The 127,804-nt window shown below is 41.3% G+C and overlaps 1 protein-coding gene across 3 annotated transcripts; it reads left to right on the forward strand.

The window, feature by feature from the left end:
* The first annotated feature begins 47,222 nt into the window (after positions 1-47,222).
* Positions 47,223-110,407, forward strand: LOC137278557 (calmodulin-like). 3 transcript variants are annotated; one of them, XM_067810998.1, is made up of 5 exons: positions 47,223-47,340; positions 99,532-99,562; positions 100,366-100,509; positions 103,775-104,029; positions 106,238-110,407. In XM_067810998.1, the coding sequence occupies exons 1-5, from the start codon at positions 47,263-47,265 to the stop codon at positions 106,279-106,281; spliced, it is 552 nt and encodes a 183-aa protein (XP_067667099.1). In that variant the 5' UTR covers positions 47,223-47,262; the 3' UTR covers positions 106,282-110,407. The 3 variants fall into 3 exon arrangements, with proteins under 3 accessions (XP_067667099.1, XP_067667100.1, XP_067667098.1); XM_067810999.1 differs by lacking the exon at positions 47,223-47,340 and adding an exon at positions 56,135-56,212; XM_067810997.1 differs by lacking the exon at positions 47,223-47,340 and adding an exon at positions 80,448-81,629.
* The last annotated feature ends 17,397 nt before the right edge of the window (positions 110,408-127,804 follow it).

Genomic DNA, 127,804 nt, shown 5'->3' on the forward strand with positions numbered 1-127,804 from the left:
TAAAAACACACAGATACAGACGGCACCGGTCAACATAGAGCTGCATCAGAACATATGCTTATGATCAAATACTCATCCCACTAGGTGTTCGCAGATGTGCATATCCTACCCAATACCGAACTCGTGATGGTATAGGTCAGACAAGGGCCACGGAAAGAAATAGACCCTTGGTTCAGCGATGTGCATATCCTACCCAATACCAAACTCGTGATGGTATAGGTCAGACAAGGGCCACAGAAAGAAATAGACCCTTGGTTCAGCGATGTGCATATCCTACCCAATACCAAACTCGTGATGGTATAGGTCAGACAAGGGCCACAGAAAGAAATAGACCCTTGGTTCAGCGATGAATGAAAGCAAAAGGGAACTTTCAATAATCGTATTTGGTGATAGGTCCTGAAAAATGACATAAGCAGTGTCATACGTAGGAGCAAAGCGTTTCAATGTAGCATCAACAACTAGTTAGCAATAGTGTTGGTTTTTGCAGCTTGTGGAGTCATCCATCAGCAAAACCTTCTGAAGCCGTTTGATTTCTTTCTACGACACAGAGTATAATTTCTTACTGTGTGTAGTTCTTACACTGCCTGTTGGAGGAAAGGAAACGAAATCAATGCCCCGGTGTCGTCTTTGAGATGCCGTAAAAAGACTCAATACATTGACGTTGGCAGTTCGTTAGTTAGGAAGACTACCGACGTGTTTGGTTTTGTTGCATCCACATAACATTACATAACAGTCGAAGCCAATTATTTTCCCTGTGCATCCTGTGAGATCGACTGCATGTGAGTGTATGAAATGAATGGTATGTTTGCTATATCCTAACTTTCTCAGCTGAAGCCTCTTTTTAATTTATAAGTTTATGGAGCTATGCGATCTGTTTAGTTTGGTGAATTGTTTAACCACATGCCATTGACTAAGACGTATAACTACCGAGGATTAATATCAAACTAGGACAAAACAGTACATGTAGGATTGACGAGTGTTTCAGTATTCCATCGTACAATGTTCACGAAAAGAACACGCAATAGCAGAGCTGACTGGCAGTTGTACCCTGTGTGTTTTATTCAGTATAAAAATTCAATCACGATCTAATCTGGAAATCAAGCCTCATGTGCATCTCTCTTGGCCGTTTTGGTAAAGCATCTCACTAAATACTATTCGGTTTCGCCCTAAATCCACAACAGAAAACCATCATAATTGCGCACAATCATATCAGATGGTGCCCTCCTAATCACGAGCATACACTGTCTGTATGCCCAATGCTTTGTTTAATTCACGACCTAGAGTTGGGTCTCTGAAGAGCTAATCTTGAAGAGCCAACGACGTGGCCTTCTACTAAACATTTCCCCATTCTCAAGTCAATTACGCTGGACCTATGTTTACTCGCGGGGAATCGCTAGCTGGACTCACAACACCACGTCAGGCCCTTGTCCCAGCAGTGCCATCAGTCCTGCAACCACATTTGAAATAATCTCTACGGAGGGTAACAAAATATATTTGTCATCACGTAGGACATATTCAACAACGTGGGCCAGATAATGGAACTCCCAGGCCAGACAGAGCTGGTGTGATCCTTCGTCCGGAAGCGGGCAGGGACGCAGATTCAGTCTCAGAGAAAGATCTGTATGTCGTATAGGCATTGTAGAAACTGAAAGTAGAGCGCATGATGTTAAGTATTTTCAACCAAATCACATGGTTATTGATTTTCGGTAAACTGTAGATTTCGTTGGATGTTCCTTGTGCGTAGCGATTATTAACTAAATCTGTGTGTACATGTCATTTTTGGGGATTTAAAGTTTTTTATTCGATTATATCTCGTTTAACGACTACTCGTAATTATGTAACTATTACTGTAAGTACGGTAGTTAAATGTGCCTGAACGACGCAGGTGACATTTTTGGAGTTCACAGCGACTGTACATGACGAGTTTCGACGACGAATGCGATGAATGTAGTAAGCTGATAAGTCTCCTGGTTTCCCGGAGATGTCATTTTAATAACGAACATGTTAATATGTGACTGATTGAGTTGTGGTGATATGTATTGAAGATCCCTTTGAACATTTAACAGAAGCACGTATTCATCTACATATGTATTCGTATAATGACTACTGTAACAGGTCTTTAAACCTCAAAGCATCTGTTCCTGTAGTTAAATTGTTTATTGGTCACTGACTGAAATATGCCAGCGTCTCTTTGGGACTTGGAGGCAGTCGAGAGAGGAACGTCGTGGCCCAAATCATATAATTGATCTTCCTGAAGTTCAAAGCACTGACATTCTGCCGTTATCAGAGTGGCAGAGTAATTGATTATATGCCTTTGCTTCGTCGATCGCTATAGTGGGCGAACGTCGTGTGTGTGTGTGTGTGTGTGTGTGTGTGTGTGTGTGTGTGTGTGTGTGTGTGAAGGAGGGGGAGACATAACAGGGTGTATTTGTCTCGGAATTTGTTTAAAGAATAGCCTGATGATCTCAGTTATATGTTTGATGATGATGATGATGATGATGATGATGATGATGATGATGATGGTGGTGGTGGTGGTGGTGGTGGTGGTGGTGGTAATTAAGCCACACCGAACCAAGCTGATTCTGTGAAATATCACCACACCTCGGGAACACAATCATGTTCTGTTATCATATACATATAAGTGTAAACCTTTCACAAGAACGATTTATCATTAGGCACAACGCTCCTTCTAATAGAGACAATGACGCCTTTGTCACAATACACTATAGATGGTCATCTATTCCCCGCGGCTGAGGAAGTCCTGCTTTGTCATCTCGAGAAATCTACAATCAGGAAATTGATTAGATATATAGATGTAAACAATGAGTCATTTCTTATGTAAATAAAGCGACAAAACCATTCCAATAACCATAAGCAATCTCTGCTAAACCAGAACCCATTGTACCATTCCGTATTCAGCATTGGCATGTACTTATGAATTACTATCAAATAGTGTTTCTTCAGAGGGTACATTGCCAATCGAGTTTGGTCTGTGTATGATTGCATGTGCTAGCTATACCCGTGTACTTTCAATTCATTACAACTAGTTGATATATGAAGAAACAGACTCTGATTAATGCGATAACCGTGATATATTATGTGCCAGCGAATGGATCAATGATGAGCACCATTAGCATGTCCTGTATTGACCAGACGTAATATTTTAAAACATCAGAACACAATATTGAAGCATGATTAAACCCACCAAATAATTACAATCATATAACGTACGTAAATTCTGAGTAAAGAGAAACAGCTGGTTTCCGCCTAGTATCATTTCGAAAACGTTTGTAATTTTGGGGTCAAATCAAATTTTAAGTGTATACTTGTTTTGTTCGGTAGTGTAGCATACAAAAACATGATATATCATCGGAGACAGCAACCGTGACAGAAGACATTTCAAACCAAAGTTCGCCCACAAAAAAAGGTATTTAAGCCTATGGCACTTTCACATCGTCAAATCCATTTAATGGAAATCGAACAACATGATACGATGGCATTTAGGTAATTTGTACCTATTTTTATTGAACTGTACATTCAAAGTTACACAGTTCTATATCAGGGTATACTATCCTGAAATATTGCTGTCCTGATACTTCTTTAACTGTGTGTATGATGTCTGGTATGGATATCATGTACCGTTCCCCACTCTAACGTGTATGTCTAATGGAATTATCTCATCTCTGAACTCATGTCAATTCCACCTTTTCATTCAGCATTGATTCTAAGGGCGGCATTCTTATCAAATGCAGAGATGCAGAAAGGATAAACCTCCACTGGGAATATTGAAAACAATACTTATATTTGTTGTGTCATAAAGATAGATTGGCTTTTTGCAGCACATTGTAATGGTTCGTGAGTTTAGTTTAGATGTTTCACTGAAATAATAGTTCAATTGATTGTGCTCCTATTGTTGGATGTCATTCATTTAAATCGAAAAATCGATTAACAGTTCAAATAAGTCGTGACGTATTCAGTCTTAAGAGCATGAAATGTATGAATACCAGTGTCCAGTGGTTGGTATTGAAAATACCAAAAGTGTAACATGAATTATCATGGACAACAGGTTTTTAGAAATATTCAGAAATATATTTAATTTTTTATTAGTTCTCCAGAGAGTTCAGGGTATTTACAAGCATAAATACATAAATATTTGCACACAAGGTTTCGGGAATGTTCAGCCACGTTGTTCGAAACACTGTTCACGTTGATACAGTCCACGGATCAACGGATATAAACTTTTAATTAGAGGAAATGACACATGTCCTTCACGGTAAGAAAAGATATAGTTTAGAAAACGATAGCATTAATAAACGTAAACCTGAAAAACCAAGACGTGGCCACAGATGGAATTTCTGAAGGCAGCTCAAAGACTCAGTCTGGGATAACTATGTTTAAAAGTCGCATTTTATTGATGCTCTTTTGCACACAATACTTGATTTTCCTCACACAAGGGCCAAATGGACACTTGCATTAGTTTATATTTTCTAGCGAACGCAAAGTCGACAATGAACATGTTTACTTGTCTTCTCGAACACCCAAAAACTGAATAAACATTGTGTTATTGTACATTTACCGCTATGTACGCCCAAATGTAATCTCTTTTGTAAAATAACCAATATCTTATACTACCTTTCATGCATGCGAGGTACATTTTGCTGGTATTCTTCCGCAAACAGGGACAAATCGATTTTAACTGTCCTCGTACACATACTAGTAAATATGTTGTGCAAGGACCAATAAAAGAAATGTTTTACTACCTTTCTAGTCCACGTAAAGGTTAAACGAACCTATTGTTATCAGGTTTTGTGCTGTATCCATTGAGTGAAGTGATGGCATCTTTCCTGGAGACTTGTGTACACAGAGCTAGGGAAACACATGCTTGGTAAGCCCTATCACAGGCGTTCTATTTGCACAGCGAAAAACCGGCCAAGTTATGGCATCATAATGACTTTGAATATTGTCGTCATGGGATTCAATCAGAAGAATACCCTGTCTTGATAGAATGTGAATTAAGATATTCCCATGATACACCGGCATGCATTTGTATTCAGTGGAGGTCCAAATGCAATATTGACTTGTAATTCTATTGTTTGTATTAAATCCAGAAATAGACAACCTTATTGGCTGTCTCACAAGCTCAAGCATGGATTCATAGAAAAACGTGTCCTAGCATGGCAAACACCTTGAAAGTATTTAACACATATTTGTGTGTCAAATAGGAAGGTGTCAGAGTGCCGATATTTCATCTGGCCTTTCGCTCCATGCATCAATATCGGCACATATGGGAAGGTTATTACCAGCGCTCGATGCCTCAACATGTAGGACTCTAGACAGTAGACATTACACCAGTCTTGATGTCACTTCACAGGCCGCAAGCTGAGGCTAGAATAGAGTTCAAGGTGTCAGCACGACCCAGCACCAACGTGTCTTGGTCAGTCTACTGGAAATGTACAAGCCCAAGAGGTTGCTGCGTTCAGACAACATCATCTCCCGTAAGGAAATTGTGACAAACGCATATGACGTAGATTTGGGATGAATCCGCGAGCATTACAAATTTCATCTGGAACTTAATTCATGTGATTATTATGTTCATTTGCATCGTATGATCGTCATCATCATTATCATTCTTAAACAAAGTTCCCAATACAATCCAGGCTGAGCCTAAGTTTTGAAGGTATATAGATGTAGATATAGATATATATATAGATATATAGATATATATAGATGTGTGTGTATATATATATATATATATATATATATATATATATATAGAGAGAGAGAGAGAGAGAGAGAGAGAGAGAGAGAGATGTAGATATATAGATGTAGATATATATATAGATGTAGATAGATATATATATAGATATATATATATAGATAGATAGATTGTGTGATTTTCTTTGCATGTGATTTTCGTGGGAGGTGTCAGTAACCTGAACGTTCAATCAATTACACCCAAAGAATAAGCGAAATTGACCCCCGGGTCATCGGCGTGCCGAACGCTTTAACCACTAGGCTACCCACTGCCTCCCACAGAATGAGGACGGATACAGAACAGTCTTCACTGTTCCTTATATTATGTAAGGGCATTGTGCAATTTTCCCATTATGCATTCCTTAGTGCATATATGCCAAACCCGCCACAAGATGGCCAATAACTCCTTTGATCCCCTCTCTTCTTTCTTGCCAAGTTCCAGAAAAGAATGTTTCCTGTCCAAGGGCATGCACTCATCATTGAAAGAGATTCGACAGAGAGTATTGGTTTTGGGTTTTTTTTCGTGGCGTCCCATAATTATTTATGTAAGGGGTCTGAATAAGAGGTGTTGGGAATCTCAACTATAGCATGTTGAGCAAATACATATGACACAAAGAATTATCTTGAACAAAAAAATCATCTTCTTATAGAAAGGGGTTCCGACGTCAGCAACTGCTTGTGAATGTATCTCAAGTTCAGTTTGCTAGTAATTAATGAAAGCGTGAAGCGAGTAATCGTTCTTGGAAGTCAACACATTCATCAATTTGGGAGGTACAGTATGAAAACCTCTGTTGTCTATCAAACACTTGGAGAGGTTAGGGGACCGTTTTCAAGGATTGTTCTTAAACTATCTATTCATCCGTGCACACAACATACCTGTATGACTCTTTTCTGCTCAAAAGTAAATATCATTGGTGAATTTTAAATAACACAACATTATGTCTTGGTGAGAATTAACAGCATAATGATGAAACCCGTATCTTCATTCAAATTTCGGACCATTGAATTATTTTGTGGTCTAGTAGCTTGTCAGGCATCGATAGTCCGGCTGGCAAGCAAAATCTGGAAACTATTTCGCAAACTGCATGTAATATGGGAGTAAAATCACTTTTCTGTGTGGGAAGGATTAATCAACCTTTGCACATTCATAACGGAGCATCCATTGTATCCAAGAGCGAATTCAAGCAGTTGAATTTCGGTGTTTGGGACACAAGGGTAACAGGGTTTGTAATACGGGTGTTGATTAGCATCAGGCCCTGGGCGTATTGTTTTGGACTTAATTAATTTTAAGGGAAATGTGTATAATGAATCACTACGATGGCGATCGTGTTTCTCGTGTACGATATTTTTTAATCAACTCTGCGTGGTTCCTCGAGGCGCCTCTCCTGTTTCCGAAATCTCTGCCCGGAATTCAGTGTGGGCCATTTCTCATTTGTGCCGTTTCACTGACCGTTAAATCGTTTTCTGTCAGTTTTGTTTGCACAAATGATTTTTCTTCACCCACTTTTTTCTTAACTGTACAGATATTTAGGTCTATGTTCACGCAATCATTTGTCATCGCTGGTTCTATAACTTCATTCGGAACCTCTTCGTAACGTTTGGATTGCCCTAGAAATATTATTTCAAGGCTTAGCAGGTTCTGTGACGTATCGTTCCTTGTTTCAGTTATAGTTTGTGAATTGGAAGAGGAAAAACAAGCTGAAATATCGTGTTTAACCAAAGCGCAACAACGCAACACAATTTAACTGTGCAGAAATATATAGATACCCAAAGCACGCCAATGAGAGACTGAGGAGCAGTGAAAATGTTGCATAATTGGACCTTGATAACTGTTGACGCTTTGCCTGCTGTTGTAATGGCGAAACCAATCATTCTCCAGACCGCAAAGCTAAGACGGTAGTTGAAGGACCTCGGACGTTTCAAGTTTGTTTCAGTATCTTGACGCACCCTCGACATCTCTAACACTTCTGGCGATATCTGCACCTGAGAAAGTGTAATAACACGTCGGTAAAGGGAGAATGGTGCTTGATAATTAGGTAAGTGAAAGCGATTGGTTGGTATATTCCAGATTATGACGGCGGTCTGTAATAATCTAGTCGGGACCAGACAATACAGTGATCACGCTATCAGGATATGATGACATGTGTCAGCCAAGTCAGCGAGCCTGACCACCCGATCCAGTTCGTACAGCATGCAGAAGATCAATGGAACATAAGCAACCTGTGTGAATCAAACGATTCGAATATTTCATCATGCTGTCATTCCAGCGGGCATTGTCTTAGTAAAGTCGTTGCGGTGTAAATACCCTTCTTAATATTCACAGGACCACATTGAACGTTTTGTCAAAATTTATTCATGGAATGTGAGGCAAATGTTTTCGTCGCCATCGCATGATTTTGCAGACGGCACAAGAAAAACAGATTCAGAGTTATCTCCCTTTCATCGATTTGCATTCGCAAAACATGGCGAAATACCGAATTGCAATGTACCTCGCTTGTGAGAAGGGTACATTGAAAATAATAGAAGGGCGCTTAGCCAGTCAGAAAACGGTATTATGTGTGAGGTAAGATGCATGTGAATATGCGGATATGTCAATGGATATCTGTCAATCAATCAATCAATCTTTACTCGGTACTTAAAAGGCCACAGGCCTATAGCACATTTATGTACACGACATTTACAACTGATCAACAGAAAAGCACGTGCGGAATATTTACAAATTACATATTTAAAAGTAGATTTTCTTTGTATAAATGCAAAATAGACATACATTGACAGGTTCTGTAATTCAGTAGTGTTTTCACTTGTTAATAACACAGTCATTTTAATTTCAATTGAATGAGCACAATAGTAGCATGCTAGATATTTCTTTCTAAGGTTTTCATAGGTGGTATAGTTACATTATAGTTCCAGAGGTTGCAAATGCTACGGTTACGAGGAATATCAATATAACGTTCAGTTTCAACAACCAACTCGTGCGACGAGCAGCGAAAACGACATAAACCTACGCGGAATTCCTTTACAGTGACTTTTGATAAATAATATTCTTTGCATAGTTCACATTTCCAATGTTTATAATACAGACATTTCAAAGATAGATAGATTGGTTCAATCCATGTTTGATGATGTAATGAAATAGGTTTCTGGTTGGGCGTTTTGATTATTCCAAACATAACCATATCCCGTTTTGAATAAAAATTCCCGTATATTAGTCACCCAATTTCTTTTCCCGTTTTGTCACATATCATCGTCATATTATAACATTTCGTAAGAAATATATGACATGGCATTTTTAGCAAACGTAACCAGTACTTTATAACTTTGATAGTAGAGTATATGCATAACGGAAATCTGCCACCATCGCCGTACACCATAGTGTTACATGTGTTAGATTTCACGCCGAGGTATTTTTTGCATGCATATAAATGGACTTTTTCTATAGCTTCATAAGTATTCAGGCCCCATATGGCAGATCTATATAGCAGTATTGGGCTTACTTTAGTATCGGATGTTTAAAGAATGTTTTGTATGATATTTCCTCAAAAATGTTGAGATTTCTAATTATGTTTATCAAAACCTTGAGGGCTTGTACAGATGCTTGTTTTGTGTGGTTAGTCCAAGAAAGGTGGTTAGAAAAATAGACGCGAAGACATTTATATAACGTTTGCAGTTCCTAGTTTTTCGCCTTTGTAAGTCCATTTCTCGATTTTTTAAAGTTTTCTGCCACTGTTAAAAACAATGATATTTGTTTTACTCCTGTTAAATGCCAAATTCCATTCATCAAAAATAGAATTCAAGTTGATCAATTTGTTTCTGTAGGCCACTTACGGTGCTGGAAAATAAGACAATGTCATCAGTAAAAAGTAGCAGCAAAATTTGGATTAAGTCAGGGTGTAACTGGATCCCATATGTACAGTTATCACGTATTTGCACAGCTAATTCATTAATTTAAAAAGGTAAACAGAGAGGGACTTAAAATACAGCCTTGTCTGACACCTAAATGGCAAATAAACGTTTCTGAGACTTTGTTATTGTTTCTTACACACACTTTGACATTTTCATATATACTAGTACCTAGAAGTTTATTCATTTTTTTTGCTACGTCTATGAGTTTGCAAAAGGACCCACAATTTATTTCTCCTGATAGAATCAAATGTCTTAGCGAAATCAACAAATAGGCCATAGAATTCAAATATGATTTGACAATGGATTGAAGTATGAATATATTATCCGTTGTGGTTTTGCCATGCCTGAATCCAGCATGGCCCTCATGTACTTTATCCATTGTGTCAGCCCACATAATTAATCTTTTGTTTATGATATATGTATATATGTTTATGAAGATACCAAGGAGTGTAATTCCACTATAGGTATTTGGATTGTTTACATCATTATGTTTATGTATGGGTACAATAATATCAGTTGACCACGATGACCTGTTTCTAGTACAACATTTAATAAAATGTCAAGATAAGGGAGTAATAAATCAGAAGAAATTTCAAAATTCAGGGAGAATATTGTCTATCCCTGGTGACTTTTTGCACTTGAGGTTCTGTAGACTATATATTATTTCCTGTCTGTCTATGGGTGCATCTAAAATGTCACAGACAAAATCCACGTTTGCATCAGTATTTACAAAGTGTGTTGGTGTCTCACTATTTAGAACAGTGTCTGTTTTTTTACGGATTTGAAAAAAAATTTCAAAATATGTATACCAATTTCCAATTCTTGTAGTATTTTTGGATTTGTTTTTCGAATTAATTTGTTTTAATTCTGACCAGAAATTTTCGTTAACAGGTATATATTTGCTGCTTGCCACCACTCAGAAGCATTACGTATATAAATGGCCTTCACATTTGAAATCTTCATACCGAAACCGTAACCTCGAAATGTGGATATGATAATGAATATAATAATATATTAGTAATGCTTCTGACCGGTGTCAAGCATCAAATATATACCTGTTAACGCAAACCGTGTGAATGGCGGGTGCTTCCTCTACGGCACCATGATGGCTAGCCTGAATTCATTCATTTCTTATAGAAAACGAAACGTCATTCACAAATTACGGGGGTGTCGACGTTTTACCCGTAGAGGCCCAAATCCGTGCTCCAATGTCATCAACGTTTGCACGTGAACACGTTATCCTTCCTCATTTACCAGGAATCGCTGTTAAGGCGTTGGCAATACCACAGTTCCAACCACATCATGAACATGTGTTCAGGAATCACTTTGAAAAAGTGATGACTCAAAGTGCTCGCGTAAAGATCATATCCTGCACCACTGGTTCCAAACGCAAAAACTAGGGTCACGTGTCTCCGTGGAAAACCACGGGAACGTATGGTATGTTACCCGTCAAAATAGGGAATTTTATCGGTCTTGATCTCTAGAACACAGAAACCCCGTACAAATGGTTACGTTATATCAGTTATTCTTAGAGCTGAACTGAAAACTGATCCTATAGCTATATTGTTGTAAATTGTTTCAGTGGCACTTCTAAATGTTGTATAGTGGTCTATATAGATTGTGGTCCACTGCAGTTAGATGTAGTACCACGAGGAGTAGCGTCAATGTGAACACCTCCCAGCAAGTCTTCTCTCTGGGACAAGAGATATCGGGCACTTCTATGGCTCTGTTTACTCTCTAGAGACTGAAGATACCATCCGTGAGCTCCTCACTATTAGTGCCAGCCAATCTGAAAGTACCACAGAGAACTAAGCCTGCGTTCAATACATTATAGGTGCGGGAGATTGATACACGACCTCCCGCAGCTGGTCATTTTCATTTGGACCTTCGGCACTGACACGTTCATACCTACTTCATCATGGCACCTTGACATCCTCATCTTTGACGTTACATTTTGTTTACACTGATACCTAACAGGGTAGAAATGGACGAACACAAGTACACCATTTTGCTGGTGCTTAGGTATGGATCCGACAGATGGTCGATAACATGACAGTCAGTTCACGATAATATGCAATTACCTTGGTTACTCACATGCAACATTTTACGATTTACCTGTATTGACATGACAAACCAGTAACAAGAGACACGAATTCCTATTTCATGTGTCATATACATAGGTATATTTCATTACATTACGGGGTCGAAGGGCTAGCCTAGTGGTTAAAGCGTTCGCTCTTCATGCCGAAGGCTCGGGTTCGATTCCCCACATGGGTACAATGTGTGAAGCCCATTTCTTGTGTTCCCCGCCGTAGTATCGCTGAAATATTACTAAAAGCGGTGTTAACCCAAACTCACTCACTTATTACATTACGAAATAAAACAGGACAAAGCTATTTAGAAGAAATATATTTGAAGGACGTTCTTTTGTGTACTTTATTGCCACAATCAAACGGGTTGAAGAGTGTGAATCACACTTGGGTTCGACTCCAGGATTAATGTATTAATTATTCAACGTTGAAATTTATAGTACATGGTGCTTTACTGCTTAAACTGTTGGTTGAGAATGCTGCTGACCTCATATAAGGAAAAGGCATTTGCAATTGGTTACCTAATAATATGTAATGTCTTAGTGGCATAACTCATTTTTGGGCGCTGCATAGGACATGGCGTTTGACACTGATGCATAAAATACGGCAATACCCTCCCTATCGCTACCAGAAAATATTTTGAAAGCTTTGCAAAGGTTTTTAGATGTTGTAACCGTGATCATTACTTACCTTGATAGATAAGTACCAAGACCACAAACGACTGTTGCTGTGTTGGCAGGATTACGTCGTACTGGAGAAGAGGCAGGGCCGTGCTGAAAGTGTTCCTGCATCGCCCATGAGCTGCCGCAGGGAAATGTACATGACATCATCCCTTTCTACTTTAAAGCTGCTATAGTTAAACCAAACAAATTGAACCAGTATCTGTATACATTGGTGTTCCCCAAACTGATTATCTCTTGGGCACTTTCCTCTTGATATCCAAGTTTTAAAATATGAAGACCCTTAACTGGATACTCTTGTAAATCGCCTGAAGGTTATACGTTCTTGCCATCGTTGTACTTTACTTGGTTTGTCCTACATTACCACATTTCTCTCTGCACAATTCTTGGGAACGCTAATGACACTCATATAACCAACTATTAATCATAATAAAAAAAATCTGTATCCGAACGCCTGACTGTGAAGCGATGTGCAGCACCTAGGACATCTGTGCCATCTACATCACACTGATAGAGCTGTAAATGTAAAGGGAGACAAAAATAACTGCTTAATATGTCACCGTAAAGGGTAAGAACACTACTGCCAAACTGTTTATTTGAAATATGGAATTTATTTCTTTCGGTGCAAAACATATAAATAGAAACGCTCTTGATTACCGCAACAGTTAAATCACAAAAATATAATGACAGTTATTTCTGGGTTCGACAGTATTGTTCGAGTCTTTGCTTCGTTCTCAATGTGCAAACAACTCGTCTGTCATTCAGTATGTTGACTGCAGATGAGGTAATGTGTGTATTTAGCGCTGCTTTTGTCTCAAGGGAAAGTCTAGAAGTAGGTTCATCAGATGGTTTAAGAGATTGATACTTTTTATATTGTTGTGTTTCTAGTCTTCATCAGATAACAAGACGCATATCATGTCTCAAGAATCGATTTTTAATTCATCAAATGTTTTTAAACGGTTGTTATCAAACCAGAGCAGGCTTGTTTCATTTTAAACATATCACGATGATTAAACAGAGTCATAGGAAGGGACATGCTTGAAGAGTAATACCACTTTTAACCAAATTGAATTGACCTGTAATTTCCTGTTGTTTGATCACATTTCTCATGGGCTATATTCATCACACTTATTTATATTAAACAACAGACTGCTGAGCGTCGCCTTGAGGGATTTTGTTGAAAACTTTAAGAGTGTGAATGAGAGCGCGAGTGAATGAGAAATGTCAGCTTAAGTTTTTATTCTGGTGTGTCTGTTTTGAGTGCGATCAGTTACCTTGCTTTGATTAAACACATGGTGTATCAACCTATCTTCTGTACCATTTGTAGCTCTATTTAGATACATGGTACCGATACAATGCTAGTGTATCAGTTGTAACGTATCATGGACACCTGGTACCTCTACAGCCCACGCGTACCACTATTTAAACCAGATACGTTATGTTGGAATGACAGTGTTACGAGTGTGGGCGTTACTTCAGCCTTTTAAATATGGAGCGTGCTGGGGAAGACTATTAAACCGCTTTTCTTCAAATCTACAGCGTAAGGAAATGTGCGCCCTGCACCCACGCATTGGGATAAAGTGCTTGGTAGAGTCTCTTCAGTGTCGCATCCTTCAACTGCGAAACCTTGAACAATGACTCACACATGAGTGCCTGCAGTTTCAAGCTGTCTTGAAGATCAGTTCAGTTGTACTTAAATGTTCCATGATCACTACTCTTAAATGGTCCTATGACTTAATTAGAGGAAGATGGTGATGAGTTTACCTTGTATCCCAGATGACCACCCCGTTAGATACTGACGTGTTACCCAGTTGTATCCCGACACACTATCCCGCTGGATACTGACACACCACCCCGCTGTATCCGCTACACACCACCCCGCTGTATCCCGACACACTATCCCGCTGTATCCGCTAGACACCACCCCGCTGCATTTCGACACACTACCCATCTCTAGTCGGACTTCGCTGAATCCCAATACAATAACTAGCTGCATCTCTGAATATCCAGCTGCATCCGGGCAAATTGCCATGTTACATCCGGGGGCGGTAGGGTAGCTTCTTGGTTATGGCGTTCGCTCGTCACCCCGAAGACCTGGGTTCGATTCTACACATGAGCGTAATGTGTGAAGCCTAATTCTGGTGTCCCACTTTGATATTCATTGGATATTGTTAAAAGAGGCCTGATAAACAAAACTCGCTCACTGTTACACCTGACACATTACCGCGCTGCATCACGGCACACATCACTTCTTCGTCCACACGCATTACTCCCCTGCAGCCCACGAGCTCCAACACAGCTGAAACAACTCCGCGGCCCCTGAGCAGAAAACAACGCTCATCGTAGAACCAGCTAATGAATTGATCTACGTACACAGAACGACACGGCCGTGTTTGTCCTTTGGCCAAACTGTAATGAGTTGAGTCACGAATGAACGAGTCTGCCACACTGCCGCCGAGGAGCTGACCGATGTATGGTAGTTTCAAGAGACTATAGTCATCCTCAGTTTCACTTCCCTCCATTGACAACGTGGACTCCTAGGGTACTATGACCTCGCATGCAGTGTGTCGTAGAGACATTGACAGACTGACACATACTCTTCTGGCACGCACTGATTGTCATTTCCGCTTCAACATCTTCTCTTTTCACTCATTTTCCTCGACATTAAATCATGTCACTGTGTGTGCGCAAATGCATTGCTAAGTTTTGCTTTGCCTTTTAAGTGGTGATACCCATTATACTTAATGCTGTGCTGTGCAATATGGTTAGGTCATGTTATATGGTAATGCTGTGCTTTGTGTAATATTTATCTGCCATGTCAAGCTGCAGTGCTATGCTGTCCAACATGGTCACATCTAGTTATGATGTAATGTTGTCCTTAGCAATACGGTTACGTCATGTTATGCTGCAATGCCGTGCTGCGCAATATTGATAGGCCGCGATGCTGTGCTGTGCAATATATTTCTGCCTTGTTATACTGTAATGTTGTTCTGTGTAAAATAGTTCCGTAATGTTATGTTTTAATGCTGTGCTGTTCAACAGTAACATGCCATGTTATGCAATGGTGATGCTGTGCCGTACAATAAAGTTACACCTTGTTATGATCTAATGTTGCGCTGCGCAATATCCATATGCCACGTTACTATGTAATGCTGTTATGTTGTGTTGAACAATGTGTTTATTTCATGTTATGCTGTGCTTTGGAATATTAATCTACCATGTTATATTGTAATGCTGAGCTATGCAATATGGTTATGCCATGCTATTCTGTAATGCTGTGCTGTGCAATAAGGTTATGCCATGCTATTCTGTAATGCTGTGCTGTGCAATATGGTTATGCCATGCTATTCTGTAATGCTGTGCAATATGCTTATGTCATGTTATGCTCTAATGCTGTACTAGAAAATATTTAGGTGTTGTGTTGTAATACCATCGTGTTGTGATCTCCAAAGTGGCTGCTCCATGTTTTGCTGTACTGCTGTGCTGTACTGTGCTGTAAAATATGGTTATGTCATGTTATGATGTAATGCTGTGTTGTGTAATATAATTATGTCGCGTCATTCTTTAATGCTGTGTTACCATTCTGATTTAGAAGACAACGTTCTTAGTGTGAGTATGTATATGGGGCCACTTTGTTCATGTCAATCTGGAAATGAAATCTCACCGTTCATTGTCATATCACACACTGTTTTTTAACTTTCCTGTATCAGAGGTCATGAATAAATCAAATCTTCTGAAGCGTCGCAAAATGTAATCCCTCAGGCGTGCCAAGGCGATCTTATTGTGGTTCTTATATATCATGATTATCAACAAGGACGACACTAACTTTCCCCGGAGTTACAAACGTGTGACTACTTCTTCTCTTCTGGGTAATCTCTCTCAAGGTTTGGCACGCTATAACGGAGAGAACGTCAACAAAAACACCTTCTCACATCATTTTTACGTAAGATACATAATATATACTCAACAAAGTTGTATCATGAATATTTTGAATGTCTAGGTTTTTCTCTAGTTGAGAACGACCACACGTGAAAACAAATCCCCTAAATATTATTTAAAATCATGCCTGCCTCTTTTCTTTAGTATACATTTGAAGGAAAATCTGCAAACCTAGTCAGCACTCATATCTTTTCATGACTATATATTGATGGGTATGACGTCACATAAACCTGTACCAAGTGACCAGTCTGGCATGAGAAAAAATTATTTGGCGAAAAGTAGTAATTATTTATGATAAGATATGTACGAGAAACAAAGACTTTGAAGTTTATTTAGTTGGTACAAGAAGAAGTAGTTCAGACAGTAAGTGGTTATCATGTCATCATGTTATATGTTGTTGTTATCCTGCATGTATCCGACAGCATGGTAATGAACTTGGTTTTGGTACATCGGTCCCTCTTTTGAGTATGCTGAAAAACACTCTCCTTGCACCTATAACAGTTGGTCCATTGCCTCTTCTCCTTCATCTGATTATTTTTATAGCATTGTTTGCTCGCACATGCACTTAAGTTTGCACACACATGCATACACACACGCACACACGCACACACGCACACACGCACACACACACATATATTGTGTTGATTTTTATCTGTATTTAACCTGTGGTTCATTGTATTGAATAAACAATTTATGTACTATATATACGACGTCAGTGGAACTCACACACACACGCACACGCTTTCTTTTTCACACACATGTACGTCTCACGTCATTAAATAAGTGCAACAATCTTACACGCTGTTCAACCATTTCATCCCACTCATACACGTAACGTGTGGGAATAGCAGAAAATAGCCACATGCTTGGTCTCATCTGTGAACATCCCCTAAGATGCTGACAGGGATCTGGTTATGTGATACCTGTAGCCTTGGTGATGCGCAGCAATTCAGTCTCCCTGCCATCAGCATTAATGTGCACACAGAGTATAGTTTGTCAAAGCTTGTCACTGGCGCTTCTTGACAGATATGCTTTCCAAAGACAATCGGAATGATTGTTCTTATCGTGTGCTTGTCATTACATGTTCAGCTGGAAAAAAAAACTTGTCATTAAATATACTGCAGTTTGTGTGTATTTATGTTCGGTGAAATTATGTTCAATATATGCTTACCGTTCAATGTCAGACTAACATCTAACACTACATATCGATTTTCTAAACATCACTTTGTGCATCAGCACAGAGACAATAGAATCAGTACCTGACCAGCTGTTTAGAGTCATCTCTTTGGCTATGCTTGGCGAACTACACTAACTGAATACTAGGTGATGAGGCTATGCAGAACCTGAGTTCACTTGACATATTTTTTTCACAAATGCTGTGTGTTTGTTTTTGCGGCGTTTTTAGCAATATTCCAGCAATATCATTGCGGGGGATACCAGGAATGGGTTCATACATTGTTCTGTCTGAGAAAGCAGCTTTGGTGACTAATTAACCTATCCCCGTGTGATCAGGCCAGAAGATATCTATGTTTCAGACTAGCTATGTTGACGGGCCCAAACAGCTGGCCCCAAAATGATCAGTCCGGAATACGTCTGCATCCTATAGCAGCTGTGTTGACGGGCCCACCCAGCTGGCCCAACGTGAGCAGTCCGGAAGATGTCTGTATCCCGGATTAGCTGTGTTGACGGGCCCAAACGACTGGCCCAATGTGATCAGTTCGGAAGATGTCTGTATGCCGGATTAGCTGTGTTGACGGGCCCAAACGACTGGCCCAATGTGATCAGTCCGGAAGACGCCAGTATTCGGAGAAGTCGTGCCTAACCAGATGCAGTCAATACAATCGAGGCAAGTGTTGCCCACGGCTCTTATCCGCTTTTGTTTGAAAAGTAATTGATGCCTTCAGGTATCTAGTTGACAAGCAATCGGAAGAGGGATGAAAGATATTTCATTCATAAGCTGTCGGAAGTGAGATGTGGAAGATGCCTTTGGTAAATAATCGGACTGTTTAGATATGTCCTTGACTAGAAGGAAGCAAGATGTGGAATATTTCATTGATAAGACAAGGGAAGTGACTTGTAAAAGATGTCTTGATAAGAACTCTGAAATCAGACGGAAACACAACGAGTAATCGGAAGGGACTTATGTTCATGATGAGTTGTCGTTACTAGGTACATTGATAGGATGATATCAAGATGTTAATCGGTACATTGATATGAGGTATGAATTTGTCAATGATATCCAAATTTTAGACGTATGATGTTACCCGGAATAGTTGCTCTCCGGCCAGTTACATTTATTCACTTTGCAATAAAAGTCTGGGTTCTGGTTTGCAGTTATTACTTTGTTTTAGTTACCGTGCGATATCAGTCATCTAATGTTTTCTTGCAGTTGAAGCCAAGACACTGGTTGGAGAGCATTGTATAAGTTTAAAACGACCGACTCATTGGTTGCATGCCTGGCAAATCCCATCAATGTAACAATGTATCCAGATACAGTTGTGACACTACTAACAAATACTCTCTTGTCAGCAGACTGAATTACATCGACCAGTGAACTGCCTGACAACACTATGCAATGAAGAACATGAGAATACTACCGAGAAGACTCCCTGACAACACGAGGCAAAGGGAAATCTGACAACAATCTGACAACAATACCTAGACGACTGCCGGACAACGCGAAGCAATGGATAATGTGACAACACTGTGGTAGACAACCCAATAGCAGGAAGCAATGGACAGTCTGACAACACTGACTGTGTAGACAACCTGATGGCAGGAAGCAATGGACTGTCTGACAACACTGACTGTGGTAGACAACCTGATGGCAGGAAGCAATGGACAGTCTGACAACACTGACTGTGTTAGACAACCTGATGGCAGGAAGCAATGGACAGTCTGACAACACTGACTGTGGTAGACAACCTGATGGCAGGAAGCAATGGACAGTCTGACAACACTGACTGTGTAGACAACCTGACAGTAGGAAGCAATGGGCAGTCTGACGACAATACCCTAGCTGTCGGACAACACGAAGCAATGGACAATCGGACAACACTGACTACTGTGGTAGACAACCTGATGGCAGGAAGCAATGGGCAGTCTGACAACACGAACTATAGTAGACAACCTGGCAGTACGAAGCAATGGGCAGTCTGACGACAATACCCTAGCTGTCGGACAACACGAAGCAATGGACAATCTGACAACACTAACTGGTTAACTGCCTGACAACACAAAGGAAAGGACAGTCTCACAACACTAGCTATAGAAGACAACCTGACAGCTCGAAGCAATGTATAGTCTGGCAATACTAAATCACAGAGTGCCTGACAACACGAAGCAATTGACAATCTGTTAGCACTAACTAGTAGACTGTCTGACAACTCGAAGTAATGGTCCCTGATACGGTTATCTACTTTCAGCTGTTGGCAATAAATAGTCTGTTTTTATATTATATTGTCATTCATATTCAAAATATTGACGATTTAATTGCTAGTCTTAAATTTATTACTGCGATAATCTAGTTATTTTGCACTGCCCTTTGTCGAGAGACAGGCGTGTTATACTTTAATTGTGTTAATTGTTACCTTATAGCTTATAGCAATATGGCTGAAATATTGCCGATGTGAGTATACACTGTAACTCATTCACTCACGAAGCAATGAACATTCCGACAACACTAACTACTTAAGAGCCTGACAACACGAAGTAGCAGACCACCCGTCAACACAGGTCAACAAAAGCACATACGTCATGAAGATTGAATTATGACATGTGTAATGTTGCAGTTGGTAGACCCCCATTGAACATTGTCCATTGTTGAGATTTTGTACCATGCCAGACTCAACAATGACACAACAGCACAAACACCGAAGTGTCCAAAGCGGACAATTGCAAGAGGCATGAACAGTCGGTCTAAGTTTCCGTCTGAGCAGGCGATGTGTACGTGTGGAGGAATTGTTGACGAGTCTGCACTAATGGAATCAGGTAATATATCTGAGGAGGCTGACTTGTGACTGCCTGAGACACGGTGCACCTGTCACTCTGATTTACAGCTGTCTGTGAGAGTTGGTCAATCACACATTGGAGACGCATGGAATTTCAAATAATAAAGGCAGTTGTGGTCAAATGTTTGCCTTCAGGATTACATGCCTAGTTTTACCAATCGTAACGTTGATAGCATGACAATATATTTACACCGTCAGGGCATAATGGTACTAAAGGATTATATTTAAAGAGCTTCAACGGCGGATAGTAACTAGTCCTGACTATCCTCCAAAAAGATCACAAATGATGCATGGTCCTCTGAAAATCATTGGTGTCACCAAGTGTTGTCAACACTGGTAAGTAGGTCTCATCCTGTCGGAAGCACTATGTGCATAGGAGTTGGAGGTTTCTGCATCTGTGCCGCATAGCGGTACTAGCAGACGACGCATCAGAAAGTTGGTCCCATGTTTTTTTCCGTGCGATAAACAGCAACTTGCTCAGAAACAATTAGAGCAGGGAGCATTAGAAATGCTCCAATGATTCAGTTTATCCAGTGTTTTGTGGCTAACGGACTGTGGTCCACAGTTGTTTGAAGACGTTTTGGAATGCTAAACCATGCACTTCCTAATAGAAGTGGCTGTTGCTTGTAATGAAAAATGTCTTTTACAAAATATGTAGAATGAAAGGAGTTGTGGGTATGAAGCGTGGAGACCAGTGCAGTAGAAATGTATCGATATGTCAAGCTTGTGCGCGAAAATACTACAACAATGCCCACTGAAGGTTATTTTTAATTTGACGGTTCACGGAAAAGATCGTTAAACGTTTAACCAGAGATGTTTCAGCCGTTGAAGAATGCCCGGACGTCAGAGAAAGCAAAGGTATATATCACTGCTCATAAAATACATTTACACCTAAAGCTGAGTGGGAGTTATCTCAGCCCTCCCATGCCAGGCGCTCGCTGAACTTCATATCCCAACCTGCAGTAGCCACGATCTTATGGAACTAAATGAAAACTGAGAGGATGAGTGAGTGAGTGAGTGAGTGAGTGAGTGAGTGAGTGAGTGAGTGAGTGAGTGAGTGAGTGAGTGAGTGAGTGAGTGAGTGAGTGAGTGAGTGAGTGAGTGAGTGAGTGAGTGAGTGAGTGAGTGAGTGAGTGAGTGAGTGAGTGAGTGAGTGAACTTCAGTTCCATCACATCACAACCAAATCGATGTAGGGTGAAACCACGAAGTGATTTTAAAGGTTTATTACTATGGCCACGGGTATTCGAAACCACGATCTAAGATTTCTCGCCTTCCAAACAAGGGCAACTCAACAGAACGAAAACTATGACCAGTGTCCCCGAGACGTAACGAAATACTGTGACACTACACTGTCCATCATTTCAAATTCAACTGTCTAAGTAAAGTACAATTTAGTGTGCCGAGTGCAACCCAAGATGTGAACTCTCACTCTATGAATGTGGCAGCAAATAGCAAGCTTTCAGTTTCAGCGATAATACCTAGCCTTCCACCAGCATACAACTAGAACTCATACCTGGAAGGCAGAGTAGAGCAAATCGTGCTCTCTTGGAAAACACGAGAGAAACCATTTCCAAAATTCGTTCTCTGAAATGGATTTCTAACAATGAGTACTTAATATTACCGGTATTATGTTTATGAAATCGTACTCACAGCCAACACTGAAAAACATGATTGCAATAGTATTCATGATCCTGGACTTTTAAGTCTAGACGATTACATGTTACCGTAACGACACATTCCCCTTGTTAACCAGTATCTTGATTAATATCATCATAAGTATATGGCAAGACCATGCAGCAAGGATTTGGATAGATTATACCATGGCCATATTTTCACATCATATAACTCACTTTGGTATCAGTCGATATTGATTACACATGCGCGTTATTCACCACTGTATATATACTGGACACAGAAATATTGGTAATTTTATGATTATAACATAAATCATAATTCAAATTTCAAAATTTGCATAAACACCTAACTTTTTATGTTCAGTGTATTGCCGTCATGCCATACCCATTATTTAGCCATATCTGTATTGATTTTGAGAAAAAACGTATTCCACATCACACGACCAGTATTTGATAGCACAATAATAAGGTATACATTGTACAAGCAGTATTTGGATGCATAATATAATCACATCATGTTTTAGTATACAAGTACGATATTACCATCATGGCAATTATTATTATTATTCAGAACAGTAGCGGTTAATATTACCATAATAATACAGTCATTTTGTGTTACCAGTATTTTACAAGATAGTAATATTATTATTACACTACCATGACAACATACACGCATTATACAAGCAGTAATCCTAATGAACATATCATAATACCATGCACACATATCACAATCAGTATTTCCCTACTGATGATATACCCAGCACACATCATACAACAATACACGGGTTGATATTACCATTAATACATGCACGCATTATTTTTTCAGTGTTTCGGTTGAAGTTATCATTTATTACTCGCCCGTGGGAGATATAGCAGAGTAATACTTTTATGGTAATATTACACTCGTGTAATGCTGCTAGACGTATGACACCATAAGGTTTCAGAGGTATGACGTCACATTGCTAATGCATCACAATAGTTCTAGGCCTTGCTTGACTCGCGGAAAACTGAGAGTCATCACACTGTTGGCCATTTCGCCGTAGTTTCTATCAATTTGTGTTGCAGAGTAATAAACAGAATACTAAACTCGCTTCCGTAAAATGCCATTTGTATTAAACTCATGAAGATTTAGTATCAAACTCGCTTTCCCTCGTTTGATCCCGAATCATTAATTCGTTTGATAAAAGTGGTATTACACGGGAGGTCGTTCAGTATCCTCTATCAATACATGCACGTATTATGTATCAAGCGTTTGGACTGATATTACCATTAACACATGCACGCATCATCTATACAAAATTATAGTTGATATTACCATTAATACACGTACGCATTATGCATCCAGTGTTTGGAAAGATATTACCATTAACAATTGCACGCTTTATGCATCCAGTTTTTTGTTCGATATTACCATTAATACATACGCGAATTATTTATCAAGTGTTTGGGTCTGTGACAGTAGGAACAATATTTCCATTATATTTAATAAGGAGCAAAGACAGATCTGATCAGCCCATCTACGGAGATATTACTCTTACGGCATCCATTGGAGAAATCCTTCAGAAAATACTTCTCATCAAAATTGAAGGTGTGTGGGTCTGAAAGATTCCCGTTTTCTAACGGCTGCAGGGTGAATTTCGAGAGACCCCCGTAGACACCAATTCTGCACATATCTTGAAATAGGTCATCACCCACTACACTAAAAGTATATCTACTGTTTATGTTTTCGTAGATAACGAGAAAGCGCTTGATAGGATATGGCTAGTTTTTATTATTAGAATATGAAAATGCAGCAGAGAGGGTTCGTGTGATCCTGGCACAGTCAGGCTGGTAAAGCTCATCATCAGTCTAGGGACCATCATCAGGGACTTCTCCAAGGTAACGTTGCCTATTCGTACCCACCAAGAACTTTCAGGAGAATGTGTAGACTACCCATCACTGTAGTCTTTGCATTACACAGAATGTTAGAAGGGCTGTGCCTCCGGTGGAGAATCGAGGCACTCTCCTGATCACGAAATACCAAACCAAGGGCACAGAGAACAATTTAGAGCCTAACGAAGTCGCGAAGGCGAAGTCCGCATTTATAGCATGCTGTTCATGAATCTTGCTGTGAAAAAGGACAGAAATTTCAATTATATTATTAATAAATAATTTCAATGGCTTTATCAAAGGGGCCACGGTCAGGTTTGTTGGCTGGAATTCCTCTGAAGCTGTACATAGGACTATTCCAAGTGATGAAAGCATCATTTTCCTTGACGCCCTGGACATGTTCATGATCGTATCATGAATGGACCTAGAGTCAACGCCACAGGCATAGCGAAGACGGTAGTAAAAGCAACGAGCCATGCCAGCATGTCGTTTACATGCTGTTTGTGCCAAAGAAAGGCACCCACTGACAAGGTGTTGGACATTTTCTGCAAATTCATTACGCTAAGGCTAAATAAAAAAATATTGAAATGTTTCTTGGACATCGGAGCGTCACTTCTATTTGTGAGCGTAACAATTTTCAATTGCCATTGTAAAAAAATAATTTTGACTTTGCCATGTCCCGATCATCCATTTGTCCACTATAAGAATGAATGTCTGTAAAAACGAGTGTGACTGAATCTACGAGTCATTAACACGTGCTAAACTTTCTGAGATAAAAATAATAAAAACGTGTTCCTCCCTCGTCACTGTTTTTCTATCAAAAATTGAAAAAAACAAAGCCCTACCGCCCTCATCGCTTTTACCACAAGCACAATCGCCTTTTATGGCAAGCATGGGTTGCTGAAGGTCTATTCTATCGTTCCTACAGTCCATGCTGTACCTGTAGTTTATACATTCAGTCTGTAAATAATACCTCTGAGGTGGCTGTATCCCACCCAGCAAATATAATGATGTATTACTATCACTCAATAGCCTCTGAATAGACATGATGTTAACATGTATGTAATATTTATAACTGTACACTCCGTAAACAGTGGGAAAACTACGATCATTCATTCAACCAGTATTTTGAAAGCACCTTAGTAACAAGTAAATGCAAAAAAGCAGAAGACAAAACCACAAACAAATTAACCTATCGCGAGCTTATTCATACACTGACAAATCGATCATTGTGTCTGTGGCTGCTTTGTTGTCAAGCACTGCAACATCCAGGAATGCTGCCGGTACACAATATTGCCCTGCACATGTACCGAGGCTTGCAGACAGCTGTGAAAGTACGGGGAGGGGCGCATGTGCTGCTGTCGAGATTTGTATACTGAGACAGACTCATAAGAAACATTTCTTCATTTCAGAGGAATTACAGTTAAATTTTGTGTGCCTCTCATCTGTCTCTTGCAAATGTAATAAATATAGCAATGAAGTGTCAACATTTGACAGCAGCGAGATGACACTCTTATGAGGAAGTCTGCAAAAACACCCAAATTCATTTTTTTCGGACAATTATGCTGAATTTACTTTGTTGATTTATGCATCTGTAAATTGTCTGCCTATTCTCCATGTCTACATGATAAAATTTATATTTTGCCTCATATCCACCTGCGGTCAATGACCAGTTTTGTCCAGTTTTCTGGTTCGGACCAGTGTCTTCTTTTGTTTCATATCCCCCTTAGTTAAATGGACCCGTGAAGGTCCCGGGGTAGAATAGGCCTTCAGCAACCCTTGCTTGCCATAAAAGTCAGGCTCGCTGACTTGGTTGACACATGCCATCGGTTTCCAATTATGCAGATCGATGCTCCTGTTGTTGATCACTGGATTGTCTGGTACAGACTCGATTACTAACAGACCGCCGCCATATAGCTGGAATATTGCTGAGTGCGTCGAAAAACCAAACTCACTCACCTAGTTAAATGTTTCCCTTTATTCTACTCTCATTCAATAGCTACCTTACTCTATACCGACTTTCGTTATACCTCCACATTGGTGCAGTTTTCAATGTCTACCTAATATATTATGTATCCACCTTTCCTTATATCTACCGTCGTTCTACCTCCACCTTGATGAAACTGTCAGTGGCTACCTGGAATATTTATATATATGTCGACCTTTCTCTTACATCTACCGTCGTTCTACCTCCACCATGGTGCAATTTTCAGTGTCTATCTAATAGATTAATATATACGTCAACCTTTGTTCAAACTTTCCCTTTCGTGTTTAACTATATTTAGTCACTGTCTACGTTTGTCCAGTAATGTGTCTGTGTTACATGTCATAATTTGTTCGATGTCTACCGTCATCATCCAGCCATGTTTCAACAAATTTCTCATGGACACACCCCGAACGTGTTTTCGGAGTACGATTCAGTTGATCTTGGTATTTGGTATTGGCTGTCTGATTCAGGTCAACTTAACACTTTGCAGAGTTATTTCGGCCAAAACCCACAGTGGTTCGACTTCGGCAAGAATTAGTGTGGTGAAGAACTGAATGATTTTACGTCTGTTTCACGTTATTTACTGCAAACTTCTCTCGCATCCATTGATAAAATCACCTGACAACTACGTCAGCTCCCGACAGGAGTCTACCGGTATTATTTCCAGGGAACGCCAGTGACATGAATAAAAACTTCCAATAGATTTAGAGACGTTCTTTCATCACATAATCTAGATTCCCTGATTACCCTCTTCTTTGCAGGAGTGTTGCACACAGACTTTATAACCTGCTGGACTTTATAATACAAGGGTGGGACCAACATTACGGTGCACATCCCTGCCTTTGATAGTCACGGTCTGCTCAGCCGCTGAAGCAGATAAACGTACACACGTCCTGATAAACACAGAGGTGTGTTGTTGTTACCTTAACCTGAATCCTATTTTATGTCATTATATATTAACGAGCTTTCTTTAAAATGCATATAGAAGAGTTCCGAATTTGTCGGAAATATTCTGACAGTTCCTCACATGACTTTACAAGACGATAATTGACAGTATTCTGCCAGAGTGGCGTTCGATTTTGCTTTGCTGCTTTATTCTTGTTGGTAAACGCACAATATTGGCCAAAAAAGCAGAACTACATGGGATTGTGGAGCTGTAAATCAGATTGGCTCTTTCCTGCTGTGAATTCGATTGACCAGTCGACAAATACAACCAATATGACGTGATGTATCGTGGTTTGTTGAACTGATACATAGTAGATAAGTCCCTGATATAAATTTGATAATGTCCTGGTGCGTAGTACATAGCGCACATATACGCATCATGATACATAGTAGAGAGCCTGATGTATAGACATAGTGCCCTGATATATAGACGATGCCCTAAGGCATGATACATAGTAGAGAACCTGATGTATAGACATAGTGCCCTTATATATAGATGATGCCCTAAGGCATGGTACATAGTAGAGAGTCTGATGTATAGACATAGTGCCCTGATATATAGATGATGCCCTAAGGCATGGTACATAGTAGAGAGCCTGATGTATAGACATAGTGCCCTGATATATAGATGATGCCCTAAGGCATGGTACATAGTAGACAGCCTGATGTATAGACATAGTGCCCTGATATATAGATGATGCCCTAAGGCATGATACATAGTAGAGAACCTGATGTATAGACATAGTGCCCTGATATATAGATGATGCCCTAAGGCATGGTACATAGTAGAGAGCCTGATGTATAGACATAGTGCCCTCATATATAGATGATGCCCTAAGGCATGGTACATAGTAGAGAACCTGATGTACAGACATAGTGCCCTGATATATAGATGATGCCCTAAGGCATGGTACATAGTAGAGAGCCTGATGTATAGACATAGTGCCCTGATATATAGACGATGCCCTAAGGCATGATACATAGTAGAGAACCTGATGTATAGACATAGTGCCCTGATATATAGATGATGCCCTAAGGCATGGTACATAGTAGAGAGCCTGATGTATAGACATAGTGCCCTGATATATAGATGATGCCCTAAGGCATGGTACATAGTTGAGAGCCTGATGTATAGACATAGTGCCCTGATATATAGACGATGCCCTAAGGCATGATACATAGTAGAGAACCTGATGTATAGACATAGTGCCCTGATATATAGATGATGCCCTAAGGCATGATACATAGTAGAGAGCCTGATGTACAGACATAGTGCCCTGATATATAGATGATGCCCTAAGGCATGATACATAGTAGAGAGTCTGATGTATAGACATAGTGCCCTGATATATAGATGATGCCCTAAGGCATGGTACATAGTAGAGAGTCTGATGTATAGACATAGTGCCCTGATATATAGATGATGCCCTAAGGCATGATACATAGTAGAGAGCCTGATGTATAGACATAGTGCCCTGATATATAGACGATGCCCTAAGGCATGGTACATAGGTCACCGATACTCATCCCGAGACAGAGTAGATAGTGTCCTCACACATAAATAACAGTCCTCGGATGGGTAGTAGAATCTGTCTAGATCTCGTATACACATTTGATCGTCCCCAGATGCATTGTAGAAAGTAGACGGCTACATATTAGATGGCGTACAGACAGATCCCTATTAAAGGCCCTTTTACACCAGAGATAGTGACCTTGTGCTCTTAGGCAGTCTCGTGAAACACGCTGTCAAATAGTAAGTAGTGCTCCCAATACACTTCTTGATGCACACCTTCATACATGCTATCAATAGTTTCACGAGTCGCAGCATCACCTCAAGATTCAAGTTCCTTTGAGTAACTCCCCTCAAGTTCGTGACTGCATACACCATAGCTTCACGTTTTGGTCGTATGGCGATGTCGTAAGATATAGAACCTCTGGCACGGGTAAACACAACGGATCCCACTGAAGGTAAGAGTGAGACGTGATCTTCTGCAACTTTACATTTTGTGGATGCCTTTCATCTTCTCTCGATCTGCACGAATCCATGAAGATTCGTGTCTTCAGCCAAGCATCCTTGTCGTACAAAGCAAGTAACGGGCCGGCTCGTCGACTTGGTTGACATTATTGCTTGATCATAGCCCAGCTGCGTATATTGATGCTCATGTTGTCAATCACTATATTATCAGGTCCAGACTGAATCATTTCGGACCGTCATCATATAGCAGGAACAATGCTGAATGCGGCGTTAAACAACAAATCAACTATTCAACAATGTGCACGATGTCAGTCAACGGACTGTCTTGTTCAGACTATTTATTACCGGAAATGAAAGGAATACTGCCGAATGAAAGCGTCTAACACACTGTAATATAAACATTAACGCAAAGAACTCTCCTGGCATTTTCTCAATGGTTAGAATTCCGTATATTTTACGAACGCTTCAGACCTGTGTAAGCTTCAGATCTTCTACTTTAGACAAAACATGAACACGGGGTGGTACCAACTGACAGGTTTACGTGTACGGGAGAATTGCGGTATGGGTATAGACTGGGCCACTGATGACCGCTTTCACTCCTGGACAACAACAAACTTGTGCCAAATATGACATGGAAGCGAGCAAAGTTGTCGGTGCTTGGTGAATATCCGTCAGACAAATTTTCATATCATTGTCACACTCTTTTAATCAGGTCTACAGTACAAGGTATCGGGGTGATATTCTTCAATGTGCCTCTCTCGTGGTCAACAGACATAAAGAATAAAGAACAGTAGGTGGCGCTTGCGCAAAAGGTAACACTTCAACATACCAGTTATGAATTATTCTATTTTAGAACACCATCAAACCGACGTCCAAACTGAAATCAAAGGTCAAAACAATTTAGGTCAAGGTCATTTACTTCACTTTCGAAAGATATATTGCATTGTTACTCGACATGTTCAAAGGTGTCGTAATGCCACTCCAGAACTAACTACCATCGATATAGGTGGAGAATCTATCCATTCTTGAGGCGAGGAATCAAATTAGTGCTGTAATGGCGACATTGCAATAACGGTCAATGTCCCGGTGTGAAACCCCATAAAGAAAAGCCACAGTTGATACTTCGGTTGACTTTAAGTAAGTAAAATACGCAACAGACAGATATATTTAAATCTAGTGCACTTTGATAAGGTCCAGCTCAGCCTAGGAACGTATTCTTGATGCCACAAGGCAAACCCTCCTTTGGGTTTAGATTACACGGGTTATCTCCCTTAAGTGGCAGTTGCTCCGTGCCTTCGTGCACTTCCCCCTCGATCAACGATGACCGTCAACTGATTTGACCATATGGGTTAATTGAATTTGTATCTGGTGTCTTTCTTTTGGCGCAAATCGCCAATTCATCAAAGTGTCGCTATCAGGCTATTCTCCATAGCGAGCGCAATGTCTTAAGGTCAACCTGTCTGACCGACTTGCAGGATAGAATATAGAATAATGGTCAGATACCTCCACAGACACATGCGCCGTTTGTCATATTCATGACCTGTTGATTCCAATTACACACCAAAATAACGACCTGCTAATAATGACCCCAACATATATTCAGGTGCATGCAGATATTACCATGACCATATTGTCATATTCTGAATTATAACATGAATAGCCGTTCTTCTCTTCATGTCAGATATGCCTGATAATGGCCTGATACTTTTCCGGGCTCATTGATAGAAGATCAGATATTTGTCTTGATACATGCCCTGGTACGTGTCTAGTCTTGTGCCTCGATACATGTACTGACGCATACCTTGATACATATCCTGATTCATGCTTCGATACATATTCTGATGCAAGCCCTGATACATATCCTGATACATGCTTCGACAGATGGTCTTGGGCAGGCCCTGATACATGCCTCGATACATGTACTGATGCAAATCCTGACACATACTCTGAAACATGTCCTGATACATGCTTCGACAGATGGTCTTGGGCAGGCCCTGATACATGCCTCAATACATGTACTGATGCAAATCCTGACACATACTCTGAAACATATCCTGATACATGCTTCGACAGATGGTCTTGGGCAGGCCTTGATACATGCCTCAATACATGTACTGATGCAAATCCTGACACATACTCTGAAACATATCCTGATACATGCTTCGACAGATGGTCTTGGGCAGGCCCTGATACATGCCTCAATACATGTACTGATGCAAATCCTGACACATACTCTGAAACATGTCCTGATACATGCTTCGGCAGATGGTCTTGGGCAGGCCCTGATACATGCCTCAATACATGTACTGATGCAAATCCTGACACATACCCTGAAACATGTCCTGATACAGGCTTCGACAGATGGTCTTGGGCAGGCCCTGATACATGCCTCAATACATGTACTGATGCAAATCCTGACACATACTCTGAAACATGTCCTGATACATGCTTCGACAGATGGTCTTGGGCAGGCCCTGATACATGCCTCAATACATGTACTGATGCAAATCCTGACACATACTCTGAAACATATCCTGATACATGCTTCGACAGATGGTCTTGGGCAGGCCCTGATACATGCCTCAATACATGTACTGATGCAAATCCTGACACATACTCTGAAACATGTCCTGATACATGCTTCGACAGATGGTCTTGGGCAGGCCCTGATACATGCCTCAATACATGTACTGATGCAAATCCTGACACATACTCTGAAACATGTCCTGATACATGCTTCGACAGATGGTCTTGGGCAGGCCCTGATACATGCCTCAATACATGTACTGATGCAAATCCTGACACATACTCTGAAACATGTCCTGATACATGCTTCGACAGATGGTCTTGGGCAGGCCCTGATACATGCCTCAATACATGTACTGATGCAAATCCTGACACATACTCTGAAACATGTCCTGATACATGCTTCGACAGATGGTCTTGGGCAGGCCCTGATACATGCCTCAATACATGTACTGATGCAAATCCTGACACATACTCTGAAACATATCCTGATACATGCTTCGACAGATGGTCTTGGGCAGGCCCTGATACATGCTTCGACAGATGGTCTTGGGCAGGCCCTGATACATGCCTCAATACATGTACTGATGCAAATCCTGACACATACTCTGAAACATGTCCTGATACATGCTTCGACAGATGGTCTTGGGCAGGCCCTGATACATGCCTCAATACATGTACTGATGCAAATCCTGACACATACTCTGAAACATGTCCTGATACATGCTTCGACAGATGGTCTTGGGCAGGCCCTGATACATGCCTCAATACATGTACTGATGCAAATCCTGACACATACTCTGAAACATATCCTGATACATGCTTCGACAGATGGTCTTGGGCAGGCCCTGATACATGCCTCAATACATGTACTGATGCAAATCCTGACACATACTCTGAAACATGTCCTGATACATGCTTCGACAGATGGTCTTGGGCAGGCCCTGATACATGCCTCAATACATGTACTGATGCAAATCCTGACACATACTCTGAAACATGTCCTGATACATGCTTCGACAGATGGTCTTGGGCAGGCCCTGATACATGCTTCGACAGATGGTCTTGGGCAGGCCCTGATACATGCCTCAATACATGTTCTGATGCAAATCCTGACACATACTCTGAAACATGTCCTGATACATGCTTCGACAGATGGTCTTGGGCAGGCCCTGATACATGCCTCAATACATGTACTGATGCAAATCCTGACACATACTCTGAAACATGTCCTGATACATGCTTCGACAGATGGTCTTGGGCAGGCCCTGATACATGCCTCAATACATGTACTGATGCAAATCCTGACACATACTCTGAAACATGTCCTGATACATGCTTCGACAGATGGTCTTGGGCAGGCCCTGATACATGCTTCGACAGATGGTCTTGGGCAGGCCCTGATACATGCTTCGACAGATGGTCTTGGGCAGGCCCTGATACATGCTTCGACAGATGGTCTTGGGCAGGCCCTGATACATGCCTCAATACATGTACTGATGCAAATCCTGACACATACTCTGAAACATGTACTGATACATGCTTCGACAGATGGTCTTGGGCAGGCCCTGATACATGCCTCAATACATGTACTGATGCAAATCCTGACACATACTCTGAAACATGTCCTGATACATGCTTAGACAGATGGTCTTGGGCAGGCCCTGATACATGCCTCAATACATGTACTGATGCAAATCCTGACACATACTCTGAAACATGTCCTGATACATGCTTCGACAGATGGTCTTGGGCAGGCCCTGATACATGCCTCAATACATGTACTGATGCAAATCCTGACACATACTCTGAAACATGTCCTGATACATGCTTCGACAGATGGTCTTGGGCAGGCCCTGATACATGCCTCAATACATGTACTGATGCAAATCCTGACACATACTCTGAAACATGTCCTGATACAGGCAAATGCTTTGCACTCATGCCCTCAAAGGTATCCTAATAGTTATCCAAATATATACCTGCTGCATGTTCTGGTACATGTCCTGATACGAAAACCGATACATGTTTTCTGATACATGTTTCCTTTTTATACACATTTCTTGTAATATATATTTATATCCTTTTGTATAAATGGCATAGGCCCCGATGCATGCACCTATAAAAGTCACTAGTGTCCAGATATATGGCTTGAATATGTTCTGATATTGCAATAATATATAATGGTTAATCAAATGTTAACCTTTCGCAACTGTTCCGGTGCGACAACATTCGGTTTGGAATGAGATTACACGTGGATATAGGATTCCCACAATGTGAAGTGTTTGAGGGTTCAGATTCCTGATGCCTCACAGCCATGTTTGTATAATAATTCCGGGCTATATCCCTAAACATGATGGGTAAGTGTTACTTGATATTGACTCTGATGGGTTATTATTATGATAATTTCATGTGCAGTTCTGCGTGACACTTGAAGTGATCCGAACTGAATCGTGACTCTTCAGTAATGTCATCTCCCCAATGCCACGTTAGTGAGGCAGTCTCCCGTGTGATCTTTGTTTATGCAAAGCAAACTTGCTTGAGGCACTTCTAGTGTGTAAGGGATATCTCTGAACTTTTGCTGGTCTTTTGCTGAACCATCGGTCTACGATGACAGAATTCACTAGAATGTCTGTCTATGTGACCCTTATTTGTCCTTCATTACAAAATCATGCTTTATTGCAAGTATTAGCACCATTACGCAAGTGTTACCCAGTACAAGCAGCAATATTTAGAAACCAACGCTTTCGTGAAAATATTGAAAATGTGAGTATGTTATTTAAGTTATCATTACTGTTACAGGACATATATCCCCTGAGGTGAAGTCACTTTGGTGACGTCAAAGTGTATTTACAATCATCGGGACAGATATGGACGGCTCACATGTACATCCAGTCGCTCAGTGCACTTCTCAACAATTCAGATAGAACAAATGACGTGTCGTACCAACCAGTTATCTCCCACTTACCAACTAATTACCACCCACTTACCAACCAATTACCACCCACTTACCAACCAATTATCTCCCACTTACCAACCAATTACCACCCACTTACCAACCAATTATCTACCAACCAATTACCACCCACTTACCAACCAATTACCACCCACTTACCAACCAATTATCTCCCACTTACCAACCAATTACCACCCACTTACCCTCACTTAAAGTGGTACCGATGATGCACTGATGTTCTTTCTAGCACATATGATAATAAACTGTGTGGCTGGTTGGCTGGCTTGTTGGCTAGTTGGCGTGTATACACGCATTCGAACTGGTTCCTGGCATACTAAAGCCTCACTTAATAGAGTCTCAAATGTTCGTGTACTATTTCCACTCAAAACTGACAATATTTTCAGAAAATAGCTGAAGGTCAGTGATTACCTACATGACCTGATGCACGCCCTGATATTGTTACTTGGTTCCAAGTGACTGTAATTAAGTTAACCATCACCTACGTGTCCTGATGCACGCCCTGATATTGTTACTTGGTTCCAAGTGACTGTAATTAAGTTAACAATCACCTACATGACCTGATGCACGCCCTGATATTGTTACTTGGTTCCAAGTGACTGTAATTTAGCTAACCATCACCCACATGTCCTGATGCACGCCCTGATAATGGTACTTGGTTCTAAGGGACAGTGTAATTACGTTAACCATCTTGTACATGCCCTGATGCACGCCCTGGTATATGCCCTGACATTGATAGTTGATTCTAAGAGATAGTGCAGTTAGGTTAGCCGTCTTCTCTTGTGTAACTAGGTTCACCTTCATCGCGTCACTTAAGATCTGGTATCAAATCTATAATTGTCTTCTTGTGGTTGATGCTTTCTGGAGTTACCCAACTTGACTTGATGAAACAACGTAACTCCCTACTGAGCCAAGTCCTCCAAAATGTTTATATATATATATATATATATACACACACACACACACACATATATATATATATATATGTGTGTGTGTGTGTGTGTGTGTGCGTGCGTGCTTGTGTGTGTGTGTGTTCTAGCTTGATAATATAACTGCAAACACATGTCACTCTTCTGTTTGTATATGCAACTTCACATGGTATAAAAACGTTAATATTAGATAAAAATCAAAAGCCTGCCTATATGACCTGCATGTTCTCTGTAGTCGTGATATCACTTTCAACACTACAAACATGACTCCAATAACTTCAACGAAAGCTTTATCCTTTGTTTTCGTCTGAATCGGGTCCTTGAAACAAGAGGAGTGGATATTCTCGTTCTTGAAACCTGGGTTTGACACTGTAAGATTAAATTAACTGTTAATCGCAGTGTTTATTGATCTGACGCTGAGGTGACTTTGTAGACAAGAAGTTAGAGCCATTTACGTTGCAGCATGGCAAATGTGCCCAGCTAAAAATGGGACTCGAACACAGATATCACGTGGCGTGTACCTCAGCAAAATGTAGAGTCCTCTGAAAACATTCTTCAACACATGGTACTCAACGGTGAAGCTGTCGTAAAACGGAGCTAGAAAAAGAGTCACTTGGGTAAAAACTGGAAGCCTTTTAACAAGTACGTACATGCATATCAAATTAAAAGTTTCGTTAAACAATAAACCAAATTTTATGCAGACTTACTTTTTAGATAATTTTTATATTACATACTTTGCTACTTGATTTTTCTTCTTCGGTTTTTTAAGATGCTGGCGTTCAGCGATAGTGTTGGTTTCTTATCGATGAAGCCTCATCCATACATTAGGGTACAGCAGTATTTTTCCATGTCAGCGTTTCAAGTTGGTGGAAATATGAAACTGCAGAAGAATAGTCGGTCTCAACTGCCCTCCGAAACGAATCCCATTTGGTGTGAAGAACACTAATTGTGTGAATTACCAATTATTTTGTTTCAATGCAAATGCTATCGTAGGACGGGGCCTTTTTTAACCTTTAGAGTGTGTGAGTAAGTGACTATGGAACATGTCTTATATCTGGGATGAGACTTGTGTTGAGCTGAGTCCCATCCGGGATTCGAACCCACACAATCCTGCACCTACTCATCAGCTAACAAATTCAACCGCCTGCCTACCCAACCAATTTTTATAACACGGAATAATGAGTGAGTATGCGTTTACGCCGCTTCAGCAATATCCAACAATATCACCGCATGGGACACCAGAGATGGACCTCACACATTGTACCCATGTCGAGAATGGAACCCGGCCCTTCGGCTTGACAAGCGAACGCTGTAACGACTATGTTAACCTACCACCCCTTACCCTTTTGGAGAACGCTGGTGTCGACAATTTTAGTGATTCAGTTATCTTATTTTCACCGCTCTTCTGTTTTTACTTCCAAAGGTTCTGTCTAATCATCTCGACTGGTTATTCTCTGGCGTTGACGGTCTATATTTACGTCAGTTTGACGGTGTATACGTACGTCATGTCGGAACAGCTCCCTCACTCAGCTTTTCTCTACACACGTTGTCTCTTAAACACGTATCACAATGGCGTTAATTATAACTCAAGTTAAATCCACAAATGATAACACATCAGGAATAGCCTCACCTAACCCAAATCCACGACGATTAATTCTCGACCATTATCCCTTTTCCACCACTAGGAATTACGATTCTTGACCAAACACCTTCTTCTGATAAGCTGTCCTCATCTCAACGGAAAGGGAAATTACCTCGTTAGACCACAAGTTGAGGCCTGTTCAAATTTACCTTTATGTCGTCACATTGTTTCTCTAAGGAATAGAATATTTTCTAATTCCGGAAAATATTAGACATCAATCGGGTTATACAAAGACAGTCTTCTTTGTGCTAACAAAACAGCTCTAGTCGACAGGGCAGGCCTGTCTCCGCTTCATCAAAGCAATCGGTTTCAATCCAAGTAACACATGGCAATTTACGACGTGAAGAAGACAACAAAGACTTGAGACAACAACACATTGAACTGATCAGGACTAAAACGATTTAGTTCAAAGCCTAGGAGTCCAGGGAGTTAGGAATTAGCCTTTAGTCACAATCCACTGGGAGTGCGTTAATAATTCATTTGAAGTAATCAGATAAATGGATTATCTCCATTTGCCGCAGATTAAACCCTTGTCTGGAACAGAGAAGCTCGGTGACTTGATCAGCTGTAATTATTTCCAAATTATTCCTGAATTAGACTCATTCCGGCTTGTAAACTTTGTTAGCATTGTGTTAGAGGTTCACGAGCTCGACATTCACACGTGTGTAGCTATATACAGCAGGAGGAGATCGAAGGTTGCACGTTAGGATCGCGAACACAGTGAATGATTTCATTATTACACGCTGACGAGTTCCTTTTCACCTGTGGTTGGGAGGAAATTGCCTCCCAAGCGGCATCGTCAGCCGTGTTAGTACATATGTTTGTAGAACAGCTTCAAGCTACCGCCAGATGGACGTGGACGTGTCGTTTGGGGAGCCTCAGTTCAATAATATGCCACTGAAATTGTTTTGCTCCCCGTTTAAAAAACTGTTTGACGTACGTTCTAATTTTGCGACCATATTCGAAACAGGTGGACTTGTTCATACGGAAGTAGGAATAATTATAGGAAGAATTAGATTATGTCAAACTTAATTAAAGCGTAGAATGTGCAAAATCCATTTATGAAGTTCCATCCTTCGCGGCCCGTGAAGGTCCCTGTGTAGAATAGGCCTTCAGCAACCAATGCTTGAAATAAAAGGCGACTATGGTTGTCGTAAGAGGCGAGTAACGGCCCGGGATCGGGTGGTTAGCCTCGCTGACTTGGTTGACACATGTCATCGGTTCCCATTTGTTCACATCGATGATCACTGGTCCAGACTCGATTATTAACAGACAGCCGCCATATAGCTGGAATATTGCGGAGTGGGGCGTAAAACTAAACTCTCTAAACTCCGTCGTTCGCATATTTGCCAACTAAATACTCGGTTCATGAAAGGTAAAACTTTCGTAGCCTCTCGTTGATAATCGTTCAGATTCAACATTGTTCTTGAACGTTATTTTCAAATATCATCCAGTTGAACCTGGTCACATGGTCACGCTATGTTCTAGCTTTACTATCCATGCCCTGTAGATGTATTCATCCTTAGCGTTTTCACTATCAAATTCTATCTTTTATTACTCTTAAAAATTGGTCGTCAGCAGTTCATAATCGTGAACAATTTGTGACTTACTGTAATCATAAGTATTCCAAGAGATCATAATGCTTGTCATGCACTCGTTCAATAATACTCAAAGTACACGAACTAATGCCAGTGAGCGAAATTCCTTTCCAAAGAACCTTGCTGCATTGACCAGAAAAAATACTGATCTGTTTGTGTTGTCGGGAGAATAATCACCGGTTGTATATGATGTAACTACGATAATGTTTATGTGGCGAAAACACGTCAAGGGTTTCACAACACCACAACACCACAACACCACAACACCACAACACAACCACACACCACAGTTACTAAACTCACACCTTGCTCCTACAGCATATCACAAACAAGTCTCCTACATACAGGGACCACACTGCATCAAATAAACAGGCTGCATCCATACCCGAGCCACACTGCATCTCACAAACAGGCTGCATCCACACCCGAGCCACACAGCATCTCACAAACAGGCTGCATCCACACCCGAGCCACACAGAATCTCACAAACAGACTTCGTCCATACCCGAGCGACACGGCATCTCACAAACTGGCCGCATCCATACCTGGTCCTCGCAGCACCACACAAAGAGTTTGCATCCGCACAGAGACCCTTACAGCGCCAGGTCACACGTTATACCCACACACAGACCCACACAGCACCAGATTACATGTTACACTCACGCACACATCCTAAAAGCACCAGATCACACGTTATACCCACACACAGACCCACACAGCACCAGATTACATGTTATACCCACAAACAGACCCATACAGCACCGGAATACATGTTACACCCACACACAGATCCTAAAAGCACCAAATCACACGCTATGGCCACAGAGAGACCCGGGCAGCGCCAGGTCATACGCTACACACACACAAAGACCCATACAGCCTCTGATTACCCGCTACACACACAGACCCGTTACAAGATTACAGGATTACATGTTACAGCCACACACAGACCCATACACCACCAGATCACACGTTACACACACATACAGACCCATACAACACCACGTTACATGTTACATACGGACCCGTACAGTACCAGATCTCACGTTACAGCCACACAGAGACCCATACAGCACCAGATCACACGTTACACACACATACAGACCCATACAGCACCAGATTACATGTTATACCCACAAACAGACCCATACAGCACCGGAATACATGTTACACCCACACACAGATCCTAAAAGCACCAAATCACACGCTATGGCCACAGAGAGACCCGGGCAGCGCCAGGTCATACGCTACACACACACAAAGACCCATACAGCTTCTGATTACCCGCTACACACACAGACCCGTTACAAGATTACAGGATTACATGTTACAGCCACACACAGACCCATACACCACCAGATCACACGTTACACACACACAAAGACCCATACAACACCACGTTACATGTAACATACATACAGACCCGTACAGTACCAGATCTCACGTTACAGCCACACAGAGACCCATACAGCACCAGATCACACGTTACACACACATACAGACCCATACACCACCAGATTACACGCTACAGCCACACACAGGCCCATACAACAACAGATCACACGTTACACACACATACAGACCCATACACCACCAGATTACACGCTACAGCCACACACAGACCCATACACCACCAGATCACACGCTACAGCCACACGCAGACCCATACAACAACAGATCACACGTTACACACACATACAGACCCATACACCACCAGATTACACGCTACAGCCACACACAGACCCATACACCACCAGATAACACGCTACAGCCACACGCAGACCCATACAACAACAGATCACACGTTACAGCCACATACAGACCCATACACCACCAGATTACACGCTACAGCCACACACAGACCCATACACCACCAGATCACACGCTACAGCCACACGCAGACCCATACAACAACAGATCACACGTTACAGCCACACACAAACCCATACAACACCACATTACATGTTACATACATACAGACCCGTACAGTTCCAGATCTCACGCTACAGCCACACACAGACCCATACAGCACCAGATCACACGTTACACACACATACAGACCCATACACCACCAGATTACACGCTACAGCCACACACAGGCCCATACAACAACAGATCACACATTACAGCCACACACAAACCCATACAACACCACATTACATGTTACATACATACAGACCCGTACAGTTCCAGATCTCACGCTACAGCCACACACAGACCCATACAGCACCAGATCACACGTTACACACACATACAGACCCATACACCACCAGATTACACGCTACAGCCACACACAGGCCCATACAACAACAGATCACACATTACAGCCACACACAAACCCATACAACACCACATTACATGTTACATACATACAGACCCGTACAGTTCCAGATCTCACGCTACAGCCACACACAGACCCATACAGCACCAGATCACACGTTACACACACATACAGACCCATACACCACCAGATTACACGCTACAGCCACACACAGGCCCATACAACAACAGATCACACGTTACAGCCACACACAAACCCATACAGTACCACATTACATGTTACATACATACAGACCCGTACAGTTCCAGATCTCAAGTTACAGCCACACACAGACCCATACACCACCAGATCACACGTTACACACACATACAGACCCATACACCACCAGATTACACGCTACAGCCACACACAGGCCCATACAGCAACAGATCACACGTTACAGCCATACACAAACCCATACAACACCACATTACATGTTACATACATACAGACCCGTACAGCACCAGATCACACCCACAGGCAGACCCATATAGCACTAGATCACACATTGCACACACACAGAGAGAGAGAGAGAGAGAGGGGGGGAGAGAGAGAGATCCATGTAACACCAGATCACACGTTACAACCACTTCATGTCTACACCTGAAACACGTGAAGCATACTTCACCTATTCCTTGCAACACCTGGTCCAAACCACATCTGTGTCTACATCAGCGCCGATGTCAACCTTCACTAGACGTCACGTCACAAGAACAGTCCGTTTCCGCTGATTAACAAGGCATATTCTAGGCTGAACGTGAATGCAAAGCACACTAACATGATCAATATTTCCCTGAGGTATTGCTATACACTGCCATCTGGAGTAGTCCCTGACATGTCTTTCTCATTTCATATCGGGAAAAGTAGCAGCAAAAGAAAATCATGAATAAATTTTGTGAATTTAACTTTGACAGCACCGATATAGCATTCTTGAGGGACACGGTAATAATGACTTTTCTAAATGTGCAACGGGCCGAGCTGGAACCAACACCAAATCAACATGTGATTTACGGCCAATCGTAACCATTTCACCTCGACCGGTAGAGCAAGACACGGTTGCCCTTTTAGCGAACTCGTGGTTTTCAATTATCCATTCATACAATTTCAGCTCCATTTTGCTACTAGCGCCCACATGATTGAATTCTACTTATCTCCACGGCGCCATGTATATACTAACGGATAAACGTAACTGTGCACAACATAAAACTGCATTAAACGAAAGCTATTTAAATAGTTATCCTATATAAACGTGTAGCAAAGCACTTTGCTTCCGATTTTCACGAGCACTTTGTGCAGAATGAACAATGAACTCAATTTTCAAACCTGAAGTTGACACACCTGACACTGAAAAATGAAGAACGGTTAATTATACTTTCGCCATTGAATGTTGTGAACAACTGATGCTTAAAAAACAGTGTCTTCACGCCGTGAGTATGTTGGAGGCTGGAATGACAAAGAAGTGGCCAGACATTTTGGTGTCCATCGAAACACGATCTCATATCTGTAGAGACGTTCTTAACATAACACGAGAAATCTACCGAGGACCGGTCGTCGGCATGTTACGTCACACATTACACCCATTTGGGGAATGGAATCGGGTGACGTGCGAACGCTTTAACCAACAGAGTACCCCTTACGACTTCACCACACAAATGACGATGTCGTACGTTATATACATGTACATATTAACAAATTACCTATTGAACAAATCAATGAAAACCGAAGGGTAGGGTAAATAGTGTAAACATGTTTCATATGGAAACAAAGAATTGCTTTCTTTTCCCCGATTAGGCTCGTGTGCTATCGAATGCCTATTATGCGTACTGATACGATTGATAATCTCACAGTAAAACGTGAACATCCACTATCCTAGATTAAGAATAAACTACAACTATTGCTACATATCAATTCAAACTGAACATGTATTCCACAAAAGTAGAAATGAAGTAAACTGTTATATATTGGTGATAACAGAATTAAACATTCATTAAGCTGACATATTACGCTCCAATAGCAATCTGCTTGTACAAAATTGGTACTTGCGAATAGTAAATTTCATTCAACTTGTCAACTGATTAATTAATCAACTAATTAATGAAAATTGTTGGTGTGATCCTGACCATTAACGATAGCAAAGGAACAAATCCAAACCTTAATGATGCTCTCTGGATAAGTTGACCCTTATGAAATCATTGAATGACCAATATTAACGACAGGGGAACGAAAATCTGTAGTTTATTTAAAAAAGCAAACACGACCAAAAGATGACCGATTTCGTGATGCTGGTACGTATGGTCGTATGGTCGTATGGTGTAAACACGTTCATACCGTGACACATAAATCTCAAGAAATCACATAGGTAACCGAACACAATGTGGTGTATATCTGGTGTAACTTCCTCCAGCAATAATATCCCCGATGACAACCAACATCTCTGACAACAGCCCTTAGTGTCATGCAGCAATTCTGCATACCAATAACTCAGTGAGTAGTTGGCAGTTGATGATGTCTCTTGTTTGCTTGTCAACAACGAAACCAATTGATTTTCCAACTTTCCTTCCACCTTTAACAACACTTTACTGAAACTGGATATTCGTTTTATGTCGGGTACACGTTTTACACGTGATCCTCGCGTTTCATCGCAACATGTGTGTATCTAAAATCAATGTATAGTGCGCCCGAAGGGTCAAAATAATCATACAAACATAATCATGATAGAAATAAAAATTTAAGGTCTAGTATTACTTATTGCCAAGTGTATACATCGTGTAATTCGAGGTCCAAATCACACACCACAACATGCAATCCTACAAACGTAAATACCTGACCAGCGAAACACCTTTGAATATTCATCATGATGCGATGTGACAATTAAATAACAACTGACTCGAATGATCCCTGTGTAATTATCCCGACATAATATTATATTCAACATGTGAACAATATCAGTGTGTAATATGGCATAGGGGTGTTGAGCCTTATTCAGCAATTGACAAAGCCAACACGTGCAGTATTATTGACGGCAAGTGAGAATGATAACCCAGCCTATGTACTGCAGGGAACAGCACAATACGAGGAACAGCTATTGTCAGCACTTAACAATGAATTGTCCAGTGAACATGGGTGGCGTTATTAGCTGTAGCACAGGTACCTTGGTTTCAGCAATGCACATAGTTATAGGTGGGCTGTTATTTCGACACATGTGACCTCTTTTAAACGTTGTGCCTTCAAACTGTCTTTAACGTTCTGCCTTTTCTGGTAAGTAGACAATTTAATAATTTGTTCACTTAACATATGTTTGCATTACCGTGTTTAAAACATTAAAACAAGAACATAATTATTATATTTCAGCGTGGTTTATATAATTATCCTTATGTCGTAATCATTATGTAAATGAACGCAGTCAGTTGAACCAAAATAGAATAGCATCAAATTGCATTTTCCTCTTGTTCTTGTTCACCGTAACATATACAACAAAAGAAAGGCAACTCTGGCTTTTTGTCAGATTTCTAAATAGATGACATACATACGAACGTTTACTTTCATGAGAATTCATATTTTTCGACATTGCGTTTCTTTTGCCGTTCAGTATATTTCAATTAAGGTTTCCATGCGCGTCGATCATTTGTTGACTGTTTTGGCCCTACTTAATGAAACGCTAACACTTAAAACTACTTTCTGGTTTCTAATACATCAGGAAGTCTTGTCGCGAAAGCATAATTGAATTCAACTTTGTCTTTGATCTGGCATTAACTAAACTCTTAGCGAAACGCTTCTTGCCATAAACAGCGATTTCTGTTTACCCATTCTGCATATAATATCTACACATAATTTTATCAATCCAGAATGAGAAAACGCCTACAGCTGGAGTGCTTCACTTGTCAATCCTGAGTGAGAAAACGCCTACAGCTGGATTGCTTGTCTCGACAATCCAAAGGTATACTCATGGCGGAATCAGCAGTAAGCGCCAGACGTGCTCCAGAAGGTGAGCATATCCTGTCCCAGCTGTCCCAAACACATTCAATTGCAAGTCAGTTGTTCACTTGACAAAAAAACTCAGAAAAACATAGTACATGTCAAAATAGATATTTACGGTTCTGACCGCCATAAAAAAAACCTGGCAATTTTTCTAAGACCTTGAATTCTTTAGTGACTGAGGTTAGTTTTAATTTTAGTCCTCTCATAACACAATTCCAGCAATATCACGGCTGGAGACACCAGAAATGGACTTCACACACTGTACACATGTGGAGAATCGAATCTTCGGTGTGACGAGAGAACGCGATTACCTCTATCTAGGTTGTTTAACCGTCCCTTTGAATGTTGAAACCCTGATGAAACAAATATAAACATTTGGAGCATCTGTGTACAAAACTACATTGGAACAGAGTCTGGAAATGTCTTTGGAGAGTGAGTACGGTTTAATTCAGTCATTCAGCAATATTTAGAATCAAGCATCATGTGTCCCATAGCTCCAGCCTACCATACCTCAATCACACAGTGAACCCTTCAACTTCCTACTGACGCTTCTCAAGACTCGAACCTTGGTAGGTGAAGGTAGGTTCATTATGTGACCAAAATAAATTGTTAGTATTGTTGTGTCAATACATTCAAACGTCTTTTGAGTTGTACATTGTTAGCATCATTGATACTGTATTCCTTTAAATGTTCGTTCCATTATTTTCTTTTGTGAGTATACACATGTTTGCTCTGTCTGGCTTTTATTGAATATGGCGATGGGAAGAACTGAGTTCACGTACAAACAATTATTCTTCACATGTGGAGTTCTTACTATTGTTCTGTCATCTGCATGGTAACACGGGCCTGTCTTAATTAATATTTCAAAGTTCTTAATTCTTTGGAGATTGCCTCCTGAGACCCATCCTGTTCTTGTCTGTAGCGGAACGCCACGGTACAGTGCTCGCTATTGTTGTAGTCTTAAAACTTTATTGACACCCTATTTCTCATCACCAAGGGACTTCTGACATTAATTTTTTACCTGAACTACAACGCCTAACGAAGCATACACCGTGGGTACATATGAGTGGGTTACGGCAAGGACGAGTCCTCCGAGGACCGGTGTTCTATGAATATGTACTGAACACATCTTATCGTCCTGGAACAACTAGCTGTAGTGTAAGTGAAGTGTCCGCCAGGTCACACGGAACGCTTGTCAGACATTTCCTGGATTACACAACTCTTTCTAAAGGTAGGCTAATATGGCTCGGTGTTTTGACATTTTGTGTCATACAAGGAAAACATCTGTGGCCTTTGTCATTCTACTCCATTTGTTCAAGTAATTTGATGTCATACCATATATGTTGGACACGTTCCAGCATATTAAAGCAGTGGTATGTGGTTCAGTCCTACAGTAAATACTGAGACGTCTTATATACGTGTAGTTCGGTCTGTTGACACAGTAGTCTGAATATATGTCCTATGGTTCAGTCTGGAGATATGACATATCACACACGATCATAAATATTGAATATGTGATATACCATCCACTATTGTAAATAGTGAACATGTGTTATATGATCCAGTCTGGAGATAAGATATATTCTACTTTATGATCACGAATATTGAGCATGTGATATACCACACACTATTGCACATAGTGAACATGTGTTACATGATTCAGTCTGGAGATAAGATATATTCTACGTTATGATCACGAACATTGAGCATGTGATATACCATACACTATTGCACATGTGTTACATGATTCAGTCTGGAGGTAAGATGTATTCTACGTTATCTGCAATATGTGTTACGTCACAGTCAATGTATGCAATCAAGCTTAGCACTGGTTCGTTCTGTGATCACTGTATATCAAGTAATGTTTATAGTGTATATTAATCCAATCTTCCTTACAGCAAAGGCTTCCGGATAAACCAATGCTAATCTTGTCTTCTCAATAATCCCTGTTCAACAATCAGTCAGTCTGTAAAATAATTGAGCTAATTAATCAGGCAATGTACACAATGCCTGGAAATTTTAGACAATGTACACAATGACTGAGTGAATCAGGCAACATACACATTGACTGGTTATTTCATTCATTGTACACATTGCCTGATTGTAGACATTGACTGTAACATATCGCAGGTACTGAAACATGTCTTAGGTGATCCCCTCCGAGCGCAAGACTTATGATTTTGGTTCTGCACGGCAACGCTAATCCACCAAACATTGTAAACAATGTAAGAAAATCAGTTTCTGAATTTATATTCGATCAAGTAATAAGATTTTTGCAAGAAAAGTAATGTTAATTCGTTTACAATTTAATGATATTACTTTATTTAAGGGTAGTCTCTATATGATCAATATGATTTGGACATGGGTACCAAAATGGACGTTTTGACATAGTTATGTAACCAGTGAACCTGATCCAAATATTTTCAACCGTCTTTCCATACAGGTAGCAAGAATTATACTTTAAAGGCGGTCCTCCAAAACCTCAATCTAGGATTTGTAACCAACATGGCGATGGCAGCAAAGCTTGTAAAGGATCCGATCAAACGAACTGCGGCAAGACCCTCACCCAAGCGGAAAAGTGGGGTAAGATGGTATACAACTTCACTATTTTACAACTTGAAAGAAGTTATCCTTCAAATTATTCTGCATTCTGAGTAAACCACGGCTGCGATGTCCAGAGCGATAACTTCCATGACTCTCATATGGATTTCATAATCACAATATGTGTGATTATATGTGACTGATTATTCTCTGGTATTACATGCTCCACGTGTGTGAGTAATGCCGCTACAGATGTACAGGGAAATTATTACGGATTTTCTGCAGAATTAGTGTTTCTTAGTGTGCCGTTATTAGTCTATTGCCTTTACACACACAGAAGTTGGGTTATCATTTTACCATGAAATATAATACCTGACACCACCAAGCAGATATTGAATGAATCACTCCTATAATATTAACACTGAAGTACTTTTACAAGTGGACAAGTCCCCTAACACGACTAATTATAATATCGACCTGTTGAAAACAGTGAAATCTGAGACTGATTGATCCAGAATACGTTATGTCAAAACCCGTGTTTCCAGGCAAGTGCTGTTGGAGATAGAGAGATATGACGCAGTACCAACGATTCGTTGATCCAGACATTCGTTAATATGTACCAGTTGGGGCCTGTCCGGACCAACAGGGTTCAGTACACAAGAACAAATTTGATTTGAAATGTCACCGAAACATTTACTTACAAGCGAAGTAGCACTGTGAGTTTGATTCAAGTAGGTGGTACCTAATGGGGCACTGAGGCTAAATTCGATTATACATATAATGTCTTTCAGACTTTGATTCAACTGTTTCATAACTAAATTGCTTTTGAAACTGATTCAACAAAATCATGTATAAGAAATGAGTTTGATTCAAGTGTGTCTTAACCGAAATACCTTTGAGACTTTGATTCAACTACATCATACATGTAATGTCGTGAGATTTTGATTCAACTGAATGATACCTGAAATGCTTTTGAGACTTTGAATCAGCTAGATCGTACATATACTGTCATGAGACTTTGAACCAACTAGGTCATATACGAAACTAATAGATCATATTTGAACGAAACCTTCATTTGATCAAATATTAAGCGTTCTTGCGACATTTATTCGGCTTGATTATATCTGAGTTTTTTCACTTGAATCTATTACAACACAAATGTTTTACTAACTCAAAACAGTTTAAATGTGAAGGCAAGCTCCAGTACCCGGTACTTACGTATGGTTGTGTGGTATAATCACACCAAGAGAAATACAATACAGTGCGTTCATATACATAACATATGTATCAGTCGTTTTATCACTATTGAAACATTATTTATTAACCAGCCATTGGGACTCCATGTAGGTGATACTTTAGTCTCGTTTGGGGCAAGACTGTGAGAAGGGCGGTCCCTGATCGAGTTAGCGTGCTGTGTTATAAAGTCTCACATCAATGCCTACAACACCGTAATCCGGCCTTGACAAAGATGTTCATGTCCCCAATGTGTTCCCCGTCCAACTGAGTGATGACCAGGAATCGTACAGCTCTGTTAATCATATTTTGCACACAATTTGATACCAGCATTCGCTTACTACCCCTGGAGAGGATTCTGGATGTAGGCTGGAGGGGACTTGATGAATTAGGGAATATCGTGAACGTTCCAAAGGGAACCCTTTCGTCGCTGACTAGCTAGTGAACCAGTGGCAAGATACACTATAGACACCACTGCAATCAAGTCAGAGGGCAAGGATTCGTTCGTTGTTTTCTGGGGGTACTTTTAATTTCTATTTACTAATAAAGCACCAATTTGGGTTCCACGGCTTTCTGTGTACGCAAACATCCACTTGTATCTTGGAATATTTAGACTTTGAAGCATTATTCTATTTTATGAACATTTATAAAAGCGTTCAGTGCTGGTACCACAGTTGTTAGTCTGATTTCTGTGTAGGAACAGCCTTGACAATGTTCTGTGTAAGGACAAACTTCACAATGTTCTGTGTAGGGACAAACTTCACAATGTTCTGTGTAAGGACAACCTTCACAATGTTCTGTGTAGGGACAAACTTCACAATATTCTGTGTAAGGACAACCTTCACAATGTTCTGTGTAAGGACAACCTTCACAATGTTTTGTGTAGTGACAACCTTCACAATGTTTTGTGTAGTGACAACCTTCACAATGTCCTGTGAAGGGACACCCCTCACAATGTCCTGTGCAGGGACACCTTTCACAATGCTCTGTGCAGGGACAAACTTCACAATATTCTGTGTAAGGACAACCTTCACAGTGTTCCGTGTAAGGACAACCTTCACAATGTTCTGTGTAAGGACAACCTTCACACTGTTCTTTGCAAGGAAAACGTTGTCAATGTTCTATGTAGGGACAACCTTCACAATATTCTACATAGGGACAACCTTCACAATGTTCTGTACAAGGAAAACCTTCTCAATGTTCTGTGTAAGAACAACCGTCACAATGTTCTGTGTAGGGACAAACGTCACAATATTCTGTGTAAGGACAACCTTCACAGAGTTCCGTGTAAGGACAACCTTCACAATGTTCTGTGTAAGGACAACCTTCACAATGTTCTGTGTAGGGACAAACTTCACAATATTCTGTGTAAGGACAACCTTCACAATATTCTGTGTAAGGACAACCTTCACAATGTTTTGTGTAGTGACAACCTTCACAGTGTTCTGTGTAGGGACAATCTTCACAATGTCCTGTGAAGGGACACCCCTCACAATGTCCTGTGCAGGGACACCTTTCACAATGCTCTGTGTAAGGACAACCTTCACAATGTTCTGTGTAGGGACAAACTTCACAATGTTCTGTGTAGGGACAACCTTTACAATGTTCTGTGTAGGGACAACCTTCATAATATTCTGTGTAAGGACAACCTTCACAATGTTCTGTGTAAGGACAACCTTCACAATGTTCTGTGTAAGGACAACCTTCACAATGTTTTGTGTAAGGACAACCTTCACAATGTTCTGTGTAAGGACAACCTTCACAATGTTTTGTGTAGTGACAACCTTCACAATGTCCTGTGAAGGGACACCCCTCACAATGTCCTGTGCAGGGACACCTTTCACAATGCTCTGTGTAAGGACAACCTTCACAATGTTCTGTGTAGGGACAACCTTCACAATGTTCTGTGTAAGGACAACCTTCACAATGTTCTTTGCAAGGAAAACGTTGTCAATGTTCTATGTAGGGACAACCTTCACAATATTCTACATAGGGACAACCTTCACAATGTTCTGTACAAGGAAAACCTTCTCAATGTTCTGTGTAAGAACAACATTCACAATGTTCTATGTAGGGACAATCTTCACAATGTTCTATGTAGGGAAAACCTTCACAATGTTCTTTGTTCAATGTTTACAATAATGTTTGTGTTGGACAGAGCATCCTGGTTCGTAAATGTCCCGTGGTATTAATATCTAGAAGTCATTGTCTACGGAAATTCATTCACCAGGTACACGTGGTTGGACCAAGTCTTCTAGGTGTTTAGTGTTCGTGTTTCAGAACTCAGTGCCTTCTTTCATATATATATATATGAACCTGCATAACTTATAAAGGTTTCAGTCAAAATATTAGTCAAAACCACTTCCCTACAAATGTAAAACCCCGATACACGCTCAGTGTCGTTAAGTCCTTCCCGGTGCCATTTCATAAGTAAAAATACTCAATTGTCTGAGATTAGCACCTTGTTAAAACAATAGTTTTTAAACCTGTCCTTATCAAATTCAACAGTGATGAGATTCGAGTTCAAAATGTAACTTAAAATTAAAATGTTTCACCGTACAACAATTACTATTATAATACCTTTCTACCTTACGCCGAAGGTCTGGTTTGTACGTGTGTGCAAAGCGCACTCTAATATATCATACTGTATGAATGTTAATTCCTTATCGTACACTGAGCACCAGGTGCCCTTCCAGAGCGAGGACACCAGGACTCCTGGCAAGAGTGGAACCAAATTGTACAAGCACTATATGAACTTGCGGACATCATATACATGTGTTTTGTTAGCGTATATGCCGGTGTAGCGAGAACAGAAACGTAATGTTACACACAATGTAAAGTTTATGCTGGTGTAACAAGAACAGAAACGTAATGTTACACACAATGTAGAGTTTATGCTGGTGTGGCAAGAAAAGAAACGTAATGTTACACACAATGTAGAGTTTATGCTGATGTGGCAAGAACAGAAACGTAATGTTACACACAATGTAGAGTTTATGCTGGTGTAACAAGAACAGAAATGTAATGTTGCACACAATGTAGTGTGTAATTAACATGTTGGTTTGTTCGCCCAATGATGTAGGTTTACATCTGAGATACTACGGTAATTCCTTGTCGAAAGAAAGACGGATGGTGTGGTGTTTTGATCGACCGTTGCACGACAACGTGTCTTCAGCATGTATGTCGCAATACGGACCATGTGTTATAATGTCAAAGCTTTTTCCAAGCATCATTGCTTCATCTTAACAATATGCTCACGTTTACGAGTGGCCGGAAATCATGTTGTAAATCGTGTTCCAAAACGTCCAGTTGCCATACTTCCGTGTTGAACACGAATGATGAAACGACAGTAACTTATGAGAGATTTACACGAGTCTTTCTTCCGGGTTCCACCCACTGATTCTTTTCAAACCAGCTTGAAAAATTGTGTAACGTTAATTTGCGTTATCTCGGCGAACAGAAGTTAAATGCATAATTCAGTATGCAAGTATGAAACATAACGAGAAATGCCAAGAGAAACCTCACGTAAAGAACCCTCAGTGCTCAATAAGATTTCAAATGTAGATATATGTAATCCTTTGCATAAGCCAAACGACAACCAACTTTAAGGACTGACTCCTCTAATCTCGTTCCTTGTTCTCGTGCCTCGGCAAATAGTTGGAATAAAATGTCTTTCATCGAAACAATTACAACAACCATTCTATTCGGCTGAAATGTCACGATGAAAGCAACACAAGCTAATCCTCCTCATCTGTCTAAATATCATTACAGCAATAATATAATTGCCCGATTTTATTTTTAATATAATTCGCTTTGGCATGGGCCATTTACAAATGCTTATTACTGTTATCGTATTAAAGCCTCGGTCCGTTACTAAACAATAATACTGTAACATCAATATGGTAATAACTTAATACCACCCCATCAAAAACCTTTGCTAATTGACACCTCTACCCATCAATAATGCATTGTCTCCAGATACAGTGACGTCAGTGTTTCCCGCCATATGACCAGGGCGATATGCCACGTGAGTCCCAGTTGGCCTCTGCACCTCCAAATGACCGCTGTTGGCCACTGGACGAAGGCCACATGGGTATTGCTTGGCCTTAACCGCTGCGCGCTATCTACTTATGTGATCATTTTGCTATTTTCCGATTAACTGGCATTCCTGACTAATCTGTCGACGACGCGGAGTAGGTAGAACTAATCAAATAATAGCAGAGAAGAGGGGACGGGTTCGACTCATTTGGCTATCTGTTGTTTGCATTTTTCATTTTGGGGTTCGGTTTTCGGGAAACATTGGAACACATCAGGTGTTATCTTACCTCACATACATGCATTTAGTTTTTATGACAGACTGAGCCTATCAATGTACTCCGCTTACAAGCGAGTAACATTGTCTATGTTACCCGCTGGAAATGCCGAACTGTGGGAATTGTGTGGTACTTCGTGTTAGTAGTGTTTTTGGTTGTTCTCGGTTTTGGCTAATTGCCTAACTCTGATACTCCTCATTGTTATCCGATACTCGTGTTTCAAACAGTTCAAAATTAACAACGAGATGTTCTGGAAGATTTGTGGCATGTACGCAAACAGCATGCAGATTACGCATTCTTGGTAGTTGATTATTATGTATTGATGACAAGTCACACTTTAAATTATAAATTGTTGTCTTAGCAGCTGTACCTGGTTCAGATTCAGAGCACATCAACTATTATATCATAACTGACATATTCTGTATATGGTATATCCGACATACCGTCGATCACAACTTCTGGAATGTGATTCTTGTTCTCCTACATCTGATGACTCTTACATATCGTCACTGAGACAATGTCTGTCTGTATAAGCTTAAGCTTGATATAAACTGATCAGGTAAACCATGTATTCCACCCCAACTACATTCTCTATCCATTACCCCCTATTCAGTGTCAATGATATATTTCTATACATTCTTCCTGCTATTATGTTTTTACAATAAACCCAACATACTGCAATATTCTGTATCCAGGACACCCTGGACTCTATCCCTGACATATTCTGTATCCAGCATGCCACATACAAGATTCCTAACATATTCTGTATCCAGCACAAACCCGACATATTCTGTATTCAGTAAACCCTTCACAGCCTCCCTCATATGTTCTGTATCCAGTAAACCCTTTACAGGCACAACCCTGACATATTCTGCATACAGCCCGTAAACCCTTCATAGTCCCAGGCCAAATGTTAGAAAAGTCCCTATCTTTTAGGATCTCTCAGCAGCAGTAAACGTGTTATTCAGTAATTAGTATGACACCTCCCACCCGCCAAAAATTCTTGTTGATGTGGAATTAGCAACAGGAGGTATCAGGTTACTAAAAACTAACTGGGTTCAGTCCACTGTTGAAACAGTGTCCACATGTTCATAAACAAACTGCTTGAGAATTGATCACATTGTCTAATGTGTGGTGACAAGCACTGGTGTTCAACATGGTCAAGATATGAAGTATGGGTGATAAGGCTAGGTGTATCATATTACCTGATTTTCATGATATCTCTACATTTGGCCTAGGAGTATTCACGCCCTCCTTGACATATTCTGTATCCCGTAAACTCTTCACGCACTTCCTGACATACTCTGTATCCATTAAACCCTTCACAACCTCCCTCGCTTATTCTGTGTCCGGTAAACCCTCCACACCTTCCCTGACATATTCTGTTTCTTGTAAACAATTCACACACAACCATGACATATTCTGTCTCCAGTAAATCCTTCATGCCCTCACTGACATATTCTGTATCCAGTAAACCCTTCACATACACAGTCCTGACATATTCTGTCTCCAGTAAACCCCTCAGGCCCCCACCCCCTCCCGACATATTCTCAATGCGGTAACCCTTCACAACCTCCCTCACATATTCTGTGTCCAGCAAATCCTTCACACCCTCCCTGACATATTCTGTTTCCTGTAAACCCTTCACACACAACCCTGACATATTCTGTCTCCAGTAAACCCCTCACGCCCTCCTTGACATATTCTGTATCCGGTAAACCCTTCACACACACACAACCCTGACATACGAGTATTCTCTATATATCCAGTAAAGCGTTCACGCCCTCCCTGACATTCTGTATCCCGTAAACCCTTCACACCCTACCTGACATATTCTGTATTCGATAAATCCTTCACACACAATCCTCACATCTTCCGTATATATCCAGTAAACCCTTCACACCCTCCCTCACATATTCCGTATCCAGTAAACCCTTCACAACCTCCCTGACGCATTCTGTATTCGGTAAATCCTTCACACCCTCCCTGACATGTTCTGTATTCAATAAACCCTTTACACCCTCACTGACATAGTCTGTATTCGGTAAACCTTTTACACCCTACTTGGCATGTTCTGTATTCGGTAAACCCTTCACACCCTCCCTGACATGTTCTGTATTCGATAAACCCTTTACACCCTACCTGATATATTCTGTATTCGGTAAACCCTTCACACCCTCCCTGACATGTTCTGTATTCGGTAAACCCTTCACACTCTCCCTGACGCATTCTGTATTCGGTAAATCCTTCACACCCTCCCTGACGCATTCTGTATTCGGTAAACCCTTTACACCCTACCTGACATATTCTGTATCCGGGAAACCCTTCACACTCTCCCTGACGCATTCTGTATTCGGTAAACCCTTTACACCCTACCTGACATATTCTGTATTCGGTAAACCTTTTACACCCTACCTGACATGTTCTGTATTCAGTAAACCCTTCATACCCTCCCTGACGCATTCTGTATTCGGTAAACCCTTCACACCCTCCCTGACGCATTCTGTATTGGGTAAACCCTTCACACCTTCTCTGACATATTCTGTATTCTGTAAACCCTTCATACCCTCTCTGACATATTCTGTATTCGGTAAACCCTTCACACCCTCCCTGACGCATTTTGTATTCGGTAAACCCTTCACACCCTCTCTGACGCATTCTGTATTCGGTAAACCCTTCACACCCTCTCTGACGCATTCTGTATTCGGTAAACCCTTCAAACCCTCCCTGACGCATTCTGTATTCGGTAAACCCTTTACACCCTACCTGACATATTCTGTATCCGGCAAACCTTTTACACCCTACCTGACATGTTCTGTATTCAGTAAACCCTTTACACCCTACCTGACATATTCTGTATCCGGGAAACCCTTCACGCACCCCATGACATATCCGGTCACTTCTATTCCACACATGGCCCAACAAGGACTGTATACGGTAATCCGAGGAAAGTGACCCGTCGCTTCCTTCCTATGCCTCTACAGCCGACGTCCCGTTGTTTGATTCTATCTATGCAACAGCTAGCGTTTGTTCTTGCAAATGAGCCATCCCATCTCACCAAACACAAGGCATAATGGAAAAGTTATGGAAATCACAACTCCTTACAGATTTTATGAAATACAGCCGTTAAAATTTAATGCCTGGCCGAATATTTGACCAATCGCATAATCAAGGCCAATGAGATATAATCCATGACTAGTCAATGAGAGAGGTCAGCATGCATGTTTATGGCAGTGCGAGACAGCGGTCGCTATGTTAATGGCTGACCCAGACCTATATCCCGCGTTCCCTGCACGTGCAGGGCATTCTGCTGCGCGTTTCCCTCCAACATGGATACCCCAACCACTACCGCTAGTGCCACGCCAGAGGTAAAGTGACTAATTTCTGTGTCGTTTATAGATTTATTGTCATGGCTGCCAGATGTTCGTGTTGTATGACAGAAATCTGGGTATCGACTTGGTCGTTGTCAGCCACGGTCTTGTTGACAGGGAATTCTTCTATTTCACTACGTGTTTCTGGCATGTTTCTTTTGGCTTCGTGTGTATTTAATATTTTCTTCATAACATGTGTGAAAATATCATCCTGAAATTATTGATCACGATTGATATTTATTGATCAGCGATACGCTGTGTGTGTAGGACCTGCCTGTGTTCGTGTGTTCCACGGGTGTTCTACTCTTATTCCAGAATTGTGACTGAGGGAAATGAACGCCACATACTAACCCGGTTCCAGTATAGGAGCCAAAAGGTTTAAATCGATCACACGTAATATGGAGAATGTTTCAACACCCTTATATTGTTCCTGTGTTGTTGACTAGGTTGTTTTAGACAGGGGAAGCTGGCTTGATTTTGGGGTGGATGGATATCTGTGGCGAACCAGCTCAAGCTGTCCATGTGATTTTCAAGCGGGTTGTTTTAACAGCTGCGGCGCAACTGTCACTGTCTTATCGCTAATGTCATATGGCCAGTGTTCCCAGTCTATGCACCGTGTTGACTCAGTGGGCATTTTCCTGTTTCCATGTTGTTGTACATGACAACAGACTTCATGCTCGCATAAATGTGAATGGCGAGGGTCGAACGGAAAATATTTTCCGTTTTATCGATATTATCGATGACATAGTGACATAAACCATTCGACAATGATAATTACACCATACCATGTTAGAAAATACCCAGTTGTGATGATTAACGAAGCAGGTAATTGCTTTTAGTGTGAAAGTCAAAAGAGCAATGAAAAGTGAATTACTAATAAATCAGCAATGACACCAGGTGTCAGTGGAATAGTTTAGCAAGTTCTGTACTCACTGGAGCACCAGTCTCTCACTGTATCTAACACAACAGCGAGTTGACTGACACACCAGTACTCCTACGACGCAACATATATGTAAACCAGAGGAGTGATAACCTAGACATTTCGTTCCACTACAGCGCATGTACTAATTTTAATGAAACCTAAAAAAGATGATGTTAGTTTTGAAGAACGTGTTCAAGTGCACAGTTTCAGCAGACATAACTGCTAATCGCACATCACTATATCATGAGCTTGTGTTCATGAATCACTACTAAATAATGACGATATCAGGTGTTCGCGAAACGGAGAGAGTATCTTGCGGGCCATTTGCACTAAAAGAACACACAAACTATTGTCCACATGAAGATTTGTGCCAGCGTTTCTAAAGTCGTCAATGTTGCAACCCAGAATAAACTTTGTTTTGGCAGGATTGATAAGACACTCCTTAAAATCTTCTACAATGGGCGTGTTTGAATATACGTATGTTACCTGACTTACTATGAAGGTGTAACATGTGGACATCAAAGCTTGCTGGAATATTACTTCCCATGTTGGGAAAGTTGAAGTCATCTCTTTTATCAAACAGTCCTATGCGTTTTATATGCACTCTGCTACTTTATGGACAAATCGGAATAAGGAACAGATAATGATGTTTCACTGTTTCTCTGTTATTGCTAGTTGATGTATAAGGGAATTGGCAATTTCACCATTCCTGAACGACATCAGATCATGTACACAGCCGAAGCTTATGTTAAGTGATCGTTCTGGTCGACAGAGCGCTTTCCCTGTGAGCAAGTTTGGCCCTTGGACCACACTGACTGCGTAATACTAGATCACACTGAAAGTGATTGTTGTTACCTAGCCTGTCTCTCGTCAGTGTCGGGTAGACAAGGACTAGTAGGGTCTGTCATCTCTTTGCGAAGAGGGTATTCATGTCTAAACAACCTTCTCTCAGTATCAGGCCAGGCCTTCTTAAATGTCTTATTAATCTGTTTCAACACAATTTAAGGAAGGGTCAAACTGACTCAGGTCGTTGAAGTGTTGGGACCTGTTGACCGAATATGTTGAGTCCATTCATATTCAGGATCATCGTATCCTGCTCCGACTTAAGCCGTGGACCAGGGCCGTGAGTTACTGGTGAGTTTACCATGCCAGTGCCTGGCACAAGTCATTCTTAATAAATCAAAGACACAAATACAAATTTCAAAACCCTTTCCACAATCAGAAATCCACACATATCAACCCAACGTTACCAAAGGCGTGTGTTTATATGTTTTACAAACACATGCAAATGCAAAGCAAGTGTTTATCGGACCACCGAAACAAAATATGGTACAAATCAGATCAAGGGAGTTCCACCGCTTCGTCCTTTCTGGTCATCAGTCTGAAATAGCTAAACGTCCATCATCCGCTCTCTTTCAATTCCCTGGGACTCGGTGGGATAGCCCAATGGTTAAAGCGTCCGTTCGTCACGCCGAATGTCTGGGTTCGATTCCCTACACGGGTGCAATATTTGAAACCCATTCCTCGTGCCTTTCGCGTTGTTGCAGTAACCTTGCCAAAACGGCAGTGAAACCAAAATGAAACCATGCTCACTTTTCGGTGGAAAGTACAGTTTTCTTTGCTACACGTAGAATTGTATGAACGTGTGAGGATAAGGAGATCGGTTTGAGAGCTTCTGTATTAACAGAGTTGCAGTGTGTTCAGACCTTCGTCGTTAGGATGAGTGTTTCTTGTGTTCATACTAGCTTGAGATATCCCAACGTTAGGAATAGCTTTATGGCCAGACGCGTTTTCAGGAGAAATGCCTCATAATTTAAGCTATTCTTCATGAAACCAGGGAACTGGAGTTACTGTATGTGTACAACAGTGCCAGCTCAGAAAGTACTTCAGCGGCTGTTCAATGTCTTCAGCTGAATATATATTAAGATTGCAAACGAACACAAAAGAACGCGTGGCCCCAATTCAAACAGGTTTTGAGTATCATTGAAAAATATTGGAAAATTGAACAAATTTACATATAGTCATGTTGAAACATTTCACCAATTGTGTGTTCAAATAATCCACGACACACGATGACATGGAGAATGATTTCCAGAATCATTCTGTATGTTTAAAATCATGTCACATGAATCTGCACGCATTGAAGTCACCCTTCTTGAAATACAAATTTGGAATTTATTCTGATATTAAAATGGATATTTCACTGAAATTATAGAATCGTTCAACCCTGAGTGTTGATCCTCTCAAGTCAACGTGTAGCTAAGGATAAAAAGTCCTTTCGTGTAAAATAACATGTTTGTGTCATAGGTTCATGATTGGTAAACGAAACAAAATGTCAGATGACACGATAGCATATGCACTGCATTTGGCAAAAGGTGGCATATGTTTGTTTCATTATGAATATCATTATTATTTATGATATAAATCTGAAATCACTGAGTTGCTATTTATGCAGCTTTGAGTGCTCATTTTTCGTGAGTGGAATAATGTTATGTTTTGATACAACGTCATATTGAAAGAGTTTTATATTTGAATTAATCTAGTAATTATCCCGAAGCTGCTTCGGTCCATATTTTTCTAAACTAATATTCCATGTTACGAAACACAATATCAGTTTTATTTACAATTGAGTAAGGTATATAGAGCAGAGTCAGTTTTGATAAATTGTTACATGTGTGAAATTCTTAAACCTATCAGAACTATGTATATACGTCTTGCAGGGGTTTTCCATGAAATAACTATTTGTTCCTTTCACTGGGTTCTCCATAGAGGGCTACGAGTGTCTGTTGATAACTGCATGTCATGTGATGACGTCACTTCCGCATCCTGTCTGATCACAGACGAATTCCCTACTCATGCTCGTATAATAGGCAGCTCCCGACTGTAACATACATATGCAAATTTGTAGTAAGAGTTGTCTATTTACCATATCGCTGTTGAGTAGACAGCGTCTAGACGGGCGACTGGCTATTAACATTTTCCGAGCAAGTGACATGTTTTTCATTATTTTCTAGAAATTTGACAGTTAGCGCCGGATAAGTGACAAGGCGGTATTTGCATAGTCATTACATACGTCAGACATCAGTCAAATAAACAGCAATACATCTCTGAAGATTACCTATTAGTTTATCAATATACAGGTGAGGACTCGTTAAGCTGTGAGTGGAACAACGTCTCTTTTTGAGACCCGTCTTTGAAAAGGTGCCAGTATTGATCTGTGTTAATTCTGTTGCTCTGAATGAAGACAATGATGACACAGCAGGTACGATCTTCAATTATTCAACGCCATGCGACATTACATAGACTCGAGATGTACTAATGTCTTGTGACCAGCCTTTACAACATGAGGTTGCCATGAGAGATGAACCGAAGGACCATAAACATGGTTTTGTCAATATGGTGCTTTACGCTGTCCCATGCTGTTACCTTGGCACAAGTCTTCATGCCGGTTTACGACTCTTACAATTGATATCATAGATTTTTACACTGACACCTTCTCTTTCCATAATATATGTGCACGCGGAGCACCCGCAGAGCATTTTCGAGAACACTTGGAGTCAGCACGGATGAGTGTGAGGTGGGGGAAGGGAAGGAAAGACAGGGGTTTGGGGACCTTTTTTATTGAGAGGGATGACTAAACACCACAATGAACATTATGTTTTATTCCCTGGATATGTTTTGACTCTAGTGTCTTCAGACATTTTGTCAGTCGTGTCTTCGAATCAAACTTACCTACCATTTATTATCAGAGCCTCAAGTTGCATCGCTGTCATATTGGCAGACTCCTCAGCGTCATCCAGAATATCTAGATGGCAATAAACAATCCCATCCACCTAACATCTGCATTTACATGTCGTGGAACTACCCTATACTGGCATTTATTTATTGTCCTGTACAACGTCAACATGAGGGACGCCTCTGGAAGATAAACCATATTCCACGCTCAATGCTTTGTTCAACATCATAGCGTTCGTGGCACAAACACAAGCGTCTATGTATGCTTTCCATGACCATTCTGGTATCATTGTTCTTTGTTTATGTTATAGCCAGGCTAATACAAAAATATAGTTGTCAGCATAGCCGTGTGTACATCTTGCACCAGTCTCAGTCATCCCCCTTGTGAATTTAACCTAATATGACAAGCGATTTGTTTATTGCCAGAGCATGGATAGTGTGTTGGGCGAACCAAAATAGGAATCGCTATTTTCCGGAAAGGAATATTAAAACCGCGTAACCTTTGGAAGTGCTGATTGGTGGAATGTGATAAGAGAACTTAGGGGCAGCGCACAACCAGAACTATGTCGGCTAGTCGTGGTCTCCAAGGAAATGGATAAACTTCCTAATAGATGTTGCTATGACAACGAATGTCAACATCTTGACTACAGAGTATTATTTGTGACAATATCTTTTTTCGTTAATTCCTGTTGGTCGAACTCTCGTGTGCTTGGTTGGCGGGCAGATAAAGGTGTGTGCATGGCGTTATTGCAATATGCCTGCCATCGCTAGGCACCGACGGTCTAGGCAACATCGTCCTGAAGAATACGATATCGCTCAGTCCGGACTCACTGTCAGTGGTATAATAAGGGATAAAACCAAAACACTATGCTGATAATACGCCTACTAGTCTCCATTGTGGGCGCCTTATTGCGAGGCATGTTGTGTGAGGGTTCAAAGTGAAACAGTGAACCTTTGTCCATGGTTAACGCTTGCAAACGCGACGATTATCAACAGTGACATTACTTAGTAATATGCTGTGATTACACTTACTTACTTTTCCACCCATGAACATCCGAATCAGATTGATCTACAACAAATCGTGATTGTCTTAAGATGCTACCCAATCGGGTGTTTAGACTTCCTGACATGTACATTGTTGAGTGCGGCGTAAAACTAAACTCACTCATCCCTGACATGGGTTATGCATGTCATCTTATCCCATCTACCCCACTGATATATGCTCATGATGTCAAACACAGGATTGTCTGTGATTCTGTTATTTTGAAAAAAATGTACGTCGTCAAAAAGTGGAAATATTGCTGAGCATGATGTTAAACAACAAACAAGCTGATTAACGAAATGTCAGCAATATTCCAACTACCTAGGTTTTCTGTTGTGGGCAATCACGATGGACCAGACACACCATCTGAATTAATTAGCAGAGACCCCGGCCGTCGTGGTAAGGTGACACAGTGAAAGAAGTAATCGAGTCTAACTTCCCCATCTATTTTGCCACCTCCTATCACTAGAATCGGTTACTTGGGACCAATTCAACCCCAGGCGCCTCAAGAGAGTCAACGCGCGGGGCAATTTAACAGTCGCTGATCTGATGATTCACTGAAGACGACAAAAGAAGATGGCTGTCAAGGAGGATACACGGAGCATATATTACCGACGCTAATGGTCACAGTGCTGGATCGTCTCCAGATCAGAATTTTTCCTTATACACATACTTGACTGCGCGCGGGCGCTGGTCACTGTGACCAACTGCCTTGTCAGTGACCAGAGACAATTCATCATTTTCCACGCCAAAGTGTCATGCCACAAGAACAGTTGCCAGCTGCTTAACCTGTATCTCATCCCAGGCATAGGGCATAAGGAGTGTAGTGTTGCTAACCCCTGCTAGTGTTGACGGTGTGCTGTTACACGCGTCGTGAGAGACCCCGTCTGTTGGAGCAGGTGGTGTGGCGGACGACATGTCCACAGGGGGACCATTCATTGGTTAAGTCAGCACAACTCAAACACCAATCCCTGGGTGTTCCAGGAATGTGCTGAGAGAGAATGGTATTCCTTCCAGTTCCGACCTCTACAATATGCCACGGACACAATATTGTTTCGCATTATATGCCATTTTTGACCAATTTATCATTCTCTCGACGGCAGTTTAATCCCCTGGAGAACGTTCACCATAAACACTGCGACGTGTCTACATCATCATCATGATGAATTATTCACGACATATCTTGATTGACTGATTATGTGAGGATGAGTTGACATCTCGTCTATAAGTATATTAGCAGCATGCGCTTACAGTGAGCATTATTGTTTTCGCAGTATAGAGTACTATTCCTGTAGCACTGGCACTTCAACACGACTAATCATTGATTTTCGTCTGAATACAGGCTTAGGACAGTTTCCAACAGAAAATATGTTTCTTATCTTTGTACCTGCCAGTTAGAATGATGATTGCAAGGTGTTCCAGTGTACTGAGAGTAATGCGGTTTGAGGAGGTGGTGCAGTGCAGAAGGGAGAGTAAAGTATATAGAAAGGTTGCATTGTGTAAATTGTGTTTGCATTTTCTGCACTGGTGTTGTGTACAGTGGGGGCATTGTAGAGAAAATGTGGTGTATAGAGGATGCAGTTTAGAGAGAATGCGGTTTTTAGAGGGTGGGGTGTATACAGGTTGCAGTGTATAGATGGTGCGGTGCCCACAGGATGCGGTGTAGGGAGAATTCGGGGTATAGAGGGTTCGGAGTATAGAGGGTACACTACACGTATATTACACTTTGACAGATATCCCTTTCAACACTAATGGCAGTGATCATTTCGCCAATGAGGATGATCTAACATTTAACAGAACAGTCATTTCTAATTTAGAGACATGTTGTGTATTGATGGCTGTTATATTTGTTCCCTGGATGCCAAAATACAATCTGCTCTGCTCTCCGACGTCCTGTACACCTGCGTGCCAGGTAGCCTTTTGCACCTGGTTCTGTCTGCCTTGTCCTCCGTATATATATCATGTACATCCAATACATCAGTGTTGTTTGTCGCGCATCAGTTCACAATGTTGGCAGTGAGAGTTCGTATTTCATCGCTTACAGTAAAGGATTTTTATCTCTAGCTCTCTGTTTCGACATGGAGTTGTACGTCTATCACTGCCAGAGTCCGATTAAACATGGTGTTGTCCTGCTAATCGTGGCAGTGTCGGATTTGACATGGTGATGTCCTGCTAATACTGACAGTGTCCGATTTGACGTGTTGACATCCTGCTAATACTTACAGTGTCTGCTTTGACATGGTGATGCACTGCTATTAGAGGCAGTATGGTAATACTGGCAGTGTCGGATTTGACATGGTGATGTCCTGCTAATACTGACAGTGTCTGATTTGACGTGATATCCTGCTAATACTTACAGTGTCTGCTTTGACATGGCGATGTACTGCTAATAGAGGCAGTATGGTAATACTGGCAGCGTCGGATTTGCCATGGTGATGTCCTGCTAATTTTGGCAGTGTCTGATTTCACATTACACCATCATAATGTAATAATTCTAGCCGTATGACTGTGTTCCACGTGTATACGAGCACGAAAGCGCGTTCATGGCCACGTTTACGTAAACACACTGATTTTGTCCTTATTCAACTGACTGGTTTTTTAGCCCAAGATATTTTCCAACGCGGCACTGAAAGAAAAATGCGCATATCTTATTGCTGTTGGTTTCCATATCTGCCCCAGTTTCTAGCCAATCAATACAAACCCTCGTCTTTGTGATCTCGACGTCCCAGTCAGCCTCAGGTAGGACGTTAGATGTATGTATTATTAACAGTTGTGTTCCTGCCCCAACGCTCAAAGCACACAAGCTAGAATTATGTGACACATACAAAAATGATAACGGAATGTGACTCGAGTGAAAAATCGATACTGTCACCTCGTCGATACGAGCCGAGCCTGAAGCCCCGACACATATGTCAGTGGCAGTCCCAGCCGGGAAGATTTTACTAACGCTTCGGATATTTCCATCATTCCCATATGTGGGTGGATTGTCGGACGAAGCGGCAAATGAACAATATTCGTCGTATCATGTTCTGCTCTGAGGTGAAATTGGTACATATAAAATATATGTCACGTTAACAATGACATTTGAAACCTATAAACGTGTAAACCGAAAACCGATGTATATTATCTCTTCATCATTTATATTAAGAACCATTTTGCCAGTGTCGTGACGACTTGTTATTTGGAACTCTCGGGTTATCAGCACTCAAAGGCGAAAACACATGTAATTAAAACATAATTTCATGGAGATTTCGTTAGTTGTGAAAAAGAAAAAAGAACGCATTTTGTTAGATATACTGTCGGAAGGAGGATATTCTGATCCCTTCCTGCTGTTCCATTTTTTTGTCAAAGACGGGTACCAACAAGTGTTATGTTCACACAGCCCAACCGCTTAGGAATATTGGACCAATGATTTTACCACAAGAGTACCCAAGCTGAATATCATGATGACATGCTTGTTCTAAGAGACGAGACGAGTCGCTGACCTGGTCATTATATTCAAATTGTGTGGGCCATTGCCCATGATGTTAACCATTGGAATTTATGATCCTGGGTGAAATATTTACAGACCGTTGTCATATACCTGGAAATACGACTCAGTGCTACGTCAAAAAATAAACCAAATCAATCCACGTACCGGCATCGGAGTGGATTTAGAAATGGTAAAATAATTAACATTAACATGTCTAAAAAGCTGTAATCTCCTAACATCTGCAGCTCCATGGGTATAAGGTGCTGTTTCCACGAGGGAGAGAAGCGGTATAGCTAGGAACAATCTGTAAGTGACACCATCGTCGGTGTCACTGCTCTCTGTTCTGGAGAGAGACGCGGTCTCAACGACCGCACAGCCTTCAATGTGTGACATCAACACGCGGCTTAAACGGTCGAGAGGAACTACTGCACGTACACAGAAGCACTTGTCACGGCCAGTCTGCAGCAGCTTGACCAGTCCCCGTTACAGTGGTCATTGATTCCCTGTAGCCATGTGATGTCGTTCCGAGCTGTTACCACCACAAGCTAAGGTAGGGTTGTCATTAGTTCATTTGCAAATCAACTCACGTCGCCAATCTCAGTCACGTCGCCACTCTCAGTCACGTCGCTGTATAACGAGGATGAGACGAACAGTGGAACGGGAGGAATACCTTGAACACTATGTCTTTGTACTATCTCGTACAGCTCCCTTCGGTAATGCGAATGTCTAATTGATAATTGCATATGCTGTATCTCTGGAGATATACATCCTCGTTACTAATTTGGGGCAGGCTCATTAAGAAAGCCTGTCACCGTAAGTGAGTGAGTTACAGGCATGAGCCACACAGTAGTCGTATTTCTCCAGCTTATTGTGTCTCTCTCTCTATCTCTCTCTGCGTGGAGCTACATCTTTCTTCAGTCCTCTTCATCCGAATCTTTCCAACTTTCTGTCACGTTGCCTTTCCACGCTTCTCTGTTTTTCAATGTCATATGCACATAGAATGTTGCAATTAAGAAATAGTCCAAGCGGTCTCGACAGAATTTCTGCAAAAAAATGTAACCAAATGCTAAATACCGACATGTCGCCGCTGTTGAAATAATATTCTACAAGTCCAACTTTCGTTTCGTCATATTCATGCAAGAAAAAAACGTGTAAGTCCCGTTAGAAACAAATCGGTTCAGTCCAAATATGTCGATGTTGCATTTTGCAATCGGCCTTGTTTTGTTCATCAGTAAAACTGTTTCCAGGAATAGCGGTGGTTTAGAGTTTCAAATACCGTCTTTGAGAAGCTGAAGGCTCATAATATGCGCGACAACCTTGATGTCTAATTCATGATACCTACTTGCCGGGCTTGTTTTCCTCAGGGATAGGGAGAGGCACGAGGGGGTGTCTCCACGACATATTTGGAATTTCTTACTTTATACACTGACTGCTAAACGCACAATTAAATCTACTAACAACTAACGCACGAGTATGAAATCTTTCTGTCTGGATACATGCACAGTTATGAAAGACTCTGTCTTGACACATGCATTGATATGTATCTCTTTCTGGCTAGATACATGCTATGCAACTGTGTCCCAGGCTAGATACATTATTAAACATATATTCAGAAACACTGGACAGATATTAACAATTTCTGGATAGGTGCATATTCAACTATGTAGCGTCCCTGGCTAGATACATATGCAAATATGCAGTGGAATTGGCTAGATACATATGTGACTATCTAGTGTCCATGGGTAGATTATTATGCAGCTATGCATGTAAATAATAGATTATGTGCAGTTATGCAGTGTCCCTTACTAGATAATATGCAATTATGCAGTGTCCCTGGCTAGATAACATGCAATGTAGTGTCCCTGACTAGATAATATGCAGTTATGCAGTGTCTGATGCCAGATACATAATACATATGTTATGTCCCTGGGTAGGTACATATGCAACTATACATATTTCATTTTTTTAGATGCATGTGTCACTATGCAGTGTTCCTTGCTTGAAGCAGGTGTCCCTGGAAAGATATCTCATCAATGGTGAGATAAGGCACCCGTTCTCCTAGACTGGATGAAACATACAAGTTGTGCATGGCTAGATAAAGCTTGGTAACCTGAAATGTCCCCTGGCAACCTGACATTGTCCCGAGGTGTCAAGTACTATTTGTGACCCATCCCACCCGCCCTGGATCTTCCCTCACCTTCTACCTGCTACCCTACAGTCGCAGTTGCACGTGGGTAACGGGGTGCTACAGCGGTTGTATCTCGACAAAATCAATGTTTGCCGATATCTGGATCCATGATACTATATTTGTTTGAAATATTAATGTTCATTTCTCCGATAATTCATTAATAGGTCCCGCATCACCGCCGCACGTCCCTCTGTAACTGATCAGCCTCAGTTGCATCTGCACCAAGCAGGTCCAGCCTCAACGTTGCCACTTTCTCATTATCATTATTTACTGCATGAATAATTGTTTGATATTTGAATTAAATCATAAAGCTCATGCTTGAAGCATGTAATTATACCTGGAGGGAAGTCTGTAAATCAGGGTCACACGACGCGACTGTGACGTGGCGCTGGTGTTGCGGGGTGATTACGTCCATATCATCAGCGTCTTTTCCGTTGTATGAGTTTTGCATATTTTAACCCTTTAAGTATTATTTATTTGAATAATTTCGTAGACCTAGAAAATGGTATTGTATGTGGATCGTGACGTTCTACCACGAGACATATATGACAATATTTCTGATATAGAGTAGATTTTTGTAGAGTAGATTTCGCCTATGTTTAGATGATGTTTAACTCCATGACAACATAATCCAAATAAGAACTTTCGCCAGTATGGTCTCACAGTAATACTACATTCTCATCTCCCAACAGTGATACATACTTTCGCTCCCAACTATCATCCCTCCCAAGTCGAGATGCTACCAATACGCCAGACGGTCCGCTCTGTGAACGCTTAGCTTCCGTTCTCCCGTTCCACTCGCATCGCGGACCCTTTCGATCCCACCGCTCTTCCGCCGCTCGCTCGACGCTCTGATCCCTTTCTCCCGTTCAGCTCGCCTCGCTCGTCCGTAAATCAGTTTCCATCCTCCCCGCTCTGATAGCACTCTCCACCACAGATTACCCGAAACATTCACTTTCATAATGTAATATAAGCATATGACGTCCCTGTGGAAGTTTCAACTTTCGTTTTATATAATATCAGCAGTTGTTCTTGTACGCCCATTTTCCCAGCAACAACTAGAAAAATACACAATTTACGCAAAACAGGCAGTTCTAGCGACTTGTTCCGGTAATCACTACAGCTGGTGTATCTTCTGTAGATACTCTTACAAAAGAGTGCACGATGGAGTGCATGGTGGAGGTGCGTTCTTACTTAACGTCCAAGCCAAAATTGGAACCAAACTGGACGTCATCACCGCTTTACCATTCATAATTTGCTAAACTTAGAACGCTCCAGACATGAGCATATGTTTTGCTTGAACATCAGTCAATGTTTGTCAGTGAAAGCGTGCACTACCTATGCGGCACCAGAGACACTGGGAACGTCAATTGACTAGTGACATTAGATCTGGCTCGAAACTCTTGTCGAGCTTGTACGATTCACTGCCTTTCTATAGCTGATTGCGGAACAGGTGCCGAAATGGTGACGCTTGACACCGTGCAGGTCAAATGAATGACCACAGATGTATAAATCTCAAACATGGCTGATGAAAGAAATCGAGCTCAAACGGCGAATCCAGTTGCGCAAAACCTTCACCAGACAAGTTGAATATCAGATGATAAGAATTAGTGTACATACAGCTCATCTCCATGCTCGACGGCAACATCTGGTTTGTCCCTTAAACGGTGTCCTACCAACAACAGACATCAATGATGTCAACAGGAGCGAACTTGGATTAATCGTCACTGTCTCTGTGTCATGTCTCCAGCTGATTCTTATTCACTTTGCATTTTTATGGGCGCGGTCGCGTCTGTGATGTCGAAATGACCGTCAAGAATAGACTTCATGGCAGATTAGACGCCCAATCATCTATGCTGGGTTGGCATCCCTGCGCCTGAGCCTACCTTTGTCCATATCAGGGACGGATCACTGGATGGTACCATCTGGACAACTCACTGTCACCCAATAATGTTTCTTCTGCAAGGTGTTTGGCCCGACGTTAGACTTGTCAGGCATATAACAGGGACAGGTGTCCCAGCAATTAGACTATACCTTAACCGGACATGCCTGGCACCTATCTGTGTGAGCCGCCATAGCCCTCCGACCACATTCGCTGAAATGGGACAAGCATCTCCAAATCGCCAAAGGTTCCCAGGGGAATCGTATCGTTTTCATTCGATATCAGTCAAAAGATGTAATAGTCTTGAAATTCCCTTCTTCTATATATCTCCTATCGTCCTTCAAGGTGGTTCTGGAAAACACACAAATTTTCAGGCTTCGCTCTATTTTTGTCGGTTCCATATTATCTTACAGCTCCGTTATGATACAGAAGAGTTGAACAACCCGTACATCCTGATGATAAAAGGAACGATGAGTGTTCATAACTATAAATATAAAGGGTGTCAAACAAACACGCAAGGCGATGATGCCCATGAATCCTAATACAAGGCAACCGTTTGTAGACGGCTCTCCTACGAGACGAGATCTGTTATATTGCTGGAATACTGCTGACGAGGTCTGTTATATAGCTGGACTATTGCTGAGTGCAGCGTTTGACAGCAAACAAACAAGACGACGAAGTACAGACAACCTATGTCCAAGTTTATGTTGGGAAGCAACATTCTAGTACGAAAATGCTCACAAAACAGTAGCCGTTGGCAACCCAACTGACGCTGTGCGTCGCTTGCCTCTATTCATTGCTGAATATTCACCCAACTCTCGTACACGTTGTGTAGCTGTAATTTGGTACATAGCTGGGATCCAGAAAAATGTTGCATTCTTTTGGGGCTTTTTGTTTGTAATACAAACCCACAGAATCACAAAGATGTCACGTGTTAATATCTTCAAAATGAAACATTACCATATGGTGAACTCACATGAACTAATATGGAATAATTATTTACAGATGACCACTTCTTTCTCCAGTGTTTTTAGCCGTATCTCCATATGATACAGCGACATAACGATTCTGTGCAACATGTGTGTGTTATCGGGTTGATTTTTTTTGTTAAAAGTAGTCGTTATGAAATAGATTCATGTTTCTAATGTGATGACACACGATTTTATGATGGATGGGTTTTTCTGGGTTTTTTTCCACCTATCAAAGTCCTCGTCTTGAACGTCATTTTCCTGCTGGTACCAGTGTTTACCCGGCAGATTTCCAAGTAACGACCGAAAATGAGTGAATGTCCTATCAAATGCCAGTGTTAGATCTTAACCCGTGTGAAAGCATGGCCTGTCAAATAAATTTGTGCAGTCCCATAGCAAGTATTGATTAATTTAATGTCGTTACGGGAGTACGATGATCAAGCGTCAGTAGTTGTAGGGAAAATGTCACCATCTCAACCTGTTGCAGAGAGCGAAGCTGCGGTTTTGGAGGCCTCAGGCCTCGTGCTGCTTAATATGACGTCAAGAAGATACACGGCTTTGTCATCGCCGCTTCAGAGGAGAGGCCAACACCGTATTACGACAGCAGCTACGCCGAAACATCCGATGGACAGCAGTGTTATTGGGCTCGCTCCCTGCTATGTCTTGGACCTAAAGCCGTTCCGTGATCATCGCTCTATCATACCGCTGATGAGGAGAGCTATCGGACATTTCAGTGTAATTGTTACCTAGTCTGTTTGGTTTGGTAGATCGCGTTAAATGAACAGTATGTTGTGTTGACTCGGAATATCTTTACTATAGCGAAAAACCCGATATATCTACCTTCAACAAAAAAATAATTATTAAAAATAAAATAGCATAATAGCTATAAACTGGTGATGTTAGATTTTCACATTGAGCTGAGTTAATGAACGGAGTGCAGAACAGATAGCATCATCTTTGTAATATGTAGGACCTGATTTGGTATCCTTTTGTTTTCACAACATCCACTGACGTCCCGGTGATGTGTGAAAGTAGCAAATTGTTTGGTATTTCCAATTAAGCTGGTGTAATACAACACCGTTGTCAATCTTGATATTTAAATATTCATCGGGGCCATTCACAATTTCTTGCTTTGTCGTGCACAGTTTCAACCCGTGGACAGGCCTGGCTGTAATACCCGAATTAGCTACGAGGCTGGAAACTCGGCTTGATTATAGTCTATTCCCAGGCTTCTGTGTTACAGTCCTTCATTTCGATTCTCTTTCTCATTTCTACTCTCACTGTGCGGGTGCGAAACTAATTATTGGGAACCTTTAATCTGGCAAAAGATAATTGGATAAAAAGTCTCAAACTTGGGTTCGCATTCTGGCCAAGTGTTTCTACGGCCTGTTTTGCAAGTAACCAAAGTTCGTGTTGAAATATTAAAGCGAACAGCTAAATTTAACTGCGTTGTGATAACTTTTTTCAGCAATCACGTTTTTTCCCTTTGAAGGCGTGGAAATTCCTCTAACGCGTGATTCATGCTTGTTTTGTCGTCTTAAGCCGGAGTAATGTCCACCTGAACTTCCAAAAGGCAGTAAGAGTATGACTCAGTAGAAGCACCTTACTTTAGCAATATTTCAACAGAGTTGACGATGTGTTGACACGGGGATGAAGCTTATAGATACTGACAGTAGAAACTATTGACCAGGAACCTATTTCAGTCAAGCACTTAGAAAAATCTATGTTCGACCATGATCAAAATTCAAGTAGCTTTGTTATTTGAAAATGCATTCCCAACAAAACGTGATTGCAATAATAAAGCTATTATGCAGGGGGATGCTTGAAAACATGTCGATATAGATACAGCTATGCTGGTTTAGGACTGTCGTCTCTGGTAGAGCAGCTGTTACTGCATTTATTATACATAGTACTTTGGCTAGTGCTAGTATAACGCACAACAGCTTTCTTCAGCCCAGACTGTTAATTGTTCGGATCATGTGAATGATATTTTTCAGAGGACACGCCGACATGGCTTCTAAATAGTTTTTGTGAATAATATTTCACTGTCCGAGAATCTGAAACGTTGTGTAGTTATGTTATTTGTTCACTCGGTCAGTTCCACTTGACCCTGTAGACTGTCGGTGAAGATTCGTTTTGAGCAACCCATGCTTTTCTTGAGAGACGATTATGCCGGCCGTAAGAGGCTGACTGGGACGGATGGTCAGGCTCGCTGTCGTGGTTCATAAATGTCATCGTTATCCCAATTGCGTAGATCGATGCCCATCATGTCATTGGATTATCTGCCCGAGACTCACTTATTCACAGACGGCCATCAGGTAGCTGGTATTTTGTGAGGACTGTCTGAAGAAACATTGTCAGAAATGTTAAGACGAGGGACACCGGTAATGATCTTCGCACATTTCATCACTATAAAGGATCGAACCCGGTTCTCTCTCGTGTCCAGACAACCCTTCAACCAGGTTGTCCAGCGTCCGTTGCCCCTTGATGTGTGCAAGAGCCTGGCCATTGTGTAAATGCAGGGTTGACACTTGACACTAGCCCACAAGTCGGTGTATAATGTTAAAGGTATCCCGATGGTTAAGGGAGTTTCAAGTTCTATGGGTGTCCCAATGTGTTCGGGTTTTTCAGACTAGTAAATCTTCCAGTTGGTCAGAGGTGTTAGTGGACACTCGGTAAATGTCACTTGAGGACAGTTATTGAGATGGACGGTCTGTCATGTGGACGTCAAGAGGACAGTTCACATCACGCGCGCTAGTTTACGGTCCTCGCCGTGCCAAGGTTTCTTCTCATCCGTACGTGTAACCAAATGTAATAAAACGATCAGCCATTCCAATGTTTCAAGGAGTTGTAACTTTGTGCATATTTAAAAGGCACTATTGCATCCTCTTTGATTACAGCAAGTATTTCACTGACGTCCTGTGTCTCAGGGTAGGGTAAGAATGTGCAAGACAATGAGATAAACAGTTCCTTTGTTAAGTGTTCCTGGCTGTGACTTCACAGTCAAATTGTGTATTGTGTAAATCGATGTGTATCATTACACTCCCAATCAGTATGCTTCTACCTGATATATATTCACACTTAGACGGCTGTTATATTTTCATGTATGTTGATAAGTCCAATATAAGTTGCACGTGTTCAGATTTGTAGTTTTTAATCATTCTTAACATGAAGATATTTACTACTTATCCATGCAATACTACTACTACCATGCAACTAATACTTCTTAACCCAAATCGTTACACACTTCGGATAAAACATGTGTTGTTATTATGTACACAGCTCGGTTTGCAGCAAAGTTAGCAAAACTAGTCAGCTACGGTTACAACCAAGTCAAAGGGACTATTAATTTTACATAACCGATCATTCATTAATTAATACCGTTCCACTATAGTATGCCTCATGTAGACAGGACCAACATGTAGGTCATATATACGTCTTTTCGTTTTAAACGTAATTTTCTGTTTGTTCAAAACATGTGACCTGAAAATGTTTATTAAACTGTTTGCGTTTCAGTCATCATGTAATAAGTACTGTGAACGTCACCATGGTGCCCAGTAAGTAAACGGTTTTGTTATGTGTACTACATTACGTCAAAAGCGTCGTCAACAGCATGGGTGTGCGCACAGTTTAATTTACAGGCCGTTCACAACAACATAGATAAGAATGAGCGTAAGTCTCTTAGTTCATGCTGAAAAATTAAACATTTCTGTTGGGACTTTAATCCTGCATCTAAATTATACTATGTAAATACTGAATATACACAAGCCATGTTATTCCATGTGTTGTTCACAGAAAGCTATACTGGTCACTAGAGTCGATTATGTTTAGTGTTATCGTTCCCGGGCACCGTGGGGACATTTATCGTAACATGAGTCACGGGTTTATCTGGTTCAGATTCTATTTTCATTTGCCACTTTCGTATAAAGCTGGAATTGTGCTGACCGCAGTTTATGAAAAGGAACAATCCACACTGTGTGGATACTGATCATATGCTACTAGCTGATCATATGCTACTAGCTGATCATATGCTACTAGCTGATCATATGCTACTAGCTGATCATATGCTACTAGCTGATCATATGCTACTAGCTTGGCACGAGACGAGACTTCATCCGCGTGACGTTGCGCGACTTCAACTACAGAGATACGGTGCTGACAACATCACGCGGCCTGTCCCCACCTCGCGTCAGCAATGTCGTCGGTCTGCCGTTGCTAGTTATATCTCTATATATTCAATTTGTGTGTGTGTCCCCGGGGGTACCATAATCAACTGCTAATTCATTCACGTGTAATAGGCTTGCTTAACACATCTCCAATGTTCTACAGTGTCCTCAGCCCTTTACACCTCTATACAACTGACAATACCATTCGTCGTCCACAAGTGTGTTTGCGGATCATATATGTTATCATCATGAGCTCCAAAGATTCAAAATGGAATAATATCTTTCAGCGGTATTAGTTGCCGGTGCTCCTATACTTACAGGCAAAACAACACATGACTGTGGAGATATGGTTCCTTGTTGGGATTTTGGTTGGGAAAGGAGGCTACGATATTATCGAAGAATTTAGTCTGATTGTTATAATAAATGTGTATCTATCACAAAAGCACGGTTGCAACTTTGTAAATTGCGTTTGTAAATGAAGTATCTATTAGCCCTGTCATCTGACACAGCTGTTTTGCAAATGAAACTGATACAGGCAGCATATCTGTTTTACGTGATTTCACATAGACACCCCTACCTCAAGTTGGGTCGGTCATTTAACGTTTTCTTTATTCTTTGATACGTGACAGTGCGCTGAGAAATAAAATTCAAAGAAAGATGAATTATGTTTATTGCCTTGCGGTTCGCTTTCTGCTGATTTTGTTCTTGTCCTCCTCTACCTTCGGCTTTCATCCTAGCACTGGCAAATGAAGGAACGAAATGAATATGCAGTCGGTAGGTTCATTCGTTCTGACAGACGGAAAGTGACGAATAGTTGCCAATGTCGGTAGGTTCAGAACAAAACGAGCTTTTTCATATTTTCGGGTCGGCTGCCAAGTTACGGTCTGTCAGGTGAAACACAGATGAGTGAGTGACTTTTTTACGCCGCACTCAGCAATATTCCAGCTATATGGCGGCTTTCTGTAAATAATCGAATCTGGACCAGGCAATCCAGTGATCAACAAAATGAGCATCGATCTGCGCAGTTGGGAACCGATGACATGTGTCAACAAAGTCAGCTAGCCTGACCATCCGATCCCGTTAGTCGCCTCTTACGACAAGCATAGTCGCCTATTATAGCAAGCATGGGCTGCTGAAAGCCTATTCTACCCCGGGATCTTCACGGGTCAAACACAGATATGAAATATGTTGCCTAGTGATAGCTCAATGATCCCAGGACTGCATTCATACCCACGTGTGCGAATCGCGCATTCACACACACACACACACACACACACACACACACACACACACACACACACACACACACACACACACACACACATATATATATATATATATATATATATATATATATATATTAGTTGTCGTTGTATATATGTATATACACACGCACACGCACGCGCACACACCGCCCCAGACAATATTGAATGATTTGTCCCTTAGTGAGTGATTTGACATTACGGCAGGCAGACAGGCAGGCAGGCTGATATTGACTGGAAATTGATATCAGACTGTGAAGCATGTTGGCCTTTAACTCTAATCCGCACCGTGTCACTTTGTTGGAAATGACAATAACTGAACTTGCATATTAAATAACTTGTTCCATATGCATCCGTTATCATATTGAACTACACAACGTTAATATCCGATTAGCTGAATCTTGCAGCAGATGCTACTATTATTAGTTGATGGAAACAACAGCCAACTTGCAACATCAGCAATATTCAGCAGGACCGATGGCAATATATAAACCCGTGCAGTTTTAGTACATACAGGTTTTATTATAGTATTCTCGAACATACAAACCCACGTGTTAGCACCTGCTGGTTTCATTGCTGGCGATGTTAGTTAACTGAAGACGAGCTATTGTGTGTGGAAAACTAATATTGTAACTACTGGAAATAGCAAACAATTTCAATGCTGTCCATTCTTATCTCAACCTTATCAATCAGAGCTTTAGTTTCTTTCCTTCATGGGACTCGGCTGCAGCTAGAAGCTATCTCTGAAGTCCCCAAATCTGGTCTAATCTTACTAATGGGGACTTAAGCACAAGCCACGAAAATGTCACTAATGAAAAAGCTGTCCTTAAGTGTTATTTCTTAAAACAATCTGGACCATTAGTCATACTGCCGCAAGCGTATAAAATGCTCAGGATGAAGGCGTTTAGTGTTACATCTGTGTGGCATGGAGATGCTGACAGTAGACATATTTGTATGGAGATGGACCCTCCAGTGAAAGAGGAGGAAGGAGACGCTGAGTACAAGCATTCCCCTAAATAGGGTCCTTTATTGGAAAGGACAGGCCGGTAGTCTTTATCTGCTGTGGCACGTTCATTTTCAAGATGGTACTTATTTTTAAAGAGGGTTTCAATACTGTACTTATGTTTGAGAGAGGGTGTATTTCCTCATTATCGTGTAAATCTGCTGACTGGCATTTCTTGGTAATGGCGTTGTTTACCTGTAGTATGTCACCCGTAGCGTTCCCGAATGTATGAAATTAATGTTAACGAGGAATCAAGAAAAGGCAAGCACAATGAAACTATTGTACTATGCGATGTTATAGACTGTCACGTCCTTGTCCATTTACCAAATGCTTTGCCAGGTATATTGCTTTGACTATGTAAGAGTACCAGATACTCTGTCGCACAACACTACAGTCTCAGGAACATCCAAGACGACAGTGTACAGAATTCTGTGAGTGAGGTCTACAAAATTAGCGCAAACAAAATTTGAGTCACTTTTCATACCGCCTGGAGAATCGAACCAGGTCTTCGAAGCGACGTGCGAACGACAATAAAGCTTCTCCAACATCCATTGTGGTTAAGAACATTCAATTAAGCCATTAAACACATTCACGGGTGGTTAAACACAATCGATGACGTCATTATGCACAATTCGTATCAGGAAGTGCGATATTTGTTTCCTTACTGTTATTGATTACCACTTCTGTGTACAATACATAGCCTCACCACACACTCCATCTCTACCCTCTGTGACGTACTTGTCTATGCACTGGATGAACTGTCAATATGCAAATGAAGATACTCTTATCTGGTGTTAATCTTGATCTTTCTATTTATGTATGCAAGTGTCTCGTTTGTTATTTTTGCAAGCATGAAACCTACGAGCCTGAGTAAGTGAGTTTTGTTTCACGTCAGACTGTATTCCAGCTATATGGTAGCGGTCCATAAATATACGAATCTTGACCAGACAATCCAGTGATCAACAAAATGAGAATTGATCAATAAACCTGGGATAAAATGACATGTGTCAGCCAAGGGCCAGAGCTTCACCACCCGGTCCCGTTAGTCGCTTCAAACGACAAGCATGGGTGACTGAAGATCAATTTTCATCCGGATATTCAGGGAGAAGAGTCTGTAAATACGTAATCACGATTATCCACCTAAACAGATTCTATTAAAGATCTATCTAATTGCATCGGGTGTTAAGGAAACATATGCATATCCTACTCTTCCGGTAGCACCTGTAAATTGTGTTTTCTTTGCCGTGACCCTTCATTTGAAACTGAGTGAGTTACGTTTTACGCCGCTTTTAGCGATATTTAAGCAATATCACGACCTCTGCACACCAGAAATGGCTATCACTTGGGAGGACAAGACGATAGGATAGGTGTTTTATACAATTTGTGGCAGACTGACATCACCCATAACAAAATCCCGATACGACTGTGTGTATATTTCTGATTTAGGTGAATAGTTTAAATGTGCAAATACATGGGCCTAGGGTTTTGTATTATGAACAGTTCTATAGCGACATTGCTTGTAAGTGTAATCCCATGTATGTCACAATATTCCTTTGCTAGCAATTGTTGAACATAATGGAAATTAATTTTCCATCTTGTGATTCTGTTCAAATATATTTGTGACTTTCTCTCATCCCCGAACCTACCAGTGTGTGAAGATACACTAGCGCACTAAACGTGTGTCTAACATCGGCCTACTTCAACAACTCTTTGCCACAAGCCAAGCAACAGGTCCAAATCAAGGCATCGATTTTTTACTAGCGGTATGCAGATCTGTCTTCGCCACCTGGCGGGGAATGTCGTCAATATCCCTGCCTCACTGGAATTGCCCCGCGCACTACGATTAAATGTGATTGCACGATGAATGTCAAAGATGAAGACGCTCCCTTAGCTGGTCAGCTTGATCACGTGATCACAGCAAGGTCATCCACTTTTAGACTGATTGTGATTGAATTCCTCGGAGAATCACCAAGTTGAGATTAGTGATTGAACCCAAGAGAGTAACAGTTTCTATGTCATGGCGGGACAAGGGGTTGGCCATGTTGATACCCCTGACAGTGTCATTAGTCGTCAAAAAGTCTACGTATCCGATTACTGGATCACCATACAAATTTCCTGGCCAGTGTTCACGAATTTATCGAGACGTAATGTCAAGTATATCGTCATCACCGTGTCTTGTTACTATCATGCTGATTCTTCCTTTGTGGTACCTAGAATCCAGCATCGGGTTCAAGTAAAGATATGTGTCACCCAATATATCAGCAAAAATATATATCTTTGTAACACGCGATTGGTAATACAATAGATGTGTCGACAGTGTTGAGGCTAAGTCAGACAGATATGTTTCCGGTTTCCTTCTTAGCAGTTGTGCTGCAGGGGTGTAGAGCTGGTGTGTGGATCTGCTCCCTATGATGGCTTGGATCCAGTCGAAAGCTGATTTGCTTCGAGTATAATCCCTATATTAACTATGCGATACTCGAAATGAACGTGAATGTAAATTCATTCATATGTATGTATTTCAGAACGGAGTCTTTTATTTGTGTCACACACAAGCATGTATGTCAGAACGAAGCCACTTACCAGTTATGCATCAACCTGTATCTTATAACGAAACAATTTGATTGTGTCATGCATCAATCTGTATCTCAGAACAATGCCATTTACTTGTGTCATGCGTCAATCTGTATCCAATAAAGGAGCAATTTACTTGTGTCATACATCAGTCTGTATCTCAGGACGAAGTCATTTACTTGTGTCATACGTTAGTCTGTATCTCAGGACGAAGTTATTTACTTGTGTCATACGTTAGTCACTATCTCAGGACGAAGTCATTTACTTGTGTCATACATCAGTCTGTATCTCAGGACGAAGTCATTTACTTGTGTCATACATCAGTCTGTATCTCAGAACGAAGTCATTTACTTGTGTCATACGTTAGTCTGTATCTCAGAAAGAAGCCATATACCTGTCATACACCAGTCTGTATGTCAGAACGAAGCCTTTTACCTGTCATACGCCGGTATGTATTTTTTGTGATACCCTGGTACTCAGGCGTATTTCATTTGCAGTAGTTGAACGCCTCGTAAACAAAGCCCCCAATAACAGTTTTCTAATTGTTCATTGTGTAAGTATGTATATTAAGCTAGTTAAAATTGCTTGCCGTTTTGCATCGTTATTCTTACAAAAACCTTCCATTTGAATTATATACTATGCATTTATTCACCTGTGTTAAATATCATCGAGGGGCTTCCAGTTGCAGCCAGCTGCCCGACTCGATGCACACTGCGCAATAACATATGTTAATAATGATACCAAATTGAATATATATAGTAGGATGGCAACACATGTGAGGATACTCAAGCAGGCAGTCAAGCGAGGTTACATTAACCATTCCAACACTGAAACAGTTAAGGTTTTAAATCGATGGTTTGTCTGTTCATCCCTTTACTATGGATGAGTCTCTATGCTCTGCTAGTAAACAAAATGATTCTTGTTAGAGTAATTTATCAATCAACATTGTCAATTCAACCGGACAGCTGTGTCGGGTAGGCAACATTGACATATAAATGGTCAACGTATGTGAACACATGCTGTACATGTACCAACACTACCGGTCGCTGTGCAGGAAAACGTTCCCCAAGCTTCATAGTCAGGCAATACGTTGGACTGGCGACAGGATGCCTCACCATTGGTGACATTTAGAATACTGCAGGCATTTAATTTTGTGTGACGTTCATGGATTATGTTCATGGAGCCGGGAGGGACATGGGTCTACGTTACCAGGGAAGGAAAGGTGTGCGCACTGGCAGCTTTGTACATTGAAGACATCCTGTATCGGTAACATGATCATACAGCATTCACATGATAGATGACGAACAGTTACATTCCGCAAATGAATACTCAGTATTTCATCTGATCTGCACGGAGTTGAATTGTCGTTAAATACTGAAAGGTTACAGCCACAGTAACACTTAAATCATAATGATAAACTCGTGCTGTTAATAAATGATGTATGATAATTGATTGTAGAAGGTTTACATCATTCTTGTATTGCTACTACTGACGGATGATGTCGTTTGCGAACCTCCTGTTTGGCGTCTATTACAAGAACCCTACAGAGCACTCCTAACCTGGTCTCCGCCAAGGTTGTCTTGTAAGACCCTGCATCTTCTTCAAGTAGGAGGACCAGAGCTATCACTAGGATAATAGATTTCCCTAATATGGGTTTAAAGCATACACTCACGTGAAGAGTACCGTCAAGTGTGTCAATGGTGATGACTCGGATATTTCTTTGAGACATGCTGAATCAGGTTGAAGCGGATATTCAGGTAACACACTTCTGAAGATTAGTGCAATGATTCGCCAGGTTTTCACTTAAAATAGCTAATCCTTCCATGAAGCTAAATGAACAAATTTAACACTCCTTTGGATGGTAATAAATATTTAATAGGGCTGCATTTGAGGAATCATATGAACACTGAATGTCAAAATGTGCACGTTGCATTTTGTATAACAGTAGTGGTTATGATTCATGAGGAGACAAGAGCTGTATAACGTACATGTGGGCTGTTGTACTCCACTCTACCCTGGAAGCTTGTTCTATGGATGGAAACATTCGCATGTGCCTATGGATATAACTAAACCCGAGCCGTCGCTGACAAATATGGGGAACTCCCACTGCTGCACCGCTATAAAACGGAAGAAAACGCCTCCAATCGAATGTGAATCCCACCCTATGACGAACAAGCATTTAAAACGAGACCGGCCACATTCGGCAAGTATATTGTTCAACCTACCATGTAATGTGAAGCCATTGTGAACGTAAATATGAGATCGAAATATGCATCCATACAGACATGATAAATAATGTATTTCTGTCTTGTGTTTCAAAAGTACTGCCGACCCTACATTTCTTATAGAGTGGTATCTATTTGGCATCCTACCTTAGTCTTAGGGGTTCATGGTTAGCCTAGTGGGTAAAGCCTTTGTTCGTCACGTCAAAGGTCTGGGTTTGATTCCCCCGCGTGGTTTGAATGAATGATGCCCATTTTGTTGACACCCGTGCTTATTGCTGGAGTATTGCTAAATGTGCCATAAAACTACACTCACTCACTAACTGTGATAAGCGAGGGATAAGCTTATAAGATGGATAAGCTTAGTATTTTCCCCACTCTGAAACGCATACCGCAACAACATCTATCAGTTGTAGGTATGTAACAATGATCTAACACAATGTTACATATCGAACGGGGACACCTACATTAGCAATATAGCCTCTTCTTTCTAACTACAAACACTGCATCAATGCATCAATGCATCAAAGGTTAGTGTATGGATGTTTCTCCTTTACTGACTGGACTCTCCACAACGTCGCAGTATATTCTGAATTCTCTATGTAATAGGCTTATGTTACAGGCAAGAAATGGTAGAACGCTTGTATTCCAACTTTATTATTGCATAACTCGAGTCCAAATATAAATGTCCAAATTACCTGCTAAATCGAGCGCTGCAGTTTCATTTTGAAAGTCATGCTGGGTCCCCAACTCGGGGAAATATTACATCGGGTGTGGCCCCTCAAAAATATTGTGAACTTTCCAAATGGGACCCTTTGTGTCCTTAGACTGCATATCCATTCTGGTTTTCTGTAATACAGTAATGCTATACAGCATTATTATCGATTTACCCTCTGTAAACCAAATATTGCATATCGACTTAAACTGGACGTTATAATTATATACCTCATTTCAAAATCGGTTTATTGTAATATTATGTTACAGACTAAGACCTTTGTAATACCTAATTAGACGTCTATCATATTATATTACATACCGAACTGGGTCCTCTAAAGACAAATATAGGTGTCATCATCATTGTCATCGTCGTCGTCATTGTTGTTGTTTTGTCATTGTGGGTGTGATTCATAGCTGTTGTTGACCTTCTCTGTAGCATAAGACATAGCATGGCTTGGTGTGGCTTGTCCTGGAAGTGTCCAGCTTCGTCACCACGTCACCACGTCACCACGTCACCAAGCAGTATACGTTCAAGTCTCCCTCCTCCATAGCCACAGATACCCTAGCTCTCCCTCAGCGTGTCCTCCCGTACTTACTCGATGTGAAGAGCCTTCACGCCTCATACTGTGGGCGTATGTGACCGTGTTCGTTCTAAGACAGGCAGTGTTCGTTCCAAGACAAGGCATTGTTATGAAAGGTCAAATCTCTATACCTACGTTCAATATAATCAACAAACAAAAATCAATTCTCCTTCTAAATTCAACAATGAATTGTTTATGAACACATATACCATGTATATATATGCCATTACAATTAACCTTCACAGTGAAGTGTACCAACACACTGTGTACCTGTCTGTAGATGCGAGAGTCAATGTGCTTGTAATCTTTTACATAATGTCTAAGTCCTATTAATCATATCTCCTTCTACATATTACGCTGGGCTGCGTTCCGTCTGTCGATGTATCCACCGTAACAAGCATCAAAGTAGACCAAAACCAGCATGGTGTCCTTCTTATATGAGCATTAGTCGCAATAACACACATCAAGATTTTAATGAGATAAATGTCAACTTCACACGTGTATTAAAACGGAAAGTTATTGGACACAATTATCTCAACAGCTCAAGCCTAACCCCTATCCCTCAACATATCGACCCAGTGAGGATAATGTTCTGCCTGTCTACCTACTATATAAATGATTGTGTGCATATTGATTTGAAAACATAGGCTATTGTTATAGAATCAATGCTAACGTAAAACACAAGTACAATAGTTAATGTATCTCTGTGTAGAAAAGCAATATTTATCAACGTGTATCTTTGTGTGCACATTCATTCTGAACAGTGTTAAGTTGATGGAACGGTTCACTGCAGTGCTGTCGGGTCTGATGTCTCAGGAGCTGTCCGTTAGCTGACCGTGTCCAGATTCCGCAGTAAGATATTAAGGTGAATCTTTGTTTGTTTAGCATTATCGTGTGCACAGGCAACACAATAGAGGTCACGCTGACATGTCAGCTCTCTAAAGAATTTCATAATGAGGTTGATGGTTCACATAGCGACACATTATTTGTTGATATTACCTACACTTCCGGTTTGTGATCCCAGCGGCAAGCACGCAGGTTGCCCAGAAAGAACACGCGCCTTGCTTCGGATACGACTCACTTTTATCGTTTTTCGAGACATGTATGAAAGTGTTGACGTATTCGTGAAGACTTATGTAGATCTTTACACGATATTCTTGTTGCATTACAGAGGTTAGTTAAGTTTAATGTTGCACTCAGTAAAGTGGTAGTGTGAACATGCGATGGGACCGTTAACACGTACAACACGTATTGCCACCTTCTCCCAAACTACAGCGAAACATCCTAATTTATATCCAGCAGTACGTTAAATAAATGAACAACTGACGACTACAAAACGGTGAAACAGCCAGTACTAGTGTGAAAGGATGTGGACAAAGTGATGGAATAGGAATATCTCTAAACATACATAAATCACACCGTTTACAAAGTTGACACTATTTATTAATTAGAACAAACATGTCCTAACTGATGAAGCTGGCTTTTCCATAAATGTTGAACAATGCATATGTAGCCAGCGAAAATAGAAACTGAATGAAGTAGGACATGTTTACTGATGGTCCCTTCACCGATGAGAACAAAGAGATTATCTGATTCCTTCCCCTTTGGTCCGCTCTGTTCATGAGATCACCCTCAACACTTCCTCTGCAAATTAGAATCATTATGAGTTCTTTATTGTTGACGATCGTGGATTGATTTTGAACACGTATTTCATTGAATGAGGCATTGTGTCCTGTACGAGATACAACCGCCTCAGCAGCGGAAGCTTGTCTATTGGGGAACAACCGGTCGATGGTGGAATGTAGTCACTGCTAACCTGTACAGCCAATGACAGGGTGCTCGGTCTGATCGCTACCTACCCTTCCCGTATCGGGTGTCCAGCGCTCTCAATTCCCTTTCTGGTGTGGTATTTCAGCTCACAAGTATCGGGTACCCCTGGTTTCAACCAATGTAGTAATGTTCAAACTAGCCAATAATGAAAATGATGTGCTGACACGTGTGAACCGAGAATATTTGGTGGCAGTGGACGGATAGGAGCAGACGACTATTTGGTCAGGAGCAGACGACACAATCACGAATCACCACTCGACAGTGGTTGAGCCAATGGAGTTGTAGCATCAATCAAGGTAAGGCGCACTATAAGCTACGTTGTATATGTCACCAACAATACCGGTACCTACTGAGGATCCCTAATACTAATTTAATAAAAAAAATTTTCAAAAGATTGATGAAGTATACGAATAGGATGTGTGTCTGACTTGATAGGTCCGGCACACACAGGATGTGACGCGTGCTACCAGATGTCTGTTGGCCATGCCAACAAATATACAACAGCATTGTATACACCACTAGCAGAGAAAACCTCGTTTTATTATTTATAAAACAAACATTGAATCATGATTATACGCATCTGTGATTGTTTGATCCCATGTTACAACTATATTTCTCTTGATAGAGATGTCCCACTATGAACTGGACAGTTATATACACTAAGGAAGTGCATGGTATAGTCATAGAGCAGGAATGGAGTTTACAGTCATGTTTATTTAGCTTCGATCTCAAGAAGGAAGTTTTGTTTCAGCAGGTTTGGTTGTTTCCAATATAAGATCTTTGTCTTACGTCTTAATTGATACTAGCATAACTTTCTGTGGAAGATGAAACCGCCTTTAGGGGATGATTCGGCCTTTAGGGAATCGTAATGTAACAGAAAAAATTGAATACCTTCTCTGAAATAGACTGACGAAGTGCAAAACCTAACAGATTGATTTTTGCAACATTCCTTTCCTCGTACAAACAACGTCTCGCGCCACTTAGCTCCAGTCATCTTTCAATTGTGTGAATAATTTAGCAGAAAGCCTATAGTATTTCTACTGTATGTACAATGGAACCAGGTACGGGGTACATTTCACCTTGCTGGTAAACACTCAAGCGCTTCAAGCCTTTAGCACATTAAATCCGTGAAGAGGGAAATAAAGTTACACTAGAAATGTTTGAAAGTTGTAATATGTGAGATGTCATATGTGTTGTAATATAATGTTCTAATATATATGTAATATGTGTTCTCAGAGTCATGACCGTTGCACATGTACAGGCATCGGTTCAACTTTGAGACCGTTCTTATATATTAACCCATTCATATAGATCAGCACAACACCCCACCACCTCACTCCCATATCCTCACAAACTGCGATAGAGATAAATTATTGCTACAAACCCACTCACTGCTAGACTCGTGTTGGTTAAAACAACTGCACAACTATTAACGAATAATAACCATTCATGCTTGATGTTGTCTTGGTGGTAGGAACGGCAGCAAGGCAGACATTTGACATTGCTTATAGTAGAAACTGACTTTTCAAATTGAAACATAGAAGGGAATTATGAAATGAATGAATGACGACGCAAATTCAGTAACAAATCCTTTTGAAGGACATAATACAACTGCACTCCCGAATTTTGAATCCAGAATAGTATTTAAAGCTGGTATTTAGAACTTAAATCCGCATTTTGTAAGTTTATAATGGGGAGGTTTTGCATTGTCCCATGTCGATATCATGGAGGTACTACCATCCTTGAAAATGGTACCTCATTCAGAAATGTCTTGAAAGACACAAGCCAGATAACTCTCCATTACTCGCATACAGCCAGTCACGACGACCGTTTAAATATAGTGTAAACAGTTTCTACTCTCAGTGGTTTGATGATGATGATGATGATGGTACAGTTTGAGTCTAGGTGCAATGGACGTTCATTTTGCTGTAGTAATAGTAAAACATTGGTTTGACGCCACTGTCATGTAGTTAGGGATGATTGGTGTTGAAGTGACCGTGGAAACGTTAAAGTTACAATGGTACAGATGGTATCAAAGTTAGCAGATGTAGTGTAGTGTATTCGGACAGCGGTTCCAGGGGTGGATGACGTTACTGAGGTAGCAGTTAAACGGTTCACGGGTGTTGGGGTAATGGTTGTAAAGAAGACTAGGGTTCCTTGGTGTTTTGCTGGTTGTCAGAACGACGACCTAACGTTTTTCTAGTGTTTTGCTGGCTGTGTGAAAGACGTCCGCGGGGTTGTCTGTTGTTTTGTTGGTAGTAAGAACGACGTCCCTGGGGCTCTCTAGTGTGTTGCTGGTAGTAAGAACGACGTTCCCAGGGTTCACTGGTGCTTTTTCCTGGCAGTGAGCAGAGTATCCCCAGGATTGTCTGGTGTTTTGCTAATACTGAAAACGGCATTCCCATGGTTCTTTGTTGTTTTGCTAATACTGAAAACGGCATCCCCGTGGTTCTTTGTTGTTTTGCTGGTACTGAAAACGGCATCCCCAGGGTTCTCTGGTGTTTTGTTGGTAGTGAGAACTTTGACACCAGGGTTCTCTGTTGTGTTGTTGGTAGTGAGAACCAAGGAACCAAGGTTGCCGTTGTAACTTCAACGACAGTAAATTCAGGTCTTCTGGTGCCCAAACCCAACATTGCCCAAACCCAAGTCCTTTGCATTGAAGATAATGAAAGAAGAACAAAATCAGTTTTTCACATCCTCAAGAAATCTCTGTCAAGACCAGATTCAATATAAGTGGGACTGTATCCTGGACATGTGTCTCTGAACCACTACCAAATAGTGATGAAAGAAAGAATGGACTTACAAGGGAGCGTCATTTTTTTCACTCTGAATTCTCCGGCAATGAATATGAAAAACTTAAGGCGATTTCCCCTGTATTCTAGTACAGACGTGTAAATTTGTGAAAGGAAATTTCATGGTTATTGAACGATATAAGATCATCGATACACCCGAAGGATACATTAATCGAGTTTTCCAGATTACCATCACATTTTGCTTACTCAATCACAAATTTTTATTCGTATTCATAAAGACATAGATCTCAAAGGCGGGAGCGTAGATGGTGCTAATGCATACTTCTCTTATGGATGTTTGATGGTAGTGGAAAGAAAGCAATGGTACGAACTATTGTTTGTTCACTTTGTAGCAAGAACCCGGATTCCAGAGCCATTGCAAAACGATTGTGTTGGCCGCTGTAACGTCGGTATTAACGCTGTAGTATGTAGCGTGTAGCAAGCTGATGTCACTGAGCGTTCAGTGATAATGTACTGGTAAGTGGTTGCTTATGATTGTTGGAGATTATACTGCGAAGCTACAGCTGGAAGCAGTTCAATAGTGCCAATGAGATATGCAGCTGGTGTATTTATCATAAAGAGTACAAAATAAAGGAAAGGCAGTTCTATTAGTAGCCGTAGAATATGCTGTGATGGTGGTGGTAGCAGCAGTTGTGGTAGTAGTAGCAGTTGCAGTAGTAGTAGTAGTAGTAGTAGTAGTTGCAGCAGGAGTAGTGGTGATAGTAGTAGCAATAGCAGGAGTGTAGTGGTAGTAGAAGTATTAGTAGCAGGAGTAGTTGTAGTAGACAGCAGGAGTAGTTATAATGGTAGTAGCAGGAGTAGTAATAATAGTAGTAGACAGCAGGAGTAGTGGTTGTAGTAGCAGGAGTAGTAGTAGTAGTAGGTGCAGCAGTAGGAGTAGTAGTAGTAGCAGCAGGAGTAGTAATAGCAGCAACAGGACTAGTAGTTGTAGCATCAGGAGTAGTGATAGTAATAGTAGTAGCAGTAGTAGTTGTGGTAGTTGTAGTAGCAGCAGGAGTAGTAGTAGTTGTGGTAGTTGTAGTAGCAGCAGGAGTAGTAGTTGTAGAGCTGGAGTAGTAATAGTAGTAGTAGTTGCAGCAACAGCAGTGTTGGTAGTAGTAGTAGTAGTAGTAGTAGTAGCAGTGATGGAGGTGGTGGTAGTAGAAGTAGTAGTTATTGTAAACGTAGTAGTAGATGAAGAAGTAGTAGTAGTAGTCGCAGAGATGATGATGTTAGCAGAAGTAAAGGCAGGAATAGTAACGTCATCGGCAGTAGTAGCTGTGGTAGTGGTAGAGAACTTCTAATTCCCAAGTGTAAACGTGATCAGAAGTTAGTCGTTGTCTGACATTCAACACGAGCTGGCTGTGTAGAGTATTCATCTTTACAAGCGTATGTGTTTACCTCCATGAATCATAGAACTTTGTGACAGTGTATGATGCGGAAACAAGCGTATGTGTTTACCTCCATGAATCATAGAACTTTGTGACAGTGTATGATGCGGAGACAAGCGTTGCGAAGGTACACATGGTCGCGTTGTTTTATGGTGCGTCAGTCGATGTACACATGTACAGGACTCACATTCAGACGCATAGGAAACATTAGTCACGGATGACAGAATTCACACTTCACACATGATCACCGTATTGATCGGAAACTGCATGTTACTTGGGGCGTTACTCATGAAAAAATCACCACAGGTTGGTTCCCACATTTACCAGCGTTGTGTGAGGATGGAGATAGGATGTGTTATCAATAAACTGTTATCAGTTCGAATTATATTTGATTGATCTCTGCACAGACATACAAGAACGGATCGTCAATATCTAACCGAAAACAGATGTTAAAACTACGAGCCAGCATCTTGGTGTGTTGCGCAGTAAGCTCAGATGGAAGAATGTATTTCACTACTGGGGAATTCATGTCGATTCATCTCATGCAGTCACATAATATTCGATACTCCTATTTAACGATCTTGCAACTGTTCAAACACAACGTATATATTTACATAATCTATTGAATACATGTGAATGCATGCGGGGCTCTAAATGTACTTTTGAATGCATTTTTTTTCAAAGCAGCCTGTATCAATGTCTTCGTTCAACCTTGAAACTGTTCACGTTGTCAATATGCATATGACGTTGAGTAATTCTCCTGAAGCAATACTACTGCTGTATGAAAATACTGAATTTTTTTCCAAGTCCTGGTGTTAGTTAAACGTATTCACAATCGTCATAACAACTGTAGGTATTTACCATCGAGATGTCACTCGTAAGTACTTACCTTCGTGATGTATGTCATCGGCGTGATGTCGCATCAGTGTCTTCACCATCGTCAAGTCAATGAACGCTTTTACCGCTGTGATGCTGCTTAAACATTTCCACCATTTTGGCGTTAATTTCCGGTTTCCTTCTGTTCATTGTAGGTATTTACTATCTCCATGACCGTTGTAGATTTTTACCATTGTCATGACCGTTGTAGGTATTTACCATCGCCATGACCGTTGTAGGTGTTTACCATCGCCATGACCGTTGTAGGTGTTTACCATCGCCATGACCGTTGTAGGTGTTTACCATCGTCATGACCGTTGTAGGTATTTACCATCGCCATGACCGTTGTAGGTGTTTACCATCGCCATGACCGTTGTAGGTGTATACCATCGTCATGACCGTTGTAGGTGTTTACCATCGTCATGACCGTTGTAGGTGTTTACCATCGCTATGACCGTTGTAGGTGTTTACCATCGCTATGACCGTTGTAGGTGTTTACCATCGCCATGACCGTTGTAGGTATTTACCATCGCCATGACCGTTGTAGGTGTTTACCATCGCCATGACCGTTGTAGGTGTTTACCATCGTCATGACCGTTGTAGGTGTTTACCATCGCCATGACCGTTGTAGGTGTTTACCATCGCCATGACCGTTGTAGGTGTTTACCATCGTCATGACCGTTGTAGGTGTTTACCATCGCCATGACCGTTGTAGATGCTTACCATCGTCATGACCGTTGTAGGTATTTACCATCGTCATGACCGTTGTAGGTGTTTACCATCGCCATGACCGTTGTAGGTGTTTACCATCGCCATGACCGTTGTAGGTGTTTACCATCGCTATGACCGTTGTAGGTGTTTACCATCGCTATGACCGTTGTAGGTGTTTACCATCGCCATGACCGTTGTAGGTATTTACCATCGCCATGACCGTTGTAGGTGTTTACCATCGCCATGACCGTTGTAGGTGTTTACCATCGTCATGACCGTTGTAGGTGTTTACCATCGCTATGACCGTTGTAGGTGTTTACCATCGCCATGACCGTTGTAGGTGTTTACCATCGTCATGACCGTTGTAGGTGTTTACCATCGCCATGACCGTTGTAGATGCTTACCATCGTCATGACCGTTGTAGGTATTTACCATCGCCATGACCGTTGTAGGTGTTTACCATCGCCATGACCGTTGTAGGTGTTTACCATCGCCATGACCGTTGTAGGTGTTTACCATCGCCATGACCGTTGTAGGTGTTTACACCATCGTTATGATGTATGTGTTCATCATGGTCATGGGGGTGATGGGCATTCCATCATGATTTCCATTGTTGATATATGTAACGGTAATATTGATTGTGCTTATTTAGGCTGCGAGTTTTGTTGTAGCCTCAGACATTTACCTTCGCAAAGCAGGCATCGCTTTTACTGCTAAGATACAGGTATGAAGAAACACAGATCACCCATGACAACCTCTGACTGCTGTGTTTATCACTACAGTTAAAAATGAAGGCATCATGAGTGCATGTTTGTGTTTGTTAAGTGATTTTAATATAGTATTTCATTAACAGAGACTCCAGCACATGATTTACTTCAACAAATGTGCAGGTCTACCTTTGTACTTATCCCACCCTGTTATATGCACTACCTAAGATTTAGCTGGCTCCAGATAGTCCCCCTCTACCATTTATCTCAGTCTTGACTGAGTATATCTGTTAAATGTTTCTATCGATACCAGATAGTCCTTGCATTGTTTAGAGCCTAAATCGCCTCCATACAGTTCCCATGACATGTAACCATTCCATACAGACATGTAGGCCGTATGGTAATTTGTATGTTGAGTTTAGTTCTGCACAGTAATTACGCGTTCTGTCTAAGACTGTTAGTGTCAAACATGCCCTCTCAATTGTCAGAAACAAAGAATTATTTGACATAAGTGAAACGTCTCGATGTTACGTTGATAATGTTCAAAAAGGTAAATCAATCATTACTTTGCATTACTGCATCTGGTTTTATTACATTCTTCCACATATGACGGACATTCCAAAAACACGACCCAGATCACTATCACGGCGATCTGACGGTATAGTTCCTTCACTCGGTATGCACGCGTGACTCAAGCTTAGCCACACAAGTGGTTCCTTCAAACAACTCAACTCTTGAAAAGCTTTTACTGTAGAGCACATCTGCTTGAGTAGACTGTGTCTATTTTTAGATCAATAAAACGTCCGTTGTTGTCGCTGCACGTGAGTTGAGAGCAGCTTTGACATGAGCACAGGTGTGGGTAAACAACGAAAGGTAACTTATAGTTGTTCAGCCTCCGACGAAACCTAAACTGAGCACTGACTCCTGCCATAAAGATCCTTAATGGAAAACCACCGACACAATCAAGTAGCAGTTGACGTAGTTGTTTAGAGGGCTGGTATGAATATTAAGTGTTTAGCATTAATATTCTTGTCGAGTTATCCAGAATACATTCTAAAAATCAATAGTCGTAGGATATATTAAAGTCAAAATCGATTTCAATATCCTTTACAAACTAAAGGGTTACAAAGACAATAAAAGAAACATATTTTCCATAAATATGATGTTTTTCTCAAGAAATCAGAACTATAGTATGAGGATGTAATTAGGAATCAGTCACAAAAAGTGATGATAGCAGGTGCACTCATTATAAACATCATAATGCGAAGGATAGTCACATGACCTGATAAAAAAAACCGTACAAATATATGGTGTCAATTATAACATGTTATTGCGCTGTACATCGGTTTGTCACTGGTGGGTCTACATGTTTATTTTCGATATTTTTTTGCTTAGGCATTTAATGTTGTTTGATGTTCAGTTCTACAAGAGAAAGTTGGTGCTAGTTTGAATAGTACTGGAGATAATGTAATATATTCCATCATCAGAAGTTGAAATCATCACTCTTCTAAAAGGGTCCAGCTGATGGTTTTGTCACTCTGAAAGAGTAAAAGCTTTGATCTAAACGTGGAACGTTTCTAGGCCAAGTGGGTAAATCTGTGGAAGACAATTGACTATTTGACCATTATTGAAGGCTCTTATATCATCGATATGTATCTAATTTCTTCGATCTGCCTTATTATAGTGATTTTCAAGATTTTTACTTCATGCCTCAGTGTCCCGCTCCTAAATCACACGTGTGTGTCATTACAGGCATTTTATATACATATATAACTTGACATGACATTTGCTGTAATTTTGACTAATTGACCGGAACCTTTGGAGGTGGATATCTAACTATCTTCATGTAATGAACGGGTTAAATGTCAGTTATCTGATTGCTATAGCATTCCTAGTACATATGTGGCATCCGGAATTGTCACAGAGTGTAACGTAGGCTTTACATCGTTAACTTGCGATGTACTCTCACTTCATTATTGCCGAATAACCATTTTCCGGGAAAAAGAAGCATCTATATTTAGCAATTATAGTTTCAGTATTTATATCTGTTCCAATTTGTAATATGCCTTCCTGATGACAGTGCCTGTGTAAAACGATCACTTACGTTGCAGCATGTTAGTAATGGTCCAGCAATACCACAGCGCCGGACACCAGGGCTTGACACACTGTACCCATGTGGGAATCGAACCCGGGTCTTTTGCAAACTTACCGCAACATTTTAGCAATATTCCAGCAATATCACGGTGGAGGACAACAGAAGCGGGCTTCACACATTGTGCGCGTGTAGGGATTCGATCCTGGGTCTTTGGCGTCACGAGCGAACTCTTTAACCACTGGGCTACCCCACCGCCCGAATAGAGAATATAGTATGGAATCAGCGAGATTTATTCAGGCATATGGCGGTGTTGCAGTATTCACATGATATAAATACAGGGAACACTAGAATTAGGCTTCTTGTACCCATGTGGGGAATCAAAACCAGTGAGGGGCGAACGCTTTACCCATTAGGCTGCCCAATACCCAACTTACCGAAGACTGTTACAACTGTATTGAATAGTAACTGTTATCACCATTAGTTAGATATAACTTGATAGCCTGGTTGCTTTGGACTACGCTTTCCTGTACATGGTACACGGGCCACTGATCCTAAACCTGGTGTTTGTCTCCATCCACACACATCTTACCACAGTGTTCCTCAAACCTGACCCACTTCTACCACATAACTGTAGCATCATATAACGGTTCTACCGTCCACCAATGAGAGCTTACCTAAGGTAAAAGCCTCTTTTTAGCAATTTAGAAATTGACCATTCCACTGTAGCGTGCCTGCAGCACTGCGCCAGTCAGGTATGGTCAGTACCCGAGTTAATGTTGTCGCGAAATGGGTTTTAACATCGTGTTCAAGATCTTTTCATTTGTTTTATGGCAAGATAAGTCCATGTATAACATCAGAAAACTATCGCAAAGGCTGTATTACACTTCCATGTACAGATTAAACAGGCGTACAGTGTTGTCCTAGATAGACGTGTACAGCACTGAGCAACCTTTACGATAATCACAAGCTAAAGGCGGTCTTAAGTGCATCGCCGTTATTGCTTGGATTACAATAAATATTGATCTTATAGGCGCCAGGTGAACTTACTGACGCCCATATTGACAAAGCTTATAGAACGGTATAGCCGGATACAATGTGTTTTAATAACCAGTTATTTGCTCATGAATTCTTAAAGCATTATCATAAGGAGAAAGGATATGAGCTTTGACAAAGTTAGAGGAACATGCATATGGGATATTTGGTGTTTATAAGTATCCATGTTCTGCAACCTCGGGGTCATAGTCCGCCTGGCAGTCCAAGTTGAACAAAGTCTATGTCTGTTTGTATTAAAACTAGTCTTAAAGACAACTTAATGTATGTCACCGTATTCCTAGACAAAGAAGGTTTTATCTCAATCTGTACTCTACCCGCTTGGATCGAGACAAAGGTCTTTCTGACTTTTGTCCGCTTGGATCGAAGCAATGACTTCCTCACTTCTGCCCACTTTGATGGAAACAAAGATCTTCCTGAATTGTGCCCACTTTGAGCAACAGAAAGGTCGTTCTGAATTCTGTCTGCTTGGGTTGATGCGAATGTCTTTCTGAATTTTGCTTCCTGGATCGAGACAAAGGTCTTTCTGAATATCAACCACTTGCATCGACAAAGGTCTTTCTGAATTCTGAGCGAGAGAAAGGTGTTTCTACCTACATAGATCGAGACAAAAGCCTTCCTGAATTAAAAAAATGGTTCGATGCGATGATCTCCCTGTCTTTCTGAATTCCACCCATATTGTCAAGTATGCACTGAAACAATACTATGTGTTGTCATAGTTCATACTGCCTTTCTACTATGCGTGAGCATCATCGCCAAAAGGGCTAATACATACTGATTTGTCTTAGAATCATTTATACGGGTTATAATATTACTCACATAAGCAGAACCATTTCCAGTAGTTGAAATACAGAACCATTATTATGAGTGGATAAATAAAGATGTAAACTGACGAGCAAAAAAACGTACAAAAGGTGTGTTTCTTCCAGGAGGATATGAACAACAAAACCTCTTGATGTAATGGAGATGTATGTTGCAGCACACTGCGCACAATAGACGTGATTTATCAGCAAAATGGCATTGTAACAATAAACACTGACGTAGTGGTGACCCCTGCAGACGGTACGTACGATGCAGGAAGGTCAAGGCCATTCCAGACAGTGGTCTGTTGACCCATCTGCCAACTGCACGAGGTTGTCTGGTCAATGGGAATCGGCTCACGCGACGACCCAATGCTGTGGAAGCTGATGACGTCACCGTCAGCATCTGATTGTGTAGGTGAATAACCCGCGGATAGCGACCTTCGTGGGGTGCTGTGACTATGGGACGTCCATTTCTGGTTCGATCACATGTCTGGCCTGTCATACTGACACGGTTAAACAGCCGAATTATGGTTCGGCTTGTGAAACCCAGTGTCCTTGCAATATGGCTTCTGAAAGTACCCATTTGTGACATTCCTGTGGTCCATTCTCGTCAATTTTGGAATTTTCTCTTGTGATTTTTATCAAGTGATTGTTCAGTCTTCACGACAAACGCGTTTCATACCCTCTGTACAAAAATTGTTCATGCTTGGAACAATAATCTCAATTTTGCGAAACTTCTATACAATCAATATTCTTCAATAATTTTACTAGTTTGAACGCATATTTGGGATTGCAGCAACAATTACACCTGTGTACTTTCTTTTGCTCGTGAGTTTATGTGACATTGTGAGTGTGCACATGCCAAAGACAATAACGACAAACATTAAAATAAGATTTTTGCTTGTTTGCCGACCCAGGTTTTTAACAATATATCAGAAATAAATACGTTTAAACAACAATAACGATGATGTTCAGAATACAAAGATCTGCGTTCATTTCATCCCAGATGATGTACCCATGTGTTGGTGTTTCAGAACACGCCAACCTGCAGATATGTAGCCACCGACTACAGCTATTGCAGTTAATAGGGCAATTGTAACGTGATGTCATGTCGTTAGTTTAGCGTGGCGGGTTAACCAATTCATATCAACCCAGCCGACTGCTGGATCTGATTCCAGTGGCCATCAGCGAGGCTCTCACTGCTAGATTGCACCGACATGATGTTATGTATGCCGTTCATGTCACCAACGCTACGAAGCCCAGAAAGACATAGTACGAATTGTCCGGAGGACGTGTCCACCTTCCATGTAAACGCCTCTAATTCTGTCGCTGTGCACACGAAAGCTATATACATTTAATTGCATATTTTCAAACGTCTTTCTGTGATCGAGTCCATGATTTGATTCCGAGTTTAACATGAACATGTAGCTATGAAGCCTTGCTTTGAACGTTGTGACGAGTACCGCGGAGCTGATATGATGTGTCTCCCGAATGAATGATATTTCATAAAGGACAAACGTATTGGTTAAGTAAATATATGTCACACGTATGTTGCCCAAGTTGATTGTGTAAAGTGAATATTGGCCAGGATGTATAGATGAAACTCAGTGTTAACCAAGTGTAAGGTCATCAATATATTGGCAAGGTATACATGTATAGAGATACACTGTGTATTCCACAGGTTAGGGACATCTGTATCTCAACCAGGTATATGGAGACACACTGTATATCATCCAGGTGTAAAGGTCATCTGTATCTCGGTCAGGTATACAGGGACACACTGTATATCAACCAGGGGTTTACACGGTGGTCACGTGACTCCAGAGCAGCGCGAATTTTAAACCCGACCAACGGCTGGTTGCTATGACAGCACTTTTCATCCGTCTGCTTTGTTTTCAGCTTAATCAACACGTTCTATGCTGTATAGGCGCATAATCTCCCACATTAGTCCCTGTCCCTGTCTGACCTGTGGCGTCATGTATACATTAGAATATTGATGAATTATCCAGCATTTTTAATGAAAATCTTGCTTAATCCCCCAAATCCAGACTCAGAGGACCCGCCCTATAGTACTACCTGTTTAACTGTTTTTACTGATGTATGAGAACCATTTTCAGATTCAATATCTCCTTACGAGTTACCAATACAAACAAACTGCTTACTTAGGAAAACGAGATTTGGTTGCCAATTAAATATACACGCTCTTCAGGTAATACTGTGCTTATGATGCACAACAGCATGTAGTACTTTCCACGCCACTCATCCTGCAATGCGGGTTGCCACAGTGAAATCGAGTACTGTTGTTTAGGGGCTCGGTGCCTGTGTCCAGTAATGAAGATTGGCTGTGTGCATTACATCGCCAGCTCTCTCGACGCACCTATCTACTACTCCGCTCACTCCTAAACACTAAGCCTCCGTATTGTCCCTGATGTGACGGACTTGGCTCGGTCTCCTCCAGGAAGATGTCGGGCACATCAGTACCCAGTCATAAGATGGCCTCATCACGCACATGCCTCTTTTCTTATTGCATAATGGCGAAATACTGGCCTGAAGCCTTCGCTCTGGCTCTTGTGTTGCTCTGCTTTTATTGCATGCAGAGTGCGGTGCGGTGAATCTGAGTCAGGCTGCACGCTCGGTTTTCAAAACAGATGCATTTAAGCATACATCTCGCATCCCCACGGAAAATCTCGGTGAAGATTGTTCGCTTGAAATTCCATGAAAGTCCTTGATATCAACTGATGTATTAAGCAATCGTCCATCAGTTTGATTCAAATCAAATACTGAATACTGAATGAAATCAGATGCTTTCCTGTAAATTTAAAAATCATGAAGCATATGTTTCAAGGATGTCTGTAATTTCATTTTTACAGCCTGTGATTGAACAAGGTAAAGGTGAAGGTCATAAATAAATGATCTATTGTTGCCCTTGGTTGCCACACACAACCTTGCATAAACCACTGATAACAAACAAGTTAAATAATTAGCGAAATCTGTCATTGTCAAAGCTTATTAACGGCAGTATGTTGGTCACCTTGATGTGCCATTCAGCTGAATGTTTGTGTCGGTGTCCTATACTATTCTGCACGCCGTTGGTCTAACTATTGAATAATGTATATTGATTATCAATATGCTATGACTCGAGTCTGGACAGCCTACTCAGGTCAATATTCCTTGAGCCTGGATCCATCGTCCTCCCACTAGACGATGCGCAACAATACTATCATTATTACAAATTGATTGCTAGAAAGGGGTCGAATTTGGAAATATACAAGTCGGATGTTTATGTTCAGTGTCAGCTGGCTGTAAACTCCGTGTATCCATATGACACAACATCTGCTGTACACATCTCATCAGGGCTTCTCAGTCTGCCCTGTACTGAGTTCTCTATGGACTGGTGTTTTTCAGCGTGCCCAATGTAAATGTTGAATTAATGAACCTTATCGAACCAAAAAGGCATATCGAACACCGCCGTAATGAAATGAATGAGAGAGACAGCTGTACAAGCAGTCCACCGGGAAATAGTAATACATCAAGTACACATACACCTGTATAAACCGGACCAGTCTCAGACACACTCCGAATTAATGCATTTAAGACTGTCGAAAGTTCTGTGCACCGTACCGCTGTTGCTGTTTTTAATAAAGAAAGTCATCTAAATAATCGCCCAGAATACAGAGTGTTACGTCATATCGAGGTCCAAACTGACGAGCTTCCTCTTTTATGTTTTTCTGCTGTTAGAAGCAATTGTATTTTCCGAACGACATGTTAAATATGAACCCTGCTTTTATACAACCTGTAAGTTGAAACGAAGGAATTATCGCAATGTTCAATGTGCGATTGCACTGCTCGTGTAGGGCCCTTGTTCCTCTACCCAGCCCTGTAACGTGGACAAACATTGCTTATCCGGCAGCTATGACCACAAGTCGTTTCATTTGGACGAAGTTGAAATTTGAGAATTTTGGAAAGAAAATCAAGCTAATGGTTATATTTGGCTATGAGTGGCTACCTGAAATGGTTGTCATGGTAACTCAGATGTCAAATTAGGCGGTGTATAGTTTCTGTTATTGTATGCCACAGAAAGTGTATTATTAGCATATTTATGACTGACAAACCCGTTTGTCTCCTAAATTGTTTGATTTGGAAAACAACAGATAAGTAATGTTTTACTATTTGATATATAAGAAACTATATTTAGGTGACTTAAATACCGTCTTTCACAAGTGCTTCCTACTTGCCTACATGTGGCGTTTCCGTTTGCCTTTCTGTTGCCAGATCGATAAATGAATTGTATTTTGAAACAGTAACTGGAATGTGTGTTTTTTTTCTGCAGCACAAGCGAAAGGATCGAGAAATGGATGCTGGTAAGATATTATTGTTTTGCATTTACGCTTATAATAAAACATAAAATCAAAATTCAGATTTTGACTCCTAGAGAACAACCATGTTAGATGGTCACGAAAAGTGAAATACAAAATGTATACAAGAAATGGTTATTTGATGGGTGTATGTTTAATACAAGTTTAGTGGTTGTATTTTGGACCTGAAGACTACAGTATGTCGAGATCGTAGCGTTCCGATATCGTTTGTAATAATTCTTGTCTTGTCAAATCCAATTTTCAAATATATAGTAACTTGCTATACGGATTTAAATTCAATCAAAATTAAGTGTCCCCGTCACTGCAAGGTTGATCATATGAGTGGGAATTAATATATTATACATGAAGTGACCAGGTGTTCCTGGAAGAAAATTGTCCATATTGTCATGAAATGCCATTTGAAATACCACAGAGAACATTTTCTATCGCTCCCTACTCAATATGACAGTTTTCCATAAATACGGCCAACCCGTCCAGTGGACGATGTGACTGACGAGTCCCAAAATACAAGCAGCGAAACGTAATCGAGTTCTCTTACTTACGTTCACGTTTGGAGAACGTAACAAGAATAATCATTGTCATTTCACATCAAGAGTTTAAAACTGCGCCGATAATATCCCACCAAAGGAAACAGCATTTAATTAGGGACATCAAACATCTGCGGCGGGCTGTCCTCATCACCACGGTATGACCTGCAGAGACTGCCCTGTTGTTGACAAGACCAGTAATATCGTTAGGCAAACACAGCCTCTCTCATATTGCATGTCCTTGCATATTTTTGTTTGCAGAGATCCGTGAATTATTCAGAATATTTGACAAGAACCGAGATAACACTATTTCATGCAAAGAACTTGGTAAGGCGTTCAAGGTGTTTGGACTGCCGTTGTCGGAGGAGGAAGTTCAACAGGTGGCCGATGAGCTGGACCCTAGCGGTGGGTAGGATGACATTTCCTGGTTTGTGGAAAAATGTCGCTGGTGTATGTGTAAGATGCTGCTTGTCTGAGTGGAAGATGTTGTTTGTCTATGTGGAGGATGTTGCTGGTCTGTGAGAATGCATGAGGCTGTTTTGCACTGTGAATGATGCTGCTTGTCTGTGTGGAAGATGTTGCTGGTCTGTGAGAATGAATGAGGCTGTTTGTCACTGTGAATGATGCTGCTTGTCTGTGTGGAAGATGTTGCTGGTCTGTGAGAATGAATGAGGCTGTTTGTCACTGTGAATGATGCTGCTTGTCTGTGTGGAAGATGTTGCTGGTCTGTGAGAATGAATGAGGCTGTTTGTCACTGTGAATGATGCTGCTTGTCTGTGTGGAAGATGTTGCTGGTCTGTGAGAATGAATGAGTCTGTTTGTCACTGTGAATGATGCTGCTTGTCTGTGTGGAAGATGTTGCTGGTGTGTGTGAAGGATGTTGCTGGTCTGTGTGAAGAATGTTTCTGGGATCTTGCTGGTCATAATATGGACATGTTTCTAGGATGTTGCTGGTCCTTATATGGAGACCCGTGAAGATCCAAGGTTGAATGGGTCTTCAGCAAGCCATGCTTGCCACTGAAGGTGCTTGTCATAAGAAGCAACTAACGGGATCAATCGTGAGGCTCTCTGACTTGGTTGATACATGTCATCCGTTCCCAATTGTGCAGATCGATGCTCATGCCATTGTTCACGGGATTGTCTGGCCCAGACTTAATTATTTAACGACCGCCGCCATATACCTGGAATATAGATGAGTGCGGTGTAGAAGTACACTCACTCACTAACCTTTTATACAAACATTACTAGGATGTTGCAAGTCTTAATATGCATATGTTACTAGGATGTTTCTCTGGGTTTTGTCTGGACATGTTACTTAATGTTTTTGGATGTAGTAGGTGTTGCTGGTATATGTGGTGATGTGTTACTGAGGTGTTGCGTTTATGTATGATGAGTGTGTTACTGTTATGTTGCCGGTATATATGATGGCTGTGTTACTGGTATGTTGCAGGTATATATGATGGGTGTGTAATTAGTATGTTGCTGGTATATATGATGGGTGTGTTACTGGTATGTTGGCGGTATATATGATGGGTGTGTTACTGGTATGTTGGCGGTATATATGATGGGTGTGTTACTGGTATGTTACTTGTATATATGATGGGTGTGTTACTGAGAAGTTGCTTGTATATATGATGGCTGTGTTACTGGGATGTTGCCGATATATATAGTCTGGTTCATAATTATTGAGAATTTTTCTTCTTACTTTGAGCTATCCTAACACCTCAACTGATTCACTGATACTTAAAACTAAGTAATGGTATAAAGGAGGTAACTCATCTTGGCCTACTCAGTATAGTACAATTAGAGTTACCTCCCCTGAATTTGTAGCAGACGTCATTTTCCTCAGCACTGTCAATAATGTCTGCTGAAGATAAAAGAAGGTTGATTTTTGAGTTGTGTAATCAAGGAATTGATGATGTAAATACATTGGCAGAGAGAACAGGAACTCCTCTTTCTACTGTGTATAGGATTAGGAAGAATTTTAAAGAGGGAAAGGATTTTGGGCACCAGAAAGGAGCAGGGAGGCCCAGAAAATTGGACTTCTCAGATCGCGTCCGGTTGGGAATTTTAGCGTCTAAAAAGCAAAGGGCAAGCATCTCCAACATCAGGTATGAAATGATAGAAAGGGGATCAACAGTTGTATCAAAATCTACAGTTAGAAGACATTTGATTGATCTTGGATGGGAGAAAAAGACTGGAATTCCTTCTCCTCTCATGAAACAAGAACATAAAGACAGGCGTGTTGAGTGGTGTTTGGCACATGCAAACTTTGACTGGGAAAATGTGATTTTTACTGATGAAAGCTCAATATGGGTATATCCCAATAATGTGAAAATATGGACAAAGTCTGCGTCAGCACCGTTGTATCAACGACCTAAGTACAGCCCAAAGTTTCATGTATGGGGAGGGATATCCTTATTAGGAACGACCCCGCTGTGTGTGTTTGAGGGAAATCTGACAAGTCAACGCTACACTAACATATTAGATAATTTTCTCCTTCCAAGTGCACATGTGTTTTATGGAAATGACTGGATTTTGCAGCAAGATAATGATCCTAAACACATCGCAAAACATGCCAAGCAGTGGTTTCAGGAGAAAAATGTGACTGCATTACCATTTCCTGCATATAGTCCTGACTTAATCCCATTGAGAACATTTGGGGGATGATGAAGGAATGTGTGAATCAAAAGGGGTTGACAAAAATTGAAGACATGAAGAGAGAAGTGGTCCGATACTGGGACAGCATAACTCACGAGACACTAACCTCTCTGATAGGAAGTATGCCTACCCGTCTTAGACTGTGCCGTGAAGCTCAAGGAGACTTGATAAAATATTAAATTGTTACCTACACAACATGAAAAGGTCAGTTCACTTTCACAATACATTCAATTTTATCTGATTTGTTCTCGTTTAATAATATGAAATGCTTTAGCTATTCTCAATAATTTTGAACCATACTGTATGATCTGTGTTTTACTGGGATGTTGCTGGTATATATGCTAGGTGTGTTACTGAGATGTTGCCGGTATATATGGTGGATGTGTTACTGGGATGTTGCCGGTACACATGTTGGATGTGTTGCCAGGGTCTTCCTGGTGTATATGATGGGTGTTTTTTCTGGGATGTTGCTTGTATATATGCTAGGTGGGTTACGGAGATGTTACGGGGATGGTTTAGTCTGTATGGGAATCGATAAGGCGTGACTATCTTCATTCATTTATATAGATATGGCTGGTGTATGTGAGCGAGTATCCCAGATGTGAGAAAGAGTAAGGTGTGGCTGTTTAGTTTGTGTTCCATGGTTTGGTTACAACAGCTTGCCACTATCTGAATTGGTGTATCTCAAAGTGATTGGTCATCCTGATTCTTTGTGTCTGAGGCGTTTCAGTGGATTGTAGAGACACTGCTTTGCAGTAGGTCACACTTTAACAGCTGCAAGTATACGCGCAGATAATGTGTGGCTGTCTTTGCTCAGCTGGCAAAGTGCCCACTTTATCTGTCTATTGCGTGTAAGTTTTTTGTTTCGTTTGTTTGCCACAGCAGTCAGCAATACCCCAGGTAAACACGGGTCTAAGTAACCTTGTCTGAACCACGCTATCCAGAGATTGTCATCATGACCATATATCTCATCAGGTGTTGAAAACAGATTTTGTGCATGATGTTACAGGTAGCGGTAAGATAGAGTACAAAGAGTTCTACAACTTTATGGTGGAGCAATTAAAGAAGGCCGAAGACCCTCAGAAGCAAGACAACGCCATTAGGATGGCTTTCAAGGTGTTCGACAAGAATGAAGATGGCTTCATCGATGCGTCTGAACTGCGAGCAGTCATGCAAAACATGGGGGAACCTTTATCAGAGAAAGAGGTCAGCGATATGATGAAGGAGGCTGCCGTAGATGACGACGGGAGGATCAACTATGAAGGTGGGGGTCAAATGTGAAGGTCTGGATCAATTGCAAGTGAAATGGCGTACTATCAATGTGAGTTAAGGACATTACATGGGAGCAGGAAGGTAACTACTTACCAAAGGGTCAACCCTGAAGGAGGGTTGAGGGCAGAACATGGGGACAGGGAGATAACTGTTTAACAACGGTACATAGGGACAGAAAGGTAGCTATTTACCAACGATACCTGGGAGCAAGGAGGTAAATATTTAGCAACGGTAGATGGGGGCAGAGAGGTAACTACTTACCAACGGTAGATGGGGTGGGGAGGTAGCTATTTACCAACGGTACATGGAGGCAGAGAGGTAATCACTTATCAATGGTACATGGTGGTAGTGAGGTAACTATTTACCAACGGTACATGGGGCAGGGAGGTAACTATTTATCAACGATAGATGCGGCAGGGGATAGCTATTTACCAACAATACGCGTGCGCAAGGAGGTTACTATTTAGCAGCGATACATGGGGGCAGTGACGTAACTATTTACCAACGATACACGGGAGCAAGGTGGTAACTATTTAGCAACGGTACATGGGGGCAGAGCAGTAAGTATTTACCAACGCTACATGGGGCAGAGAGGTAACTGTTTACCAACGATACATGGGAGCAAGGAGGTAAATATTTACCAACGGTACATGGGGGCAGTGAGGTAAATATTTAATACCAATGGTACATGGGGGCAAGGAGGTAGCTATTTACCAACGATACATGGGGGCAGAGAGGTAATCATTTACCAACGATACACGGGAGCATGGAGGTAACTGTTTAGCAAGGGTACATGGGGGCAGAGAGGTAACTATTTACCAACGGTACATGGGGGCAGAAAGGTATCTATTTACCTACGGTATATGGGGGCAGGGAGGTAACCATTTACCAACGATACAAGGGAGCAAGGAGGTAACTATTTACCAACGGTACATGGGGGCAGAGCGGTAAGTATTTACCAACGGTACATGGGACCAAGGAGGTAACTATTTACCAACGGTACATGGGGGCAGAGAGGTAATCATTTACCAACGGTACATGGGGGCAAAGAGGTAACTGATTACCAGCGGTAGATGGGAGCAATGAGGTAGCTATTTACCAACTGTGCACGGGTCAGAGAGGTAACTATTTACCAAAGATACACGGGAGCAAGGAGGTAGCTGTTTACCAACGACAGATGGGGGCAGAGAGAGGTAACTATTTACCAACGGTACATGGGGGCGGGAGGTAACTATTTACCAACGGTACATGGGAGCGGAGAGATAACTATTTACCAACGGTACATGGGGGCGGAGAGATAACTATTTACCAACGATACAAAGGAGCAAGGAGGTATCTATTTAGCATCGATACATGGGAGCAAGGAGGTAACTGTTTACCCACGACACATGCGGGCGGGGAGGTAACTATTTACCAACGATACACGGGGAGAGGGAGTTAACTATTTACCATCGGACCATCTCTGAAGGTGGACCGATGGTATTATATAGTGTCAGTGAGGTACGTATTTACCAAGGGTGTTAATGTATTTTGGGGTATTGCCTACTATGAATCTGGAGGAAGGCACAACCAATACAAACCACTCTTACTTGTGTAAGAGAAAAGAAATGATTTAACCACATTACACCTCTCTGTGCCTTCGAAATCTAGCTAAACATTTCAGCGATACGAGACTATTGAAGGTCTACAACTATTGGATAGAAAGTAGTCACGAATGACCCGATTATCTGATACTGATTTACGTACTTCAAATCACGCGCGCCTGTACGATTCTGAAGGTAACGGGTTCGAATTCTAGATGCACTTTATCGTGTTCCCTGGCTTATCTGTACCATATTAATTGGTTTCGCAATGTATTATACATCTGGGACACGCTTCACTGAAGATGCTATAACTGGGCTACAACTGAAATACTATTCAGCGAGACGTCACACCTCGCTCACGTAATCTGTAATGGATCATATTCCAAAATATTTCATCAAACTTCATATAAGTCTACAACGGCCTATTTCTGTTTGGTTTTTAATACAATTTCTCTATAATCCTGTTGTCCAGAGCGGCAGACCACGACTTACTCCCCGCGCAATAATCATATAACGTAACGATGTAAACAAAACGATTTAGAACTCCTAATGACCCTAGTGCATGTTGTGTCAGCCACGACATCGCGTAATAATTGAGTACACGGTCTCCCTTTCAGATTTCATCAACACCTGGACGGCAACCGCTACGTCTACGAAATAGTCTTCCTTGTAAAAGAGTTGACCACGTGATCGGTGTGCGTGCGCAGCTTGTCGCTGTACCCTGCAGTGCCTTGTGTTCTTCTTCCTACTATGTTGAGGGACTCTCACTTTGTTGACCTTCACCTTCACAACTGACATTTTTGTCGCTCTCGCCACGAGAGGAGTTGTGTTGATATTGTTCCTCCTGAGTTACCTCCCTTGTACTACCACAGGGGTGATTTATCGCTTTGTGTGGAAACAGAATGTCGCCCCAAAACAAAATTATTAACATGAGATTCATCCTTACTTATAACGGAGCATTTACGTTTGACATTAAAACGAACATGGTGAAATAGGGACCACATCCGTCACATCCACTGCTTTAAGCAAATGGTGAAGCGTCTTGAATTCAGGCCAACTGGCGAAAGAACACACAAAAAAATCTTCCGGTTTGAATGAGAACTCTTATTTTGAAGTAATATGTAGGCATTACAGCAGGACATATGTGTTGTTGTTTTTTAAAAAGGTTTGAAAAGGATGTTGTGAAATTAATGAATAGTTCATTGACTTCAGTGGAATCTTTAAATTCTCATTATTATTTCATGAAAATGGATATCAAACTAAAGTTAGTTTTAGAAAACTGAGTAGCTTCTTCGGTTCAGTGTGGCTGCCATGTAAATAGACTGTGTCTATTTCTTCAAAACAATTGAACTCCAAATGTAGGTATTACACTGGACATGATAAAATAACTCTCTGTAAGTCCGGGTGTTTTGATTGCCTTCGTTTTTAGTTATGGCGGCACCAAGATGTAACGCAAAGTTTGGAATGGTGACGAATGATGGCACAAGGGAGGCAACTTTCGTTGCGCTAGCGGAACTACAGCTGCAATCTTTCCACCGAGGCTTCAAATGTGCCAGTATGCAACCTTCATCGGTATATGCAACTTATGCCAACGGTTACGCTTACCCTCTCGATAGTCTTGAAATTTAGACATAAACCGGAATAGTTGTTTGCATGCTTCTGACTGTTTTTGAAGTAAGAGGAATACACCATCATACGTTATAGTTTCTTGGTGAAAAGACGTTGGATGATTTGTTGCAAATTTACACTGCTTCCCAAACACTGTCTACATTACCAGTTTATCTGATGGACTCCTGAAACACCTTGTGTTCACTTTGTTACAGTTTCGTAAAAAGGGATAATGGTAAAGTTAACAATTTTCTTCCCATTTGATTCGTTTTATTGACCCACGATATTCAGAAGAATACAGATGTATAACTATATAACTATTATTTGCAACAGGCATTTTAGATGTATTTCTCTTTACGAAACACCGATGCTTATAAGCTAATATGTTCAAAACAGGTCTTAGTTAGACATTATAGACATATTTGCAAGGTGATTTAGGATTTGAATTGTTACATGAAATATCTTATAATTGTTATTGTTTGTTTTGCATTGACAGTATTTTGCTGGAATGGTTGCTACGACAGATTACTGTCTTTTGGTAAATGGGGCTGTGCTTATGCCTATATGATTACACTGTTGATGTTTTAATCATTTGCATATTTTCAAATGTATAACGCGTGCCATGTATGCCATCATTTCAACTTTCAATATTTTTGTTCATTTCCATTGAAATATTGCTTCAAATGATTTTCTATTTCTAGTGTACATAGTCCTTTTAAGGTAATCACGTGACCTATGATAATCTACACCATACAAACAACCAATCAGAAATGTCATGAATGGGCGTGCCCTGCTGCTGTACCTGCTAATATTATACTGTCATGTCAGAAGACGCGACTCCCGACCTATAGCTAGCGCGTCGTGGGAACAGTTCCAGTCAATATGTACCTTCAGTATTATATGGGATAGAATTGTGTACAGCCTATATGAGAACTGACTGGGCTCATATCTACCTAAACCAACAGGCGGTGGCTGATGTCTTGCAGTCTGCGATTGGACAGCACGTCACATTGCATTCAGTTTTTCTGCTGTACTCAAAATCAATGAAAACAAATCGCAAGTGAAGAACGGTAAAGTTTGTTTTACAAAATATAACAGTTCTCGCCATCCGGTCTTTTTTCTGTCCAAATCAAATTTCAAATTCGTAATAAACGACACGGCGCATGTGCACCCATAACTGGATATACACGTAGTCCAGATCAGTTCGAGGTTGTTTCACCATCGACTGTTGATCAGAAACAGTAGTGTTACCACTACAGGGAGAGAATGTATCTTTGTATCCCAGTTCCCCGATACCAAAGTGGTCAAATATTTTTGTCAGCTTGGGAAATACCTTAGAAACATTAAGCAGCGTAGATCGCAATTTTGTTATTGAAACCCGAAAAATAGTTAAGGTATAATAATTATTATTAGACATATTATTAGAAATCTTTCTGTAGCATTAACAATTTGTAGTCTCTAGTTGAAAAGGAAAAAGGGCTTTCATTGAGCTGAAACAATATCTTCATGGCATGTAAATCCCGCGTACATGAGGGCTGAGGGCAATTCATCCTCTAGGCAGGGCGTGACAGGGGGTTTATAACATCTGTGTGCGTGATTCTGTTGCTCAAATCAAATTGTTGGTGTGTTGCAATTAATATTTCACTGTACTTTTATACAAATTTATCAAATGTACATACAGTGATCTATACATATATATGATTATCATTGTTGTGAAATTATACCACCATGGGTATTTTGTGCATTTTCATAACTATTTTTGCAATGTAATATTATTGACGTGGTGTTCCAGTGTACCTCACTACTGATTGCCTTCTCCCCCATGTTATCTCGACAGTTTATTCATGTTTTCTCGACGACAGCATTCTTATCTCGGCAATACTATATCGTATGAATATTATCAGGACAATATATGAATCATATCTCAACAATATCGATGTTATCTTGAAAGAATCAATGTTTGTTTTCTGCACAATACCAATCTTATCTGGACAATGTCGATATTATATTGACCCTAAGATCAAGTCTACGATGTCACTGTTAAGTCGAACAAAATGACGTTATCTCGATAAAGGCGCTCGCTGAATCGACATTATCACTTTAACTCTGACAGTGCGGTATTTATAGCATATGTCGAACCATCAGAGCGTTGAGGTAACCAGGTGGTTAAGCCTTCTCTCGATACACCAAAGGTCTGGGTTCGATTCCCGTCGTGGGTACAATTAAGGGTGAAACTCATTTAGAGTGCCCCCACCCCCCTCCCCACCGTGATATTGCTCCTATATTGCTTAAACCGGAATACAACCACATTCAGTATGTCACGTATTCTCTAATCAATTTCTGCCCAGCAGTGCTTTTAGGCCTTGTGATAAATAGACACACAGCACTAGTAAGTAGGCTGGCTGCCACAAAGAAGGTCAGTCACATAACTCAAGTGATGGTAGCGCCGGGGTGGCTTAGCGGTTAAAGCTTTCACTCATAAAGCCGAAGACCACTGGTTCCATCCGCAAGGTTAGAATGTGTGAAGTCAATTTCTGGTGTTCCCCACCGTGATATTGCTGAAATATGCTAAAAACGGTGTAAAACTAAACTCACTGACCTTAAGTAATGAAGATATCAGGCATATCCACCGGGATATGACAAACCACAACCACATCCGTCGCGTAGGCCAAAGTTTCTGTGACTCATCAATAGATATATCAACAGAACTAGTCCGTGTACTTTATCGTTGCATTGTCAACGGAGGTACTTTGTGTAGCAACGTTAGACTGTCAACAGTACTTCTTTATCCTTACTTCAGAGAAAATCGTACATATATATCACATTCCAATTCCACGGCTTTAAATCTTACCACAAGTCTGACGTGTCAGTTTGACGTATGGCAATTACACAGTCACGACACAACGGAGTAACTACAGATATGTTTCAAGCTTCTTTCATAGCTAATTCTAAGCCATGTCCCCCCGCCACCCCCTCCCCAAAATGTGTAATCACTTAACAGTGTAACGGAGACATCAATAACACAGCCGTTACAGAAGCTCATCTGTGACGTCAAGAGGTGTTCCAACACAAGAAGACATCGTACTTGCATTTCCTGTCAGTTCCCTGTCGCACGTTCGTTCATCTTTAATCATATTTTCTTACGTTGATATGTACTAAAATAAAGACGTTTATCCAAACGTTGCGTTATTGTTTGTTTTCAGTGTCACTATTGTGACACCACACCAACACGATTTCGACTGTAGAACGGCACCAAGAATGTTTCAGAGGAGGTCAGCGAACTGTATAGTTAACGAGAATGTGTGTGTACTGACACAACTTCCCCCAACAACTGATCATCACATGGCATTCAGATATGTTTAGTTTTTTGTAGGTAAGTTACGGTAGGGAATCCAAGCTATTTAATCACTATACGTCGAAGCTTTACTCACAAACCCTTTGCAAAATCTTAATCTATACCTGATGAAAGGACATCCCGTTTAACGATTCACTCCATCTCAAAAGCATGTGTTTATGGATGAATACAGTAGAAATATAATATAATGAATTACTGGACCATGTGAAGATATAATGATCGGGTTAGAACCGGACAATCCCATGACTGACAACATGTGCATCGGTCTGCACACTTATGATACCATGATTTGCCTGAAACAAGTCAGCAAATCTGACAACTCAGTCCCTTTACTCGAATCGTACAACAAGCATAGGTTGCTGAAAACTAAGGAGTCGTCACAGAATTCAGACGTGTTCCTTTGTGAACACACTCATTCCTTCAGAAAACAAAACAACCGGGTGTACGAAAACTGGACGTTGGTACGTTATATTGCTGTGAATCTTCCAGGTTTCGATCACAAGACAGATGCACGTATACAGTTGACTAACACGTGAACACACTAACACTTAATAACTGCACATGTGGATAAGGAAGAAAGCCAACATAGTTCCGAAAACATCGAGACATTAGAACAACACCGACACGTGATAAATGCAGACCACAGTAGCCTATGTGACACCAAGTCTCCGCTGTGGGAATATCACCACAAATCCACCACAGCTAACGTGTTTGGTAACGTGCTATTTCATCCCAAACACGTTCACCCAGCACAGTTTCACCTGGGTTGGGTCATCCCATACAGTTTCATCCCATTTAGAGGTTGTTTCACCCAGCACAGTTTCACCTGGGTTGGGTCATCCCATACAGTTTCATCCCATTTAGAAACTGTTTCACCCAGCAGGGGCGGTGGGGTAGCCTAGTGGTTAAAGCGTTCGCTCGTCACGCCGAGAACCCTGGTTCGATTCCCCACATGGGTACAATGTATGAGGCCCATTTTCTGGTGTCCCCCGCCGTGATATCGCTGGAATATTACTAAAAGCGGCGTAAAACCAAACTCACTCACTCACTCATGTTTCACCCAGCACAGTTCCACCTGGATTGGGTCATCCCATACAGTTTCATCCCATTTAGAAACTGTTTCACCTGGATTGGGTCATCCCATACAGTTTCATCTCATTTAGAAACTGTTTCACCCAGCACAGTTTCACCTGGATTGGGTCATCCCAAACAGTTTCATCCCATTTAGAGGCTGTTTCACCCAGCACAGTTTCACCTGGATTGGGTCATCCCATACAGTTTCATCCCATTTAGAGGCTGTTTCACCCAGCAAATATTTATTGAATAATTATTATCATGATTATTATCAGCTAAAAAATTGTTTCAATATTTTATAAATGTTCATGAATGAACATGTATAGTGTCGAAACATATTCATATTGTTTGAATAATTGTTTGTGTTGGACGGTGGCGTCCTTCAGCGATCATGATAGCACGTAGCTACCTTGGACAGGAATGAACATGAGGAGAATTCCTTGTCTGTACTGCGTCTAGAGATTAAAAAGCTTCTCGTGGATCTTCTTGAACTTCTGTCTATTGTCTCTTGCTACAAGACAATTCTGAACCAGGCGCACCTGGATTTTCACCTGGTCAGCCGCACTTCTCAAGAGGGGCACAAGAACATAATGTAGCATCCCAGCATTAGATGAGATATTAGCTTATGTGCCATCTGGACATAGTAGTAATGACCAGACTGCTGTGAAAACATTGTCCAATTAGGGTTAACAGAGTTAAGCATTAATATCATTCTCCATATCTACTCAATGAGTTGGGGTGAAACTACTCTTGAATTGGGTCGAAACAATCCTTATAACGGGCTTAATAAGACCTAGTTTGAATTGGGCTGAGTGAGTGAGTGAGTGAGTGAGTGAGTTGAGTTTTACGTCGCACTTAGCAGTATTCCAGCTATATGGCGACGGTCTGTAAATAATCGAGTCTGGACCAGACAATCCAGTGATCAACAACATGAGCATCGATCTGCACGATTGGGAACCAATGACATGTGTCAACCAAGTCAGCTAGTCTGACCACCCGATCCCGTTAGTCGCCTCTTACGACAAGCATAGTCACCTTTCATGGCAAGCATGGGTTGCTGAAGGCCTATTCTACCCCGGGACCTTCACGGGTCTGGAATTGGGATGAAAAACGTCGGGTGAAACTACTGGTGAAACCACTTGGGATGAAACGACCCGTTACCACGTGTTGATACAGATGTGATACCACATAAACTAAGATGCCGGACAAATAAATTGATCGCCTTAACATTGGATTTTACCTAGCAATAACAAACGTGAACAATTATTGGGCCTAAACAGTCCCCGAAATACTGCAAACTTTTGTGTCGTTTTGTTTTAACCAATCCAGTTACTATAAAATATGTGTATACTATGTGATGTCTGGCATTTTATCAAATTTACAGTATGCCCAACAATATTCCCAACACAGATTATCGAAGACACTTTTTGATTCCATATTTGAACACAATGTGGACATCTTCCACCAAGGGGGAACGGGACACAGGGTTGTGTACTGACTGCTGTAATCTATGGTGTGTGGCAACAGAAAGAAAGACTCTATAAACAAAGTTGAATCCAAGGTTTCTACACCAAGTCACAGGTGGGCTCGATCCAGACACCCTCAAGCTCGCTGAATCACTAGCCTGGCGACTTAGACAGCTCGCTCACCCTCCCCTACACCCCTTTAAAACGCAAATCCCACATGGTTTACGAAAGTAGTTAATATCTTCGGCCGTATATTGTCAGGATTCAATATGTATTTTGAATACCGTCTGATCAGGACAAGCTGATTTCCACAGAAAACGCAGAGAATGTGATTCGTGTTATTTCATAAGAACGCTGTCGATCTCACTTTTATGGGTTATAACCAGAAAGGCGGCGGTAAAATACCAACATGAAACAGGGGAGGTAACTCTTCACGCACCACTTCACGAACAGGCTGTCGGCGGTATAACGGTGTACTGTGCGGAAAGGTTGTTTTCACATTTGTGAAATATGTAGCGTAACTCAAGATTTGTCGCTACTGGTGTGCTGGGGGTTAGGGGAGGAGAGGGCATTCTTAGGACGGTAACATACAACACAGCAACATTAAATGAGTGTTTCAGCGGAATTACTGTAATTACTAATTACTAAATAACTACATGAGCAAAGTGAACGTTGATGTCTGGGCAAGAGATGTCATGATGTTTTGAATATGTGTAAATAACATTACCCCATAGTTTCCTGAATCCATAAATCAGGTTTGATTAGTGTTACCTGTTTCACGCCCAAAACGTCACTTAAATAGTTATTTCCAATCATCATTTTATTATTTCACTTGTTTTCTCAAAGTAAACTCATTTAGCGTTTTGTCACATCGCTATTTACACACGAGTAGGAGTACAGTACTCCCAGACATAGTGTGACTGAGGATACAGCAGTTTTACATTGATTTAAAACCCATACTCAACAGCCTCCTGACTACAAGAGCGTAGCATAATATTGTTTTATACCGACAACATACTGAGGTACAAAAGAAACCACACTCATGGCAAGATGTATGCATTTCTGACTTAACCTTCACAATAAAACACTTTTAGTAACCAGAAAAAATAGTTCATTTCATTTTTTAAATAACATTTTTTTAACTCATAATCGAACTATCTTGCTGTCCTTGTTTGTGTACAACCCAATGTCTGTCCCAAGTATAGACATTCAGCCTCTATTTATACACCCTTCACTGAAATATGAACCAGTCTTATCTTTGAGGGGAACCTGAATCATTCAACAGACCTGTAATCTACTTTGAAGTACCGACCGACAGACATTGTTTAACAACGTTCCTGATTTATGTCCCTTTGATGTTGTTTGCATTGCTCGTCGCAATGTTGTCGAGAAAGCAAACGTCTCGTTCAAATGACAATCGCTCACTACTATTTGATTTGTATACGTTACATTTTTAAGCAAGTTCGTAACGCTGCCTGTGTCTATAATATTCAAATTTAACAGAAATGTATCCCCGACACTGTTTTTGAAATCATGGCGTTATTGAATGAATCGCCCTTAAAATAATGTATTATCGGGCTTGAACTTACCATTGCCGGAAATTTAGTTCTCAAAATAATATACATATAAAATCATCCGTAACTACCTGTCCCATTCCGTGGCCCTGCAAGAAGACTCGTACCCCTCTCGTATGCCATTATTGCCATGAATCGTGGCAAACCAATTTAATCGGGCATAGTAAGACGCATTTCAAAAACATGAAAAAGGCGGAACCGCTGAACTTTGAAACTTCGCTACACTATACCAAGCACAGTTAAAACATAAACTTTCAAAGGTGAAACATATTTGCAAAGGGAATGGCGGTAACCCACCAAGAACTATATGGAGAATATGTACTAGACTATCCAACAATGCAGCTGTCTGCGCTACTCAGAGTGTTGGAAGGATTGTGGTCCCGGGGGAGAACACGGGCACTCTCCTGATCTGCGCCAAGACATCAGGAGGTACCAAACCAAGGGCACTGAGAACAATGGGGAGCCTGACAACAGTGTACTTGGGATGCAAGCGAGACGTTTCAAAGCGAAGTCCACATGTTCAGCTTGCTTTTACTTTATTGCATTGCTGTCAAAAGGGACACAAACAATCAATCAAATACATATACTCACTGTGTTACGAGAGTGTATTTTCTGTAAATTGCATTATTGATTAATTGATAGTTATTACTGGGTCACAATGTTCAGTGTTTCGAGTGATAGTTAGCCCTATTATTTCCCAGGAGACCACGAGAAAGCTCTAAACGCTGAGAAAGTTCTGATATATATATATATATATATATATATATAAGGCTGGTTATTGTGTTGGCACACAGACAAACGGATAACTGGAGTACATCAATCGGCCTGCCTACTGCCTTTGTCAACGCTTGACCTACATGTCCGCCTCCTGACCGCTCCCCACGTTACATTCAGTATTGCTGTTTCTATCTCTCAAAGCAAGACTTTGGTGAGTTAATATGATATTTGTGACCCATTTCTTTAGATTTCACTTAGTTGCATTGCACATGAAACCTCTATTGTGAATCATTGTATCTTGCTCTCTGTTCAATACATAATATTGAATATTTTAGACTTGTCTGTGTTATATTTTGCTGGTTCTGACGGGGTTACTTATACCTTATGTCACGGCAAATTTTTACTTTACTACCGTCACCGCTACACATGCACACGCACACGCACGCACACACACACACACACACGATGAAGATGTTACCAAGAAAACTCTCCACAAATGACCGACTCTGGACAGACTTGGTGAATACCTTCACCTGGTTTACTCTCAACGCTGTCCCGTCCAACAGTACACCGCCATCACCACAATCAGCCTTGTTGTTGTTCTTGTTGTTACTGTTGTTCTTCTTCATCAGATATAGTTGTAGTCATGCATCTTCAACAAGACGAACGAACGCTTAAATTTACTGGTTAAGCGACTGCCTGCTGGCTGCACCAATCTACATGCTTGAGCGACCTATAGTACGGTCTCTGCCTTATATGAACTCACACAAATGAACTGAATGTAACTCATATGTTTTAGAAAAAAGTAGACATATTTTGACAACATAGTTTTTATGTCTATGTTAATGTTCAGGGCTAACGAACCTCGCGCCCCTTATGAAAGATATGCATAGCAGTCCCTTCACCAAGTTTCTCTTTGATAAAACAAGTATCTCGTTAAATTCAAAACACGCATTTCAAATATATATATGGGTTGTTTTTTTATTTTCTCTGTAAAAGGTACTAACTAGTCTACTTTTTTAATTCAAGTAAAACACAGTCCGACATTATCAAGCTCGGGATTAACAGGGATTGCCGAGGTGTTAATGGCACTGGTTCAGGTGATGAGAGCGATGAGTCTGTCAGAGCAGGCTCCGACTGTTCACGGAATACAGAATACTCTCCTGTACACATAACACCTCACAGAGTGCAGATATAGCAAACTGCATGTGTACATCAACACGTCTACACAAGGTGATGCATCATACATGCACTGCGTGACTCTACGACGGTAGCGTACCATTTTGAGAGGAACAAATGAGAAGATTGGCAGCCACGTCTTCATGAATATACCATTCTGTTCTCGAGGACACTAATGATTACGTGTCACGTAATTTCTCTGTGTTACATGTTTGAAAGCATTACTGTTATAGTTACGACACCTCAAGTATCAGATACTGTGTGATTTTTTAGATTCATTTAAACCCGTGAAGATCAAGATTAGAACTAGTCTCCAGTGAAAACTGTTTGTCGTAAGAGGCGACTAATGGGATCGTGTTATCAGGCTGCGAAGAACGATATTCATACTATTGATCACTGGGCTATCTGGTCCAGACTCGATTAATTACAGACCGGCGCCATATAGCTGGAACATTGCTGAGCCCGGCGTAAACTAAACTCATTCACTCACTCAGTCGACTCTTTTAAACAGAAAGAAGGAAGTAATAAAGCACAAATATTGCATGACTACATTGTGGTGTACCTGTTTCACACTTTTGTAATTAATAACTGAATGCAGTTTCGGCTCCTGTCTATGTGCCTTGTCACTGTACTACTAACTTAACCCCGTCAATGAACATTGCAAGTGCACTGTCACTGTACTCACTCAATATATCCCGACAATGCATCATATCACTGTACCTGACAATGTACCATATGACTGTACCCGTCAGTGCACCATGTCAAGATAACCGTCACGATATCCTGTCTTTGAGGCATGACACTATATCCCTCAATGTACAATGTCAGTGTACCCGTCAAGTATACCATATCACTGTACCCGCCAATGCATCATGTCACGATATCCGTCACTATATCCAGTCTATGATGCATGACACTACAACGGTACTGTACCCGTCAGTATATCCCGTGATTGCACCATGTCAATGTGTCCGTCAACGTGCCATTTCACTATACCCTTCAATATATCCCGTCATTGTACTAAGACAGCTCGCTTGTGCCGGTTAGGGCAACCTTTAACTTTACTAGGCTAAAGGGGCTGTCAAGCCTCGATTTGGGGAATTAGCTATTGGGAGCGAACCTTGAAACAAGAAAGGAGAGAGCTGTGAGTTCCTTGGGTTTATTCAAGCAAGTGTCTGATGACATTCACAATACCAATTAACACATAATAATGACATACAAATAATAGACATAACAATCAATATCCTAATACACTTTCAGTATAAGTCAAGTATACAGAGTATGTATAGTAACTGCTTACAGAAACACAATATAAATAATACAACATAACCTAATCTTGCGGGTAAAGTGATACCTACTGTAACGATTTATGACTTTTTAGGGGTGTAGCGCCTAATACCCTAACTACGGTAATGGGTCCACGATAATTACGGTATGTAGTGCCTATTGCATTAACTACGGTTTGGATTAATGTCCGTTATGGTAGGTCGCGCTTGATGCATGGGATGTAGCCGAGAAGAAAGGCCAGTGCCGACACAGCTCACTAATTTCATCTGTGATTAATTAGTTAAGGCTGGCATTTACGTGTTTGCTAATTGCCTGACGCTTTGCTTGACAAAACAAGATACACTATGCATAGTAATTGCTCCTATACGAATTTCTTTAGTTAAGAATTATTTTTGAAAAATATAAAAATATATGAGGAAATATATGCACTGTAACAATACCCCTGGGCGTCGTGGAGCTTTTGTCCTCAAAAGCTTTTACAAATAAAAAGAAAAAGGGTTACAAATACCTAGGGCGTACAATGAGAATCAAAGAGCTGCACAGGACAGCTCTTGACAAACGTATTTGTACAATTGATTGAAATACAGAAAAAATACGATGGACATTAGATTGGTACATTAAAAAAAACATTACAGTATAAGGATTAAAACACAGTTGTTTGAGCTGAAATATAGAGGCATACGACAGGATAAAGAATCAAGGACAAGCTTAAAATATATGTACACGTGAAAAAGGAACCTGAAAACATGAAATGTTACATGGTAGGTAACGGAAGCAGGTTGAATGATGAGGTAGTTTTTAGCGTTCCCTAACAATTCGCCCTCTAAAAGACATTTAAAACATGCCATTTGGTTCCAAAACTTGAAAATACCCATGGTGGACGATTAAAATATATGCGGTAAAGGGTTGCTGAAACACTTTGCGCAATTTGCGGGCACTGAGATAGGAGACCGAGATGGATCTGGGGATGTTGAGTGAACGGTCAGTTAGTTTATTGGTAACATGGAAATCTGGCCAATGGAGCGTCAGTGTAGGAAAGAAATATCCTGAGACTTGAAGATTTTCTATTACAGAAGGAGGTTGGATGTGCCAGTAGGAAGGACACAGTGTGAGTGGAAAGAATGGGATAGTGACACAATCAGGACCAGAAGTGAGTTCTAGTAGTAGGCAGTTGTTAGGTCGAGAATATTGTGTATAAAAGACAAAGGTGAGAAGTACTGTCAAGAGGACAGTCAGGATTCCTAAAAGGATGGAGACATGGTAGTCAGTTAGGGTAGTGATTCACAAATAGCAGCAGTAACGATAGGATTGTGGCTCCCCATGATGGACCTACGACAAAAAGAAACCAAGGGACAAGTCAGAGGGGATGACCATGATGCAGGAAAGTTGTGGCCGCAACATTTCACAGCGTAGCACTTATAAGACACAAGGCAATGTGATTACCTGTAAAGGTTGGTCAGAGCTCATCTATCTTGACCAAAGGTGACATATTGTCTGGAGGAATACCATGGAATATCACGACCTATGATTTTGCAAAATATCTGTGTTTCCGTTTTCGTCTGTGACCCGATCTGGTTCTGTAAGTGTGGTAATCACTTATCAGTTCAGGACTAAGGTTAGAAGCTGGCTCCCAGGTACGCTGTGGGTAACCTTCCCATTCAATTAGGTAATGGGTTTCTCCTGATCTCCTTCTGGTTTTGTGAATGCGCTTCACTGCATATTGTTGATCATCTTGTTGAGAAGACGGTGAGTGAGTGTCGTCTGGTGCATTATCAGGTGAAATTATTTGTTGGCTTGACATGTGTTGAGGTTTGCCAGGATTGTGAGGCTGTGAAGATGTTGAAGGAGTTGGAGTAACTGTTTGTGAAGTGTGTCTATGAGGATTGTCAGGCTGGGAGGATGTTGACTGAGTAGGTGTTGCCCGATGTTGGGTGGGTTGTGACACTTGCATACGTGGGGTGGGAGTTGTATAAGGCTTGAGTCTGTTGGCATGTATGAAGGATTTATGTTCTTTGTTTGTGCTTGCATTCAGCAGCTTGTATGTGTGGTTCAGACCAATCCGAATGATTCTGTAAGGCCCTGTCCATTTCTTTGATAGCTTGGAAGAAAGGCCAGTTTTGACTGTGGGATCAGTCATTAGAACCTGATCGCCAACAGAATAGGAAGGTTCCTTGGCTCTGGTATCCTGAAGACCCTTGCTTTTGTCCTGTGCAGCAGACATGTTGTCTTTTGCAAGTGATTTCGCAACATTTAAATTTGACAAAAGGTCTTGGAGATAACCCTGTGCATCTTTGCCAAGAGTGGCTTTTGGCAGCAAGGTAGTGTCAAAGGGGAGATGCATTTCCTTTCCAAACAGGAGGTAGTGTGGCGAATACCCAGTAGACTGACAAGGTACATTGCGCATGGCCATCATTACACATGGAATGAGTTTGGCCCAGTTGGTTTGATCAGGGTCAGCATACGTTCGGAGAGCCTGTTCTATTACACTATTCCTCCGTTCACACATCCCATTAGTTTGGGGGTGATAGGACGAAGTGTAGTAGTGCTTGATATCCAAGAATTCACAGAGGGCATTTACCAACTTGGAAGTGAACTGCCTACCTCGGTCAGTAAGGAGTGTACGAGGGGCACCAAATCGTGAAAACACTTCATTAAACAGGATTGATGCAACCTCAGAAGCTTCTTGAGTGCGCATTGGAAAGCCTTCAGTCCAGCGAGAGAAGGAATCCACGGCAAGGAGAACATACTTGTAACCTTCTTTAGTCTCAGGTAGTGGACCAAGGATGTCAACATGGACACGAGAGAATGTGTCTTCAATGGGCATAGGTACCATTGGAGCTGGCTTGGCACCTGTCCTTCTTTTGGATCGTTGACAGGCATCACAGGACTTGATATATTCTTCAATATCCTGGTATAGACCTGGCCAATAATACTTAGTCAGTATTGTTTGACGTGTGGCATCTCGTCCAAAGTGGCAACCGCCAGCTTTGGAATCATGGTAAGCAAAGAGAAGCTCTTTGCGACAGCAAACAGGGACAGCTAGCTGTGTGACCATGGGAGGGCGGTTGTTTTTCTGACCTCTATGTTTTGCAAGGTAGAAATGGTACAGGATACCGTCACGAATGTCATACTCATGGGAGAGGCCTGTAAGACCCTTTACTTGAGCGTCTGTATAGGTGGAAGGAATTTCACCTTTCTCAATGTAGTCAATAATAGGACGAAGGTCCAATGACTTACGCTGTTTTTCTGCCAAGCCTTCATCATCTAGATCAGTCCCTATAGTAAAGACCATAGGTCCAGGGGGAGGTGGCTCGGATTTGTAGACAAAATCTACAGATATAGACGATGATATGTCATCTCTTTGTGTGTCTTCTGAGGAAACATCATGTGATGGAAGTCTTGAATTGGCAATTTTCGAAAGTGGTGTAGTCGTAGACTTTGTGTGATTTGTATGCTGTAGAATTGTGTCTTTTGATGACAGTGGTGATTTGTCTGAACATGGAGGTATGCCTTTTTGACTTTGTTGATGTCTTCGCGATAAGGCTTTGGAGGATATGGACATCATGTTGGCTGGTTTTGAATTAGCATGTAGATGAAAGGTGACATTTGAGCGTGTAGAGCTCTTGTTGCCTGACAAAGAATGTGCATATGAGCGAGTGGAGGCAGTCGAGTGTGTAGGTCTCATGTTGCCAGCATTTGAATGAGCATAGAGTTGAGAAGTGGCAGTCGAGGGTGTAGACCTCATGTTGCCTGCATTTGGATGAGCATACTGTTGAGAGGAGGCAGTCGAGGATGTAGACCTCATGTTGCCTGCATTTGGATGAGCATACTGTTGAGAGGAGGCAGTCGAGGGTGTAGACCTCATGTTGCCTGCATTTGGATGAGCACACTGTTGAGAGGAGGCAGTCGAGGGTGTAGACCTCATGTTGCCTGCATTTGGATGAGCACACTGTTGAGAGGAGGCAGTCGAGGGTGTAGACCTCATGTTGCCTGCATTTGAATGGGCATACTGTTGAGAGGAGGCAGTCGAGGGTGTAGACCTCATGTTGCCGTGGGGGTGTGGAAATGACACTTGCTTGAAAGGGATGCTTGACTGGGGTGTGACATGTAAAGTTGGAGTAGGCAAGAGTGGTGATGAAGCAGTGGCAGCTATTTGTGCATATGTGCGTGCTGGAGTGATGGGTTTTGTTGAAATGGGTGGGGAAGGTATGTCTTCAGTGTTGGGCTCGTGTACCTGTTTGGCATGTGGGATGCGAGATAGGGCATCTGCATTTATGTTAGCTTTGCCCGGTCTGTGTATAATGTCAAAGTCATATTCTTGCAGCATCAGGGACCATCTACTAAGCCGACCAGAGTCATGTTTTGTTTTCTTTAGCCAAGTAAGAGCTTTGTGATCTGTGTAGACGGAAAATGAACCATTGGCAAGATATACCCTGAAGTTTTTTATACCTTCTAGGACAGCTAGGCATTCTAAATGTGTTATACCCCAATTCTTTTCTGTAGCATGGAGAGAGCGACCCCCATAACAAATGACACGTTCTCTGCCCTGTGAATCCAGTTGACCTAAAATATATCCTATTGCAGTTTGCGATGCATCAGTTGTAAGGATGAATGGTTTTGTTTGGTCAGGGTATGCAAGGATAGGTGCAGTTGTTAGAGCTTGTTTCAGCTTTTCAAATGCCTGTTGACAATGGCTGGACCATTCAAATGACACTTCTTTTTTCAGAAGGTTAAACAGTGGGGAAGCAATACCAGAAAAGTTGGCTACAAATTTGCGATAATATGATGCTAAGCCTAGGAAATGTCGCACATCATGAACATTTTTAGGAGGTGGGATTTGCATGACTGAGTCTATTTTTGAGGGATCAACATGGATGCCATCTTTACTGAAGATATGTCCTAAATAGGTAACTTGTTTGGTGGCGAATTTGCACTTGTTTGGCTTTAAGGTGAGACCTGCATCTTTAATCTTTTGAAACACTGCCCTGAGGTGACTCAAATGTTCCGAAAAGGTTTTGGAAAATATGATGATGTCATCAACATATATTAATATGTAACGCCAATTCATTTCTTTAAGTGCTTCTGAGATTGTTTGCTGAAAAGCCATTGGGGCATTTTTGAGACCAAAAGGGAGGCGATTCCATTCAAAAACGCCATCAGGTGTAATGAATGCTGATTTGTGTTTTGTATCGGGGTGAAGTGGTATTTGCCAAAAACCACTAGCACAGTCAAGAACACTAAAAATTTTGGCATGGCTATCACCTACAGCATCAACAACATCTTCAAAACGTGGTAGAGGGAAAAATATGGGCTTGGTGACCGCATTCAGACGTCTATAATCTACGGCAAAACGGTAAGAAGAGTCACGTTTCTTAACCATGACAACAGGGGAGTGCCACTCTGAAGAACTAGGTTGAATGATATTAGCTTCTAACATTTCTTGTACTTGTCTAGAGCATTCTTTCCTAATGGCTGCATTTTGTCTGTAAAAGGGGAGTCTAATGGGTCTGGCATCACCTGTGTCTATTTTGTGATGATGTAAGTGAGTGTGTCCTAAGTCTGACCAATCTGTGGCAAAAACTGATCTGTGTGATTGGAGAAATGTGTGTAAATGATGTCGTTGTTCTTGTGTGAGATCAGCATCGCTGAGATCGAAATCAATATCTTGTGAATGTGATATGTTAGCACTTGTAGTAGAAGAAGGAGTGTCAGAATCAGAAGTGTCGGGGAGGTCAAGGACAGATGTAGGGTCAATCTCTGAGGCAACAGCAATGACAGTTTTCGAAAATAGTGTGACATGACTGTCACCTGCATTAAGTAATCTCATGCAAGCTGACTTAGGGTTGTTTGTAATGAGACATTTGGCACCTTGGAGTTGCATGTCATTTAGTGTTGGAATGGGTTCCAGGAGAAAAACTTGACCTTGTTGACAATGAGAAATTTTGATTGGAATGTCAGCTTGAGAGTGTGGAGGAATAACAACAGATTTGGATGGTCTTACATAACCTCCATTGATTGATGCCAAAGAGACAGACACAAGACCTTCATGTATGTGTAAGCACTTTGAGGGTAGGTCTATGGTAACTTTGTTGGACTCAAGGAAATCAATGCCTAAGATGAGAGAGTGATGTAGGTTATGGAAGACGTGAAAGGTTTGAGAGAGATAGATGTGACCTATGTTGATGTCAAGAGAAATAGAGCCTAGAACAGAATGTTTTTCACCTCCTACACCAATGATTTCAGTAAGGCGAGATGGGTCTAAATGAAAGGGTTTGATACCTATCTTGTCTAAGTAGCTCATGCTGACACAGCTAACTGAAGCACCTGTGTCAACCAGAGCTGTGGTTCTGACTTGTCTCACCTTAACATGAACAGTGTTCTTTGTCAAAGGTGCCACAAGTGAAACAAAATCTGACTCTTGCCTGACCCCAGGGTGCTGAGAATCAGGCGCGAGTCCCTATTGTGAGTGCCTACCCTGAGCATAATATGCACGCAAACAAACTTTGGCATGGTGACCCGTTAGACCGCAGTAACTACAAATTGTGTTTCTGTGAGGGCAATTGTGAGGAAACCGTAAAAACTCACCACATCCGCGACATCTGCCTCGAAGATGCTGTGGCGTTGACAGTCGTCTTTTGCTGGAGCCTGGTTGGTAAGGGAAGGGTTGCTGCTGCGCTGGGCTGTATGGCTGAGGATGGAGAGCTGAGGCTGGATACGGCTGTGTGGGTGGTGCTGGGTGGTACGGCTGTGGTGGTGGCTGGTACTGTTGTGGTGGCATCTGGTACTGCTGTGATGGTAGTACTGGATGGAACTGCTGTGGTGCTGTTGCGGGTTGGTACTGATGTGGTGGTGGCTGGTACTGTGGTGGTTGTGGCGGTGGCGGTGGTGGTTGGTATGGTTGTGACTGTTGATGGTGTTCCCGGGGCTCTTGCTGCTGTGGACCAGTTGAAGGTATGGCTGACTGTACAGCACAGGCCTTGTTTGTTGTGATCAGGGTGGCCACCAAGTTAGTTAACTGCTCAACTTGTTGGACCAAACTAACCTCTGCTGTGCTGGGGGCCTGTGACTGTACGGCCAGCTGGGCCTGGTGACGAACCTCGTCCAGGGTTGCAGGCTCCTTTGTGTACACCCACTGCTTAATCTGTGGGAGTAGCCCATTGATTGCAATAGCTACTATCACAGATTGAGGCAAGGTGGAATGTAGCGTTGAGGACTGCACCCTGGTGATGAAGTCTTCAACCTTTTCATGCTCCTTCTGCGCCATGTGGAGAAGACCCATGTCAAAGGCCGAGGAACGTCGGAACCGTTGATGGAAGGCTGCCTTCAACAACTGCATATCCAGTTGTGTGGTTTCAGGTAGGTCTTGAAACCACACCTTCGCAGCCCCGTCCAGGTAGAAGGGCAGAATTCTACAGGATCTGTAGTCAGAGTGTCCATGGAGGATGTTGAAGTTGGCAAAATCTGCCCACCAACTTTCAGCATCCTGCTGTCCATTGTACTTGGGGAGGTGTACTTGAGCCATCGCTGTTGAGTGTTGCTGGGTGTTCTGAGAGGAGCTGGCGAGGGACTGTGAAGTGATGTCTGACCTCGTCTCGTATGTTGATAGAGGTGGTGATGGTGTCGTCAGGCGTAGTGTTGTGTCAAACTGTGGTGGTGGGGTTGCTAGTGGGGACTCTGGTGTATGGTATCCTCGCAGTCTCCTCTTGTAGTTTTCAGGGTTGGCTCCAGGCATCGAGGATCGAACGTCTCCACCAGTTAAGACAGCTCGCTTGTGCCGGTTAGGGCAACCTTTAACTTTACTAGGCTAAAGGGGCTGTCAAGCCTCGATTTGGGGAATTAGCTATTGGGAGCGAACCTTGAAACAAGAAAGGAGAGAGCTGTGAGTTCCTTGGGTTTATTCAAGCAAGTGTCTGATGACATTCACAATACCAATTAACACATAATAATGACATACAAATAATAGACATAACAATCAATATCCTAATACACTTTCAGTATAAGTCAAGTATACAGAGTATGTATAGTAACTGCTTACAGAAACACAATATAAATAATACAACATAACCTAATCTTGCGGGTAAAGTGATACCTACTGTAACGATTTATGACTTTTTAGGGGTGTAGCGCCTAATACCCTAACTACGGTAATGGGTCCACGATAATTACGGTATGTAGTGCCTATTGCATTAACTACGGTTTGGATTAATGTCCGTTATGGTAGGTCGCGCTTGATGCATGGGATGTAGCCGAGAAGAAAGGCCAGTGCCGACACAGCTCACTAATTTCATCTGTGATTAATTAGTTAAGGCTGGCATTTACGTGTTTGCTAATTGCCTGACGCTTTGCTTGACAAAACAAGATACACTATGCATAGTAATTGCTCCTATACGAATTTCTTTAGTTAAGAATTATTTTTGAAAAATATAAAAATATATGAGGAAATATATGCACTGTAACAGTACCATATCGCTTTACCCATTTATGTATCATGTCACTATACCCCGTCAATGGACATTGCAAGTGAACTTTCACGGTACTCACTCAATATATCCCGACAATGCACCATACCACTGTACCTGACAATGTACCATGTCACTGTACCTGTCAATGCATCATGTCACGATACCCGTCACTATATCCAGTCTGTGATACACGAGACTATACTCGTCAATGTACTGTAAGTGTCAATATATCCCGACATTTTACCATGTTAGTGTGCCCCTCAAAGTGTCATTTCACTATACGCGTCAATATAACCCCTATATTGTACCATATCACTGTACCCGTCAATGTATCATGACACTACATCCGTCAGTGTATCATATGTCACTTTACTTGTCAATGTACCATGTCACTGTGGCTATCAATGTACCATATCTGTACACCCAACAATACATCCCTTATGTGCGCCATGCAACTGTACCCGTCACACCTCCGGAGTACCATTTGGCAATACCTTGCCATGAGTGTCCATTTATCTACTTTCCGACTCATTCCATTTGAAAGTAGCTGAGCTAACCAAAATTAAACTAATCTATTGGCACCATGTAAAACTACACATTTCAGAGGTTAATCATGTCTTTATGCTCCATATAAATATCTAAACCTGCACTGAAGGACTCGAGGGAAAGATGATGACGACTACCAGGGAATGGCTACTGAAAGTAGCCGTCCGTCTCAAATGAGAACTAGGAAACTGGTAAGATTATACTAACTTGTTCGAGATTTTAATTATTTCAAACACACGTTTGTCCGAAAAAAATAATTTTACAAATGAAGTATTCAGCGAGGACACAAACAGGCATCTATATGTCTGCGGATACGTGCATGGAACTGTATCCGTCAATAGGTTCTCTGTCGTCCGACATGTTGGAGTTTTCAGGAAAATATACAAAATGATTCCAAAAACGACTTCCTGTTTTCTTTTTTCTCAACTGATGAGTACTTCAGTTTATTTAATTTTTTTAATGTCAGTTTACATATAACGTCAGATTTTTTTCCGTTTTAATGACGAACCGCCCACGTCTCTGAAAGGTCTTAGTGAAGTGACCGACGGTTCAATACGTTGCCGTATCTTCAGCATCACAGAGTGGGCGTGTCTTGCTGACAGCATTGGGAGGGGGTCACTGCCTGCATCATGGAGCAAGAGTGCTCTGTTGTCATCCCCGCACGACAATGTCAATGCACGCAGGGACCCAGGTAAGACACCCAGGTTAGAAATGATCTTTAGCGATTAATAAGAGGCGATTAACGGGATCGGGTGGTCCGGCATGCTGACTTGGTAAATACATGTTATCGTATCCCCGCTGCACAGATCGATGCCCATGCCGTTGATCACTGGATTGTGTGACCCAGTCACAGTTTTTAAAAGACCGCCGCCACGAATATTGATGAGTGTGGCGTAAAACTAAACCCACTCACTTA

Source organism: Haliotis asinina, chromosome 3, assembly GCF_037392515.1.
Source record: "Haliotis asinina isolate JCU_RB_2024 chromosome 3, JCU_Hal_asi_v2, whole genome shotgun sequence".
Classification (NCBI taxonomy): Eukaryota; Metazoa; Mollusca; class Gastropoda; order Lepetellida; family Haliotidae; genus Haliotis; species Haliotis asinina.

Coding starts and splice junctions, on each gene's coding strand:
- LOC137278557 (XM_067810997.1), top strand. CDS start 81,387: ATGAGGAGACAAGAGCTGTATAACGTACATGTGGGCTGTTGTACTCCA. Junction 100,510..103,774: donor CGATGAGCTGGACCCTAGCG/GTGGGTAGGATG, acceptor ATGATGTTACAG/GTAGCGGTAAGATAGAGTAC. Junction 104,030..106,237: donor CGGGAGGATCAACTATGAAG/GTGGGGGTCAAA, acceptor TCTCCCTTTCAG/ATTTCATCAACACCTGGACG.